Source organism: Lepidochelys kempii, chromosome 5 (assembly GCF_965140265.1).
Source record: "Lepidochelys kempii isolate rLepKem1 chromosome 5, rLepKem1.hap2, whole genome shotgun sequence".
Taxonomy (NCBI): domain Eukaryota; kingdom Metazoa; phylum Chordata; order Testudines; family Cheloniidae; genus Lepidochelys; species Lepidochelys kempii.
Window position 1 is genome coordinate 1266490 of NC_133260.1, and position 124916 is coordinate 1391405.

General features: G+C 56.7%; 2 protein-coding genes and 1 pseudogene across 2 annotated transcripts; all 3 read left to right on the forward strand.

Annotated features, from left to right (window-relative positions):
* Positions 1 to 922: 922 nt before the first annotated feature.
* LOC140911994 (killer cell lectin-like receptor subfamily B member 1B allele C) lies at positions 923 to 6015 on the forward strand (annotated as a pseudogene).
* A 13977-nt stretch (positions 6016 to 19992) lies between these two features.
* LOC140911996 (B-cell differentiation antigen CD72-like) lies at positions 19993 to 61481 on the forward strand. Its single transcript, XM_073346150.1, has 8 exons — positions 19993 to 20092; positions 20176 to 20274; positions 35328 to 35417; positions 40138 to 40494; positions 42086 to 42234; positions 46928 to 47028; positions 59967 to 60118; positions 60710 to 61481. Exons 1-8 carry the CDS (start codon positions 20008 to 20010, stop codon positions 60721 to 60723), a joined length of 1047 nt encoding a protein of 348 aa, XP_073202251.1. The 5' UTR covers positions 19993 to 20007; the 3' UTR covers positions 60724 to 61481.
* A 12412-nt stretch (positions 61482 to 73893) lies between these two features.
* On the forward strand, positions 73894 to 114643 carry LOC140911997 (B-cell differentiation antigen CD72-like). Its single transcript, XM_073346151.1, has 8 exons — positions 73894 to 73978; positions 74062 to 74160; positions 89234 to 89323; positions 94044 to 94400; positions 95992 to 96140; positions 100834 to 100934; positions 113871 to 114022; positions 114509 to 114643. The coding sequence occupies exons 1-8, from the start codon at positions 73894 to 73896 to the stop codon at positions 114520 to 114522; spliced, it is 1047 nt and encodes a 348-aa protein (XP_073202252.1). The 3' UTR covers positions 114523 to 114643.
* Positions 114644 to 124916: the final 10273 nt, after the last annotated feature.

Here is a 124916-nt window from a genome sequence, read left to right on the forward strand (position 1 = left end):
TCCCCGCGCCAGGGCCGGGCCGGGCACAGGGCCCCGATGGGCAGGGCTGAGCCGGGGCTTCCCGCGCCAGGGCTGAGCCGGGGCTCCCCGCACCAGGGCCAGGCTGGGCACAGGGCCCCGATGGGCCGGGCTGAGCTGGGGCTCCCCGCGCCAGGGTCGGGCCGGGCACAGGGCCCCGATGGGCAGGGCTGAGCCGGGGCTCCCCGCGCCAGGGCCGGGCCGGGCACAGGGCCCCGATGGGCAGGGCTGAGCCGGGGCTTCCCGCGCCAGGGCTGAGCCGGGGCTCCCCGCACCAGGGCCGGGCTGGGCACAGGGCCCCGATGGGCCGGGCTGAGCTGGGGCTCCCCGCGCCAGGGTCGGGCTGGGCACAGGGCCCCGATGGGCAGGGCTGAGCCGGGGCTCCCCGCGCCAGGGCCGGGCCGGGCACAGGGCCCCGATGGGCAGGGCTGAGCCGGGGCTTCCCGCGCAAGGGCTGAGCCGGGGCTCCCCGCACCAGGGCCGGGCCGGGCACAGGGCCCCGATGGGCCGGGCTGAGCTGGGGCTCCCCGCGCCAGGGTCGGGCCGGGCACAGGGCCCCGATGGGCAGGGCTGCAGCCAGCTCCCTGCTCACTTTCTCCTGCCCTGCCCCTGTTCCCCTCAGTCCTGGGCACATAGAGGCAAGACAAAGCAGCCTGAGGCCTGTGGCAGTGGTGGCCGGGGGCAGGAAGGCCGCCCACGACACATCTGTCTGTCCTCGCAGGGCCACTGTCATGTGCTCCATGCATGAGCCACCAGCCATGACAGGGAGAAACCAGAGCCCGGCAGGTGTGTACTGCATCACAGAGCAGCCAGGCACCAGCGAGGGGGGCTTTGTCGCCTTCGGGGCCGCTCCGTGTGGGGCTGGACCAATGGCCGTGCCCTGGCAGAGCAGCTGGAGCCCAGCATGGCCAGCCTAGCCGGTTCCCCGTGCCAGGGCTCTGCTGGGAGTCCCTGTCTCCCCTGGCTAGGTCTCTGCTGGGACTGCCCTGTCTCCCCTGGGAGAGCCGCTGGGGCTGTGCCGAGCCGGCTGCCGCCCCCGCGAGTACTCGCCGGCCCAGCTGGCGTCTCTGGGGACGGAAACGTGCAGAGACACTTTCCATTTCACATCACACCAGGCTGCGCGGGGGCGGGGGTGTTGCCGTGGCAGGGAGCATGGATGGAGCCCATGAGACGGCAGAGGGGGTCATGTACGCCGACATCCACTTCCCCGCACCAGCCCCACCGGCAGGTAACGGACCCCCTGCGGCGCTCACACCCCGCCCGCTTCTCAGGGGGCTAGGCCTACGATGAAGGAGCTAGCGGCTTGGGGAGGGGACAGGCCGGAACAGGGGGATCACTAAAGCTGGGGTCCCAGCTAAGGGACCCTCACTCCAGAGACACGAGGACACATGCCCGGGCACGCACACGCAGCCACCCTGCCTGTGAGACCTGCTGCTCTCGGGAGGTCTCGGAGCAGGGGACAAGGCGCTGGGGATCTGACTTCTATTCCCAGCTCTGTGGCCCCTCTCCCTGCCTGGGTTTCTCCATGCTGCCGTGCTGCGGATGCTGAAGTCCTTCTCCCAGAGCCAGGGCATTGATGTCCGTGAAGCTGTGAGCTCCCTGGGCGGGCAGCCAGAGACGGGGAACGGGCAAAACACAGGTTATATCAGAGACTCAACCAAAGGGGACTCCCTGACAGGGCAGGCTGAGCTGGCAGCCCTCCCGCAGCCTGACCCCACCACACTGAGCCCCCTAGAGAGTTCCCCCCACTAGTAATCTGTGTGCTGGGACCCAGGGGAACCCACTGTGCTGAGTGTCCCGCCGCGGTCTCCCCCCCAGCGATTCGTGTGCTGGGACCCAGGGAGACCCCACCATGCTGAGGCCTCCCGAAAGCTCCTCCAGTTGTTACCTGGGGGACCCTGCTGTGCTGAGCCCCCCCAGCGGTGATCCCGACGGACTCCCTCTCCTTTAGCCCTGCAGCAGCTGCCCTCATCCCCCTGGCAGCGGGTGGCTCTCGGCCTGGCTCTCCTGTGCATCCTGCTCCTGGCAGCGGTACTCGGCCAGGGCCTGCACCGTGAGTATGGGCAGCGGCCAGTCACTGTCACCCCACGGCCCCTGCAGCACCCGCCCCACATGGCCCTGGGGGGTCAGGATCCTGCTCAGAGCCAGGGCCAGCTGAGTGTTGGGGTGGGGGCTGTGCAAAGGTTCCCAGAGGACTAGCCCCGGGCAAGTAGCCCCAAAGCAGCTGCCTGGCACAGCCAGCTTCTGGTCTCCTCCCTCAGCCCCTCGAGAGGGGGAGCTGCAGCCTCCCCTCTTGCCCCCCCACCCCAGCACGTCTAGGGGATGCTCTCACTAGAGCCTGGCCAGGCTGCTGCCCGGGCTGCAGGGTGGCAGTTGAAATTCAATACGACAAATGCAAAGTCATGCCCAAAGAAAGGAGTCACTTGAACCCTCAGCCAAACCTGCTCAGCACACTGCTGCAGGCAGGAAAGCCAACGAAACGTCCGGCTGCAAAAGACCCCAGCTGGAGACCAGACTGGAGAATTCTCCAGTGTCACTGTATAGATCTGTGGGCTGCCGCGAGCCCCGGGATGCTGGGCACTGCGCGGTCAGAGGGTGTTCAGAAACTAGCAATGAAAACCAGTCACTGCCTGGTGAGATTGCCCTTCGAAGAGACTGAACAGGTGAGCCTGTGCGGGTCAGGGAGGAGAGGCCTGAGGGGGACAAAGGGGCACAGAATAACCCGCCCGGTAGGGATGGGACACTGGGAACTTCTCTTCTCCCTAGCTCATGAAACAGGGACAAGGGCCCAGCCGGGGAGTCAGAGGTAACAAACCTGAAACTGAGACAAGAAAACACCTTTGCCGTGCACCTGGGGAACTCTCTGCCCCATGACACACTGAGCCCAAAAGCTCAGCAGGAACCAAATGAGGATTAAACATTGCATGGCTAACGAGGGCGTCCAGAGCTCCAGCAGAGAGGAGACAGGAGCTTTTAGATGGGCTGTAATACCTGTGATCTCAGGGCCTGAGCCAAGCCCTAACTGGCAGGGTGGGGGAATCTCCCCCATGGGCTAGTTATTCCACAACTGGCCATGCCGTGGTTCCCTGTCCTGTCCTCTGTCGCAGCTGGCACTGGGCAGTGCCAGAGCCAGAGGCCAGGCTAGAGGGGCCCCAGGCTGAGCCAGGCTGGCAGTTCCTGTGTTCATAGTCTGCAACTTTAGGGCAAGTGGGGAGCTGTGCCCCGAAGCTGAGGAGCATGGAAGAGAGCCTCGAACACAGGATGCAGCCGTGGGAGAGGTTCCTGGCAGGTACGCGAGTGGGGCAGGGTCCTGGGAAAGGCTTGGGGAGGGTTTCGCTGCCCCCCAGAGTCAGCCCAGTTCCCAGCCCTGTAGGACTGAGGAGCCCAGAGTTCTTCCCCACTGGCTGTGGGCACCCACCATCTAGGCCTCGTGTCTAGTGCTCCAGCACGCTCACCCCCAGCTCTGCCCTGGCTGCCCATCACCTCCTGCTGCTTCCAGCCCACCAAGCCCTCAACGGCCTGGGAGCCCGAGCGCTGGGAGACCCCCCCGCCGGCTCATCCTAGGAGCTCCGGTCAGCTGGGGGATCCTGGGGTGGGCCCCTCTGTGGCCGAGGCAGAGCTGTACGCACCCCAGGGCTGGGGCAGAGAGGCAGGTCTGGAGCTCCCTCCTGCTCTGGCTGGCCCTGCCGTAGCGTGGGCTGGGCTCTCTCCATACGGGGCGGTGCCAGTTCTGGCCAGCCGGCTGGCTCTGGGACGCTGGGAAGGGCTATTACTTTTCTTCGGCCAAGCAGGCCTGGGCCAAGAGCCAAGAGGATTGTTGCTCCCGAGGCGCCCAGCTTGTCACCATCAGAGCCAACACCACGCTGGTGAGTGCTCGGGGCCGGGGCCAGGGCAGCTGCACCAGGGGCACGGACTGGGGCACTGTGTGTGCTGCCCAAACCTGCTCCTGGCCCTGCACCCAGCTACACTCCCCTCCCTGGCCATGGCGCTGAATGCCTGGAGGAGCTGGCAAAGGGAGTGCGGGGCCCCGCCCCACGCTTTCCGGGGCAAGGCCTATGGCAGGGAGGAGGGGCCTGGCACTGGGCTGGCGGGTTCTTGGCAGATTTCATTGGTCACCCCGGCACAGAGGATTTTGCCATTGCCAGTGCAATTCCAGCATGTAGACTGAGGGGGCGCCCTTCCCGCGCGGGGTGCATGGTGACGGGAGCTCTCCAGGGACGCTCACGTGCCCCAGAGAGCAGGGTGGGCGCAGTAGGAGGTGCTCTCCCCGCACAATCAGGGGGCGCTGCGCTGCGGGGAGCGTGGGGGTCGCACGCTCCCAGAATTCTGGACATTCCAGCACTTCTGGGAAAGGGGTGACCCCGCCCCTGCTGGGGTGACCCCGTGTGCATGGTGCGTGTGGGATCCCGCCAGATGGTGACGCCAGACGGTTTCACGAGCGTGCTGCCCTCACACCCGCTGGGCTGACCTTGCACATCGTGTGTATGCAAGAGCACGCCAGTGGGGGGCGCAGCACCGAGCTGTTCAAAATGCCCCCCCCCCATCTGATACCAGGCAAAACCACGTCCGGCTCTGTCCCAGCACTGGCCAGGAGACAAGGCAGCCCAAAAGAGGCGTGTCGGTATAAACCGGCCGAGTGGGCTCCTTGCGTGGGGCTCTCCGAGGAGGGTGCTGGCCCGGCCAAGCGCCGGGGGGGGGGCGGGGGGCTGCTAGAGGTGCCGTTCAGACACACGGAGCCCGGCTGGGTTTGGGCCCAAGACCACGGCTGTTCGCCAGGCAGCCGGCTGTTCTGTGCAGGCGGGCACTGCCCAACCTCGCGCCAGTGAGAGCGAGCTGCCCTTGGGACTGCGCCGGTCTGCCCATCCGCACTGCTCTGCCCGCAGCGGCTTGGGCTGCGTGGTGCAGCGTGTGCGAGTGTGTGCACACGTGTGTGAGGATGTGGACGTGTGTGACACGGAGCTGGGACTCACTCGTCGGCTCCTTGTGTGGTAGGCCTTCCTGCAGCGTGTGTCCAAGAGCAACACGTTCCACATCGGGCTGAAGAAGGAACATGCCAGGCTTGACTGGAAGTGGGTGGACGGCTCTGCACTGAACAGGTAAGCCCAGGCCTCAGCCCCACGGCTCTCCCCTCCCAGGGCTCCCGAGAGAACTGCCCACTGGGGCCTCCTCCAGGACCCTGGGGTGCTGGGACGCTCCCACATGCCCCTGCCTCCGATACAGGCAGAGGAGCTGCCCCCAGCCTGCTCTCCCCAGCTCCCCCACCCTCCCTGCCTGCTATGCCGGCTGCACAGAGCTCCCCCCTCACAACCTCCTCCACGCGCGGGGGGGCCGGGAGCTGGGTCTCCAGCCGGCTGTAGCTGATCCCTGGGGGCTCCCCTCACGTCCTGTCATGCCTGAGCTGCAGGAACACGGTAGATTTGTCTGCACTCCCAGGTGCCCCCATCCTACAGCTGGCACCAGCAAGGGGCAGTGCCCGCCTTGCCCATGGCCTCACAGCCAGGCTGCAGCAGAGTCAAGAGACCAGACTAGATGGACCCAGCATTCTCATGACCGAGTGCTCCCAGGTACAATCCCCTCGGACACCCTGCTGCTGGTTCCTGGGGGCCCAGGGGCCCCTGAGCTGCAGTTTCCACCTGGTTTCTGGGGCCCCAGCCCGGCTCTGTCCAAGCCCCTGTGGGGTGGAGGGTTGGGTGCTGCCCCCAGGGATCTCCATGAAGGAGGACCCAGGAGACGTCCTGACGCTGCCTTTTCTGCTCTCTCCGCCCAGGCTCTTCCCAGTGACGCGCTCCACCGCCTCCTACCTGGCTTGTGGGAGGCTGTCGGGCCCTGGGCTGTCGGGCGGGTCGTGCACAGACCCCTGCTGCTGGATCTGTGAGCAGAGTGCCCTCACCTTGCAGTGGGTCCACGGCTCTGCCCCTCCCACTTTCCTGGTGGGGAACACGACCTACACCTGCCTCGATCCCCAGTGAGAGCGGCTGAGGGCCCAGACCCAGGACCCTGCACCTGGTGACCTGCTCCCCTCTGCTCCCGGTGCTCCTGCCCTCCTGGGAGCCCAGTGACCCATGCACCCCCACGCTACCGCCCGCCCCAGGGTCTGGGCTCCCATGAGCCCGTCAGGCCCATGCTCCACTCCGTCCAGCGGCCCCCAGGTCCTGCCCAGGCCTAACCGTCAGAGCAATCACCGGATCAAGCCCCCGCTCCGCCAGAGCCAGATTGTCACTCTCTGGCCCCCCGGCAGCTGCGCTCCTCTGGGGCAGTGCAGACCGCAGAGTCCAGGGCACAGTGTCTGAGCCGGGACCCGGCATGCCCGGGCGAGGGGACCGGCGGTGGCATGAGCTTCTGGAGATCAGGTGAATCCGGGGTCAGAGCCTCTCCGAGGAACTCTGCAACACCTCCCTCTTCGACAAGGCTTTCCCCGTCCGAACCCCCCGCCCCCCACTGCATCCCCCAACCCCGATTTTATCCCCAAAGGGGAAGGATGCCAGAGGCTCCGTGAAGCCCCCTAAGGACCGTGCTGTCGCTCTAGATTTGATGGGAAGGCACCCAGCTGCAATGGTGATGGGCAGCAGCAGCCGGGGGGCGGGGGGAAGCTGTTTCCCCCACCCCACCTCTGTAAAGCTCACCAATAAACACTTAAAATGTTCCCGTCTCACCTTCTCTTGGGAGCCCGTGTGTCGGGGGAGGGGGACCCCTGCACCCATTCCCTTCAGCGCACCCATACGCAGCCCTCACCAGCACCCAGGGAAGCCGTGCCCCAGCGGCTCACAGCCCAGGCAGAGCCCAGTCGCTCAAGGCCTAGGGTAGCCCCACGGCAGCGCGGAGCATCATTCCCCCACCCACCTCTCAGCAGAGGGTGAGCGACAGAGGGACCCGGGTCGGGGGCTCCTCCCAGGACAGCACAGAGCCGTGCCGTGGCTGAGCCCCCTTCCCAGAACAGGGGAGCCCCAGCTCTTTTCTGGGGTCAGTCCCCGGCTGGCTGGGGCTGATGGGCTCACTGGACTCGCCCCACGCTGCCGGGATGGGCAGCAGCCTGCAGCCGGAGAGGCTCCTGGGTCGCCGACGCGGGGCCGAATCCTGAAGGCCCCGCCTCACCCCTGCAAGGGATGGTTGTCACGGAGTCCCCGGGCGATGCTCTGGAACTGCTCCCCATGAAGCCAGGCAGGACTCTGGGGTAGTCGCCTTTCTGTGAGCAGCCTGTCTTCAGGACACACAGCTCACACAGCTTCCACCTTCCTGGGTCTGACCTCGGAGCATTCAGCCTCCTCTGCCCCTCCGTGCGCTTCCCCCAGCGAGTCCGCTCAGGCGGGGTCCTGGGGAAGCCAGAGGGTCCTGCACCCCAACTCCGCAGTCAGACGGGACTCTCCGCCAGCCAGTAAAACAGAAGGTTTATTAGACGACAGGAACATGGTCTAAAACAGAGCTTGTAGGTGCAGAGAACAGGACCCCTCAGCTGGGTCCATTTTGGGGGGCAGTGAGCCAGACAACCCCATCTGCACTTCACTCCATGTCCCAGCCAGCCCCAAACTGAAAACTCCCTCCAGCCCCTCCTCCTCTGGGCTTTGTCCCTTTCCCGGGCCAGGAGGTCACCTGATTCCTTTGTTCTCCAACCCTTCAGCTCTCACCTTGCAGGGGGGAAGGGCCCAGGCCATCAGTGGCCAGGAAACAGGGTGTCGGCCATTCTCTGTGTCCAGACCCCTGCACACACCTGCCCTCTAGGGCTCTGCAATGATCATACACCCTTACCCCACCCCCTAGAGACTTAAGAACTGCCTAGGAGAAACTGAGGCACCCCCACACTATTCAGAGGAAACATTAAGAACAGTCCCACTTCGTCACAATGGTCCATTGCCCGTGCGCCAGCAGAGGCTGGAGAGCAGCGGCTGGGGGCGCTGGGCTTGTGCTGGGGAGGGCGAGGCGCTGGCGGAGGGCAGGGGGTGTCCGGCTGGTTTGCAGTCCCAGCCAGAGGCAGCCGCAAGCGGCAGCAACCGAGGCAGAGCACAGCCAGGCTGCACTGAGCATCGCTGTGGCAGCCCCCAGTCTCCCCCCACCGGAGCCAGGCCCTGTGCTGGCGGCAGAGCCAGGGCGGAGAGCTGTACCCTGCAGTGCCGGGGGAGCCAGGGAGGCAGCCCTGGCGAACCCGGGAAGAGCAGCCGGAAGCCAGGTGGCTGGGGATTGATGCTGCCCTGGCCAGGAGAAAAGCCGACGCGAAGTGGGAGCAAGGGAGAAAACTGAGGGTGGCTCTCTCGCGTCCCTGGGAGAAACGTCCCCCTGCAAGGCAGATGCAGGCTAGAACCCCAGGCAGACAGGGACAATTGAGGGGTTTGCCCGGACAGGGTGCACGTACTGTGACGCCTCTCAGGGCACCCAGGGCTGAGAGTCGCCTTGTTATCCCTGCCGGTGCCAGCCCCCTGCTGCCCCCAGCCTGGCAGCCCTCCAGTCCTCTCCACCAGGCTGTACCAGCCCTGCCTTTGCCTTGCAGGCTGCCAACCGATCCCCCCAGCCCCCAAGGTCCTGCAAAGTGTCCCCTCCGCTCTGTGATCCAGCCCCAGTCACTGCATCCCCCGAGAGATCCAAGATCCCCTGTTCCAAAGGAGCAGTGTACCCCAGCTTTCCCTTCGCTCCCTCCCCGGTACCAGACACAGCGCTTGAGTTCAACTACAGTAACACAAGCGATTCAAGCAGAAACCAGCGTGAGAGATGGGAGCAAACAGTTCCGTACACATCAGAAGGCGTGTTCTCATGAACCGAACTACCAAGTTCTCCTCCTGTCTAACGAAGTTTCTCACCCAAAGGTCACCTGGGTGGCCTGCCTCTGAATCCACCCTGGTCTTTACAACCAAGCCTGGCTGAAGTCCATTTTCATGAAGAAAACCTGCCGTCAGATCACTGCCTAGTTGAAGGGTGCTGGGGTGTCTTCCCCCAAATGCACCAGACCAGACCTGTGATGTTCACCTAGGGTCCCCACCCCCACCCCACTATTTACCTCTTCCTGGCAGCGTCCTTCTGCAGGCTCTGCCCGCTGTCAGTGGCATCAGACTTTGAATGCTAACAGACACCTATTGTAGGACGTGCAATGCACATTGGTCCACCCTGGAGGTGTCTCCCGCCCAGTCTGGACTGGAGAACTTTGTCTCAAGACGTGTGGTCCCAGTCCCACAGGATCGGTGCTACGCCCCCAGCTTTGGACCAGTCTCTAGGAGGCGCCCGTCAGTGGGACAGGCCCTCTACGGGTCTCACTCTTCCTCCAGAGTAAGCCACGTGGTCTCACCGCCTCCGAGACTGAGTCTCTGGGGCTCCAGCCCCCCTGCTTCGTGCTGTGAGCTCTGCCCAGCGAGTCCAACTGAGACAGAGCCCTGGGAGAGACACGTCCACTCTTTAGTGATTGACGCAGCCAGCCAGTGTCTGCAGTGAGACGGTGACAAAATTGGAAATCGTTTGTAATATTTGTGTGAAGCCTGTGTGTGCCTCAGTTTCCCCTACCTGCTGCATTGTTACCTGGTGGGTGGAAGGGGACTGTTTCCTCTCATGGCAGGTGAACAGACATAGGTGTCTGGGCCTTAATCCCCACATCAGTGGAGCATCTGAGACAACAGGGGCAAATCCAATCGCCAGATGTGACGCAGCAGGGAGTGGGGCGGATTTGCCCCAGGAGGGTTGCCGGGGAGGTTCACTGGGACTGTCGGCATTGGCATTGGCGATGGGAGACTTCCCCTGAAGGAAGATACCTGAGGCTCTAACCTGAGCCAGGAGGGGGGCTGGGAGAGCTGACACCTTGGCCTGGGAAATTGGACAAAGGCTAGAGGAGGAGCTGGGGGGAGGGGGAGAGAGCCTGCGGGAGGGTTTTTTTTTCAGTTTGGGGCTGGGTGGTGGAACGCAGGGAACCCCAGGGCTGGGGTCTAAGCTCCCTGCCCCCCAGAAGGACTTGACTGTGGGGTCCTGGTTGTACCCACAAGCTCTGTTTGGGACTGTGTTCCTGTCGTCCAATAAACCTTCTGTTTAACTGGCTGGCTGAGAGTCACGGTGAATCCCAGGAAGAGGGGTGCAGGGCCTGGACTCTCCCACACTCTGTGTCACGGAGTCCCTGGGCGATGCTCTGGAACTGCTCCCCATGAAGCCAGGCAGGACTCTGGGGCAGTCGCCTTTCTGGGAGCAGCCTGTCTTCAGGACACACAGCTCACACAGCTTCCACCTTCCTGGGTCTGACCTCGGAGCATTCAGCATCCTCTGCCCCTCCGTGCGCTTCCCACAGCGAGTCCGCTCAGGCGGGGTCCTGGGGAAGCCAGAGGGTCCTGCACCCCAACTCCGCAGTCAGACGGGACTCTCAGCCAGCCAGTAAAACAGAAGGTTTATTAGACGACAGGAACATGGTCTAAAACAGAGCTTACAGGTGCAGAGAACGGGACCCCTCAGCTGGGTCCATTTTGGGGCCAGTGAGCCAGACAACCACGTCTGCACTTCACTCCATGTCCCAGCCAGCCCCAAACTGAAACTCCCTCCAGCCCCTCCTCCTCTGGGCTTTGTTCCTTTCCTGGGCCAGGTGGTCACCTGATTCCTTTGTTCTCCAACCCTTCAGCTTTCACCTTGCAGGGGAGAAGGGCCCAGGCCATCAGTTGCCAGGAAACAGGGTGTTGGCCATTCTCTGTGTCCAGACCCCTGCACACACCTGCCCTCTAGGGCTCTGCAATGATCATACACCCTTATCCCACCCCCTAGATACTTAAGAACTGCCTAGGGGAAACTGAGGCACCCCCACAATATTCGGAGGAAACATTAAGAACAGGCCCACTTCGTCACATCTCTCCCCCCTTAGAGATGGAACTGAGCGGGGTCACTTTACCCCGTGACCTGGGGAAGTTCGAAGCCACCAATGTTCCCATGGATGCCCCAGCATCTCTCCCATTCCTTGGTAGGAGTTACACCAGGCCCTTCCAGTTTCACGCCCTCCCTTAGGTCGGGGGTGGTCGATAGCACTAGCAGGCTACATGTGGGAAGGTTTCTGCAGCCCGTGCCCTTTGGCCACCCCAAAACCCCAGGGGGTCAAACGGGGATTGGGTTTTCTCCAAGAGCTCCAGTCTGGAGGGCTGCAATTCGGGCTCTCTTGGTTAAGGGCCCCCATCTTGACCTGGGCTACATACTGTTCACTTACAGAACTAGCATGGAGACATCCCTTTCTCCACAACCTTGGCTCCCCAACAAGCTGGCCAAACACAGCCACTTGGTTATAGGACGGTATACCTTTCTTAACAGCTTTCACTCCATCTGAGACCTTCTCAAAGTTATCCACACTGGATCTTTCAACAGGAAAGTCAGTGGATCCATTCACAACAGAAAATTTCTGGCTGTTAGGAACTGAAACTTTCTTGATTAAATCATTTTCACACCCTTCACTTGCAGTAAACTGCTTGCAAAGACTCCATGAGGATTCCTTTCCCAAGGGCTTTTCTATGCAACAATTCACCCCTCCCAGAAATTCTGCTCTTACCCTCTTTACCTAGGGCTTGCTCTAGGGGAACACTTTCCTGAACAACAACAGACTCTTTCTGGGTCTCCCTTATATCCAGAATCACCTCTGGTCCATCAGGCGGATTCCTACACAATCCCCTTTCAGGCAAACTTACAGACTTCCTAGATAAAAGGTTAGAAGCATTCTCCTTCCCTTTGCCACACACAAGTTCAGGAATCTTTTCCTCCTTGCTACAGGTTTCCACACCCTCAGTAGGTAACACAATCACACATCTTCATGCTCTCCTTGTGCCCTGGCTAGGATCTCACCCTGATTAGACAGAGTTGCTCCACCCTTTCCAACAACACACTAGCAACAGGCAAAATACAAGCACCAGAATTGTCGGGTCTCGGGGATTTTACATAGACCCTAACTGGATGCGACCTAGTTACAGGCCCATTCTCCCGAGCAGACAGAAACTTAGGACCCTTCCCTTCCTGGGCTTTAGCTGAGTCCAGAACCAGCTCTGTGACAACTGCATGACCCTCAACCATCACAGGCTGAAAGGCCCCTTCTGTCTGCTCCACAGACCAAGAAGAGCCGGACACACTTTCTCCTTTACCAGACACACAGGTTGGGATCTCATTCCCTTTGTCCCAGCACACAAGGCTGGTCACAGACAACTGCTTGGAGATCAGGGTAGCTCCCTCCATAGGCAAGTCAATACCCCTGACAGACAGAGACCCATTTCCTTCACTGTCCCAATTCTCCACCCAGCTAACAGGTAAGGTCCAGGGACTTTCATCTTCCACTCTCCTCGCCTTCCCACCCTGCTGACTGGACACAGCCATCAGATCACAAGGCTGCCTAGGCTCATCCAAACTTTCCTTACCAAGCACCTTGCCACTCCCCACAGATCCCCTGCCCTGCCTATGTCTCCCCCCACTCAGCTGGGGTCTCAGCTCCCACTGTGCTCAGCGCTGCCCTTGCTGTCCCAGTGGGGGCAGGCCACTGCTTTCCTCAATGCATCAGAGCCAGCGAGAGTCCCCACTCTTGTGTGCAAGGGGGCAGGGAGCATCTCTCTGTCCCACCCAGCCCCAGGGGTCTGGTTACAGGCAGGCAGGTATCCTGAGCCTAGCGGCTCCTCCCTGCTGCCAGCCAGGTCATCTGCATTTTCACTGACCATTTCCCTCTCCGCCGATTGGTTCCCTGGATTCAAATTCAAACCCTTGGCAGTTACAGGAACAGGGCCTGGATCCTGTCCCAAAGAGACACAGTCACCCCACAACAGGGTCTCGCAGCCGGTGTCCTGGAGAACCCCAACGACCAGCCAGCCCCACCCCTCCTGGGTCTGCACAGGGATCTGGGCCATAGGAAGGGCGAGGGGCTTCGTCCCTGGGACCCTCACCCAGCTCACACAGCCCCTCAGCCTCTGAGGCTGCACCACCCAGGGCCTGACACCAGTTCTCTCTGTCCCAGGATCTTGCCACCCCAGGAATGTCTCCCCATTGACCATCACCTTCTGCTCCCACTGGGGGTCCGAGGGGCCTGGCCCCAGGAAACTCCACACAGACATATAGGTTGGGGTCAGGAGTGGGAGCCTGTCCACCTCCCCACCCATCTGGCTGACGGAGTCTGTGGCCTTGGGACCCAGCAAGGGAGCTAGACACCGGGGCTTTTCCACAGGGTCCCCTTGGTTCAAATCGCCAGCCTGCTCAAAGGCAGTGAGGTGGCATCTACACCCCCCCCTCCTTAACTAGGGGCAGCAATTTAGTCTCGAGGTTCCCTGCGGAACTGGCCCCCCGGGGTCTATCCCCACTCACCCCGGGGAGGTCCCCTAGGCCTCTCCGCTCCCCCACCGCCAGTTCATGCTGCTGCTGCTTCTGCAGCTCTTTCTCGGGCTCTCGCTGTCTCCCATAGTCCTCTTGCTCCCTCGGACTCAGCTCCAATCCCGTCCGTCTCCGATCCCCCGGTGGGGAACCCGATCGTGAAGACCCCCGTCTGGTCGGGGACAGGAGTCTTGGCGATGCCTGGCTACCACTCCAGCTGCTCCCAGATCCTGCTATAGCCCCATTTGGGGTCAGGAATCTGTTCCTTAGAGCGGTCATCCTCCTCCAGCTGCACGATTAACTCTGCTTTGGTGAACTTTCCAATGCTCAACCCTCTCTTTTTGCACAGGGTTACAATGTCCTTCTTAAGGAGACGGGGACAGGCCATCACTCCGCTCCTCCCAAGTTGTTGTGGACTCACAGGCCCGTGTGTTCTCAGCTCCCCACGGTTTCCAGGGAGAACCCCTGGTGTGCCAGCCCTTCTCGAGGTCACCACCTCTTTGCCAGGGTCGAGATGCAGACTCCTCCGCCCCTTGGACTGCTCGCTGCAATCCCCAGGGGAACCCTGTTACTGCAAAAGTCCTTCTCTTTCCCCGCGCCAAGCTGCAGGCTCCTCCGCCCCTGAGACTGCTCACTGCAGTCCCCAGGGGGACCCCATTACTGCACAGTCCTTCTCGCTGGTCACACACTCCCAGGGGTTAACCGCCCCCCGAAACCGCTCCTCTCTGAGCCTTCAGCAGGCCTGGTCCTCGGCGATCCCCCTTCGTGTTACTGCTCCCCAGTCACTTACTGCAGGAAGCGCCATCCACGGGGTGCAGTACATCCCACCGCTGCCACCAGTTGTCACGGAGTCCCTGGGCGATGCTCTGGAACTGCTCCCCATGAAGCCTGTCAGGACTCTGGGGAAGTCTCCTTTCTGTGAGCAGCCTGTCTTCAGGACACACAGCTCACACAGCTTCCACCTTCCTGGGTCTGACCTTGGAGCATTCAGCCTCCTCTGCCCCTCCGTGCGCTTCCCCCAGCGAGTCCGCTCAGGCGGGGCTCCTGGGGAAGCCAGAGGGTCCTGCACCCCAACTTCGCAGTCAGACGTGACTCTCAGCCAGCCAGTAAAACAGAAGGTTTATTAGACGACAGGAACATGGTCTAAAACAGAGCTTGCAGGTGCAGAGAACGGGACCCCTCAGCTGGGTCCATTTTGGGGCCAGTGAGCCAGACAACCACGTCTGCACTTCACTCCATGTCCCAGCCAGCCCCAAACTGAAACTCCCTCCAGCCCCTCCTCCTCTGGGCTTTGTTCCTTTCCTGGGCCAGGTGGTCACCTGATTCCTTTGTTCTCCAACCCTTCAGCTTTCACCTTGCAGGGGGGGAAGGGCCCAGGCCATCAGTTGCCAGGAAACAGGGTGTCGGCCATTCTCTGTGTCCAGACCCCCGCACACACCTGCCCTCTAGGGCTCTGCAATGATCATACACCCTTACCCCACCCCCTAGATACTTAAGAACTGCATAGGGGAAACTGAGGCACCCCCACAATATTCGGAGGAAACATTAAGAACAGGCCCACTTCGTCACACTCTGTGACATCGAGACATTGGCACCTAGCATCCAACGACCCAGTGGATACGGACTGCCCTGTCTCTCCTTAGGGAAACTGAACAATCCCCAGCTCCAGATCAAAGGACTGGGTGTGATGAAGCGGGAATGTTCTTAACGTTTCCTCTGAATAGTGTGCGGGTGCCTCAGTTTCCCCTAGGCAGTTCTTAAGTATCTAGGGGGTGGGGTAAGGGTGTATGATCATTGCAGAGCCCTAGAGGGCAGGTGTGTGCAGGGGTCTGGACACAGAGAATGGCCAACACCCTGTTTTTTGGCAACTGATGGCCTGGCCCTTCCCCCCTGCAAGGTGAGAGCTAAAGGGTTGGAGAACAAAGGGATCCGGTGTCCTCCTGGCCCGGGAAAGGGACAAAGCCCAGAGGAGGAGGGGCTGGAGGGAGTTTCAGTTTGGGGCTGGCTGGGGACATAGAGTGAAGGGCAGACGGGGTTGTCTGGCTCACTGCCCCCCAAAATGGACCCAGCTGAGGGGTCCTGTTCTCTGCACCTACAAGCTCTGTGTTAGACCATGTTCCTGTCGTCTAATAAACCTTCTGTTTTACTGGCTGGCTGAGAGTCCCGTCTGACTGCGGAGTTGGGGGGCAGGACCCTCTGGCTTCCCCAGGACCCTGCCTGGGCAGACTCGCTGTGGGAAGTGCACGGAGGGGCAGAGGAGGCTGAATGCTCCGAGGACAGAACCAGGAAGGTGGAAGCTGGGGGAGCTGTGTGTCCTGCAGACAGGCTGCTCACAGAAAGGCGACTGCCCCAGAGTCCTGACTGGCTTCATGGGGAGCAGTTCCAGAGCATCACCCGGGGACTCCTTGACACCCGCCCCTTGGGCGCCCCTTGGGGCCAGATGCGGAGAGCAGGGGTGCCAGGCGGGTCGCCCCGCCTGTAGCTTCAGCCAGTCTGCCATCAGTCCAAGAGCAGCCCCCTTCGGAGGCACCGGTTTCATGAACAGACAATTCCCAGGAACATGAGAAAGACCTTTCCCCGGACGCCTCCGGCTGAGTCCGGCAGTGCCACGCCCCGGCCGCACCCCCAAGGCACCCCCCACCCCCCGTTATCCCGTCCCTGGAGCCAGGGCCTTCCTGCCAGCTTCAGCCCTTCTCCCAGCACACGGCTCCTCACAGCCTGGGCCTCCCGCAGCTCTCGGGAAGGTCCCGCCCCACCTCCCTTCCCGGAGCATCTCTCTCCCCGAGCCCCTCGTCCACTGAGCTCCGGTCGCCTCCTATGGGGCCCAGGGGCTTGTTAGCCAGGCAGCCGCCAGCCAGCAGCCAGTTGATTGTTCACAGCTGGGCTGAGATGGGCTGGTTCTCCGGAAAGAAGCCCGTCGCAGGTAGACAGGGGCCGGCTGCCCCGAGCTATTGCCCCAAAGTCAAACATCTCACTGCCTGGTCCAAGCCAGCCTGCTCCCTGTGCCTGGCACCAAACCCCCACCGGGCCCTGCCGGCCGCTCCTCCTCCACGGGCCCCAGAGCCCTTGTCTGCCCTGAGAGGCCCTGCCAGACCAGACACCCCGACACGCGGGAGACGCCGCTGGGCTGACCAGAGGGTGCGGCTGCCGGCGTAGCTTAGACCAGTGCCCTGGAGGGAACACGTTGTCCCGGCTACGGCCCCTGGAGCCGGGATAACCGCATCCATGCTGGGGTTCGGGGTGACGTCGTCACGCTCTGAACCAACAGAGACAGGCTGGCAGATCGGTGAGCGTCGGCCCCAGCCCTGCATGGCAGCGACTCACAAAGTCTTCAGCTTCAACCACAGGCCAAGCCAGAGACTTCTCTTCCCAGCGCCCTGCCCTCTGCATGGAGCCGGTGCCGAGCGTAGCTCCCAGGGCAGGGAGAGCGTCTCCGTCCCTGTCTGAGCAGCGCCTTGCACATGGCCAGGGGTGGCAAATCAATGCTGCAGCTCTTGCCAGCAGACAAGCTGCTCTGCTCTCCCCAGAGTCACCCAGCCACAAAGGCCCCTCCCCGGTAACCCGGTGGGGTCTGGACCAACTCTGCCTCCGCCAGGCTGGGCATCTCCGTACAGAGCGTGGGGTGGATCGCTCCAGCCCCTCCAACCTGCTCCTGTAAGTTCATTAGCTCCAGGGGAGGGGTCGGGACTTTCTCTGCTTGGAGAAAGTAAAAGAGAAGTTGGCTGCTGGCGAGAGCCCATCTGCGCTTGGCCGGCCCCACCTACTCCCAGCTCTATGCAAACTTCTGCTTCCTGCTGTCTGTGAGATCCCTTTTCTTCTGCCACAGAGCGAGTGAGCTAGATCCTCTGCCAGCGCCGGGGGCACAGCCGGTCCCTCCACAGCCGGCACCGCGGACACAGCCGGTCCCTCCACAGCCGGCACCGCGGACACAGCCGGTCCCTCCACAGCCGGCACCGCGGACACAGCCGGTCCCTCCACAGCCGACACCGCGGACACAGCCGGTCCCTCCACAGCCGGCGCCGCGGACACAGCCGGTCCCTCCACAGCCGACGCCGCGGGCACAGCCGGTCCCTCCACAGCCGGCACCGCGGACACAGCCGGGACCTCCACAGCCGGCACCGCGGGCACAGCCGGTCCCTCCACAGCCGGCACCGCGGACACAGCCGGGACCTCCACAGCCGGCACCGCGGGCACAGCCGGGACCTCCACAGCCGGCACCGCGGGCACAGCCGGTCCCTCCACAGCCGACGCCGCGGACACAGCCGGTCCCTCCACAGCCGGCACCGCGGGCACAGCCGGTCCCTCCACAGCCGACGCCGCGGACACAGCCGGTCCCTCCACAGCCGGCACCGCGGGCACAGCCGGTCCCTCCACAGCCGACACCGCGGACACAGCCGGTCCCTCCACAGCCGGCACCGCGGGCACAGCCGGTCCCTCCACAGCCGACGCCGCGGACACAGCCAGTCCCTCCACAGCCGGCACCGCGGACACAGCCGGTCCCTCCACAGCCGACGCCGCGGACACAGCCGGTCCCTCCACAGCCGGCACCGCGGACACAGCCGGTCCCTCCACAGCCGGCACCGCGGACACAGCCGGGACCTCCACAGCCGGCACCGCGGACACAGCCGGTCCCTCCACAGCCGGCACCGCGGGCACAGCCGGTCCCTCCACAGCCGGCACCGCGGGCACAGCCGGTCCCTCCACAGCCGACGCCGCGGACACAGCCGGTCCCTCCACAGCCGGCGCCGCGGGCACAGCCGGTCCCTCCACAGCCGACGCCGCGGACACAGCCGGTCCCTCCACAGCCGGCGCCGCGGGCACAGCCGGTCCCTCCACAGCCGGCACCGCGGACACAGCCGGTCCCTCCACAGCCGGCACCGCGGGCACAGCCGGTCCCTCCACAGCCGACACCGCGGACACAGCCGGTCCCTCCACAGCCGACACCGCGGGCACAGCCGGTCCCTCCACAGCCGGCACCGCGGGCACAGCCGGTCCCTCCACAGCCGACACCGCGGGCACAGCCGGTCCCTCCACAGCCAGCGCCGCGGGCACAGCCGGTCCCTCCACAGCCGGCACCGCGGACACAGCCGGTCCCTCCACAGCCGACGCCGCGGACACAGCCGGTCCCTCCACAGCCGGCACCGCGGACACAGCCGGGACCTCCACAGCCGGCGCCGCGGACACAGCCGGTCCCTCCACAGCCGGCACTGCGGGCACAGCCGGTCCCTCCACAGCCGGCACCGCGGACACAGCCGGTCCCTCCACAGCCGGCACCGCGGGCACAGCCGGTCCCTCCACAGCCGGCGCCGCGGACACAGCCGGTCCCTCCACAGCCGGCACCGCGGACACAGCCGGTCCCTCCACAGCCGGCACCGCGGACACAGCCGGTCCCTCCACAGCCGGCACCGCGGACACAGCCGGTCCCTCCACAGCCGGCACCGCGGACACAGCCGGTCCCTCCACAGCCGGCACCGCGGACACAGCCGGTCCCTCCACAGCCGACACCGCGGACACAGCCGGTCCCTCCACAGCCGGCGCCGCGGGCACAGCCGGTCCCTCCACAGCCGGCACCGCGGACACAGCCGGGACCTCCACAGCCGGCACCGCGGGCACAGCCGGTCCCTCCACAGCCGACACCGCGGACACAGCCGGTCCCTCCACAGCCGGCACCGCGGACACAGCCGGTCCCTCCACAGCCGGCACCGCGGACACAGCCGGTCCCTCCACAGCCGGCACCGCGGGCACAGCCGGTCCCTCCACAGCCGACGCCGCGGACACAGCCGGTCCCTCCACAGCCGACGCCGCGGACACAGCCGGTCCCTCCACAGCCGGCACCGCGGACACAGCCGGTCCCTCCACAGCCGGCACCGCGGGCACAGCCGGTCCCTCCACAGCCGACGCCGCGGACACAGCCGGTCCCTCCACAGCCGACGCCGCGGACACAGCCGGTCCCTCCACAGCCGGCGCCGCGGACACAGCCGGTCCCTCCACAGCCGGCACCGCGGACACAGCCGGTCCCTCCACAGCCGGCACCGCGGACACAGCCGGTCCCTCCACAGCCGGCACCGCGGGCACAGCCGGTCCCTCCACAGCCGACGCCGCGGACACAGCCGGTCCCTCCACAGCCGACGCCGCGGACACAGCCGGTCCCTCCACAGCCGGCACCGCGGACACAGCCGGTCCCTCCACAGCCGGCACCGCGGACACAGCCGGTCCCTCCACAGCCAGCACCGCGGGCACAGCCGGTTCCCCCACAGCCGGCACCGCGGGCACAGCCGGTCCCTCCACAGCCGGCGCCGCGGGCACAGCCGGTCCCTCCACAGCCGGCACCGCGGGCACAGCCGGTCCCTCCACAGCCGGCACCGCGGACACAGCCGGTCCCTCCACAGCCGGCACCGCGGACACAGCCGGTCCCTCCACAGCCGGCACCGCGGACACAGCCGGTCCCTCCACAGCCGGCACCGCGGACACAGCCGGGACCTCCACAGCCGGCGCCGCGGACACAGCCGGTCCCTCCACAGCCGGCACCGCGGACACAGCCGGTCCCTCCACAGCCGGCGCCGCGGACACAGCCGGGACCTCCACAGCCGGCACCGCGGACACAGCCGGTCCCTCCACAGCCGGCACTGCGGGCACAGCCGGGTTCTCTCTTCCCAGCACTGCACAGGCACTGCCAGCCCCTCCCCAGCGAGCCCCGGAGCTGCAGCCGGCTCCCAGATGGCCCAGAGCGTCGTTTATGCCGACCTGAAGTTCGTGAAGGCCCCTGTGGGGAGCAGCGTGTGCTCCAGGGCGCGGGAGGCAGGTAAGAGCTGACCTGCCCCCTGCGCGGTGCCGCCCCCTGCCCTGAGCCAGGCCTGCAGACTGACCAGCGCCCTCTCCCTGCAGCGCCCGCAGACGAGGAGGAGGCAGAGCTCACCTACGCGAACATCCAGCTGGCCCAGCCTGGGGAGGTGAGGCGGGGGCAAGGGGCGGAGCAGAGCAAAGGTGAGTGTGTGGCTGTTCGCCCTGCCCCTAGCCCGGGGTCCCGGGGGGAGCAAGCCAGGCAGGTGTCACGGAGTCCCTGGGCGATGCTCGGGAACTGCTCCCCATGAAGCCAGTCAGGAGTCAGGGGAAGTCTCCTCTCTGGGAGCAGCCTGTCTGCAGGACACACAGCTCACCCGGCTTCCACCTTCCTGGGTCTGACCTCGGAGCATTCAGCCTCCTCTGCCCCTCCCTGCGCTTCCCACAGCGAGTCCGCCCAGGCGGGGTCCTGGGGCAGCCAGAGGGTCCTGCCCCCCAACTCCGCAGTCAGACGGGACTCTCAGCCAGCCAGTAAAACAGAAGGTTTATTAGACGACAGGAACATGGTCTAACACAGAGCTTGTAGGTGCAGAGAACAGGACCCCTCAGCTGGGTCCATTTTGGGGGGCAGTGAGCCAGACAACCACGTCTGCCCTTCACTCCATGTCCCAGCCAGCCCCAAACTGAAACTCCCTCCAGCCCCTCCTCCTCTGGGCTTCGTCCCTTTCCCAGGCCAGGAGGTCACCTGATTCCTTTGTTCTCCAACCCTTTAGCTCTCTTCTGGGGGGCGGGGAGGGGGTGGAAGGGCCCAGGCCATCAGTTGCCAGGAAACAGGGTGTCAGCCATTCTCTGTGTCCAGACCCCTGCACACACCTGCCCTCTAGGGCTCTGCAACGATCATACACCCTTACCCCACCCCCTAGATACTTAAGAACTGCCTAGGGGAAACTGAGGCACCCCCACACTATTCAGAGGAGCCATTAAGAACAGTCCCACTTCAACACATCTCTCCCCCCTTCGAGATTGAAATGACCGGGGTCACTTTAGCCAGTGACCTGGGATGTTCGAAGCCACCAACGTTCCCATGGATGCCCCAGCATCCTTCCCATTCCTTGGTAGGAGTTACACCAGGCCCTTCCAGTTTCACGCCCTCCCTTAGGTCGGGGGTGGTCGATAGCACTTGCAGGATGCATGTGGGAAGGTTTCTGCGGCCCGTGCCCTTTGGCCACCCCAAAACCCCAGGGGGTCAAACTGGGATTGGGTCTTCTCCCCAACAAGCTGGCCAAACACAGCCACTTGGTTATAGGACTGTTTAACTTTCTTAACAGCTTTCACTTCATCTGAGACCTTCTCAAAGCTCTCCACACTGGATCTTTCAACAGGAAAGTCAGTGGATCCATTCACAACAGAAAATTTCTGGCTGTTAGGAACTGAAACTTTCTTGATTAAATCACTTTCACACCCTTCAGTTGCAGTAAACTGCTTGCAAAGACTCCATGAGGATTCCTTTCCCTAGGGCTTTTCTATGCAACAATTCACCCCTCACAGAAATTCTGCTCTTACCCTCTTCACCTAGGGCTTGCTCTAGAGGAACACTTTCCTGAGCAACAACAGACTCTTTCTGGGTCTCCCTTACATCCAGAATTACCTCTGGCCCATCCGGCGGATTCCTACACAATCCCCTTTCAGGTTTCAGAGTAACAGCCGTGTTAGTCTGTATTTGCAAAAAGAAAAGGAGTACTTGTGGCACCTTAGAGACTAACCAATTTATTTGAGCATGAGTGAGCTGTAGCTCACGAAAGCTCATGCTCAGATAAATTGGTTAGTCTCTAAGGTGCCACAAGTCCTCCTTTTCTTTTTGCAAATCCCCTTTCAGGCAAACTTACAGACTTCCTAGATAAAAGGTCAGAAGCATTCTCCTTCCCTTTGCCACACACAAGTTCAGGAATCTTTTCCTTCTTGCCACAGGTTTCCACACCCTCAGTAGGTAACACAATCACATCATCTTCATGGTCTCCTTGTGCCCTGGCTAGGATCTCACCCTGATTAGACAGAGTTGCGACACCCTTTCCAACAACACACTAGCAACAGGCAAAATACAAGCACCAGAATTGTCTGGTCTCTGGGATTTTGCAGAGACACTAACTGGATGCAACCTAGTTACAGGGCCATTCTCCCGAGCAGATACAAACTTAGGACCCTTCCCTTCCTGGGCTTTAGCTGAATCCAGAACCAGCTCTGAGACAACTGCACTCCCCTCAACCGTCACAGGCTGAAAGGCCCCTTCTGTCTGCTCCACAGACAAAGAAGAGCCGGACACACTTTCTCCTTTCCCAGACACACAGCTTGGGATCTCTTTCCCCTTGTCCCAGCATACAAGGCTGGTCACAGACAACTGCTTGAAGATCAGGGTAGCTCCCGCCACAGGCAAGTCAATACCCCTGACAGACACAGGCACGTTTCCTTCACTGTCCCAATTCTCCACCCAGCTAACAGGTAAGGTCCAGGGACACTCATCTCCCACTCTCCTCGCCTTCCCACCCTGCTGACTAGACAAAGCCATCAGCTCACAAGGCTGCCTAGGCTCATCCAAACTTTCCTTACCAAGCTGTCACGGAGTCCCTGTGCGATGCTCTGGAACTGCTCCCCATGAAGCAGTGGGGGAGGTTTAGATTGGATATTAGGAAAAACTTTTTCACTAAGAGGGTGGTGAAACACTGGAATGCGTTACCTAGGGAGGTGGTAGAATCTCCTTCCTTAGAGGTTTTTAAGGTCAGGCTTGACAAAGCCCTGGCTGGGATGATTTAACTGGGAATTGGTCCTGCTTTGAGCAGGGGGTTGGACTAGATGACCTTCAGGGGTCCCTTCCAACCCTGATATTCTATGATTCTATATGATTCTAAGCCTGCCAGGACTCTGGGGAAGTCTCCTTTCTGTGAGCAGCCTGTCTGCAGGACACACAGCTCACACAGCTTCCACCTCCCTGGGTCTGACCTCGGAGCATTCAGCCTCCTCTGCCCCTCCATGCGCTTCTCCCAGCGAGTCCGCTCAGGCAGGGCTCATGGAGAAGCCAGAGGGTCCTGCACCCCAACTCCGCAGTCAGACGTGACTCTCAGGCAGCCAGTAAAACAGAGGTTTATTAGACGACAGGAACATGGTCTAACACAGAGCTTGTAGGTGCAGAGAACAGGATCCCTCAGCTGGGTCCATTTTGGGGGGCAGTGAGCCAGACAACAACGTCTTCCCTTCACTCCATGTCCCAGCCAGCCCCAAACTGACTCTTCCTCCAGCCCCTCCTCATCTGTGCTTTGTTCCTTTCCTGGGCCAGGTGGTCACCTGATTCCTTTCTTCTCGAACCCTTCAGCTTTCACCTTGGGGGTGGGGGGGGCCCAGGCCATCAGTTGCCAGGAAACAGGGTGTCGGCCATTCTCTGTGTCCAGACCTCTGCACACACCTGCCCTCTAGGGCTCTGCAATGATCATACACCCTTACCCCACCACCTAGATACTTAAGAACTGCATAGGGGAAACTGAGGCACCCCCACAATATTCGGAGGAAACATTAAGAACAGTCCCACTTCGTCACACAAGCACCTTGCCACTCCCCACAGATCCCCTGCCCTGCCTGTGTCTCCCCCACCTCAGCTGGGGTCTCAGCTCCCACTGTGCTCAGCGCTGCCCTTGCTGTCCCAGTGGGGGCAGGCAGCGAGCTCACTGCTTTCCTCACTGCATCGTTCCCTGGATTCAAATTCAAACCCTTGGCAGTTACAGGAAAAGGGCCTGGATCCTATCCCAAAGAGACACACTCACCCCACAACAGGGTCTCACAGCTGTTATCCTGGAGCACCCCAACGGCCAGCCAGCCTCACCCCTCCTGGGTCTGCACAGGGATCTGGGCCACAGGCAGGGCGAGAGGCTGTGAGGATGTGACGCAGCAGGGAGGGGGGAGTGTTGACCTGGGAATGGGCCCTGGGGAGGGGAGACCTGAGAGCCTGTCACCTGAGCCAGGAGGGGGAGGGGGAGGTAACACCTCTGCCCAGGAATGTGAAGACAGGCTGCAGGAGGGAGCCTGCTGTGTGGGGGTTTAGTTTCAGTTTGGAGCTGGGTGGAGGAACGCAGGGAACCCCAGGGCTGGGGTCTAAGCTCCCTGCTCCCCCAGAAGGACTTGACTGAGGGGTCCTGGTTGTACCCACAAGCTCTCTTTTAGACTGTGTTCCTGTGGTCCAATAAACCTTCTGTTTTACTGGCTGGCTGAGAGTCTCAGTGAATCCCTGGAAGAGGGGTGCAGGGCCTGGACTCCCCACACTCCGTGACAACTGGTGGCAGCGGTGGGATGTACTGCACCCCGTGAACAGCGCTTCCTGCAGTAAGTGACTGGGGAGCAGTAAAACAAAGGGGGATTGACGGGGACCAGGGGTGCTGAAGATTCAGAGAGAGACCGTTTCAGGGGGCGGTTAACCCCTGGGAGTGTGTGACCAGAGAGAAGGACTTTTGCAGTAACAGAGTCCCCCGGGGGATTGCAGCGAGCGGTCCCAGGGGCGGAGGAGTCTGCAGCTCGACCCTGGCAAAGAGGTGGTGACCTCAAGAAGGACTGGCACACGAGGGGCTTTTCCTGGAAACCGTGGAAAGCTGCCCGGCCTGCGAGTGGCCAGCAGGGAGATGTACGCTAAACGCCTAAAGAGCGACCTGGTGGAGCTGTGCAGGCAGAGGGGGCTGCGCATCGGGAGGTCCACCAAGGAACAGCTGATTGCCCAGTTGGAGGAGAGGGATCGCTTGGATGACCCGATCCCTGTCCCGGAGGGAAGCCGCCCGGCAGACGCAGCGTGGGCCCTGGGGTCTGACCGGGCTGGTAGGGGTCAGACTGCTGCCGAGGACATCCCGAGACCCTTCCTACCTATGCCTGGGGAAGGGGTTGGGGGAAGCCCAGTGAATACTGAGGGCACCCTGACCCCGGCAGCCAGCAGGGGATCCTCCCGGCGGAGCTCCCCATCCCTGGAGCGGATGCGGCTGGAATGGGAGTGAGAGATGAAAATGAGGGAGCTGGAGGTCCATGAAAAACAACGTCAACATGAGGAGAAACAATGTTAACATGAGCAGGATGAGAAGGAGAGGGAACGTCAGGAGAAGGAGAAACAAAGACAGCATGAACTGGAGCTGGCCAGGCTGAGGAGCAGTGGGGCCCCGGCTGCGGCTGCGGTGAGTGCGGGGGGACCCAAGACTGCAAGGAGCTTTGATAAGTGCTTCCTGGCCCAGCGGAAGGAGGGGGAGGACATAGATAGCTTCCTGACGGCCTTTGAGAAGGCCTGTGAGATGCACAGGGTTGACCCTGCAGACAGGCTCCAGTTCCTCACCCCCTTACTGGACCCCAAAGCCGTGGAGGTGTACAGCCGGATGACAGGGGCGGAGGCAGAGGACTATGAACTGTTCAAGCAGGCCCTGCTCCGTGAGTTTGGGCTGACCCCCGAGATGTACCGGAGAAGGTTCCGGAGTCAGCGTAAAACGCCTGAGGTCACCTACCTACAACTGGTCAACCGGATGCAGGGATATGCCCGCAAGTGGACAGCTGGGGCCCGAGCTAAAGCGGACCTGCTGGACCTAATCGTACTGGAGCAACTGTATGATCAGTGCCCTTCCGACCTGAGGCTGTGGCTGGTGGACAAAAAGCTCGAGAACCCCCAGCACGCAGGGCAGCTGGCCGACGAGTTTGTGAACAGTCGGTCAGGGGGTAGCCGGGAGGAGTCCCAAAAGAACAGGCGCCCCCCGATGCAGAGAGAGAGAGTCAGTATTGCCGATCCTGTGACCCCTGTCAGAGGGTGGGGAAGGCCCGGGACAAGGGGAAAGCAGCTTTGAAACCTTTGCCCATCATAGAGGAGCCTTTCCAGAAGGTGGCCATGGACATCGTGGGGCCTCTCAGCAGGACGACCCGGTCGGGGAAGAAATACATTCTGGTGGTGGTAGATTTTGCCACCCGCTACCCCGAGGCAGTGCCCTTAGCTTCCATTGAAGCCGACACCGTGGCCGATGCGCTCCTGACCATTTTCAGCCGCGTGGGGTTCCCCAAGGAAGTCTTGACAGACCAAGGCTCCAACTTCATGTCGGCCCTGCTCCGGTGCTTGTGGGAGAAATGTGGGGTCCGGCACGACTGGGCCTCAGCTTATCACCCCCAGTCCAATGGTCTGGTGGAGAGGTTCAACGGGACGCTGAAGATGATGCTGAAAACCTTTATGAACCAGCACCCGCAGGATTGGGACAAGTACTTACCTCACCTGCTCTTCGCGTACAGGGAGGTGCCCCAGGAGTCGACCGGATTTTCGCCTTTCGAACTGTTATATGGCAGGAGGGTGAGGGGACCCCTGGACCTGATGAGAGACGAATGGGAGGGGAAGGCCACTCCCGATGGAGAGTCAGTGGTGGAGTATGTCCTGATCTTCCGAGAGAGACTGGCTGAACTCATGGGCCTGGCCAGGGAGAATCTGGCCAGAGCCCAGAGGAAGCAGAAGGTCTGGTATGACCGCACGGCACGGGCCCGTGCCTACGCCACCGGGGATCAGGTGATGGTTCTCATCCCCGTGAGAAAGAACAAACTACAGGCCGCCTGGGAGGGCCCTTTCAAGGTCATCAAGCAGCTCAATGAGGTAAACTATGTGGTGGAGCTGTCGAACCGGGCGCGCCACCGCCGGGTGTACCATGTGAATATGATGAAGCCATATTATGCCAGGGGGAATGTGGTGTTGGCCGTGTGTGGACAGTGGGAAGAGCAGGGAGATGACCCTTTAGTGGATCTATTCCCTGGGACCAGAGCTGGTTCCCCCCTGGAAACAATTCCCCTCTCGGATCAGCTAACCCCTGCCCAGCAAGCTGAGGTCAGGGGGGTGCTGCATCCCTACCGACAGCTGTTTTCCAACCAGCCTGGACGCACTAATCTGACTGTCCACCGGGTGCAGACAGGGTCACACCCGCCGATAAGATGCTCCCCCTTCCGAGTCACAGGGAAAACTGCTCAGGACCTGGAAAGAGAGGTCCGGGACATGCTGGCTTTGGGGGTGATCCAGCCATCTGCCAGCCCTTGGGCCTCGCCGGTGGTGCTGGTCCCCAAAAAGGACGGGTCGGTCCGGTTCTGTGTGGACTATCAGAAGCTCAATGCCATCACTGTATCTGATGCCTACCCCATGCCCAGGCCGGACGAGCTCCTAGACAAGCTGGGAGGAGCTCGGTACCTTACCACCATGGACCTTACAAAGGGCTACTGGCAAGTGCCGCTGGATGCAGATGCCCGACTGAAATCGGCCTTTATCACCCCTCTGGGGCTCTATGAGTTCCTGACCCTGCCTTTCGGCCTCAAGGGAGCGCCGGCCACCTTCCAGCGCCTGGTGGACCAGCTCCTGAGGGGGATGGAGAGTTTTGCCGTGGCGTATATTGATGACATCTGTGTCTTTAGCCAGACCTGGGAGGACCACGTGTCCCAGCTTAGACAAGCGCTGGACTGACTCCAGGGGGCTGGGCTGACTGTAAAAGCGGAGAAGTGCAAGGTGGGGATGGCTGAAGTATCTTGCCTGGGCCATCGGATGGGGAGTGGCCGCCTAAAGCCGGAACCAGCCAAGGTGGAGGTGATCAGAGACTGGCCCGCTCCCCACACCAAAAAGCAGGTCCAAGCCTTTATTGGGATGGCAGGATACTACCGAAGATTTGTGCCCCACTTTAGCGCCATAGCCACCCCCATCACTGAGCTATGCAAGAAGGGGAAGCCAGACAAGGTGGTCTGGACCGAGCAGTGCCAGGAGGCTTTCCGGGCGCTGAAGGAGGCTCTGGTCAGTGGCCCAGTTCTGGCAAACCCAGACTTTGACAAGCCCTTTGTGGTGTTCACCGATGCCTCCGACACGGGACTGGGGGCTGTGTTAATGCAGGAGGATGAAAAGGGGGAGAGACACCCCATCATGTACCTGAGCAAGAAGTTGCTACCCCGGGAGCAACACTACGCGGCCATCGAGAAGGAGTGCCTGGCCATGGTGTGGGCCCTCAAGAAACTAGAGCCCTATCTCTTCGGGCGACACTTCACCGTCTACACCGACCACTCTCCCCTGACCTGGCTGCACCAGATGAAAGGAGCCAACGCCAAACTCCTGAGATGGAGCCTGCTCCTGCAGGATTACGACATGGACGTGGTCCACGTGAAGGGAAGGGCCAACCTGATAGCGGATGCGCTGTCCCGGAGAGGGGGCCCTGAACTTCCCCAGGTCACTGGTAACAGTGACCCCGCTCAGTTCAGTCTCGAAGGGGGGAGAGATGTGACGATGTGACGCAGCAAGGAGGGGGGAGTGCTGACCTGGGAATGTGTCCTGGGGATGGGAGACTTGAGAGCCTGTCACCTGAGCCAGGATGGGGACGGGGAGGTAACACCTCTGCCCGGGAATGTGGACAGAGGCTGCAGAAGGGAGCCTGCTGGGGGGGTTTATTTTCAGTTTGGGGCTGGGTGGAGGAACTCAGGGAACCCCAGTGCTGGGGTCTAAGCTCTCTGCTCCCCCAGAAGGACTTGACTGAGGGGTCCTGGTTGTACCCACAAGCTCTGTTTGAGACTGTGTTCCTGTTGTCCAATAAACCTTCCGCTTTACTGGCTGGTTGAGAGTCTCAGTGAATCCCAGGAAGAGGGGTGCAGGGCCCGGACTCCCCCGCACTCCGTGACAGAGGCTTCGTCCCTGGGACCCTCACCCAGCTCACACAGGCCCTCAGCCTCTGAGGCTGCACCACCCAGGGCCTGACACCAGTTCTCTCTGTCCCAGGATCTCGCCACCCCAGGAATGTCTCCCCATTGACCATCACCTTCCGCTCCCACTGGGGGTCCGAGGGGCCTGGCCCCAGGAAACTCCACACAGACATAGGTTGGGGTCTGGAGTGGGAGCCTGTCCACCTCCCCACCCATCTGGCTGATGGAGTCTATGGTCTTGGGACCCAGCAAGGGAGCTAGACACCGGGGCTTTTCCGCAGGGTCCCCCTGGTTCAAATCTCCAGCCTGCTCAAAGGCAGTGAGATGGGCATCTACATCCCCCCCTTCCTTAACCAGGGGCAGCAATTTAGTCTCGAGGTTCCCTGCGGAACTGGCCCCCCGGGGTCTATCCCCACTCACCCCGGGGAGGTCCCCTAGGCCTCTCCACTCCCCCACCGCCAGTTCATGCTTCTGGTGCTTCTGCAGCTCTTTCTCGGGCTCTCGCTGTCTCCCACAGTCCTCTTGCTCTCTCGGACTCAGCTCCAATCCCATCCATCTCCGATCCCCGAATGGGGAACCCAATCGCGAAGAACCTCGTCTGGTCGGGGACAGGAGTCTTGGGGATGCCTGGCTCCCACTCCAGCTGCTCCCAGATCCTGCTCTTGCCCCATTTGGGGTCAGGAATCTGTTCCTTAGAGCGGTCATCCTCCTCCAGCTGCACAATTAACTGTGCTTTGGTGAACTTTCCAATGCTCAACCCTCTCTTTCTGCACAGGGTTACAATGTCCTTCTTAAGGAGACGGTGACAGGCCGTCACTCCGCTCTTCCCAAGTTGTTGAGGACTCACAGGCCTGTGTGCTCTCAGCTCCCCACGGTTTCCAGGTAGAACCCCTCATGTGCCAGCCCTTCTCGAGGTCACCACCTCCTTGCCAGGGTCGAGCCGCAGACTCCTCCGCCCCTTGGACTGCTCGCTGCGATCCCCAGGGGAACCCTGTTACTGCAAAAGTCCTTCTGGAGATAGAGGTGGTTAGGGACTATTTAGAAAAGCTGGACGTGCACAAGTCCATGGGGCCGGATGAGTTGCATCCGAGAGTGCTGAAGGAATTGGCGGCTGTGATTGCAGAGCCATTGGCCATTATCTTTGAAAACTCGTGGCGAACCGGGGAAGTCCCGGATGACTGGAAAAAGGCTAATGTAGTGCCAATCTTTAAAAAAGGGAAGAAGGAGGATCCTGGGAACTACAGGCCAGTCAGCCTCACCTCAGTCCTGGAAAAATCATGGAGCAGGTCCTCAAAGAATCAATCCTGAAGCACTTGCATGAGAGGAAAGTGATCAGGAACAGCCAGCATGGATTCACCAAGGGAAGGTCATGCCTGACTAATCTAATCGCCTTTTATGATGAGATTACTGGTTCTGTGGATGAAGGGAAAGCAGTGGATGTATTGTTTCTAGACTTTAGCAAGCTTTTGACACGGTCTCCCACAGTATTCTTGTCAGCAAGTTAAGGAAGTATGGGCTGGATGAATGCACTACAAGGTGGGTAGAAAGTTGGCTAGATTGTCGGGCTCAACGGGTAGTGATCAATGGCTCCATGTCTAGTTGGCAGCCGGTGTCAAGTGGAGTGCCCCAGGGGTCGGTCCTGGGGCCGGTTTTGTTCAATATCTTCATAAATGATCTGGAGGATGGTGTGGATTGCACTCTCAGCAAATTTGCGGATGATACTAAACTGGGAGGAGTGGTAGATACGCTGGAGGGGAGGGATAGGATACAGAAGGACCAAGACAAATTGGAGGATTGGGCCAAAAGAAATCTGATGAGGTTCAATAAGGATAAGTGCAGGGTCCTGCACTTAGGATGGAAGAACCCAATGCACAGCTACAGACTAGGGACCGAATGGCTAGGCAGCAGTTCTGCGGAAAAGGACCTAGGGGTGACAGTGGACGAGAAGCTGGATATGAGTCAGCAGTGTGCCCTTGTTGCCAAGAAGGCCAATGGCATTTTGGGATGTATAAGTAGGCGCATAGCAAGCAGATCGAGGGACGTGATCGTTCCCCTCTATTCGACATTGGTGAGGCCTCATCTGGAGTACTGTGTCCAGTTTTGGGCCCCACACTTCAAGAAGGATGTGGATAAATTGGAGAGAGTCCAGCGAAGGGCAACAAAAATGATTAGGGGATTGGAACACATGAGTTATGAGGAGAGGCTGAGGGAGCTGGGATTGTTTAGCCTGCAGAAGAGAAGAATGAGGGGGGATTTGATAGCTGCTTTCAACTACCTGAAAGGGGGTTCCAAAGAGGATGGCTCTAGACTGTTCTCAATGGTAGCAGATGACAGAACGAGGAGTAATGGTCTCAAGTTGCAGTGGGGGAGGTTTAGATTGGATATTAGGAAAAACTTTTTCACTAAGAGGGTGGTGAAACACTGGAATGGGTTCCCTAGGGAGGTGGTAGAATCTCCTTCCTTAGAGGTTTTTAAGGTCAGGCTTGACAAAGCCCTGGCTGGGATGATTTAACTGGGAATTGGTCCTGCTTCGAGCAGGGGGTTGGACTAGATGACCTTCAGGGGTCCCTTCCAACCCTGATATTCTATGATTCTATGATTCTCTCTCCCAGGGCCAAGCTGCAGGCTCCTCCGCCCGTGAGACTGCTCACTGCAGTCCCCAGGGGGACCCCATTACTGCACAGTCTTTCTTGCTGGTCACACACTCCCAGGGATTAACCGCCCTCTGAAACCGCTCCTCTCTGAGCCTTCAGCATGCCTGGTTCTCGTCAATCCCTCTTCGTTTTACTGCTCCCCAGTCACTTACTGCAGGAAGTGCCACCCATGGGGTGCAGTAGATCCCATGTCTGCCACCAGTTGTCACGGAGTCCCTGGGCGATGCTCTGGAACTGCTCCCCATGAAGCCAGTCAGGACTCTGGGGCAGTCGCTTTTCTGTGAGCAAAAAGAAAAGGAGGACTTGTGGCACCTTAGAGACTAACCAATTTATTTGAGCATGAGCTTTCGTGAGCTACAGCTCACTTCATCGGATGCATTCAGTGGAAATTGTAGAAGATCTTTTTGTACACACAAAGCATGAAAAAATACCTTCTCCCACCCCACTCTCCTGCTGGTAATAGCTTATCTAAAGTGACCACTCTCCTTACAATGTGTATGATAATCAAGGTGGGCCATTTCCAGCACAAATCCAGGGTTTAACAAGAAAGTCTGTGGGGGCGGGGGGGTAGGAAAAAACAAGGGGAAATAGGTTACCTTGCATAATGACTTAGCCACTCCCAGTCTCTATTCAAGCCTAAGTGAATTGTATCCAATTTGCAAATGAATTCCAATTCAGCAGTCTCTCGCTGGAGTCTGGATTTGAAGTTTTTTTGTTGTAATATAGCAACTTTCATGTCTGTAATCGCATGACCAGAGAGATTGAAGTGTTCTCCGACTGGTTTAGACTGTCTTCAGGACACAAAGCTCACACAGCTTCCACCTTCCTGGGTCTGACCTCGGAGCATTCAGCCTCCTCTGCCCCTCCATGCGCTTCCCACAGCGAGTCCGCTCAGGCAGGGCTCCTGGGGAAGCCAGAGGGTCCTGCCCCCAACTCCGCAGTCAGACGTGACTCTCAGCCAGCCAGTAAAACAGAGGTTTACTAGATGACAGGAACATGGTCTAACACAGAGCTTGTAGGTGCAGAGAACGGGACCCCTCAGCTGGGTCCATTTTGGGGCCAGTGAGCCAGACAACCCCGTCTGCCCTTCACTCCATGTCCCAGCCAGCCCCAAACTGAAACTCCCTCCAGCCCCTCCTCCTCTGGGCTTTGTCCCTTTCCCGGGCCAGGAGGTCACCTGATTCCTTTGTTCTCCAACACTTTAGCTCTCACCTTGCAGGGGGGAAGGGCCAGGTCATCAGTTGCCAGAAAAGAGGATGTCGGCCATTCTCTGTGTCCAGACTCCTGCATACACATGCCGTCTAGGGCTCTGCAAGGATCATACACCCTTACCCCACCCCCTAGATTCTTAAGAACTGCCTAAGGGAAACTGAGGCACCCCCACACTATTCAGAGGAAACATTAAGAACTGTCCCACTTGGTCACACCTTCATGATATTTAGCTGCTGTAGTGAGAGTCAGCCGACAGGCCTGTCTCCTGTAAGACATTAGCGTCTGCAGTTAGCATACGTCTTGAGGTCTATGAGCTTTGAAGAGATCAACGACCCAACGGAAACACCAAGTATTGGGGAGCTGAAAGTTGAGGGTTTAAGGGGAATTTCTGACCACAGGAACAACCAACCACCAGAGTGTCGTGGCAGTGAATCGACATCTCTGTAAGTAGAGTCAGAATGAGCTCTCCCCTGACATCTGGTGCTGAGCTGAAAAGGCCTTCAGGGGCTGATCTCGTTTGCATGGGCATACCCACCCCGCCTAGCATGATGGGACTGCTTGCCCAAAGGTCACGTTGCCTGCTGTGGGATCCCCGGTCTCTTTGTTATTGGGGCAGGAGTAATAAAGTGTTCTTATCCTGGTTATTTGAATCCAGGACAGTAGAACTGTACTTGGCATTTTATGCCTGAGGGGCTCTCCCTCAGCTGAGAAGCACTCACTAGGCAAGGGACATGGGTTCCAAAGGCCTGGGGCTTAGGAGAGGTAGTTGGGCTTTGAAATGCTGTCTTCTTGGGGGTGGGTTTTTTTTTTTTAAACACTGTGTAATAATAGAGCTGATTCAGATAAGAGTCTTGTAAAATGCTGTTGAGCTGAAATCGTTGAGACCTGGGTTTAAGCGTGAGATCTGCTCTGGGCGAGTGATTCTGGTGCAAGAAGCTTATGCAGGTGTGCTAGCAGTGAGGCTCCTCTGCGAACAGCTGAACTCACTGAGAGCTGTGTTAAGTGGGGGGTGGCCCTGAGGGCACATTGGTGAGTGGCGGGTGGAGAGGACCAGAGCAGGACCCCACACAGCAGTGAGGCAATTGGCCCTGAGCAGCGGAGCGTGTAAGGTGCCTCCGTACCTTCCACCTGGGCTGGGAGGTGAACTCTGCAGATGAAGTTCTGAACTCTGGGGCTGCACTGACTAAGGACAGGGGCTGAGAATTGGGTGACTTTTGGGTTGCTGGACTTAAGACCCTGAGAGGAAGAGGACACTGCCCAACTCACTTGGGGGTGGGTCTTTTGCTCATGGTTGGTGTTATGAATCCTGTTGGGGGTGTTTCCCCAACATAATGCTGCATTGTTTCCCTCCTTTATCAAAAGACTTTGGCTGCACTCAGACTCCGTGCTTGCGAGAGGGGAAGTTTTGCCTCTCAGAGGTGCCCAGGGGGTGGTGTGTAATTGTCCCAGGTCACTGGGTGGGGGCTCGAGCCGGTTGCACTGTGTTATTGGGAATGGATCCCCTAGATACTGAACCCGGCCCTTCTTGCTGCCAACGCTGATGGGCAGAAGGGTTACACATATAACAGGTACGTGAGGTAGATCCACACACACCTCAACACAAGCGGGCCATGGTAACGAATTGCCGTATAGGATAACAAGGGCTGTGTCCTGTGCCCCACTGGCTGCAGAGCCCCTGGGGCGTGGAGCCCTACAGAGCTGCTGCGGCCGATGCTCGCTGGAGCCTCCTTTGCGGGTGCCCGGCTGGAGCTGCCTCCCGCTGCCGCTCGGAGGGGCTGGGGCCTGGGCCCTGCCGCTCACCCAGCTCTGAGTGGAGCTGTGAGCGCCCAGAGTAGCCAGCCAGGCACGAGGCCCCAGGCCCAGTGTCTGGAGCAGGCCGCCTGGCCACAGAGAGGAAATCCAGCGGCTGGTGGGGCATGCGTGGGGAGAGCCCACTCACAGGAGCTCAGACCCCCCACGCAGCCCCCTCCGACACGGCCCCCATCAGGCTCTGAACGCGAGAGAACAGACCTCTTGGGCAGGGACGGGCGCTATAGTGAACTGTCCCTTGTCTCCCTAGGGGGCTGGGCCAGGCCCCAGGCGATACCTGGCCCAGCCCCGGGGACGGGCTTGGGGGGCTGCTGGGGCTCTTCTGTCTGCGGGGTCCTCGCCCGGCTGGCTCAGGGATCAGGTTGGAATGACCCAGCACCTGGGGTTAGCCCAGACCTGCCCATGGGGCGCTCCCCAGCACTCCAGCAGCTGGTGCTGGCCATGCCCCCAGGAGCCTGTCCCGGCCCCTGGGCAGGGTGTCCCTGTTCCTGGTGGGGATGGGGATGGGGGAGTGTGGCTGGGTGAGGGCAGAGGCCCCAGCTGGGTGGGCAGGAGCACAGGGCAAAGCCTGGGTGCGTGGCCCACTGCATGGGCAGGGCTTCGGCGCCCACCCCACCACGCTGCCAGCCACGCACTGTGGGGGAACCGGAGCTGGTAGCCTAAGCCCGGGTGGGTCGTGTCCCTGCAGCCCCATGGCACTGGGAGCTCTCCCCTGGCTCCCACTGCCTTCCTGGGGGGCTGAGCCCCATTCCCTGGGTGGCCAGAGGGGGGAGCTGGGCCGTGGGTTTGGGTTCCCAGACACGCTGCCCTCTTGGGGGAAGGAGATGGGGGACCTGGTGCCCAGGGTTCCCCTGCGTTAACGCAGCTGGTTCTCTCCAGCAGAGCCATGGTGGAGCACACGGTACCTGCCCCTTGGCTTGCTGGGGACCTGCCTCTTCCTTCTGGCCACCACCATCGGCCTGGGGGTTCGCTGTGAGTAGGGGACTCGGGCTGTGGGGGGCTTGTGGGGACAAAACGCCCGGCCAGGGGAGAGAGGGAAGGAGCTGCATGTGGGGAGTGATGATGTGGGGGGCAGGGGGCCCCATGGGGGGGGGTCAGGGCAACACAGGGCGCGGGGAGGGGTGAACCCGAGCAAAGGAGAGTTTGGGCTGCAGCTCAGGAAACCTCCCCAGCAGCAACACGGATCCAGCTGAGGAGCCATGGGGGGCCCTGTCCGGGGCATTTGGGGGCCCTGTCCTGGGGCAGGCAGGGTCCTGTTACCAGGGAGATGTGGGGGGCCCTGTCCCAGAGCAGGTGGGGACCTTTTACCAAGGAGATGTGGGGGGCCCTGTCCCAGGGCAGGTGGGGGCCCTGTTACCAGGAAAATGTGGGGGGCCCTGTCACAAGGGAGCCATGGGAGCCCCTGTCAGGGAATCCTCTCTGGGGAGGGGCCCATGGGGGGAGGGGCGGGGCCCTGTTTCTTGGGCCCTCTACCCGCTGCCCGCCTGGCACCCGCCCACCGGCACAGATGTTGCTGGGGCCAGTCAGCGCATGGTGGGGCTGACGCTTCCCCAGCTCCGCTGGCCAAGGGCTGTAGGGCACAGGCGGGTCCCTGGCAGGGCCAGGAAAGGCTGCTGGGCGGGCACTCGGCTGGCCCTGGCTGGCTGCCTGCAGGGCGCTCTGCCCAGCCCCTCGCTGGCCGGCACCCGGGGCCCCTCGCTGTGGGTTCGGAGGCTGCCTGCTGGCTGCAGCCCCCACTCACCTCCCAGCTGTTTGAACTGCCTCGGCCCAGCGTTCCTGAGTCTCCGTCACCGCTGCTGGAGGCTCTGGCATTTGTGGTGTTTAGATGTTGCTAAAACCACCGAATCAGCAAATTAAAAATACAGGAAAAGCATGTTTTTGCTGTGGATCCCCACAACACCTTGCAAGCTACACAGGATGTCCAGCAAAAGTAGCTCAGTGCAATTATTGCAAAAAGACTGGACATTTTGCTCAAGTATGTCGCAGTAGCCAGTTCAATAAACAGGTGCATACAGTTACAATACCAGATGTTACTGTGCTGAGCGTGGACAAAATCACTACTGCACATATTCCAGAACAAATAAAGTGCACTGTAAACGTTTCCGGTATACCCTCAGGCAAACCACACTCTATTCAGCTAATGTTGGACACTGGCTCAGCAGTATCTATGCTACCTGATTCCATCTTTCTGCCTTACTTTAAAGACGTGCCTCTTACTGAACCCAGACTTCACTTGGTGTGCTATTTGAAAAACCATATTCCAGTACATGGCTGCCTGCCAGCAATAGTTACTTTTGGTGATTGCTGTGTAACTGCAGAGTTCTACATTGTCCACAAAGGCACTCCTATCCTTGGCAGAGATTTATTGGCTGCTTTAAATCTCAGGGTAGTTAATGGACGAATTGATCTTCCTCAGCAAAGCGCTCCTGCGGTACACACACCAGTTTCAGCTGGGACCCAACACCAAGTTGAGGAGAAATGCGGCTGTGCTTATGGGTTTCTGCATAAAGGTAAAATGCGGAATAATGTGATGCCTGTGCAACAGAAGTTACAGTGCTTACCATTTTCAGGCAGGGAAGCTGTTTCAGAGGAACTGAGAAAACTTGTTCAAAAGGACATTATTGAAGAGATCGACTCCTCGGAATGGGTTTCACCTGTCGTAGTGACGCAGAAGAAGGGTGGAGGCATTCGCCTTTGTGTGGACTTAAGGGAGCCAAATAAAGCTATTGTGATTGACAGCCATCCTCTTCCTCACATAGAAGAAGCATTTGCAGAACTCCGTGGAGCAAAGATGTTTTCTACTCTTGATTTGCAGAGTGCATACCACCAGGTTACGTTGCATGAAGATAGCAGAGACCTCACAGCATTTATTACACATAAGGGACTATTTCGTTTTAAACGTGTTCCATATGGTCTCGCATCTGCCCCAAGTGCCTTCCAAAAAATGATGTCATTGATTCTGAAGAATCAACATGGAGTTCAGTGCTATCTGGATGATATTATCATGTTTGGAAATACTTCTGAGGAGCATGACAATAACCTGCAGTCTGTACTAAACTGCCTCAGCAAAGCAGGCCTCAAACGCAATAGGTCCAAATGCAAATTTAGACAAACTGAACTCTCCTTTCTGGGGCATACAATTTCACAGGCTGGACTAAAACCTGATCCAGATCATATCCTGGCAATTTCAAATGCTCCTTCTCCAACAGATTTGCAAACCTTACATTCATTCTTGGGTCTTACCTCCTGGTATGCAAAACTCATTTCCAGTTATGCTTCTGTCATTGAACTGTTACGGGAATTACTACGGAGAAGTTCAACCTTAGTGTGGACAAGAAGACGCACAAGCTAGTTTCGAAACGGTGAAAGACTTGATTGTTCATAGTCCAGTACTTGCACTGTTCAGTCCTGCATTGCCCTCAATTGTAACTACTGATGCTTCTGATTATGGCCTTGGGGCTGTTGTCACACAACTGCGTGAGGACAACACAGAGAGGACGCTTGCGTTTGGTTCAAGGAGACTAAGTAATGCTGAGAGGAAATATTCTACAGTCCAAAAAGAAGCACTTGCTTGTGTCTGGGCTATGGAAAGATGGAGAACTTACCCGTGGGGCCGCAGGTTCAAGTTGCGCACAGACCACAGCCCTTTGACGACGTTGCTCACCACGAAAGGACTGGGAAGAGCAGGATATAGTATTGCTCGAGGGTCTGCAGGACTACTCTCTTTCAGTTATGAACTGGAATATAAGCCTGGAAACCAAAACGTGGTCGCCGATTGCCTTTCTCGCCTGCCTTTGCCTTCACCAGATGGTCCACCGGAGGATGAGGATGTCGTGGTTGCGCTTATTACAAGTGCTCTCACTGCAGTTACAAGAGAACGATTTCAAGCTACTTGTTCAGCGTGTCCAATTCAACAAAAACTACAGGAATTTCTGACAAAGAGATGGCCCAGTCACCCTAAAAACCTTGACCCGGTTTTGCTGCCTTATTTTAGAGTTCAGGATGAACTTTGTTTGATGGCTGTGTGCTACCAGGTACACACCGGCTCCTTGTGCCAGAAGAATTACAGTCAAAACTCATACACCTGGCACACGATACTCATCCAGGAATTGTCCAAACCAAACAACGACTACGGGATCTGTATTGGTGGCCAGGGATGGACTCTCAAACTGAAGCAGTCATAAAATCCTGTGTCACTTGCCAAATGCATGATAAGAGAGCAGTGACATGTACCCCTCCATTACAGCCTGTTCCTCTTCCTGAATCTGCATGGGAAAAAGTGGCAATTGACATTGTAGGACCCTTTGATACTGCTCCAATTGACTGCCATTATGCCATCATCTTAATAGACTATTTCAGTAAATGGCCTGAGGTAGCGTTTACATCGCAAATCTCTTCTGCTACAGTAATTAAGTTCCTCTCTTCAGTTTTTAGCAGGGAAGGTAACCCCAAAGAACTGGTTTCAGATAATGGTCGTCAATTTACTTCCCTGGAGTTTGAAACTTTTCTAGCACAGAGGAACATTTTATACAGAAGGTCATCCCTATAGTACCCTCAAGCCAGTAGGGAAATTGAATGATTTAACAGAAGTTTGAAAGAGAGTTTGCAAATGGCTAAACTGGAAGGGCGATTGTGGATACCCTTCACAACTGATTTCTTGCAAGCATACCGGGCTACACGACATGCCACCACGCAAAGATCGCCTGCAGAGTTACTGCATGGGAAACAGATGAATACTAAACTGAACATTGTTGGATTGTTAAAGGCACGACCTGATGCCCCAACCGAGGATGATGTCAGAAAAACAGTTGAACAGAACCAAGCAAAGTCTAAGGCTTTCACAGACAAGCGGCGGGGTGCTAAGCAACCAAAGTTTGAGTGTGGTTCCTTCGTGAGAATACGAAAACCTGGAGCTTTACGCAAAGGGGACCATAAATTCACAGCTCCTCTTAAAATCATAGAAAAGAAGGGACCTTACACCTATCGACTTTCTGATGGGCGAGTATGGAATGCTTCTTATCTTGCACCTGCCTATGCACCAAGAGGAGATTATGCCAACGCCCAGTCTGCATGGGATGACTTCACCGTGGTACCAACACAACAAGACATTGACCTGGAACCGGGGCTTGAGAGACGGCCTGTCAGACCCAGATGACCACCTGTCTGGACTAGAGACTAGGTTATGTAGTATCTACAGTGTTTTCAGTGTCATATTTCTGCCAACAGTATAGTGTCTTGTTTCATATTTGTTCCTGTGGTTAGAACAATAATGTTTATTTTAATTGGGAGAGTTTCTTAAGAGAGGCGTGAATGTGGTGTTTAGATGTTGCTTGTAATTATTAGAATTGGGAGCTCTGGCTGTTGGGAGTCTGAAAGGACAGGAATCAGGAAGGAGCGGGGAGGAGTTGAGAGGCTGGGAGAAAACTACCGAGGGTGCAGCAGCAGCTTGGTAAAGAGGTTTCCACTTCAAAAATAAAGTCCTGTTGAAGCTTGTTAGTACCTTGCCTGGTTGATACAACAGCATTACGGGGCTGTTCTCCACGGTCGGGAGGGTCCCTGTCCCCCTAGGGCCCTGCTGGGGTGGATGAGTGAGCCCAGTTCTTGAGTCGCCCTCCCGGCCCCACCCTGCCTTGCTGGCACGTGCCCGTCGGCCTATGCGTCCGGCCAGGCTCACGCTGTCTGTCCCCTGCAGACTGGCAGGTTTCCCAGCATCTGCAGCAGGCGTCCCGAGCGCACGAGGCCGAGAGCAGCCGCCTCTCCCAGCAAGTCAGCACCAAGGGGGCGACCCTGGCGCAGACGGCGAGGGAGCTGGAGCAGACGGCGAGGGAGCTGGAGCAGACGGCGAGGGAGCTGGAGCAGGCCAGGCGGGAGCTGGAGCTGATGCGGCAGGAGGAGAACAGCACCCAGGAGCAGCTGCGAGAGCGGGAGGCCGCGTTAGAGGGAACGAAGGAGGAGCTGGCGAGGGTACAGGAGGAGAAGAGAGAAATTAAAGAGAAGCTGAACCAAACGGAGAGCGCCCTGTCCAGCATCCGCCCCTGCGAGCAAACAGGTACTGGGTTCCCGGGGTGGGGGTCACTGGGGCACCCCACCCCCCAGCAGGGACAGCTGAGCTCTGGGGCGGGGGAGCACCCAGGGCCAGGGCCGTGCTGCAGCAAGTGGCTCTGGTCATTCAGGAGGGGCAGCTCTTCCCCCAGGCAGTGCTGGCCCCCAGGTCTGCATGGTGCAGGGGAGTGTGTGTGTATTGATGGCGAGGGCGGGGTGGGGGCGGCAATCAGTGCTGGAGACGAGACAGAAAACCCCGGGTGGTGGGCACTGGCTGGTTCCATGGAATAAGAGTTGGGACGTGAACCCGTTGTCCTGGCCCAGTTCCAACCAGCTCCCCTAAATCCCCCTGCTGTTTCAGCTGTTAAACACGCTGCATCCCACCCCAGAGGTGGCTGCGTCTCAGGGGTGCACGAAGCAATGCCTGCCACATGTAGCCTGTCTAACGGTTTATCTGTAGACACAAGCTAGGATCTTTGGAGAAAGGGTGCTGGCCAAATACAAACTATGAACATGCTAATTAGTCAGCCGAGCTCCCATGATTCAGTCTGGCTAAGAGATAACACCTGGACTAACTGAATTCGGGCTGCTTCTCCACCACTGAGCTCTGCTTGCACCCCCCTGCTCTCCCTGCCCCCACCCCCCCGATCTGCTGGCGCTCCTCAGACCCGACCTGCAGCCCCACAATCCAGGTCCAGGCCTCTCTCCCATGTGTTCAGAAGTGGGCGACGCGCACAAACAGCCCATGGGGCCCAGCACACAACGGCCCGTTCGCCTTTGGGACTTCTTGTAGCAAATGCCCACACACGGGGCAGGTTGAGTCATATTTTGTGCCCATGACGCGCTTGGTGCTTCAACCACCCCAGGCAAAGAAACTATCCCAGGCAATAAAAAATGAGATCAGCTTCCCTGAGGCTGCCCCTGCCAGTCCTGGCCCGGGCTCCCAGGCAGGCGAGCTGGGCGACTCTCCAGCCGGGGCTCTGGTGCGGTGGAGACACCCAGGGCCCTGCACCCTCGCCAAGGGCAGAATCCCAGCCCTGAGGACGACGCACCATCGCAGACAGCCTGGGGCCTCGCCAACGGGCAGAGCGGGGCACGGGGAGGAGGCGGCTGCCAGGTGACACGGGCAGCGCGTCGCCGTCTGCTCACACGGAACAAGGAGCTCTGTCAGAACGAGGGAAACAGCCCGATCCCTAGAAGGGCTCAGTCTGTCCGCGCATCACTGCCCAGCCCTCCGGCCAGAGCTGTAACGGAGCAGTGTCCACGTCCTCACGGTGGCTGAATCCCCGGGGGTGGGGGAGAGCAAAAGGACAGGGAGATGCCGCTCGTTTACCCCACCAGGGAAATGTTGAACCCCATGAACAGTTACACTTGTATCTGAGCCCTGGACTCAGCTCCCAGCCTGCCCCAAACCCTCGAGAACCCTCCCCCCCCGCCCTCCACCTGCTCGGAGCAGCTCCTGGGGCAGCCTGGAGTCTGGGGGAGTGTGAGCCCCTGGGGAGGGACCAGGCCTTCTTTGTACGGCCCAGGGCATGAGCCTGTTAGCTGAACTCAGGGCCAGGAGCGCCTCTGAGCCTCTCACTCCCTCTTCCCTCCAGGCTGCTGCCCGGCAGACTGGGTGTTGTACAGAGGAAAGTGCTTGTTCGTCTCGAAGGAGGAGAAGACTTGGGAAGAAAGCAAGAAAGACTGCAAAGGGAACTCTGCTCGGCTTCTTATCACCAAATCCTGGGACTCGAGGGCAATGCCGGTACGGTACATGCACGGCCGGAGCGAGCGCGGCCGGAACACTGCGTAAAGAGGGGGTGTCTCCAGGCTGGGCGGGGGGGGCGTTGGCAAATAGGCAGGGGCTCAGAGAAGAGCAATGGCAATGATCCAGGGGCTGGAGGAGCGTTACCAGCTCACCTTCTCCACTGAGCAGCGCACCCGCACTGTCCTGGATTGTTCTTTTGTGTCTGACAGATTTGAAGAACCCCCCTTCCTGTTGTCTCTAACATTCCTTGCCAGCTGTAACTCGTTCCTTGCCTTGGCTTTCCTGATTTTGTCCCTACATGCTTGCACTATTGCCACGTCCACTCTCTTGGAGCCGTGCCCCGCCCTCCGTTCCCTGGATTTGTCCCTATGGGTTTGTAGAGAGCTAGAAAGCTCCTCGTGTAGCCACATTGGCCTCCTGCCGCTCCTCTTCTCTCTCCTCTGCCTCCGAATAGCCTGAGTGTTACAGCTCTTAGGAACTGCCAGCCCCCTTCGACTCCTTCTCTCCCCTCCACAGGACCCTGCCTGCGATTTGGCTGACTCCGCTGAAATCCGCCTTTCTGAAGTCCAGTGTCCTTGTTTTGCTGTTCTCGTGTCCTCCTTTCCTTAGGGTCTTGAATTCCATCAGATCATGGTCACTTCCTCCCAAGCTCCCGCCCACCTTCACGGTCGCAACTGGTTCATCCCTGTTGGTCAACACCAGATCCAACATGGATGACCCCCTCGTTGTTTGCTCAACTCCTCCTGAATCAGAAAACTGTCCCCTACACGTGCTAAGAACTTGCATGTTATGGCTTGTTGTAACAGTCTTACAACAGATGCCAGGGAAGTTAAAATCCCCCATTAATACGAGCTCATGCGTGTTAGCTAATCCTGTTACCTGCTTGTGGAATGACTTGTCCACTTCCTCGTCCTGATCTGGTGTCTATAACAGACAACGCCCATCCATAAGATCTCTGCTGTTCTTTTCCCTTGTTATCCTCACCCAGAGACTCTCCGTAGTTCTGCCACGTACTTCGCCTCGCGGCAAGTGTGCACGTTCCTGACCTACAGCAAACACCTCCTCCTTTGTCCCCATATCTGTCCTTCTGGAACAAGCTCTATCCCTCAGTGCTGGTACTCGAGTCATGGGAGCTGTCCCACTAAGTCCCCTTAATGCCAATTGAGTCATAATTTTCTTCATAGGCCATGACTTCTAGTCAGGGCCGGATTAACTCTCCTGTGGGCCCGGGGCTATTAGATATTGTGGGGTCCCTGTAAACAAGTCTTCTTTCTGGAAGGGAGTTTGGTGCAGGAGGGGCTGGGGCAGGGGGTTGGGGTGCAGAAGGGGGTGCGGGGTCTGGGAGGGAGTTGGGGTGTAGGAGGGGGATTCTGATCTGGGGCAGGGGGTTGGGGTGCGGGGTCTGGGAGGGAGTTGAGGTCCAGGAGGGGGATTCTGATCTGGGGCAGGGGTTGGGGTGCGGGAGGGGGTGCGGGGTCTGGGAGGGAGTTGGGGTCCAGGAGGGGGATTCTGATCTGGGGCAGGGGGTTGGGGTGCAGGAGGGTGTGCGGGGTCTGGGAGGGAGTTGGGGTGCAGGAGGGGGATTCTGATCTGGGGCAGGGGGTTGGGGTGCATGGTCTGGGAGGGAGTTGAGGTGCAGCAGGGGGATTCTCATCTGGGGCAGGGGTTGGGGTGCAGGAGGGTGTGCGGGGTCTGGGAGGGAGTTGGGGTGCAGGAGGGGGATTCTGATCTGAGGCAGGGGGTTGGGGTGCGGGCTCTGGGAGGGAGTTGGGGTCCAGGAGGGGATTCTGATCTGGGGTAGGGGGTTGGGGTGCGGAAGGGGGTGCGGGGTCTGGGAGGGAGTTGAGATGCAGCAGGGGGATTCTGATCTGGGGCAGGGGGTTGGGGTGCGGGCTCTGGGAGGGAGTTGGGGTGCAGGAGGGGGATTCTGATCTGGGGCAGGGGGTTGGGGTGCGGGGTCTGGGAGGGAGTTGAGGTGCAGCAGGGGGATTCTGATCTGGGGCAGGGGGTTGGGGTGCAGGAGGGTTGCGGGGTCTGGGAGGGAGTTGGGGTGCAGCAGGGGGATTCTGATCTGGGGCAGGGGGTTGGGGTGCGGGGTCTGGGAGGGAGTTGGGGTGCAGGAGGGGGATTCTGATCTGGGGCAGGGGGTTGGGGTGCGGGCTCTGGGAGGGAGTTGGGGTGCAGGAGGGGGATTCTGATCTGGGGCAGGGGGTTGGGGTGCGGGGTCTGGGAGGGAGTTGAGGTGCAGCAGGGGGATTCTGATCTGGGGCAGGGGGTTGGGGTGCAGGAGGGGGTGCGGGGTCTGGGAGGGAGTTGGGGTGCAGGAGGGGGATTCTGATCTGGGGCAGGGGGTTGGGGTGCGGGGTCTGGGAGGGAGTTGGGGTGCAGGGGTGGATTCTGATCTGGGGCAGGGGGTTGGGGTGCGGGAGGGGGTGTGAGGTGCAGGCTCCAGCCGGGAGGCACTTACTACAGGCGGCTCCCGCCCGGCGGCACAGCTGGGCTCAGGCTGCCTGCTGTGGCCCCACGGCGCTCCCGGAAGTGGCCGGCTGCTAGCACGTCTCCGCGGCCCCTGCGGGGAAGGGGACAGTGTGTCTCCGTGCGCTGCCCGCGTCCGCAAGCGCCGTCCCCGTGGCTCCCACTGGCCAGTTCCCAGCCTCCGCTCTAGCCAGGGAGCGCTGGGCTGGTCCGGGCCTGCAGGTCTGTTGTATTGATTTAGAGGGAGTGTACCAGCCCAAAGAGTCAAAGGTGTTAACACGACCCTGTCACTGTCCAGCATTGAACAGTTTTAAACAACGTTCAGGGTTTGGTCTACAGAGACCTCGGCCTGCTGAGTGCCCCGGCAAACACCCCATTCAACAGCCTCTTAACCTTTCATTAAAGATACAGAAAAGGGGGAAAAACAGTTAAAGCCTTTGGAATTAAAGTATTATGTAAGGCTTGCATTTGAACAACATCCCTTGTTCCCTTTCCTTTCAGCTGGAGAGAGTTTTTAAAAAGAACCTGTCTCCCTTTTGACAGTCTCTTAGATGAGCAGCTGTCAACCTTTCCAGACTTCTGCGCCCCTTTCAGGAGTCTGATTTATCTTGCGTACCCCCAAGTTGCACCTCACTTAAAAACTACTTAAATACAAAATCAGACATAAAAATACAGACATGGCACAGCTCACTAGTCCTGACAAATTTCGACTTTCTCATTTTTACCATATAATTATAAAATAAATCCACTGGAATATAAATATTGTACTGACATTTTGGTGTATCGCATACAGTGCAGTACAAACAAGTCAGTGTCTGTCTGAAATATTAGTTTGTCCTCACTTCGCTGGTGCTTTTTCTGTTGCCTGTTGTAAAACTAGGCAAATATCTAGCTGAATTGATGCACCCCCTGGAAGACCTCTGTGTACCCCAGGGGTACATGTTTCCCTGCCTGACAACCACTGTCTCAGATGGTATCAAAGATGGTGATAACTGTCCTTCTGGGGAGAGGAGAAGACGTTAGCTGAGATGGGCTAGCGCTGCTGTTAAAGTCCAGTCCTGTTTCCTAAAAGACAAAACGAGACAAACACCCAAAGGGGGAGAGAAGAGAACAGCAAAGAGAGAAAATGCAGCTTCTCTCTCTGGTGCTGACTCTCACGTGCAGCCTCACTGCTGGAGAGACTCAGGCCCAGCACAAGGTCTGATCGGCCACTCTGAGACCTGACAAACTCGTACCACCATTGGGCTGGTTAGGGCATTGCATTCCTCTGCCTCCCTGGTCACAGGCTCACAGCCTTGCTGCAAAATGTACAGTCTTGGCTGGCTACCCAGACTCTTATTAGACAGAAGTCAAAAGGAGAAGGACAGGGGAGGGAAGAAATAAGGTGGGGAAGGAAAGGGACGCCCAAGGGAGATGGAGAGATGAAGTCTCACATCCCAAATGGTGTTCAGGACTCAGCCAGAGCTGGTGTCATCTGGGTCCCTCTCTCTGGTCCAGTCTGGTCAGGACAGGACATCTCTCAGGGTCCAAATGATGGTCCCAGAAGATGGGTGAAGGGCAGCCAGGATGGTGAAGCTGGCTTCAGCAGGCAATTTGTCTCCCAAAGTCTCTTTCTTTAAGGATGCCGAAGGGAGTAGTGGGTAGAACAGCCCCTGCCCTCCTTGTTTTGTCTACCAATTAGACCTAATTTCTGACACACCAATTTTGGCTCCTTGACTTTTGTCCCACACGTCTCTTGTTTATCAGGCAAGGCCTTAACGCAGTCCTTGAGTTACACCAGGGGGCCTTTTTATTTGGACTAATTCAGTCTGTCTCCTTTTTCCACCTTTTCCCATCACGTTTCTTGTCCTAGGGGTATTGTGACATCTTAGGAACCGTTGCCCACTTTTCACAGCTGAGCTCACACTTCGGGGAAACTCGTAGGCCCAGTTAGCACAGCCGATCGCAGCAGGGAAAGTACCCAGGGCCTCTCATTTCTGGGAGCTGGGGTGAGTGGGCTCCAGTACGATGGATAACTAATAGCAGGGTGCGCTGGGAGGATGCTGTTCGCTGCCCCACACCTGGCTAGCTGGGTAACCCCACTTCTGGAGCAATGTGATCATGCTCATGGAAACATCCTTTTCTCCACCAGCTAATCCCTTCCCTGCAGTTCTCTGCTTCTTCACCGCAGTCACTTGAATGCAGGGGTGTCATTATGTGACTCTTTTCTTCCTAGAATTTTCTGAAAAATACTAATGTCCAGTACTGGATTGGACTAGTCCGGAATCAGGAATCACAGTGGCAGTGGAAGTGGGTTGATAACTCACGCTTCGAAGAGTAAGTATCATATTTATTTCTTAAGCTAGATGCTCCATGTGCTAACCAGTGGCACCATCCAAAAGAAATATGCACTTTAGTAGCTGTAGCTAAAGCCACTGACTAAAGTGCGCTGGAAGGGTTAGAAGTGGCTTCCCATAATGGAACCAATGGGCCTGCAGTTCCTCATGTGGACCCTTTGCCAGGGGGGAATATTTAAAGCAACACCATGTACTTGAAAGCTGCAAAATAACGAGTTTCAAGCAGTTTCAAGTCCTCTGAGTAAATTCTTTATCGGTAGCGCCCAAGCGTAAGTCAGGTGGTTCCTGGGAGGGCAAGGGGCAAAACCACAGAGCAAATGAGTGTAAAACACAAATCCAGATGTCAGGAACGTACTGAACAGCGCTGGCAGGGAACGTGAAGAGGAGACATTTCTTAATTGTCTCTGACCCAATGCTGGGAATCTGGCTAACAAGCCAGAGGAATTGGAAATTCTCACTGATGAGAAGAAATGAGGTATTATTGTCATCACTGAGGCCTGGCGGGATGAGTCACAGGACGGGGATGTTAAACTCACTGGTTACAGCCTCTTTAGGAAGGTTTTTGGGGGGCACTCTGCATGAAAGGCAGCATCACCTGTTTTAGAGGTGTTGCTAACTCAGAAGTGCAGGATCATGCCTATGGATGAATGTGCTAACAAAGCCCAGCGGGTGCACGGGTGGGGTCTGTTACAGACACCAAATCAAACCAGAGAACAGAATGGGATACTCACTAACCTCTTGTCTGTGACGTGGGAAGAAAACCTGTGTTATGAGGGACTTCAGTCTGGGAGAGGTGTGGGAGGTCTCACGACCTGATCACATTCAGTGTGGGCACACAGAGGACAGTCCCAACCAGTAATTTATTCGTAGACCAGAAGGGACCACGATGTTCATCTAGCCTGACATCCGTCACACACAGGCCAGAGCACTGCTCCCCAAAGATGCACTAAAACGTATCTTCTAGAAATCTATCTGACCTCGATTTAAAGACTCCAATCCATGGAGACACCCCCCCCCTCCCATGGTGAGCTGTTCTAGTGGTTAATCACCCTCACAGCTAGGAAACAGCATCTTATTTCAAGGTTGAATTTGTCCAACTCCAACTTCCAGCCATTGGACCTTGTTATGGCTTTGTCTGCTAGCCTGAAAAGCCCCTTGGTGTCAGCTCTCTTTTCCATGTGTCAGAACCTAGACACTGAGACGGCGTCACCTCTCAACCTTGTCTTTGGTAAGCGGATTAGATTGGGCTCCTCAAACCTCGGATCATACATCCTGTTTTCCATCCTCTGGATCATTTTTGTGACCCTCCTCTGAACATTCTCTGGTATTTCCACATCCTTCTTGAGGTGCGGACACCAGGACTGGACACAGTATTCTAGTATCCCCTCTGTACGCAGCATGGTCAGGCTAAGATCACTTCCTTATTTCTACTGGAAAGTCCCTTTTTTATACACCCATGGAGCACGTTAGCCCTTTCTGCCACAGCCTTGCACTCACGGCTCACGTTGAGGCCACACAAAGTCCTTTTGTGAGTCGCTGCTTCCCAAGACAAAGTCTCATGTTGTAACGATTCTGCCCTTGGTGGGACACTTCTGAGAGTACCAGTTCAGGACAAATTGCTTCAAGCAGAGCAATTACAGCCCAAGGCTGGGGTTTCTCCACCTCTAAGGCACACCAAACCAGCCAGACAAGAGGACCACTGGCTAACCACAAGTTATACAAGCAATTCCCTCAGACACTCCAGTTGCCCAGTATCACTACCAGTGGTACCAAAGGACCAAGCCCCAGACCCAGGTCAATATACAAATCAGATCTTACCCACAAATCACACTGTTGCCAACCCTTTAGAATTTAAAATCTAAAGGCTTATTCATAAAAGGGAAAAGAGAGAGATGAGAGCTAGAAGTGGTTCAATGGAATCAATGACATCCAGTAATGGCAGAGTTCTTGGGTCAGGCTTGTAGCAGGGATGGAATAAACTTCCGGTTCAAATCAAGTCTCTGGAGAACATCCACAGCTGGGGTGGTCTTTCAGTCCTTTGTTGAGAGCTTCAGTTTGCAGTAAGGTTCCTCCAGAATTAAGAAGCAGGATTGAAGACAAGATGGAGGTGTTTTCAGGGCATTTTATATTCTCTGCCCATAGACGGACACAGCGGCAAGATGGAGTTTGGAGTCACATGTCCATGCATGACTCAGTTCTTTACAGGCCAACACCATTGTTTACATGTTAGTTTGAACGTTCCCAGGAAAGCTCAGATGTGGATTGGCGTCCCCCAAAGTTCATTGTCAGTTAGGTGTTTCTTGACTGGGCACTTACTGAGAATAGTCCTTTGTCAAGAAGCTGACCAAATGCTTCACTGAGGCTACTGAGGGGGGAGGGATAGCTCAGTGATTTGAGCATTGGCCTGCTAAACCCAGGGTTGTGAGTTCAATCCTTGAGGGGGCCATTTAGGGATCTGGGGCAAAAATTGGGGATTGGTCCTGCTTTGAGCAGCGGGTTGGACTAGATGACCTCCTGAGGTCCCTTCCAACCTTGATATTCCATGATTCTATGAAAACACATTAAGATACAAGTACATAGCCAATATTCATAACTTCAACTACAAAAATGACACACCCATACAGATAGCATCATCATAATCAGCAAATTATAACCTTTCCATAGACACCTCACACGACAACCTTTGTACAAAATCTGCTGCAAATATATAACAGTGGTTGCAACAATGATCTATACGGTAACAGTTCATGTCAATAACGTTACACATGTCCTGTAGAAATAACCAGTGTTCTTGGTTCCCAGATGCACTGCCATGCATTTGGCTGTATTAAATCACGTTTTGTTGGATAGTGACCATTTAACCAGACAATACAGATGACTGTGACAATCTCCTGTCTTCTTCACTACTCACCACCCCACCAAACTTTGTGTCACCTGCATATTTACCAGCCAAGATTTTATATCATGATCTAGATTGTTGATAATATTAAAGTGTTGGACCAGGAACCGATCTTTGGGAGACCCCACTAGAAATGGGCCCGCTCATTGGGAACAAAGACATTTTGCAACCTCCCAGTGAGCCAGTTTTTAATCCATCTAACATGTGCCCTATTAGTTCCATTTGCAACCCTTCTGCCAAGTGGAGCCAGCAGCAACCAGGGCCGGGTTCAATATCTAGGCGTCCCTTTTCAACAATACAACACAGAACTGGCTCGAGCCCCCACCCAGTGACCTGGGAAAATTACACCCCCACCCCTGGGCACCTCAAGCGGCAATACTTCCCCTCTCGCAAGCACAGAGTCTGAGTGTAGGAAAGAAACTTTTAATGAAAGGAAAAAGTCACCTGACATTAATTAGGGAAAATGCCACAAGCAGGATTCATAAACCTAAACTGTGAGCAGGACGCCCAGCCCAGAGTGCGTGGGGCAGAGCTTCCGCCTCGTGTTCTTGAGATCTACAACGAACAGTTCCCTTTCTATGCCCCCCTCTGCTCCCTCACCACACCCCATTCACAGGGGTTGTCCTGGGTCAGTGAGGACCCAGGGTTCAGAGGCGCAGCTGTGTGAGTTCCCCTCCCACCCGGGGGAGAAGGCACCTGGCTTGCTCCGGCCTCTGAGCACTTGCTCTGTCTGGCTGCCCTGCCAGCCGCGGTTCCTCTGGCCAACCCGCTTGCTGCTCTGCCAGCCACTCGCTGCTCCGCTGCACCCTGTCATCTTCCACTGCCTCCTTCCTCTCTGCTGTGACCTCGGCAGGTCCGTCCCTTGAGGCTCCCCCAGCTCTCAGGGACTGTCAGCTCTTGGGGAGGGGGAACTGCCTTGCTGAAGCATGCTGGGCAGAAACGCTGCCCCCCACAAGTGATGTCAGTGCTAGTGAGCACGTAACGAAAGACGCTGCACTCAGCTGTATCTGTGAACAGTGGGGAGGGGCAGGTCAAACTGTACCTGGGACCCTTAAGTATCATTCACACCTCCTAGCAGGGACACCTGTCCCCACCCCTCTTACTTTCACAGGGGAGGACTCTGGCATTCAAGCCCCTGGCTTAGCAAGCTCCTTTCAGTTGAGGGTGACCCCCTCAATCAGGACAGGCTCAGCATGGTTCGGCTGCCCTTTAGTCATACAATAAAGGTAACATGGATAACACCATTTCACTCCCCCTGAGTAGTATACGCCTCGATAGTATTCATCACCATGCATTTTTTGACAGGTTTCCATGCCCCCTTTAGGGCTCATGTCCCACCCTACATTCCTGTTTCCGTTGGTGTAGAAGTTTGGCGCTGTCAGCCATTTTGAATTTTTTTAAATTATTTTTTATGTTTGAATAGGGGGAATGTTGCATGCTTGTGCTTTGATACTTTTGGTTGATTGTTTAGAGAAAACGGTTGAAAGAATAGAGTGAGAGAGCTTAAAGATTAAAAAAAGAAAGCTTTGGTACGGTTAAGAGGAAAAAAGGAAAGAATGGTTATTAAAGAAAATAGACTTTTGGTTAGGGTTAGTAAGGAGAGATGATTTTAAATGCCTAATTTGGCATGTTATTAAAGAATAAAAATTTTTGAGATAAATTTAAAAGGTGTATTAAATATAAGGGTAGTTTAAGAGCCTTTACAAAGAGTTAAATAAAAGAGAAAAATATAAAGAGGGGTTAAAAAAGAACACACAAGCCAAAAAAGGGCATTTACTAAAGCAAAGAGTATTTAGTAAGCACATGGTAAAAAAGTAAAGAGAGGTTAATAGAAAAGCATTTAAAATATTAAATACAAGGTGTGACAAAGTTCCTCCTCTGCCTTGGTGGGTCCTCGCTTTTTGGCAGATTTGGTCGCCTCAGATGTTCACAGCAGCCCTCAGTTTGGCCGCTTCTGCTAGAGGCTCAAACCTGCCGTTCACTCAGCTAACCTCATCGCTGGTCAGCATGGGGGAAATGGAGACCAGTCTCCACAGTCTCTGCTGATCCACCTAGCGGGTCAGGGACAGGCCAGATCCTTTTCCAAATGAGACCTTCCCTTCTAGTGTTGCTCACAGACCAGGTCAACTCCTCCTGTGTCCGATGAGGAGTTGGAGGGATGGGGGGAACCCGGGCCCGCCCTCTACACCGGGTTCCAGCCCAGGGCCCTGTGGATAGCAGCTGTCTACAATGTCTCCTGGATTAGCTGCGTGACAGCTACAATTCCCCAGGCTACTTCCCCATGGCCTCCCCCCAGCACCTTCTGTATCCTCACAGCAGGATCTTCCTCCTGAAGCCTGATCACACTTGTACTCCTCAGTCCGCCAGCAGCATGCCTTCTCACTCCCTGCTCCTTGCACCCCTCCACTAACTGATGGGAGGTCCTTTTAAACCAGGTGTCCTGATTAATCTACCTGCCATAATTAATCTAGCGGGTTCCTGATTGCTCTAGTGCAGCCCCTGCTCTGGTCACTCAGGGAACAGAAAACTATTCATCCAGTGGCCAGTGTATTTCCCTTCTACCAGACTCCTGTATCCCTGGTGGTCTAGTGGTTAGCAGCGTGAGGGAAACCCTGGCGCACGTCTATCTGGAGTGCGCCAGGTTGCAGCCCCTATTCCGGCTCCTCACCAATCTTTTGTTATGGTTTTGGTTGCACTTTTCTCCTCACCTCCTTATCTACGCACTCCCTGTCCGTGGCCCCACTAAGTCGTGGGACCTCCTGGTCAACCTCCTCCTGGCCCTGGCTAAAGCGGCCATCTATAAAACCAGGGTGAGGAGGTTGGCCGATGGAGTCTCCTGCGACTGCGGGGCCTATTTCCGATCCTCTGTCCGTTCACGCCTCCGAGCGGAGTTCCTCTGGGCGGCGTCCACCGACTCCCTTGACGCCTTTGAGGAGCGGTGGGTGCTGTCTGGGGTTCTCTGCTCGGTGTCCCCGTCCGGTTCCCTTCGTTTGACCCTTTGACCGCACTCCCGTCCCTGTTTTTCATGAGTTGTCCCCCGTAATTAGTTGGCTTTCCAGGTCCTGTGGATCCCCCCCTTAGGCTGGGGGGGGATCCTTTCATAGTGGACGAGCTTCGCCCGCCCACGTCCTGGATCCCAACAGGACCAGACTCCTGTACCCCACTGGTCTGGTAGGTTAAGAAAAGAGCATTTAAAAACATTAAATAAAAGAGAAACATATAACGATAGGTTAAAACAGAGAACAGGGCAAGAAAAGGAAAAGAAAGCCCCCTTTGCAAAGGGTAAAGATAGACAGCACATGATTGAGTCAGAAAGAGATATCTGGGTTGTTCTGCGGAAAGAGGGAGCTCCCAAGGCTCACAACCCCTCAGGCTAGTTATCGCCACCTTTGGATCGGACCAATCAGATGCTGCTTTACAGCTGCGTCATAGATTACATTTTCCTGAACCAATCCTGTAGTCCCAAGGTTTTTAAACATGAGCCATCTCCCTCCCCTCCCCTCAGTACCCCCCTTTAACTGCCTTACTCTTATCTAAAAAATCAGAGCCCAAGCATCTCTCCCGCCAGGCAGCACTTTTACACAGGTGCTTTAATAAAGCTTAAAACCATAAACCCTTCGTAACAAACAGGTTTTAAAGTTCCCCCCCTATGTTTTAGACTAACATTGGTCATTTTTTAGTGAGGAGAATTTGAAGCTGCAGCAAAGCCCATTAGCAAAAACAGTGTCTGTGAGTCAGTGGATCAGAGAGAAGAAGGCTGCTTCTTCCCCCACTTTTTAACAAAAGCAAGTGAAAGTTATATGAAGTTTTGTAAAGGAATAAACACTTTAAAAGACAAGCCTATGTGAAGACACATCCCTTTATTTAACATTTTTACATGTGTGTTTCAATAAAAAAAGAGAGAGAGAGAGAAAGAGAGAGCATGGAGAAATGCCCCAGAGTGAAAAGCACAGAACCGTGTTAACAGCTAATTTATATTCCCCTTATTCTGTAATCCAGTGGATCAGAGAGAAGTTGATTTTCCTCCCCACTTTTCAACAAATCCGTGTGAAAATTCTATTAAGCTTTCCTTTTTTTAGGACTTTGAGATTTAAGAATGAATTTTTCTGTTGCATTATTAGACTCATAGAATCATAGAATATCAGGATTGGAAGGGACCTCAGGAGGTCATCTAGTCCAACCCCCTGCCCAAAGCAGGACCAATCCCGAATTTTTGCCCAAATCCCTAAATGGCCCCCGAATATCTTTGTTTTTAGATGTTTGCAACCCTTGTGCTGAGACACAGGGACAAGCTCCTGTGTTTGTTTTGGGTCCATAGATTTTATTAAATTAATACAGCGCAGGCTGGAGCTGTGGCTTTCCCTAATCAGGGGTGGCCAGCCTGAGCCTGAGAAGGAGCCAGAATTTACCAACGTTCATTGCCAAAGAGCCACAGTAACACGTCAGCAGCCCCCCATCGGCTCCCCCCCACTCCGAGTGCCTCCCACCCACTGGCAGCCCTGCTGATCAGCACCTCCCCTCCCTCCCCATCAGCTGTTTCCTGGGGTGCAGGAGGCTCTGGGGGGAGGGAGGAGCGAGGGCACGGCAGGCTCAGGGGAGGGGGTAGGAAAGGGTGAGTGGGGGCAGGGCCTGTGGCAGAGCCAGGGGTTGAGCAGTGAGCCCCCCCGGCACACTGGAAAGTTGGTGCCCGTAGCTCCAGCCCCGGAGTCGGTGCCTAGACAAGGAGCCGCACATTAACCTCTGACGAGCCGCATGTGGCTCCGGAGCCCCAGGTTGGCCACCGCTGCTCTCCATTGTAAAAACAGATCAGACTAGCAGATAAGACGAGCAGTGATCCATGCACTGTACTCTGCCTTAGCCATGCCCGAGGGGTCAGTCACCCCTTCGCTTTGCTTCTTTTTTTACACAGACTTCTTTCCTAACTTTTTAAACCATTCGTTCCCAAACTTTTTGGCATCACGCCCCCTTTTTAATTTTCGAGAAACCCTCATGCCCCCACCTCTCCTTCACCATCATCCAACCCCCCTTTTAACAAATTCAATTAGTGATTTAAAATTAAAAATAAACACAAAAACTTGATATAAAATTTTGTATTTAAATTTAAAAATAAGCACAAATAGTTTTTCTTGGCACAAAAGTTTAACAAAAATGTAATTTAAAACAAGAAATAACATAAACAAAACAAATTCAATGTGAAGGATGATGCTGCATTTTCTTCACGAGTTGGGAAATCCTAGGTTTGAAAGATGAAAGTGCGCAACACAAATTGTTTTCGACGTCCAGTTCATTCCTCTGTTTCGTTTTTATTATGACTAAACTTGAAAAGCTTTTTTCACAGAGGTACATTGACAAAAACGGAAGAAGTATACGTAGCACTTCTTCTCCAACTTTCAGGTAAATTGGGAAATATTTCATCCAAAATTCCTCCAGGTGTAAGTTTTCAAAAATATCTTTCGCACTTGAATCGTATTTCATTCTGAGTGCTTGTACTTGCAATACTTCTGGCAATGAATCGACATCAACGTTGAACGGATTATGTGCTAATTTATGAAAGGGGTTGCCAGAAAAGTTGTCTGGAAAATAGCGGATGAATTTGTCAGCAAGGCAGTCCAGATGAAACACACTTTTGTTCTTCGCATCCTCTTTACAAAGTTCTTGGAAACCTTCATTTTCAGTGAGTGATGAAAATGTTGGAAAAGACGAAAAGCTAGACATCTGAGCTTGCGTTTGACGTTTCCAAAGCTTGATTTTTTCCATAAACACTTTGATGGCATCGTGGTGCGCTATAATGTTTGCAGCGTTGTTTCCTTGCAGCTTCAAATTGAGATTGTTCAAACATTCAAAAATGTCCACGAGGTATGCCAGTGAAAGTTGAAACGTTTGGTCCGTAAACGCATGATATAATTCTTCTTTTTTCTGTTGCTTGAGGAAAATTTCCACTTCGTCTTTCAGTTCGAATAATCTCAAAAGCATGTTCCCTTTGGAAAGCCATCGTATCTCCATGTGAAACAAAACAATTTTATGATCCACTCCCAAGTCCGCGGAAAGAGCTGCAAAAAGTCTCGTATTTAAAGCGCTGCTCTTCACAAAATCTACAACTTTGATGGCCAAATTCAATAAGTCACGTAGGTCATCTGGAAGAGTTTTAGCAGCCAACGCTTGTATGTGTATGACGCAGTGAGTCGTGGTTACAGCTGGATTTTTTTCTTTCACCAATGTCACAAATCCAGAGCGAGAGCCAAGCATCGCTGACGCACCGTCTGTGCATACACCAACCAGTTTTTCCCATGAAAGTCCATTTTCTTCAAAAAAGTCGGAAACCGTTTTCATAACAACATCAGAGGCCTTTGATGTGGTCGTCAATTCCTTCGAAAAAAGCAGTTCTTCTTTCACAGTTCCATCATTAATGAATTAAACGTAGACGAGCAACTGTCAGCATTGTGCTACATCAGTGGTATCGTCGCACTGAATTGCGAAAAAAGAAGAAGCTTTCACTGCCTCCACAACTTGAAGTTTTAAATCTTTCGCTATGTCATCGACGCAACGTTTCACGGAATTGTCAGAAAGCGAAATTTCCAAATTTTTTTTCTTGCTTTCGGCACCAAGCACAATCTCAGCTGCTTTCAACAAGCAAGGCTTCACAAAAGTTTCTCCTATTATGTGCGCTTTCTTGGCTTTAGCGATGAGCAATGAGAGTGCATAAGATGCTTCTACCACTTTGGCCGACACTTGGTGAAAAGCTCCAGTAGTGTCCAGCTTCATGCGTTTTAAATTTTGAAGTTTAGCAGCAAAAAACTCTTTTCGTTTGTCTTTCAAAGTGCTGTGGTTCTTTGTCAAGCGTCGCTCAAGACAACTAGGTCTCAAGTCATCATTGCTGAGAACTGCATGGCATACTACGCATTGAGGATGATCGATCCTGGTTTTTTTCCATGATGGTGAAACCATACATAATGTAGTCTTCATCGTACTTCCTTTTCTTAATCGTGGCCACAATAAAAAAAAATCTATAAAAATAATTTTCCTGATTCGTGAATAATAACAGACGCAAGTTAATTTGAGTTATCGCGAATGGTAAACTACTACAATTATGTACGGATGCGTGCTGCCCTACATATACCCCACCACCAGTCTGGTAAGTAGCTGGTCTTGCACGGTGAGTGGTAGAGGTAACCACTCCCACGATAGAACAGTCTCAAACACTCTCACGAGTGAGCTAGGAAGTTTTAAAAAGTTCCATCGCTTTCTACATTGTTCTTCGGCCTCCCCACCGACCAAAATGGCACTCCTACACTTTGAAAGGCAAAATAATAAAACATATTCGCATTTCATGGTATGAAATTTGAAAACATTGCAGTTATATACTTTTATTTATAGTTGATTTTTATTATTATTGTACTTTATGTTATACCTTTATTCTTGTCTACTTATCATAGAATCATAGACTATCAGGGTTGGAAGGGACCTCAGGAGGTCATCTAGACCAACCCCCTGCTCAAAGCAGGACCAATCCCCAACTAAATCATCCCCGCCAGGGCTTTGTCAAGCTGGGCCTTAAAAACTTCTAAGGAAGGAGATTCCACCACCTCCCTAGGTAACGCATTCCAGTGTTTCACCACCCTCCTAGTGAAAAAGTTTTTCCTAATATCCAACCTAAACCTCCCCCACTGCAACTTGAGACCATGACTCCTTGTTCTGTCATCAGCTATCCACTGAGAACAGTCTAGAGCCATCCTCTTTGGAACCCCCCTTTCAGGTAGTTGAAGGCTGCTCTCAAATCTTCCCTCACTCTTCTCTTCTGCAGACTAAACAATTCCAGTTCCCTCAGCCTCTCCTAATAAGTCATCTGTTCCAGTCCCCTAATCATTTTTGTTGCCCTCTGCTGGACGCTTTCCAATTTTTCCACATCCTTCTTGTAGTGTGGGGCCCAAAACTGGACACAGTACTGCAGATGAGGCCTCACCAATGTCGAATAGAGGGGAACGATCACGTCCCTCGATCTGCTGGCAATGCCCCTACGTATACATCCCAAAATGCCATTGGCCTTCTGAATCCATGCTGACTGTTCCTGATCACTTTCCTCTCCTCTAAGTGCTTCAGGATTGATTCCTTGAGGACCTGCTCCATGATTTTTCTGGGGACTGAGGGGAGGCTGACTGGCCTGTAGTTCCCAGGATCCTCCTCCTTCTCTTTTTTAAAGATGGGCACTACATTAGCCTTTTTCCAGTTGTCCAGGACCTCCCCTGATCACCATGAGTTTTCAAAGATAATGGCCAATGGCTCTGCAATCACAGCCGCCAACTCCTTTAGCACTCTCGGATGCAGCACATCCGGCCCCATGGACTTGTGCTCGTCCAGCTTTTCTAAATAGTCTCGAACCACTTCTTTCTCCACAGAGGGCTGGTCACCTCCTCCCCATGCTGTGCTGCCTAGTGCAGCAGTCTGGGAGCTGACCTTTTTCGTGAAGACAGAGGGAAAAAAAGCATTGCGTACATTAGCTTTTTCCACATCCTCTGTCACTAGGTTGCCTCCCTCATTCACAAAAAGAAAAGGAGGACTTGTGGCACCTTAGAGACTAACCAATTTATTTGAGCATGAGCTTTCGTGAGCTACAGCTCACTTCATCGGATGATGTAGCTCATGAAAGCTCATGCTCAAGTCAATTGGTTAGTCTCTAAGGTGCCACAAGTCCTCCTTTTCTTTTTGCGAATACAGACTAACACGGCTGTTACTCTGAAACCTCCCTCATTCAGTAAGGTGCCCACACTTTCCCTGATGACCTTGTTGCTAACATACCTGTAGAAACCCTTCTTGTTACTCTTAACATCTCTTGCTAGCCACAACTCCAGTTGTGAGTGGCCTTCCTGATTTCACTCCTTCTGAAGCGAGAGGTTCCTTCTGATTATCGATTAACCAGGTGTGGGTTTTTCCAGAGTTTGCAGCTTTGAGGCCCCAATAGATATTCCTGGGGCACATCCTGCTCTTCTAAGATGCATGTATCAGCAACTTCAACACAATTCTTATCAGGAAGGACGCGGGGTCAAGCTGCCCTTTCTGTGGCACCCAACCCCCTCCACCACCGCCATCACACACACCTTTGTTAAGCTAAGCCTGCTGACTTGGCTGCTTTTCGCAATAAGCCATAGTGGTTTCAGGCACTTTACTGGTTTGCCAAAGTCTCCCCGTACAGGGGCAGGTCTCTAGCCCGCGCTGTGCAGGGGGTCAGACTAGATTTGCACAGTGGTCCCTGCTGGCCCGGGAATCCATGAAGCTGAGTATGGAGAGGCAGAGCTGAGTCACCGCAGAGCTGGGGGCAGAAGCAGCACGACTGGACCAGGGTGGACAGGGAGACGAGCCTTGTGCCAAGCCCACCGAGAGGGGCAGAAGGGCAGGAGAGGCTGAAGGGAGCCGGCAGAAGCAGCAGCAAGCAGGGGAGGTGTGAATGCCCAGGGGGGACAGGATTCCAAGGCAGAAGCTCAGCTGTGACCACAGCAGCCAGGGCCAGGAAACCTTGACAGCCAAAGGTTAGGTGCTGAGTGACTTTAGGCTCCTCCAGGGCTCAGCGGCAGCCGAGGGGGGATTTTCTGCAGCGCAGGGTGCCGAGGCCTGGGACTTGCGTGTCTTTGTGGATCTGGGCCCAGGGCACCTACATACAGAGCAGATTTCTGGTGGCAGGCGGCTCCTCAATCTAGCTGCAGACGAGAGCAGAGCAAGCCCCAGTGGCTGGAAGACGAAGAGAGACAAAAATCAGACAGGAAATAAGGCAGAAAACCGGGCGGGGAATTAACCAGTGGAACAACTCACCCAGGCACGCGGCGGAGTCTCCATCCCCCGGGTTTCCGTGACGAGTGGGTGTCGCTTTTGCTGAAGGAGGGGCTCCTGGCTGGGCTGCGGCTGTCGCTGGGTGAAGCGACTCTGGCCTTGAAATCGATGGTGACCTGGCCTTAGTGCGCCAGGTGGCAGAGCTGACAGCCAGCGTAGGGCGGGCCGGGCCGTCTCAGCAATGCCCCTTCTCTTTCCAGAGACTGGAGCTACCCGCGTTACACGGGTTATATGCCGTGTGGAGCAATAAGAAATGGCGTCATAAACAGGGACTCGTGCTATGATCGAAAGCCATGGATCTGTGAGAAGGCACCCGGCAAACCCAGCCCAGACAGACCATTGCCTCCTTACGGTACCCGGAGAGACAATCAATGAGAGCCGCTGGCCCTGATGACAGGACAGTCCTGTTAGTCTGGAGCACCATCCCCATATTAGGGACATCCCGGGCGAAGTCCACGCCTGTGGGGCGGAGCTGGGGGGCAGGGCACACGGGGGGCGGGGGAGTGGGGCATTTGCGGGGCAGAGCTGGGGGCAGGGCACACGGGGGGCGGGGGAGCGGGGGGTTTGCGGGGCGGAGCTGGGGGGCAGGGCACACAGGGGGCGGGGGAGTGGGGCGTTTGCGGGGCAGAGCTGGGGGGCAGGGCACACGGGGGGTGGGAGAGCAGAAGGTTGCGGGACGGGGCTGGGGGGCAGGGCACATGGGGGGCGAGTGGGGGGTTTGCGGGGTGGAGCTGGGGGGCAGGACAGAGGGAGCGGGGGAGCCGTGGGTTTGTGGGGCGGAGCTGGGGAGCAGGGCACACGCGGGGTGGTGGAGAGGGGGGGTTGTGGGGCGGCTCTGTCCGAGCCCCTGTGGGGTGGAGGGTTGGGTGCTGCCCCCAGGGATCTCCATGAAGGAGGACCCAGGAGACGTCCTGACGCTGCCTTTTCTGCTCTCTCCGCCCAGGCTCTTCCCAGTGACGCGCTCCACCGCCTCCTACCTGGCTTGTGGGAGGCTGTCGGGCCCTGGGCTGTCGGGCGGGTCGTGCACAGACCCCTGCTGCTGGATCTGTGAGCAGAGTGCCCTCACCTTGCAGTGGGTCCACGGCTCTGCCCCTCCCACTTTCCTGGTGGGGAACACGACCTACACCTGCCTCGATCCCCAGTGAGAGCGGCTGAGGGCCCAGACCCAGGACCCTGCACCTGGTGACCTGCTCCCCTCTGCTCCCGGTGCTCCTGCCCTCCTGGGAGCCCAGTGACCCATGCACCCCCACGCTACCGCCCGCCCCAGGGTCTGGGCTCCCATGAGCCCGTCAGACCCATGCTCCACTCCATCCAGCGGCCCCCAGGTCCTGCCCAGGCCTAACCGTCAGAGCAATCACCGGATCAAGCCCCCGCTCCGCCAGAGCCAGATTGTCGCTCTCTGGCCCCCCGGCAGCTGCGCTCCTCTGGGGCAGTGCAGACCGCAGAGTCCAGGGCACAGTGTCTGAGCCGGGACCCGGCATGCCCGGGCGAGGGGACCGGCGGTGGCATGAGCTTCTGGAGATCAGGTGAATCCGGAGTCAGAGCCTCTCCGAGGAACTCTGCAACACCTCCCTCTTCGACAAGGCTTTCCCCGTCCGAACCCCCCGCCCCCCACTGCATCCCCCAACCCCGATTTTATCCCCAAAGGGGAAGGATGCCAGAGGCTCCGTGAAGCCCCCTAAGGACCGTGCTGTCGCTCTAGATTTGATGGGAAGGCACCCAGCTGCAATGGTGATGGGCAGCAGCAGCCAGGGGGAAGCTGTTTCCCCCACCCCACCTCTGTAAAGCTCACCAATAAACACTTAAAATGTTCCCGTCTCACCTTCTCTTGGGAGCCCGTGTGTCGGGGACCCCTGCACCCATTCCCTTCAGCGCACCCATACGCAGCCCTCACCAGCACCCAGGGAAGCCGTGCCCCAGCGGCTCACAGCCCAGGCAGAGCCCAGTCGCTCAAGGCCTAGGGTAGCCCCACGGCAGCGCGGAGCATCATTCCCCCACCCACCTCTCAGCAGAGGGTGAGCGACAGAGGGACCCGGGCCGGGGGCTCCTCCCAGGACAGCACAGAGCCGTGCCGTGGCTGAGCCCCCTTCCCAGAACAGGGGAGCCCCAGCTCTTTTCTGGGGTCAGTCCCCGGCTGGCTGGGGCTGATGGGCTCACTGGACTCGCCCCACGCTGCCAGGATGGGCAGCAGCCTGCAGCCGGAGAGGCTCCTGGGTCGCCGATGCGGGGCCGAATCCTGAAGGCCCCGCCTCACTCCTGCAAGGGATGGTTGTCATGGAGTCCCCGGGCGATGCTCTGGAACTGCTCCCCATGAAGCCAGGCAGGACTCTGGGGTAGTCGCCTTTCTGTGAGCAGCCTGTCTTCAGGACACACAGCTCACACAGCTTCCACCTTCCTGGGTCTGACCTCGGAGCATTCAGCCTCCTCTGCCCCTCCGTGCGCTTCCCCCAGCGAGTCCGCTCAGGCGGGGTCCTGGGGAAGCCAGAGGGTCCTGCCCCCCAACTTCGCAGTCAGACGTGACTCTCAGCCAGCCAGTAGAACAGAAGGTTTATTAGACGACAGGAACATGGTCTAACACAGAGCTTGTAGGTGCAGAGAACAGGACCCCTCCGCTGGGTCCATTTTGGGGGGCAGTGAGCCAGACGACCACGTCTGCCCTTCACTCCATGTCCCAGCCAGCCCCAAACTGAAAACCCCCTCCAGCCCCTCCTCCTCTGGGCTTTGTCCCTTTCCCGGGCCAGGAGGTCACCTGATTCCTTTGTTCTCCAACCCTTTAGCTCTCACCTCGCAGGGGGGAAGGGCCAGGCCATCAGTTGCCAGGAAACAGGGTGTCGGCCATTCTCTGTGTCCAGACCCCTGCACACACCTGCCCTCTAGGGCTCTGCAATGATCATACACCCTTACCCCACCCCCTAGAGACTTAAGAACTGCCTAGGGGAAACTGAGGCACCCCCACACTATTCAGAGGAAACATTAAGAACAGTCCCACTTCGTCACAATGGTCCATTGCCCGTGCGCCAGCAGAGGCTGGAGAGCAGCGGCTGGGGGCGCTGGGCTTGTGCTGGGGAGGGCGAGGCGCTGGCGGAGGGCAGGGGGTGTCCGGCTGGTTTGCAGTCCCAGCCAGAGGCAGCCGCAAGCGGCAGCAACCGAGGCAGAGCACAGCCAGGCTGCACTGAGCATCGCTGTGGCAGCCCCCAGTCTCCCCCCACCGGAGCCAGGCCCTGTGCTGGCGGCAGAGCCAGGGCGGAGAGCTGTACCCTGCAGTGCCGGGGGAGCCAGGGAGGCAGCCCTGGCGAACCCGGGAAGAGCAGCCGGAAGCCAGGTGGCTGGGGATTGATGCTGCCCTGGCCAGGAGAAAGGCCGACGCGAAGTGGGAGCAAGGGAGAAAACTGAGGGTGGCTCTCTCGCGTCCCTGGGAGAAACGTCCCCCTGCAAGGCAGATGCAGGCTAGAACCCCAGGCAGACAGGGACAATTGAGGGGTTTGCCCGGACAGGGTGCACGTACTGTGACGCCTCTCAGGGCACCCAGGGCTGAGAGTCGCCTTGTTATCCCTGCCGGTGCCAGCCCCCTGCTGCCCCCAGCCTGGCAGCCCTCCAGTCCTCTCCACCAGGCTGTACCAGCCCTGCCTTTGCCTTGCAGGCTGCCAACCGATCCCCCCAGCCCCCAAGGCCCTGCAAAGTGTCCCCTCCGCTCTGTGATCCAGCCCCAGTCACTGCATCCCCCGAGAGATCCAAGATCCCCTGTTCCAAAGGAGCAGTGTACCCCAGCTTTCCCTTCGCTCCCTCCCCGGTACCAGACACAGCGCTTGAGTTCAACTACAGTAACACAAGCGATTCAAGCAGAAACCAGCGTGAGAGATGGGAGCAAACAGTTCCGTACACATCAGAAGGCGTGTTCTCATGAACCGAACTACCAAGTTCTCCTCCTGTCTAACGAAGTTTCTCACCCAAAGGTCACCTGGGTGGCCTGCCTCTGAATCCACCCTGGTCTTTACAACCAAGCCTGGCTGAAGTCCATTTTCATGAAGAAAACCTGCCGTCAGATCACTGCCTAGTTGAAGGGTGCTGGGGTGTCTTCCCCCAAATGCACCAGACCAGACCTGTGATGTTCACCTAGGGTCCCCACCCCCACCCCACTATTTACCTCTTCCTGGCAGCGTCCTTCTGCAGGCTCTGCCCGCTGTCAGTGGCATCAGACTTTGAATGCTAACAGACACCTATTGTAGGACGTGCAATGCACATTGGTCCACCCTGGAGGTGTCTCCCGCCCAGTCTGGACTGGAGAACTTTGTCTCAAGACGTGTGGTCCCAGTCCCACAGGATCGGTGCTACGCCCCCAGCTTTGGACCAGTCTCTAGGAGGCGCCCGTCAGTGGGACAGGCCCTCTACGGGTCTCACTCTTCCTCCAGAGTAAGCCACGTGGTCTCACCGCCTCCGAGACTGAGTCTCTGGGGCTCCAGCCCCCCTGCTTCGTGCTGTGAGCTCTGCCCAGCGAGTCCAACTGAGACAGAGCCCTGGGAGAGACACGTCCACTCTTTAGTGATTGACGCAGCCAGCCAGTGTCTGCAGTGAGACGGTGACAAAATTGGAAATCGTTTGTAATATTTGTGTGAAGCCTGTGTGTGCCTCAGTTTCCCCTACCTGCTGCATTGTTACCTGGTGGGTGGAAGGGGACTGTTTCCTCTCATGGCAGGTGAACAGACATAGGTGTCTGGGCCTTAATCCCCACATCAGTGGAGCATCTGAGACAACAGGGGCAAATCCAATCGCCAGATGTGACGCAGCAGGGAGTGGGGCGGATTTGCCCCAGGAGGGTTGCCGGGGAGGTTCACTGGGACTGTCGGCATTGGCATTGGCGATGGGAGACTTCCCCTGAAGGAAGATACCTGAGGCTCTAACCTGAGCCAGGAGGGGGGCTGGGAGAGCTGACACCTTGGCCTGGGAAATTGGACAAAGGCTAGAGGAGGAGCTGGGGGGAGGGGGAGAGAGCCTGCGGGAGGGTTTTTTTTTCAGTTTGGGGCTGGGTGGTGGAACGCAGGGAACCCCAGGGCTGGGGTCTAAGCTCCCTGCCCCCCAGAAGGACTTGACTGTGGGGTCCTGGTTGTAGCCACAAGCTCTGTTTGGGACTGTGTTCCTGTCGTCCAATAAACCTTCTGTTTAACTGGCTGGCTGAGAGTCACGGTGAATCCCAGGAAGAGGGGTGCAGGGCCTGGACTCTCCCACACTCTGTGTCACGGAGTCCCTGGGCGATGCTCTGGAACTGCTCCCCATGAAGCCAGGCAGGACTCTGGGGCAGTCGCCTTTCTGGGAGCAGCCTGTCTTCAGGACACACAGCTCACACAGCTTCCACCTTCCTGGGTCTGACCTCGGAGCATTCAGCATCCTCTGCCCCTCCGTGCGCTTCCCACAGCGAGTCCGCTCAGGCGGGGTCCTGGGGAAGCCAGAGGGTCCTGCACCCCAACTCCGCAGTCAGACGGGACTCTCAGCCAGCCAGTAAAACAGAAGGTTTATTAGACGACAGGAACATGGTCTAAAACAGAGCTTACAGGTGCAGAGAACGGGACCCCTCAGCTGGGTCCATTTTGGGGCCAGTGAGCCAGACAACCACGTCTGCACTTCACTCCATGTCCCAGCCAGCCCCAAACTGAAACTCCCTCCAGCCCCTCCTCCTCTGGGCTTTGTTCCTTTCCTGGGCCAGGTGGTCACCTGATTCCTTTGTTCTCCAACCCTTCAGCTTTCACCTTGCAGGGGAGAAGGGCCCAGGCCATCAGTTGCCAGGAAACAGGGTGTTGGCCATTCTCTGTGTCCAGACCCCTGCACACACCTGCCCTCTAGGGCTCTGCAATGATCATACACCCTTATCCCACCCCCTAGATACTTAAGAACTGCCTAGGGGAAACTGAGGCACCCCCACAATATTCGGAGGAAACATTAAGAACAGGCCCACTTCGTCACATCTCTCCCCCCTTAGAGATGGAACTGAGCGGGGTCACTTTACCCCGTGACCTGGGGAAGTTCGAAGCCACCAATGTTCCCATGGATGCCCCAGCATCTCTCCCATTCCTTGGTAGGAGTTACACCAGGCCCTTCCAGTTTCACGCCCTCCCTTAGGTCGGGGGTGGTCGATAGCACTAGCAGGCTACATGTGGGAAGGTTTCTGCAGCCCGTGCCCTTTGGCCACCCCAAAACCCCAGGGGGTCAAACGGGGATTGGGTTTTCTCCAAGAGCTCCAGTCTGGAGGGCTGCAATTCGGGCTCTCTTGGTTAAGGGCCCCCATCTTGACCTGGGCTACATACTGTTCACTTACAGAACTAGCATGGAGACATCCCTTTCTCCACAACCTTGGCTCCCCAACAAGCTGGCCAAACACAGCCACTTGGTTATAGGACGGTATACCTTTCTTAACAGCTTTCACTCCATCTGAGACCTTCTCAAAGTTATCCACACTGGATCTTTCAACAGGAAAGTCAGTGGATCCATTCACAACAGAAAATTTCTGGCTGTTAGGAACTGAAACTTTCTTGATTAAATCATTTTCACACCCTTCACTTGCAGTAAACTGCTTGCAAAGACTCCATGAGGATTCCTTTCCCAAGGGCTTTTCTATGCAACAATTCACCCCTCCCAGAAATTCTGCTCTTACCCTCTTTACCTAGGGCTTGCTCTAGGGGAACACTTTCCTGAACAACAACAGACTCTTTCTGGGTCTCCCTTATATCCAGAATCACCTCTGGTCCATCAGGCGGATTCCTACACAATCCCCTTTCAGGCAAACTTACAGACTTCCTAGATAAAAGGTTAGAAGCATTCTCCTTCCCTTTGCCACACACAAGTTCAGGAATCTTTTCCTCCTTGCTACAGGTTTCCACACCCTCAGTAGGTAACACAATCACACATCTTCATGCTCTCCTTGTGCCCTGGCTAGGATCTCACCCTGATTAGACAGAGTTGCTCCACCCTTTCCAACAACACACTAGCAACAGGCAAAATACAAGCACCAGAATTGTCGGGTCTCGGGGATTTTACATAGACCCTAACTGGATGCGACCTAGTTACAGGCCCATTCTCCCGAGCAGACAGAAACTTAGGACCCTTCCCTTCCTGGGCTTTAGCTGAGTCCAGAACCAGCTCTGTGACAACTGCATGACCCTCAACCATCACAGGCTGAAAGGCCCCTTCTGTCTGCTCCACAGACCAAGAAGAGCCGGACACACTTTCTCCTTTACCAGACACACAGGTTGGGATCTCATTCCCTTTGTCCCAGCACACAAGGCTGGTCACAGACAACTGCTTGGAGATCAGGGTAGCTCCCTCCATAGGCAAGTCAATACCCCTGACAGACAGAGACCCATTTCCTTCACTGTCCCAATTCTCCACCCAGCTAACAGGTAAGGTCCAGGGACTTTCATCTTCCACTCTCCTCGCCTTCCCACCCTGCTGACTGGACACAGCCATCAGATCACAAGGCTGCCTAGGCTCATCCAAACTTTCCTTACCAAGCACCTTGCCACTCCCCACAGATCCCCTGCCCTGCCTATGTCTCCCCCCACTCAGCTGGGGTCTCAGCTCCCACTGTGCTCAGCGCTGCCCTTGCTGTCCCAGTGGGGGCAGGCCACTGCTTTCCTCAATGCATCAGAGCCAGCGAGAGTCCCCACTCTTGTGTGCAAGGGGGCAGGGAGCATCTCTCTGTCCCACCCAGCCCCAGGGGTCTGGTTACAGGCAGGCAGGTATCCTGAGCCTAGCGGCTCCTCCCTGCTGCCAGCCAGGTCATCTGCATTTTCACTGACCATTTCCCTCTCCGCCGATTGGTTCCCTGGATTCAAATTCAAACCCTTGGCAGTTACAGGAACAGGGCCTGGATCCTGTCCCAAAGAGACACAGTCACCCCACAACAGGGTTTCGCAGCTGGTGTCCTGGGGCACCCCAACGACCAGCCAGCCCCACCCCTCCTGGGTCTGCACAGGGATCTGGGCCATAGGAAGGGCGAGGGGCTTCGTCCCTGGGACCCTCACCCAGCTCACACAGCCCCTCAGCCTCTGAGGCTGCACCACCCAGGGCCTGACACCAGTTCTCTCTGTCCCAGGATCTTGCCACCCCAGGAATGTCTCCCCATTGACCATCACCTTCTGCTCCCACTGGGGGTCCGAGGGGCCTGGCCCCAGGAAACTCCACACAGACATATAGGTTGGGGTCAGGAGTGGGAGCCTGTCCACCTCCCCACCCATCTGGCTGACGGAGTCTGTGGCCTTGGGACCCAGCAAGGGAGCTAGACACCGGGGCTTTTCCACAGGGTCCCCTTGGTTCAAATCGCCAGCCTGCTCAAAGGCAGTGAGGTGGCATCTACACCCCCCCCTCCTTAACTAGGGGCAGCAATTTAGTCTCGAGGTTCCCTGCGGAACTGGCCCCCCGGGGTCTATCCCCACTCACCCCGGGGAGGTCCCCTAGGCCTCTCCGCTCCCCCACCGCCAGTTCATGCTGCTGCTGCTTCTGCAGCTCTTTCTCGGGCTCTCGCTGTCTCCCATAGTCCTCTTGCTCCCTCGGACTCAGCTCCAATCCCGTCCGTCTCCGATCCCCCGGTGGGGAACCCGATCGTGAAGACCCCCGTCTGGTCGGGGACAGGAGTCTTGGCGATGCCTGGCTACCACTCCAGCTGCTCCCAGATCCTGCTATAGCCCCATTTGGGGTCAGGAATCTGTTCCTTAGAGCGGTCATCCTCCTCCAGCTGCACGATTAACTCTGCTTTGGTGAACTTTCCAATGCTCAACCCTCTCTTTTTGCACAGGGTTACAATGTCCTTCTTAAGGAGACGGGGACAGGCCATCACTCCGCTCCTCCCAAGTTGTTGTGGACTCACAGGCCCGTGTGTTCTCAGCTCCCCACGGTTTCCAGGGAGAACCCCTGGTGTGCCAGCCCTTCTCGAGGTCACCACCTCTTTGCCAGGGTCGAGATGCAGACTCCTCCGCCCCTTGGACTGCTCGCTGCAATCCCCAGGGGAACCCTGTTACTGCAAAAGTCCTTCTCTTTCCCCGCGCCAAGCTGCAGGCTCCTCCGCCCCTGAGACTGCTCACTGCAGTCCCCAGGGGGACCCCATTACTGCACAGTCCTTCTCGCTGGTCACACACTCCCAGGGGTTAACCGCCCCCCGAAACCGCTCCTCTCTGAGCCTTCAGCAGGCCTGGTCCTCGGCGATCCCCCTTCGTGTTACTGCTCCCCAGTCACTTACTGCAGGAAGCGCCATCCACGGGGTGCAGTACATCCCACCGCTGCCACCAGTTGTCACGGAGTCCCTGGGCGATGCTCTGGAACTGCTCCCCATGAAGCCTGTCAGGACTCTGGGGAAGTCTCCTTTCTGTGAGCAGCCTGTCTTCAGGACACACAGCTCACACAGCTTCCACCTTCCTGGGTCTGACCTTGGAGCATTCAGCCTCCTCTGCCCCTCCGTGCGCTTCCCCCAGCGAGTCCGCTCAGGCGGGGCTCCTGGGGAAGCCAGAGGGTCCTGCACCCCAACTTCGCAGTCAGACGTGACTCTCAGCCAGCCAGTAAAACAGAAGGTTTATTAGACGACAGGAACATGGTCTAAAACAGAGCTTGCAGGTGCAGAGAACGGGACCCCTCAGCTGGGTCCATTTTGGGGCCAGTGAGCCAGACAACCACGTCTGCACTTCACTCCATGTCCCAGCCAGCCCCAAACTGAAACTCCCTCCAGCCCCTCCTCCTCTGGGCTTTGTTCCTTTCCTGGGCCAGGTGGTCACCTGATTCCTTTGTTCTCCAACCCTTCAGCTTTCACCTTGCAGGGGGGGAAGGGCCCAGGCCATCAGTTGCCAGGAAACAGGGTGTCGGCCATTCTCTGTGTCCAGACCCCCGCACACACCTGCCCTCTAGGGCTCTGCAATGATCATACACCCTTACCCCACCCCCTAGATACTTAAGAACTGCATAGGGGAAACTGAGGCACCCCCACAATATTCGGAGGAAACATTAAGAACAGGCCCACTTCGTCACACTCTGTGACATCGAGACATTGGCACCTAGCATCCAACGACCCAGTGGATACGGACTGCCCTGTCTCTCCTTAGGGAAACTGAACAATCCCCAGCTCCAGATCAAAGGACTGGGTGTGATGAAGCGGGAATGTTCTTAACGTTTCCTCTGAATAGTGTGCGGGTGCCTCAGTTTCCCCTAGGCAGTTCTTAAGTATCTAGGGGGTGGGGTAAGGGTGTATGATCATTGCAGAGCCCTAGAGGGCAGGTGTGTGCAGGGGTCTGGACACAGAGAATGGCCAACACCCTGTTTTTTGGCAACTGATGGCCTGGCCCTTCCCCCCTGCAAGGTGAGAGCTAAAGGGTTGGAGAACAAAGGGATCCGGTGTCCTCCTGGCCCGGGAAAGGGACAAAGCCCAGAGGAGGAGGGGCTGGAGGGAGTTTCAGTTTGGGGCTGGCTGGGGACATAGAGTGAAGGGCAGACGGGGTTGTCTGGCTCACTGCCCCCCAAAATGGACCCAGCTGAGGGGTCCTGTTCTCTGCACCTACAAGCTCTGTGTTAGACCATGTTCCTGTCGTCTAATAAACCTTCTGTTTTACTGGCTGGCTGAGAGTCCCGTCTGACTGCGGAGTTGGGGGGCAGGACCCTCTGGCTTCCCCAGGACCCTGCCTGGGCAGACTCGCTGTGGGAAGTGCACGGAGGGGCAGAGGAGGCTGAATGCTCCGAGGACAGAACCAGGAAGGTGGAAGCTGGGGGAGCTGTGTGTCCTGCAGACAGGCTGCTCACAGAAAGGCGACTGCCCCAGAGTCCTGACTGGCTTCATGGGGAGCAGTTCCAGAGCATCACCCGGGGACTCCTTGACACCCGCCCCTTGGGCGCCCCTTGGGGCCAGATGCGGAGAGCAGGGGTGCCAGGCGGGTCGCCCCGCCTGTAGCTTCAGCCAGTCTGCCATCAGTCCAAGAGCAGCCCCCTTCGGAGGCACCGGTTTCATGAACAGACAATTCCCAGGAACATGAGAAAGACCTTTCCCCGGACGCCTCCGGCTGAGTCCGGCAGTGCCACGCCCCGGCCGCACCCCCAAGGCACCCCCCACCCCCCGTTATCCCGTCCCTGGAGCCAGGGCCTTCCTGCCAGCTTCAGCCCTTCTCCCAGCACACGGCTCCTCACAGCCTGGGCCTCCCGCAGCTCTCGGGAAGGTCCCGCCCCACCTCCCTTCCCGGAGCATCTCTCTCCCCGAGCCCCTCGTCCACTGAGCTCCGGTCGCCTCCTATGGGGCCCAGGGGCTTGTTAGCCAGGCAGCCGCCAGCCAGCAGCCAGTTGATTGTTCACAGCTGGGCTGAGATGGGCTGGTTCTCCGGAAAGAAGCCCGTCGCAGGTAGACAGGGGCCGGCTGCCCCGAGCTATTGCCCCAAAGTCAAACATCTCACTGCCTGGTCCAAGCCAGCCTGCTCCCTGTGCCTGGCACCAAACCCCCACCGGGCCCTGCCGGCCGCTCCTCCTCCACGGGCCCCAGAGCCCTTGTCTGCCCTGAGAGGCCCTGCCAGACCAGACACCCCGACACGCGGGAGACGCCGCTGGGCTGACCAGAGGGTGCGGCTGCCGGCGTAGCTTAGACCAGTGCCCTGGAGGGAACACGTTGTCCCGGCTATGGCCCCTGGAGCCGGGATAACCGCATCCATGCTGGGGTTCGGGGTGACGTCGTCACGCTCTGAACCAACAGAGACAGGCTGGCAGATCGGTGAGCGTCGGCCCCAGCCCTGCATGGCAGCGACTCACAAAGTCTTCAGCTTCAACCACAGGCCAAGCCAGAGACTTCTCTTCCCAGCGTCCTGCCCTCTGCATGGAGCCGGTGCCGAGCGTAGCTCCCAGGGCAGGGAGAGCGTCTCCGTCCCTGTCTGAGCAGCACCTTGCACATGGCCAGGGGTGGCAAATCAATGCTGCAGCTCTTGCCAGCAGACAAGCTGCTCTGCTCTCCCCAGAGTCACCCAGCCACAAAGGCCCCTCCCCGGTAACCCGGTGGGGTCTGGACCAACTCTGCCTCCGCCAGGCTGGGCATCTCCGTACAGAGCGTGGGGTGGATCGCTCCAGCCCCTCCAACCTGCTCCTGTAAGTTCATTAGCTCCAGGGGAGGGGTCGGGACTTTCTCTGCTTGGAGAAAGTAAAAGAGAAGTTGGCTGCTGGCGAGAGCCCATCTGCGCTTGGCCGGCCCCACCTACTCCCAGCTCTATGCAAACTTCTGCTTCCTGCTGTCTGTGAGATCCCTTTTCTTCTGCCACAGAGCGAGTGAGCTAGATCCTCTGCCAGCGCCGGGGGCACAGCCGGTCCCTCCACAGCCGGCACCGCGGACACAGCCGGTCCCTCCACAGCCGGCACCGCGGACACAGCCGGTCCCTCCACAGCCGGCACCGCGGACACAGCCGGTCCCTCCACAGCCGGCACCGCGGACACAGCCGGTCCCTCCACAGCCGACACCGCGGACACAGCCGGTCCCTCCACAGCCGGCGCCGCGGGCACAGCCGGTCCCTCCACAGCCGGCACCGCGGACACAGCCGGTCCCTCCACAGCCGGCACCGCGGACACAGCCGGTCCCTCCACAGCCGGCACCGCGGACACAGCCGGGACCTCCACAGCCGGCACCGCGGGCACAGCCGGTCCCTCCACAGCCGACACCGCGGACACAGCCGGTCCCTCCACAGCCGGCACCGCGGACACAGCCGGTCCCTCCACAGCCGGCACCGCGGACACAGCCGGTTCCCCCACAGCCGGCACCGCGGGCACAGCCGGTCCCTCCACAGCCGGCACCGCGGGCACAGCCGGTCCCTCCACAGCCGGCACCGCGGACACAGCCGGTCCCTCCACAGCCGGCACCGCGGACACAGCCGGTCCCTCCACAGCCGGCACCGCGGGCACAGCCGGTCCCTCCACAGCCGACGCCGCGGACACAGCCGGTCCCTCCACAGCCGACGCCGCGGACACAGCCGGTCCCTCCACAGCCGGCACCGCGGACACAGCCGGTCCCTCCACAGCCGGCACCGCGGGCACAGCCGGTCCCTCCACAGCCGACGCCGCGGACACAGCCAGTCCCTCCACAGCCGGCACCGCGGACACAGCCGGTCCCTCCACAGCCGGCACCGCGGGCACAGCCGGTTCCCCCACAGCCGGCACCGCGGGCACAGCCGGTCCCTCCACAGCCGACACCGCGGACACAGCCGGTCCCTCCACAGCCGGCGCCGCGGGCACAGCCGGTCCCTCCACAGCCGGCACTGCGGGCACAGCCGGTCCCTCCACAGCCGGCACCGCGGACACAGCCGGTCCCTCCACAGCCGGCACCGCGGACACAGCCGGTCCCTCCACAGCCGGCACCGCGGACACAGCCGGTCCCTCCACAGCCGGCACCGCGGACACAGCCGGGACCTCCACAGCCGGCGCCGCGGACACAGCCGGTCCCTCCACAGCCGGCACCGCGGACACAGCCGGGACCTCCACAGCCGGCACCGCGGACACAGCCGGTCCCTCCACAGCCGGCACCGCGGACACAGCCGGTCCCTCCACAGCCGGCACCGCGGGCACAGCCGGTTCCCCCACAGCCGGCACCGCGGGCACAGCCGGTCCCTCCACAGCCGGCACCGCGGACACAGCCGGTCCCTCCACAGCCGGCACCGCGGACACAGCCGGTCCCTCCACAGCCGGCACCGCGGACACAGCCGGTCCCTCCACAGCCAGCGCCGCGGGCACAGCCGGTCCCTCCACAGCCGGCACCGCGGACACAGCCGGTCCCTCCACAGCCGGCACCGCGGGCACAGCCGGTTCCCCCACAGCCGGCACCGCGGGCACAGCCGGTCCCTCCACAGCCGACGCCGCGGGCACAGCCGGTCCCTCCACAGCCGGCGCCGCGGGCACAGCCGGTCCCTCCACAGCCGGCACCGCGGGCACAGCCGGTCCCTCCACAGCCGGCACCGCGGGCACAGCCGGTCCCTCCACAGCCGACGCCGCGGACACAGCCGGTTCCCCCAGAGCCGGCACCGCGGACACAGCCGGTCCCTCCACAGCCGGCACCGCGGGCACAGCCGGGTTCTCTCTTCCCAGCACTGCACAGGCACTGCCAGCCCCTCCCCAGCGAGCCCCGGAGCTGCAGCCGGCTCCCAGATGGCCCAGAGCGTCGTTTATGCCGACCTGAAGTTCGTGAAGGCCCCTGTGGGGAGCAGCGTGTGCTCCAGGGCGCGGGAGGCAGGTAAGAGCTGACCTGCCCCCTGCGCGGTGCCGCCCCCTGCCCTGAGCCAGGCCTGCAGACTGACCAGCGCCCTCTCCCTGCAGCGCCCGCAGACGAGGAGGAGGCAGAGCTCACCTACGCGAACATCCAGCTGGCCCAGCCTGGGGAGGTGAGGCGGGGGCAAGGGGCGGAGCAGAGCAAAGGTGAGTGTGTGGCTGTTCGCCCTGCCCCTAGCCCGGGGTCCCGGGGGGAGCAAGCCAGGCAGGTGTCACGGAGTCCCTGGGCGATGCTCGGGAACTGCTCCCCATGAAGCCAGTCAGGAGTCAGGGGAAGTCTCCTCTCTGTGAGCAGCCTGTCTGCAGGACACACAGCTCACCCGGCTTCCACCTTCCTGGGTCTGACCTCGGAGCATTCAGCCTCCTCTGCCCCTCCCTGCGCTTCCCACAGCGAGTCCGCCCAGGCGGGGTCCTGGGGCAGCCAGAGGGTCCTGCCCCCCAACTCCGCAGTCAGACGGGACTCTCAGCCAGCCAGTAAAACAGAAGGTTTATTAGACGACAGGAACATGGTCTAACACAGAGCTTGTAGGTGCAGAGAACAGGACCCCTCAGCTGGGTCCATTTTGGGGGGCAGTGAGCCAGACAACCACGTCTGCCCTTCACTCCATGTCCCAGCCAGCCCCAAACTGAAACTCCCTCCAGCCCCTCCTCCTCTGGGCTTCGTCCCTTTCCCAGGCCAGGAGGTCACCTGATTCCTTTGTTCTCCAACCCTTTAGCTCTCTTCTGGGGGGCGGGGAGGGGGTGGAAGGGCCCAGGCCATCAGTTGCCAGGAAACAGGGTGTCAGCCATTCTCTGTGTCCAGACCCCTGCACACACCTGCCCTCTAGGGCTCTGCAACGATCATACACCCTTACCCCACCCCCTAGATACTTAAGAACTGCCTAGGGGAAACTGAGGCACCCCCACACTATTCAGAGGAGCCATTAAGAACAGTCCCACTTCAACACATCTCTCCCCCCTTCGAGATTGAAATGACCGGGGTCACTTTAGCCAGTGACCTGGGATGTTCGAAGCCACCAACGTTCCCATGGATGCCCCAGCATCCTTCCCATTCCTTGGTAGGAGTTACACCAGGCCCTTCCAGTTTCACGCCCTCCCTTAGGTCGGGGGTGGTCGATAGCACTTGCAGGATGCATGTGGGAAGGTTTCTGCGGCCCGTGCCCTTTGGCCACCCCAAAACCCCAGGGGGTCAAACTGGGATTGGGTCTTCTCCCCAACAAGCTGGCCAAACACAGCCACTTGGTTATAGGACTGTTTAACTTTCTTAACAGCTTTCACTTCATCTGAGACCTTCTCAAAGCTCTCCACACTGGATCTTTCAACAGGAAAGTCAGTGGATCCATTCACAACAGAAAATTTCTGGCTGTTAGGAACTGAAACTTTCTTGATTAAATCACTTTCACACCCTTCAGTTGCAGTAAACTGCTTGCAAAGACTCCATGAGGATTCCTTTCCCTAGGGCTTTTCTATGCAACAATTCACCCCTCACAGAAATTCTGCTCTTACCCTCTTCACCTAGGGCTTGCTCTAGAGGAACACTTTCCTGAGCAACAACAGACTCTTTCTGGGTCTCCCTTACATCCAGAATTACCTCTGGCCCATCCGGCGGATTCCTACACAATCCCCTTTCAGGTTTCAGAGTAACAGCCGTGTTAGTCTGTATTTGCAAAAAGAAAAGGAGTACTTGTGGCACCTTAGAGACTAACCAATTTATTTGAGCATGAGTGAGCTGTAGCTCACGAAAGCTCATGCTCAGATAAATTGGTTAGTCTCTAAGGTGCCACAAGTCCTCCTTTTCTTTTTGCAAATCCCCTTTCAGGCAAACTTACAGACTTCCTAGATAAAAGGTCAGAAGCATTCTCCTTCCCTTTGCCACACACAAGTTCAGGAATCTTTTCCTTCTTGCCACAGGTTTCCACACCCTCAGTAGGTAACACAATCACATCATCTTCATGGTCTCCTTGTGCCCTGGCTAGGATCTCACCCTGATTAGACAGAGTTGCGACACCCTTTCCAACAACACACTAGCAACAGGCAAAATACAAGCACCAGAATTGTCTGGTCTCTGGGATTTTGCAGAGACACTAACTGGATGCAACCTAGTTACAGGGCCATTCTCCCGAGCAGATACAAACTTAGGACCCTTCCCTTCCTGGGCTTTAGCTGAATCCAGAACCAGCTCTGAGACAACTGCACTCCCCTCAACCGTCACAGGCTGAAAGGCCCCTTCTGTCTGCTCCACAGACAAAGAAGAGCCGGACACACTTTCTCCTTTCCCAGACACACAGCTTGGGATCTCTTTCCCCTTGTCCCAGCATACAAGGCTGGTCACAGACAACTGCTTGAAGATCAGGGTAGCTCCCGCCACAGGCAAGTCAATACCCCTGACAGACACAGGCACGTTTCCTTCACTGTCCCAATTCTCCACCCAGCTAACAGGTAAGGTCCAGGGACACTCATCTCCCACTCTCCTCGCCTTCCCACCCTGCTGACTAGACAAAGCCATCAGCTCACAAGGCTGCCTAGGCTCATCCAAACTTTCCTTACCAAGCTGTCACGGAGTCCCTGTGCGATGCTCTGGAACTGCTCCCCATGAAGCAGTGGGGGAGGTTTAGATTGGATATTAGGAAAAACTTTTTCACTAAGAGGGTGGTGAAACACTGGAATGCGTTACCTAGGGAGGTGGTAGAATCTCCTTCCTTAGAGGTTTTTAAGGTCAGGCTTGACAAAGCCCTGGCTGGGATGATTTAACTGGGAATTGGTCCTGCTTTGAGCAGGGGGTTGGACTAGATGACCTTCAGGGGTCCCTTCCAACCCTGATATTCTATGATTCTATATGATTCTAAGCCTGCCAGGACTCTGGGGAAGTCTCCTTTCTGTGAGCAGCCTGTCTGCAGGACACACAGCTCACACAGCTTCCACCTCCCTGGGTCTGACCTCGGAGCATTCAGCCTCCTCTGCCCCTCCATGCGCTTCTCCCAGCGAGTCCGCTCAGGCAGGGCTCATGGAGAAGCCAGAGGGTCCTGCACCCCAACTCCGCAGTCAGACGTGACTCTCAGGCAGCCAGTAAAACAGAGGTTTATTAGACGACAGGAACATGGTCTAACACAGAGCTTGTAGGTGCAGAGAACAGGATCCCTCAGCTGGGTCCATTTTGGGGGGCAGTGAGCCAGACAACAACGTCTTCCCTTCACTCCATGTCCCAGCCAGCCCCAAACTGACTCTTCCTCCAGCCCCTCCTCATCTGTGCTTTGTTCCTTTCCTGGGCCAGGTGGTCACCTGATTCCTTTCTTCTCGAACCCTTCAGCTTTCACCTTGGGGGTGGGGGGGGCCCAGGCCATCAGTTGCCAGGAAACAGGGTGTCGGCCATTCTCTGTGTCCAGACCTCTGCACACACCTGCCCTCTAGGGCTCTGCAATGATCATACACCCTTACCCCACCACCTAGATACTTAAGAACTGCATAGGGGAAACTGAGGCACCCCCACAATATTCGGAGGAAACATTAAGAACAGTCCCACTTCGTCACACAAGCACCTTGCCACTCCCCACAGATCCCCTGCCCTGCCTGTGTCTCCCCCACCTCAGCTGGGGTCTCAGCTCCCACTGTGCTCAGCGCTGCCCTTGCTGTCCCAGTGGGGGCAGGCAGCGAGCTCACTGCTTTCCTCACTGCATCGTTCCCTGGATTCAAATTCAAACCCTTGGCAGTTACAGGAAAAGGGCCTGGATCCTATCCCAAAGAGACACACTCACCCCACAACAGGGTCTCACAGCTGTTATCCTGGAGCACCCCAACGGCCAGCCAGCCTCACCCCTCCTGGGTCTGCACAGGGATCTGGGCCACAGGCAGGGCGAGAGGCTGTGACGATGTGACGCAGCAGGGAGGGGGGAGTGTTGACCTGGGAATGGGCCCTGGGGAGGGGAGACCTGAGAGCCTGTCACCTGAGCCAGGAGGGGGAGGGGGAGGTAACACCTCTGCCCAGGAATGTGAACAGAGGCTGCAGGAGGGAGCCTGCTGTGTGGGGGTTTAGTTTCAGTTTGGAGCTGGGTGGAGGAACGCAGGGAACCCCAGGGCTGGGGTCTAAGCTCCCTGCTCCCCCAGAAGGACTTGACTGAGGGGTCCTGGTTGTACCCACAAGCTCTCTTTTAGACTGTGTTCCTGTGGTCCAATAAACCTTCTGTTTTACTGGCTGGCTGAGAGTCTCAGTGAATCCCTGGAAGAGGGGTGCAGGGCCTGGACTCCCCACACTCCGTGACAACTGGTGGCAGCGGTGGGATGTACTGCACCCCGTGAACAGCGCTTCCTGCAGTAAGTGACTGGGGAGCAGTAAAACAAAGGGGGATTGACGGGGACCAGGGGTGCTGAAGATTCAGAGAGAGACCGTTTCAGGGGGCGGTTAACCCCTGGGAGTGTGTGACCAGAGAGAAGGACTTTTGCAGTAACAGAGTCCCCCGGGGGATTGCAGCGAGCGGTCCCAGGGGCGGAGGAGTCTGCAGCTCGACCCTGGCAAAGAGGTGGTGACCTCAAGAAGGACTGGCACACGAGGGGCTTTTCCTGGAAACCGTGGAAAGCTGCCCGGCCTGCGAGTGGCCAGCAGGGAGATGTACGCTAAACGCCTAAAGAGCGACCTGGTGGAGCTGTGCAGGCAGAGGGGGCTGCGCATCGGGAGGTCCACCAAGGAACAGCTGATTGCCCAGTTGGAGGAGAGGGATCGCTTGGATGACCCGATCCCTGTCCCGGAGGGAAGCCGCCCGGCAGACGCAGCGTGGGCCCTGGGGTCTGACCGGGCTGGTAGGGGTCAGACTGCTGCCGAGGACATCCCGAGACCCTTCCTACCTATGCCTGGGGAAGGGGTTGGGGGAAGCCCAGTGAATACTGAGGGCACCCTGACCCCGGCAGCCAGCAGGGGATCCTCCCGGCGGAGCTCCCCATCCCTGGAGCGGATGCGGCTGGAATGGGAGTGAGAGATGAAAATGAGGGAGCTGGAGGTCCATGAAAAACAACGTCAACATGAGGAGAAACAATGTTAACATGAGCAGGATGAGAAGGAGAGGGAACGTCAGGAGAAGGAGAAACAAAGACAGCATGAACTGGAGCTGGCCAGGCTGAGGAGCAGTGGGGCCCCGGCTGCGGCTGCGGTGAGTGCGGGGGGACCCAAGACTGCAAGGAGCTTTGATAAGTGCTTCCTGGCCCAGCGGAAGGAGGGGGAGGACATAGATAGCTTCCTGACGGCCTTTGAGAAGGCCTGTGAGATGCACAGGGTTGACCCTGCAGACAGGCTCCAGTTCCTCACCCCCTTACTGGACCCCAAAGCCGTGGAGGTGTACAGCCGGATGACAGGGGCGGAGGCAGAGGACTATGAACTGTTCAAGCAGGCCCTGCTCCGTGAGTTTGGGCTGACCCCCGAGATGTACCGGAGAAGGTTCCGGAGTCAGCGTAAAACGCCTGAGGTCACCTACCTACAACTGGTCAACCGGATGCAGGGATATGCCCGCAAGTGGACAGCTGGGGCCCGAGCTAAAGCGGACCTGCTGGACCTAATCGTACTGGAGCAACTGTATGATCAGTGCCCTTCCGACCTGAGGCTGTGGCTGGTGGACAAAAAGCTCGAGAACCCCCAGCACGCAGGGCAGCTGGCCGACGAGTTTGTGAACAGTCGGTCAGGGGGTAGCCGGGAGGAGTCCCAAAAGAACAGGCGCCCCCCGATGCAGAGAGAGAGAGTCAGTATTGCCGATCCTGTGACCCCTGTCAGAGGGTGGGGAAGGCCCGGGACAAGGGGAAAGCAGCTTTGAAACCTTTGCCCATCATAGAGGAGCCTTTCCAGAAGGTGGCCATGGACATCGTGGGGCCTCTCAGCAGGACGACCCGGTCGGGGAAGAAATACATTCTGGTGGTGGTAGATTTTGCCACCCGCTACCCCGAGGCAGTGCCCTTAGCTTCCATTGAAGCCGACACCGTGGCCGATGCGCTCCTGACCATTTTCAGCCGCGTGGGGTTCCCCAAGGAAGTCTTGACAGACCAAGGCTCCAACTTCATGTCGGCCCTGCTCCGGTGCTTGTGGGAGAAATGTGGGGTCCGGCACGACTGGGCCTCAGCTTATCACCCCCAGTCCAATGGGCTGGTGGAGAGGTTCAACGGGACGCTGAAGATGATGCTGAAAACCTTTATGAACCAGCACCCGCAGGATTGGGACAAGTACTTACCTCACCTGCTCTTCGCGTACAGGGAGGTGCCCCAGGAGTCGACCGGATTTTCGCCTTTCGAACTGTTATATGGCAGGAGGGTGAGGGGACCCCTGGACCTGATGAGAGACGAATGGGAGGGGAAGGCCACTCCCGATGGAGAGTCAGTGGTGGAGTATGTCCTGATCTTCCGAGAGAGACTGGCTGAACTCATGGGCCTGGCCAGGGAGAATCTGGCCAGAGCCCAGAGGAAGCAGAAGGTCTGGTATGACCGCACGGCACGGGCCCGTGCCTACGCCACCGGGGATCAGGTGATGGTTCTCATCCCCGTGAGAAAGAACAAACTACAGGCCGCCTGGGAGGGCCCTTTCAAGGTCATCAAGCAGCTCAATGAGGTAAACTATGTGGTGGAGCTGTCGAACCGGGCGCGCCACCGCCGGGTGTACCATGTGAATATGATGAAGCCATATTATGCCAGGGGGAATGTGGTGTTGGCCGTGTGTGGACAGTGGGAAGAGCAGGGAGATGACCCTTTAGTGGATCTATTCCCTGGGACCAGAGCTGGTTCCCCCCTGGAAACAATTCCCCTCTCGGATCAGCTAACCCCTGCCCAGCAAGCTGAGGTCAGGGGGGTGCTGCATCCCTACCGACAGCTGTTTTCCAACCAGCCTGGACGCACTAATCTGACTGTCCACCGGGTGCAGACAGGGTCACACCCGCCGATAAGATGCTCCCCCTTCCGAGTCACAGGGAAAACTGCTCAGGACCTGGAAAGAGAGGTCCGGGACATGCTGGCTTTGGGGGTGATCCAGCCATCTGCCAGCCCTTGGGCCTCGCCGGTGGTGCTGGTCCCCAAAAAGGACGGGTCGGTCCGGTTCTGTGTGGACTATCAGAAGCTCAATGCCATCACTGTATCTGATGCCTACCCCATGCCCAGGCCGGACGAGCTCCTAGACAAGCTGGGAGGAGCTCGGTACCTTACCACCATGGACCTTACAAAGGGCTACTGGCAAGTGCCGCTGGATGCAGATGCCCGACTGAAATCGGCCTTTATCACCCCTCTGGGGCTCTATGAGTTCCTGACCCTGCCTTTCGGCCTCAAGGGAGCGCCGGCCACCTTCCAGCGCCTGGTGGACCAGCTCCTGAGGGGGATGGAGAGTTTTGCCGTGGCGTATATTGATGACATCTGTGTCTTTAGCCAGACCTGGGAGGACCACGTGTCCCAGCTTAGACAAGCGCTGGACTGACTCCAGGGGGCTGGGCTGACTGTAAAAGCGGAGAAGTGCAAGGTGGGGATGGCTGAAGTATCTTGCCTGGGCCATCGGATGGGGAGTGGCCGCCTAAAGCCGGAACCAGCCAAGGTGGAGGTGATCAGAGACTGGCCCGCTCCCCACACCAAAAAGCAGGTCCAAGCCTTTATTGGGATGGCAGGATACTACCGAAGATTTGTGCCCCACTTTAGCGCCATAGCCACCCCCATCACTGAGCTATGCAAGAAGGGGAAGCCAGACAAGGTGGTCTGGACCGAGCAGTGCCAGGAGGCTTTCCGGGCGCTGAAGGAGGCTCTGGTCAGTGGCCCAGTTCTGGCAAACCCAGACTTTGACAAGCCCTTTGTGGTGTTCACCGATGCCTCCGACACGGGACTGGGGGCTGTGTTAATGCAGGAGGATGAAAAGGGGGAGAGACACCCCATCATGTACCTGAGCAAGAAGTTGCTACCCCGGGAGCAACACTACGCGGCCATCGAGAAGGAGTGCCTGGCCATGGTGTGGGCCCTCAAGAAACTAGAGCCCTATCTCTTCGGGCGACACTTCACCGTCTACACCGACCACTCTCCCCTGACCTGGCTGCACCAGATGAAAGGAGCCAACGCCAAACTCCTGAGATGGAGCCTGCTCCTGCAGGATTACGACATGGACGTGGTCCACGTGAAGGGAAGGGCCAACCTGATAGCGGATGCGCTGTCCCGGAGAGGGGGCCCTGAACTTCCCCAGGTCACTGGTAACAGTGACCCCGCTCAGTTCAGTCTCGAAGGGGGGAGAGATGTGACGATGTGACGCAGCAAGGAGGGGGGAGTGCTGACCTGGGAATGTGTCCTGGGGATGGGAGACTTGAGAGCCTGTCACCTGAGCCAGGATGGGGACGGGGAGGTAACACCTCTGCCCGGGAATGTGGACAGAGGCTGCAGAAGGGAGCCTGCTGGGGGGGTTTATTTTCAGTTTGGGGCTGGGTGGAGGAACTCAGGGAACCCCAGTGCTGGGGTCTAAGCTCTCTGCTCCCCCAGAAGGACTTGACTGAGGGGTCCTGGTTGTACCCACAAGCTCTGTTTGAGACTGTGTTCCTGTTGTCCAATAAACCTTCCGCTTTACTGGCTGGTTGAGAGTCTCAGTGAATCCCAGGAAGAGGGGTGCAGGGCCCGGACTCCCCCGCACTCCGTGACAGAGGCTTCGTCCCTGGGACCCTCACCCAGCTCACACAGGCCCTCAGCCTCTGAGGCTGCACCACCCAGGGCCTGACACCAGTTCTCTCTGTCCCAGGATCTCGCCACCCCAGGAATGTCTCCCCATTGACCATCACCTTCCGCTCCCACTGGGGGTCCGAGGGGCCTGGCCCCAGGAAACTCCACACAGACATAGGTTGGGGTCTGGAGTGGGAGCCTGTCCACCTCCCCACCCATCTGGCTGATGGAGTCTATGGTCTTGGGACCCAGCAAGGGAGCTAGACACCGGGGCTTTTCCGCAGGGTCCCCCTGGTTCAAATCTCCAGCCTGCTCAAAGGCAGTGAGATGGGCATCTACATCCCCCCCTTCCTTAACCAGGGGCAGCAATTTAGTCTCGAGGTTCCCTGCGGAACTGGCCCCCCGGGGTCTATCCCCACTCACCCCGGGGAGGTCCCCTAGGCCTCTCCACTCCCCCACCGCCAGTTCATGCTTCTGGTGCTTCTGCAGCTCTTTCTCGGGCTCTCGCTGTCTCCCACAGTCCTCTTGCTCTCTCGGACTCAGCTCCAATCCCATCCATCTCCGATCCCCGAATGGGGAACCCAATCGCGAAGAACCTCGTCTGGTCGGGGACAGGAGTCTTGGGGATGCCTGGCTCCCACTCCAGCTGCTCCCAGATCCTGCTCTTGCCCCATTTGGGGTCAGGAATCTGTTCCTTAGAGCGGTCATCCTCCTCCAGCTGCACAATTAACTGTGCTTTGGTGAACTTTCCAATGCTCAACCCTCTCTTTCTGCACAGGGTTACAATGTCCTTCTTAAGGAGACGGTGACAGGCCGTCACTCCGCTCTTCCCAAGTTGTTGAGGACTCACAGGCCTGTGTGCTCTCAGCTCCCCACGGTTTCCAGGTAGAACCCCTCATGTGCCAGCCCTTCTCGAGGTCACCACCTCCTTGCCAGGGTCGAGCCGCAGACTCCTCCGCCCCTTGGACTGCTCGCTGCGATCCCCAGGGGAACCCTGTTACTGCAAAAGTCCTTCTGGAGATAGAGGTGGTTAGGGACTATTTAGAAAAGCTGGACGTGCACAAGTCCATGGGGCCGGATGAGTTGCATCCGAGAGTGCTGAAGGAATTGGCGGCTGTGATTGCAGAGCCATTGGCCATTATCTTTGAAAACTCGTGGCGAACCGGGGAAGTCCCGGATGACTGGAAAAAGGCTAATGTAGTGCCAATCTTTAAAAAAGGGAAGAAGGAGGATCCTGGGAACTACAGGCCAGTCAGCCTCACCTCAGTCCTGGAAAAATCATGGAGCAGGTCCTCAAAGAATCAATCCTGAAGCACTTGCATGAGAGGAAAGTGATCAGGAACAGCCAGCATGGATTCACCAAGGGAAGGTCATGCCTGACTAATCTAATCGCCTTTTATGATGAGATTACTGGTTCTGTGGATGAAGGGAAAGCAGTGGATGTATTGTTTCTAGACTTTAGCAAGCTTTTGACACGGTCTCCCACAGTATTCTTGTCAGCAAGTTAAGGAAGTATGGGCTGGATGAATGCACTACAAGGTGGGTAGAAAGTTGGCTAGATTGTCGGGCTCAACGGGTAGTGATCAATGGCTCCATGTCTAGTTGGCAGCCGGTGTCAAGTGGAGTGCCCCAGGGGTCGGTCCTGGGGCCGGTTTTGTTCAATATCTTCATAAATGATCTGGAGGATGGTGTGGATTGCACTCTCAGCAAATTTGCGGATGATACTAAACTGGGAGGAGTGGTAGATACGCTGGAGGGGAGGGATAGGATACAGAAGGACCAAGACAAATTGGAGGATTGGGCCAAAAGAAATCTGATGAGGTTCAATAAGGATAAGTGCAGGGTCCTGCACTTAGGATGGAAGAACCCAATGCACAGCTACAGACTAGGGACCGAATGGCTAGGCAGCAGTTCTGCGGAAAAGGACCTAGGGGTGACAGTGGACGAGAAGCTGGATATGAGTCAGCAGTGTGCCCTTGTTGCCAAGAAGGCCAATGGCATTTTGGGATGTATAAGTAGGCGCATAGCAAGCAGATCGAGGGACGTGATCGTTCCCCTCTATTCGACATTGGTGAGGCCTCATCTGGAGTACTGTGTCCAGTTTTGGGCCCCACACTTCAAGAAGGATGTGGATAAATTGGAGAGAGTCCAGCGAAGGGCAACAAAAATGATTAGGGGATTGGAACACATGAGTTATGAGGAGAGGCTGAGGGAGCTGGGATTGTTTAGCCTGCAGAAGAGAAGAATGAGGGGGGATTTGATAGCTGCTTTCAACTACCTGAAAGGGGGTTCCAAAGAGGATGGCTCTAGACTGTTCTCAATGGTAGCAGATGACAGAACGAGGAGTAATGGTCTCAAGTTGCAGTGGGGGAGGTTTAGATTGGATATTAGGAAAAACTTTTTCACTAAGAGGGTGGTGAAACACTGGAATGGGTTCCCTAGGGAGGTGGTAGAATCTCCTTCCTTAGAGGTTTTTAAGGTCAGGCTTGACAAAGCCCTGGCTGGGATGATTTAACTGGGAATTGGTCCTGCTTCGAGCAGGGGGTTGGACTAGATGACCTTCAGGGGTCCCTTCCAACCCTGATATTCTATGATTCTATGATTCTCTCTCCCAGGGCCAAGCTGCAGGCTCCTCCGCCCGTGAGACTGCTCACTGCAGTCCCCAGGGGGACCCCATTACTGCACAGTCTTTCTTGCTGGTCACACACTCCCAGGGATTAACCGCCCTCTGAAACCGCTCCTCTCTGAGCCTTCAGCATGCCTGGTTCTCGTCAATCCCTCTTCGTTTTACTGCTCCCCAGTCACTTACTGCAGGAAGTGCCACCCATGGGGTGCAGTAGATCCCATGTCTGCCACCAGTTGTCACGGAGTCCCTGGGCGATGCTCTGGAACTGCTCCCCATGAAGCCAGTCAGGACTCTGGGGCAGTCGCTTTTCTGTGAGCAAAAAGAAAAGGAGGACTTGTGGCACCTTAGAGACTAACCAATTTATTTGAGCATGAGCTTTCGTGAGCTACAGCTCACTTCATCGGATGCATTCAGTGGAAATTGTAGAAGATCTTTTTGTACACACAAAGCATGAAAAAATACCTTCTCCCACCCCACTCTCCTGCTGGTAATAGCTTATCTAAAGTGACCACTCTCCTTACAATGTGTATGATAATCAAGGTGGGCCATTTCCAGCACAAATCCAGGGTTTAACAAGAAAGTCTGTGGGGGCGGGGGGGTAGGAAAAAACAAGGGGAAATAGGTTACCTTGCATAATGACTTAGCCACTCCCAGTCTCTATTCAAGCCTAAGTGAATTGTATCCAATTTGCAAATGAATTCCAATTCAGCAGTCTCTCGCTGGAGTCTGGATTTGAAGTTTTTTTGTTGTAATATAGCAACTTTCATGTCTGTAATCGCATGACCAGAGAGATTGAAGTGTTCTCCGACTGGTTTAGACTGTCTTCAGGACACAAAGCTCACACAGCTTCCACCTTCCTGGGTCTGACCTCGGAGCATTCAGCCTCCTCTGCCCCTCCATGCGCTTCCCACAGCGAGTCCGCTCAGGCAGGGCTCCTGGGGAAGCCAGAGGGTCCTGCCCCCAACTCCGCAGTCAGACGTGACTCTCAGCCAGCCAGTAAAACAGAGGTTTACTAGATGACAGGAACATGGTCTAACACAGAGCTTGTAGGTGCAGAGAACGGGACCCCTCAGCTGGGTCCATTTTGGGGCCAGTGAGCCAGACAACCCCGTCTGCCCTTCACTCCATGTCCCAGCCAGCCCCAAACTGAAACTCCCTCCAGCCCCTCCTCCTCTGGGCTTTGTCCCTTTCCCGGGCCAGGAGGTCACCTGATTCCTTTGTTCTCCAACACTTTAGCTCTCACCTTGCAGGGGGGAAGGGCCAGGTCATCAGTTGCCAGAAAAGAGGATGTCGGCCATTCTCTGTGTCCAGACTCCTGCATACACATGCCGTCTAGGGCTCTGCAAGGATCATACACCCTTACCCCACCCCCTAGATTCTTAAGAACTGCCTAAGGGAAACTGAGGCACCCCCACACTATTCAGAGGAAACATTAAGAACTGTCCCACTTGGTCACACCTTCATGATATTTAGCTGCTGTAGTGAGAGTCAGCCGACAGGCCTGTCTCCTGTAAGACATTAGCGTCTGCAGTTAGCATACGTCTTGAGGTCTATGAGCTTTGAAGAGATCAACGACCCAACGGAAACACCAAGTATTGGGGAGCTGAAAGTTGAGGGTTTAAGGGGAATTTCTGACCACAGGAACAACCAACCACCAGAGTGTCGTGGCAGTGAATCGACATCTCTGTAAGTAGAGTCAGAATGAGCTCTCCCCTGACATCTGGTGCTGAGCTGAAAAGGCCTTCAGGGGCTGATCTCGTTTGCATGGGCACACCCACCCCGCCTAGCATGATGGGACTGCTTGCCCAAAGGTCACGTTGCCTGCTGTGGGATCCCCGGTCTCTTTGTTATTGGGGCAGGAGTAATAAAGTGTTCTTATCCTGGTTATTTGAATCCAGGACAGTAGAACTGTACTTGGCATTTTATGCCTGAGGGGCTCTCCCTCAGCTGAGAAGCACTCACTAGGCAAGGGACATGGGTTCCAAAGGCCTGGGGCTTAGGAGAGGTAGTTGGGCTTTGAAATGCTGTCTTCTTGGGGGTGGGGTTTTTTTTTTTAAACACTGTGTAATAATAGAGCTGATTCAGATAAGAGTCTTGTAAAATGCTGTTGAGCTGAAATCGTTGAGACCTGGGTTTAAGCGTGAGATCTGCTCTGGGCGAGTGATTCTGGTGCAAGAAGCTTATGCAGGTGTGCTAGCAGTGAGGCTCCTCTGCGAACAGCTGAACTCACTGAGAGCTGTGTTAAGTGGGGGGTGGCCCTGAGGGCACATTGGTGAGTGGCGGGTGGAGAGGACCAGAGCAGGACCCCACACAGCAGTGAGGCAATTGGCCCTGAGCAGCGGAGCGTGTAAGGTGCCTCCGTACCTTCCACCTGGGCTGGGAGGTGAACTCTGCAGATGAAGTTCTGAACTCTGGGGCTGCACTGACTAAGGACAGGGGCTGAGAATTGGGTGACTTTTGGGTTGCTGGACTTAAGACCCTGAGAGGAAGAGGACACTGCCCAACTCACTTGGGGGTGGGTCTTTTGCTCATGGTTGGTGTTATGAATCCTGTTGGGGGTGTTTCCCCAACATAATGCTGCATTGTTTCCCTCCTTTATCAAAAGACTTTGGCTGCACTCAGACTCCGTGCTTGCGAGAGGGGAAGTTTTGCCTCTCAGAGGTGCCCAGGGTGTGGTGTGTAATTGTCCCAGGTCACTGGGTGGGGGCTCGAGCCGGTTGCACTGTGTTATTGGGAATGGATCCCCTAGATACTGAACCCGGCCCTTCTTGCTGCCAACGCTGATGGGCAGAAGGGTTACACATATAACAGGTACGTGAGGTAGATCCACACACACCTCAACACAAGCGGGCCATGGTAACGAATTGCCGTATAGGATAACAAGGGCTGTGTCCTGTGCCCCACTGGCTGCAGAGCCCCTGGGGCGTGGAGCCCTACAGAGCTGCTGCGGCCGATGCTCGCTGGAGCCTCCTTTGCGGGTGCCCGGCTGGAGCTGCCTCCCGCTGCCGCTCGGAGGGGCTGGGGCCTGGGCCCTGCCGCTCACCCAGCTCTGAGTGGAGCTGTGAGCGCCCAGAGTAGCCAGCCAGGCACGAGGCCCCAGGCCCAGTGTCTGGAGCAGGCCGCCTGGCCACAGAGAGGAAATCCAGCGGCTGGTGGGGCATACGTGGGGAGAGCCCACACAAGGGGCATGGAGCCCACTCACAGGAGCTCAGACCCCCCACGCAGCCCCCTCCGACACGGCCCCCATCAGGCTCTGAACGCGAGAGAACAGACCTCTTGGGCAGGGACGGGCGCTATAGTGAACTGTCCCTTGTCTCCCTAGGGGGCTGGGCCAGGCCCCAGGCGATACCTGGCCCAGCCCCGGGGACGGGCTTGGGGGGCTGCTGGGGCTCTTCTGTCTGCGGGGTCCTCGCCCGGCTGGCTCAGGGATCAGGTTGGAATGACCCAGCACCTGGGGTTAGCCCAGACCTGCCCATGGGGCGCTCCCCAGCACTCCAGCAGCTGGTGCTGGCCATGCCCCCAGGAGCCTGTCCCGGCCCCTGGGCAGGGTGTCCCTGTTCCTGGTGGGGATGGGGATGGGGGAGTGTGGCTGGGTGAGGGCAGAGGCCCCAGCTGGGTGGGCAGGAGCACAGGGCAAAGCCTGGGTGCGTGGCCCACTGCATGGGCAGGGCTTCGGCGCCCACCCCACCACGCTGCCAGCCACGCACTGTGGGGGAACCGGAGCTGGTAGCCTAAGCCCGGGTGGGTCGTGTCCCTGCAGCCCCATGGCACTGGGAGCTCTCCCCTGGCTCCCACTGCCTTCCTGGGGGGCTGAGCCCCATTCCCTGGGTGGCCAGAGGGGGGAGCTGGGCCGTGGGTTTGGGTTCCCAGACACGCTGCCCTCTTGGGGGAAGGAGATGGGGGACCTGGTGCCCAGGGTTCCCCTGCGTTAACGCAGCTGGTTCTCTCCAGCAGAGCCATGGTGGAGCACACGGTACCTGCCCCTTGGCTTGCTGGGGACCTGCCTCTTCCTTCTGGCCACCACCATCGGCCTGGGGGTTCGCTGTGAGTAGGGGACTCGGGCTGTGGGGGGCTTGTGGGGACAAAACGCCCGGCCAGGGGAGAGAGGGAAGGAGCTGCATGTGGGGAGTGATGATGTGGGGGGCAGGGGGCCCCATGGGGGGGGGTCAGGGCAACACAGGGCGCGGGGAGGGGTGAACCCGAGCAAAGGAGAGTTTGGGCTGCAGCTCAGGAAACCTCCCCAGCAGCAACACGGATCCAGCTGAGGAGCCATGGGGGGCCCTGTCCGGGGCATTTGGGGGCCCTGTCCTGGGGCAGGCAGGGTCCTGTTACCAGGGAGATGTGGGGGGCCCTGTCCCAGAGCAGGTGGGGACCTTTTACCAAGGAGATGTGGGGGGCCCTGTCCCAGGGCAGGTGGGGGCCCTGTTACCAGGAAAATGTGGGGGGCCCTGTCACAAGGGAGCCATGGGAGCCCCTGTCAGGGAATCCTCTCTGGGGAGGGGCCCATGGGGGGAGGGGCGGGGCCCTGTTTCTTGGGCCCTCTACCCGCTGCCCGCCTGGCACCCGCCCACCGGCACAGATGTTGCTGGGGCCAGTCAGCGCATGGTGGGGCTGACGCTTCCCCAGCTCCGCTGGCCAAGGGCTGTAGGGCACAGGCGGGTCCCTGGCAGGGCCAGGAAAGGCTGCTGGGCGGGCACTCGGCTGGCCCTGGCTGGCTGCCTGCAGGGCGCTCTGCCCAGCCCCTCGCTGGCCGGCACCCGGGGCCCCTCGCTGTGGGTTCGGAGGCTGCCTGCTGGCTGCAGCCCCCACTCACCTCCCAGCTGTTTGAACTGCCTCGGCCCAGCGTTCCTGAGTCTCCGTCACCGCTGCTGGAGGCTCTGGCATTTGTGGTGTTTAGATGTTGCTAAAACCACCGAATCAGCAAATTAAAAATACAGGAAAAGCATGTTTTTGCTGTGGATCCCCACAACACCTTGCAAGCTACACAGGATGTCCAGCAAAAGTAGCTCAGTGCAATTATTGCAAAAAGACTGGACATTTTGCTCAAGTATGTCGCAGTAGCCAGTTCAATAAACAGGTGCATACAGTTACAATACCAGATGTTACTGTGCTGAGCGTGGACAAAATCACTACTGCACATATTCCAGAACAAATAAAGTGCACTGTAAACGTTTCCGGTATACCCTCAGGCAAACCACACTCTATTCAGCTAATGTTGGACACTGGCTCAGCAGTATCTATGCTACCTGATTCCATCTTTCTGCCTTACTTTAAAGACGTGCCTCTTACTGAACCCAGACTTCACTTGGTGTGCTATTTGAAAAACCATATTCCAGTACATGGCTGCCTGCCAGCAATAGTTACTTTTGGTGATTGCTGTGTAACTGCAGAGTTCTACATTGTCCACAAAGGCACTCCTATCCTTGGCAGAGATTTATTGGCTGCTTTAAATCTCAGGGTAGTTAATGGACGAATTGATCTTCCTCAGCAAAGCGCTCCTGCGGTACACACACCAGTTTCAGCTGGGACCCAACACCAAGTTGAGGAGAAATGCGGCTGTGCTTATGGGTTTCTGCATAAAGGTAAAATGCGGAATAATGTGATGCCTGTGCAACAGAAGTTACAGTGCTTACCATTTTCAGGCAGGGAAGCTGTTTCAGAGGAACTGAGAAAACTTGTTCAAAAGGACATTATTGAAGAGATCGACTCCTCGGAATGGGTTTCACCTGTCGTAGTGACGCAGAAGAAGGGTGGAGGCATTCGCCTTTGTGTGGACTTAAGGGAGCCAAATAAAGCTATTGTGATTGACAGCCATCCTCTTCCTCACATAGAAGAAGCATTTGCAGAACTCCGTGGAGCAAAGATGTTTTCTACTCTTGATTTGCAGAGTGCATACCACCAGGTTACGTTGCATGAAGATAGCAGAGACCTCACAGCATTTATTACACATAAGGGACTATTTCGTTTTAAACGTGTTCCATATGGTCTCGCATCTGCCCCAAGTGCCTTCCAAAAAATGATGTCATTGATTCTGAAGAATCAACATGGAGTTCAGTGCTATCTGGATGATATTATCATGTTTGGAAATACTTCTGAGGAGCATGACAATAACCTGCAGTCTGTACTAAACTGCCTCAGCAAAGCAGGCCTCAAACGCAATAGGTCCAAATGCAAATTTAGACAAACTGAACTCTCCTTTCTGGGGCATACAATTTCACAGGCTGGACTAAAACCTGATCCAGATCATATCCTGGCAATTTCAAATGCTCCTTCTCCAACAGATTTGCAAACCTTACATTCATTCTTGGGTCTTACCTCCTGGTATGCAAAACTCATTTCCAGTTATGCTTCTGTCATTGAACTGTTACGGGAATTACTACGGAGAAGTTCAACCTTAGTGTGGACAAGAAGACGCACAAGCTAGTTTCGAAACGGTGAAAGACTTGATTGTTCATAGTCCAGTACTTGCACTGTTCAGTCCTGCATTGCCCTCAGTTGTAACTACTGATGCTTCTGATTATGGCCTTGGGGCTGTTGTCACACAACTGCGTGAGGACAACACAGAGAGGACGCTTGCGTTTGGTTCAAGGAGACTAAGTAATGCTGAGAGGAAATATTCTACAGTCCAAAAAGAAGCACTTGCTTGTGTCTGGGCTATGGAAAGATGGAGAACTTACCCGTGGGGCCGCAGGTTCAAGTTGCGCACAGACCACAGCCCTTTGACGACGTTGCTCACCACGAAAGGACTGGGAAGAGCAGGATATAGTATTGCTCGAGGGTCTGCAGGACTACTCTCTTTCAGTTATGAACTGGAATATAAGCCTGGAAACCAAAACGTGGTCGCCGATTGCCTTTCTCGCCTGCCTTTGCCTTCACCAGATGGTCCACCGGAGGATGAGGATGTCGTGGTTGCGCTTATTACAAGTGCTCTCACTGCAGTTACAAGAGAACGATTTCAAGCTACTTGTTCAGCGTGTCCAATTCAACAAAAACTACAGGAATTTCTGACAAAGAGATGGCCCAGTCACCCTAAAAACCTTGACCCGGTTTTGCTGCCTTATTTTAGAGTTCAGGATGAACTTTGTTTGATGGCTGTGTGCTACCAGGTACACACCGGCTCCTTGTGCCAGAAGAATTACAGTCAAAACTCATACACCTGGCACACGATACTCATCCAGGAATTGTCCAAACCAAACAACGACTACGGGATCTGTATTGGTGGCCAGGGATGGACTCTCAAACTGAAGCAGTCATAAAATCCTGTGTCACTTGCCAAATGCATGATAAGAGAGCAGTGACATGTACCCCTCCATTACAGCCTGTTCCTCTTCCTGAATCTGCATGGGAAAAAGTGGCAATTGACATTGTAGGACCCTTTGATACTGCTCCAATTGACTGCCATTATGCCATCATCTTAATAGACTATTTCAGTAAATGGCCTGAGGTAGCGTTTACATCGCAAATCTCTTCTGCTACAGTAATTAAGTTCCTCTCTTCAGTTTTTAGCAGGGAAGGTAACCCCAAAGAACTGGTTTCAGATAATGGTCGTCAATTTACTTCCCTGGAGTTTGAAACTTTTCTAGCACAGAGGAACATTTTATACAGAAGGTCATCCCTATAGTACCCTCAAGCCAGTAGGGAAATTGAATGATTTAACAGAAGTTTGAAAGAGAGTTTGCAAATGGCTAAACTGGAAGGGCGATTGTGGATACCCTTCACAACTGATTTCTTGCAAGCATACCGGGCTACACGACATGCCACCACGCAAAGATCGCCTGCAGAGTTACTGCATGGGAAACAGATGAATACTAAACTGAACATTGTTGGATTGTTAAAGGCACGACCTGATGCCCCAACCGAGGATGATGTCAGAAAAACAGTTGAACAGAACCAAGCAAAGTCTAAGGCTTTCACAGACAAGCGGCGGGGTGCTAAGCAACCAAAGTTTGAGTGTGGTTCCTTCGTGAGAATACGAAAACCTGGAGCTTTACGCAAAGGGGACCATAAATTCACAGCTCCTCTTAAAATCATAGAAAAGAAGGGACCTTACACCTATCGACTTTCTGATGGGCGAGTATGGAATGCTTCTTATCTTGCACCTGCCTATGCACCAAGAGGAGATTATGCCAACGCCCAGTCTGCATGGGATGACTTCACCGTGGTACCAACACAACAAGACATTGACCTGGAACCGGGGCTTGAGAGACGGCCTGTCAGACCCAGATGACCACCTGTCTGGACTAGAGACTAGGTTATGTAGTATCTACAGTGTTTTCAGTGTCATATTTCTGCCAACAGTATAGTGTCTTGTTTCATATTTGTTCCTGTGGTTAGAACAATAATGTTTATTTTAATTGGGAGAGTTTCTTAAGAGAGGCGTGAATGTGGTGTTTAGATGTTGCTTGTAATTATTAGAATTGGGAGCTCTGGCTGTTGGGAGTCTGAAAGGACAGGAATCAGGAAGGAGCGGGGAGGAGTTGAGAGGCTGGGAGAAAACTACCGAGGGTGCAGCAGCAGCTTGGTAAAGAGGTTTCCACTTCAAAAATAAAGTCCTGTTGAAGCTTGTTAGTACCTTGCCTGGTTGATACAACAGCATTACGGGGCTGTTCTCCACGGTCGGGAGGGTCCCTGTCCCCCTAGGGCCCTGCTGGGGTGGATGAGTGAGCCCAGTTCTTGAGTCGCCCTCCCGGCCCCACCCTGCCTTGCTGGCACGTGCCCGTCGGCCTATGCGTCCGGCCAGGCTCACGCTGTCTGTCCCCTGCAGACTGGCAGGTTTCCCAGCATCTGCAGCAGGCGTCCCGAGCGCACGAGGCCGAGAGCAGCCGCCTCTCCCAGCAAGTCAGCACCAAGGGGGCGACCCTGGCGCAGACGGCGAGGGAGCTGGAGCAGACGGCGAGGGAGCTGGAGCAGACGGCGAGGGAGCTGGAGCAGGCCAGGCGGGAGCTGGAGCTGATGCGGCAGGAGGAGAACAGCACCCAGGAGCAGCTGCGAGAGCGGGAGGCCGCGTTAGAGGGAACGAAGGAGGAGCTGGCGAGGGTACAGGAGGAGAAGAGAGAAATTAAAGAGAAGCTGAACCAAACGGAGAGCGCCCTGTCCAGCATCCGCCCCTGCGAGCAAACAGGTACTGGGTTCCCGGGGTGGGGGTCACTGGGGCACCCCACCCCCCAGCAGGGACAGCTGAGCTCTGGGGCGGGGGAGCACCCAGGGCCAGGGCCGTGCTGCAGCAAGTGGCTCTGGTCATTCAGGAGGGGCAGCTCTTCCCCCAGGCAGTGCTGGCCCCCAGGTCTGCATGGTGCAGGGGAGTGTGTGTGTATTGATGGCGAGGGCGGGGTGGGGGCGGCAATCAGTGCTGGAGACGAGACAGAAAACCCCGGGTGGTGGGCACTGGCTGGTTCCATGGAATAAGAGTTGGGACGTGAACCCGTTGTCCTGGCCCAGTTCCAACCAGCTCCCCTAAATCCCCCTGCTGTTTCAGCTGTTAAACACGCTGCATCCCACCCCAGAGGTGGCTGCGTCTCAGGGGTGCACGAAGCAATGCCTGCCACATGTAGCCTGTCTAACGGTTTATCTGTAGACACAAGCTAGGATCTTTGGAGAAAGGGTGCTGGCCAAATACAAACTATGAACATGCTAATTAGTCAGCCGAGCTCCCATGATTCAGTCTGGCTAAGAGATAACACCTGGACTAACTGAATTCGGGCTGCTTCTCCACCACTGAGCTCTGCTTGCACCCCCCTGCTCTCCCTGCCCCCACCCCCCCGATCTGCTGGCGCTCCTCAGACCCGACCTGCAGCCCCACAATCCAGGTCCAGGCCTCTCTCCCATGTGTTCAGAAGTGGGCGACGCGCACAAACAGCCCATGGGGCCCAGCACACAACGGCCCGTTCGCCTTTGGGACTTCTTGTAGCAAATGCCCACACACGGGGCAGGTTGAGTCATATTTTGTGCCCATGACGCGCTTGGTGCTTCAACCACCCCAGGCAAAGAAACTATCCCAGGCAATAAAAAATGAGATCAGCTTCCCTGAGGCTGCCCCTGCCAGTCCTGGCCCGGGCTCCCAGGCAGGCGAGCTGGGCGACTCTCCAGCCGGGGCTCTGGTGCGGTGGAGACACCCAGGGCCCTGCACCCTCGCCAAGGGCAGAATCCCAGCCCTGAGGACGACGCACCATCGCAGACAGCCTGGGGCCTCGCCAACGGGCAGAGCGGGGCACGGGGAGGAGGCGGCTGCCAGGTGACACGGGCAGCGCGTCGCCGTCTGCTCACACGGAACAAGGAGCTCTGTCAGAACGAGGGAAACAGCCCGATCCCTAGAAGGGCTCAGTCTGTCCGCGCATCACTGCCCAGCCCTCCGGCCAGAGCTGTAACGGAGCAGTGTCCACGTCCTCACGGTGGCTGAATCCCCGGGGGTGGGGGAGAGCAAAAGGACAGGGAGATGCCGCTCGTTTACCCCACCAGGGAAATGTTGAACCCCATGAACAGTTACACTTGTATCTGAGCCCTGGACTCAGCTCCCAGCCTGCCCCAAACCCTCGAGAACCCTCCCCCCCCGCCCTCCACCTGCTCGGAGCAGCTCCTGGGGCAGCCTGGAGTCTGGGGGAGTGTGAGCCCCTGGGGAGGGACCAGGCCTTCTTTGTACGGCCCAGGGCATGAGCCTGTTAGCTGAACTCAGGGCCAGGAGCGCCTCTGAGCCTCTCACTCCCTCTTCCCTCCAGGCTGCTGCCCGGCAGACTGGGTGTTGTACAGAGGAAAGTGCTTGTTCGTCTCGAAGGAGGAGAAGACTTGGGAAGAAAGCAAGAAAGACTGCAAAGGGAACTCTGCTCGGCTTCTTATCACCAAATCCTGGGACTCGAGGGCAATGCCGGTACGGTACATGCACGGCCGGAGCGAGCGCGGCCGGAACACTGCGTAAAGAGGGGGTGTCTCCAGGCTGGGCGGGGGGGGCGTTGGCAAATAGGCAGGGGCTCAGAGAAGAGCAATGGCAATGATCCAGGGGCTGGAGGAGCGTTACCAGCTCACCTTCTCCACTGAGCAGCGCACCCGCACTGTCCTGGATTGTTCTTTTGTGTCTGACAGATTTGAAGAACCCCCCTTCCTGTTGTCTCTAACATTCCTTGCCAGCTGTAACTCGTTCCTTGCCTTGGCTTTCCTGATTTTGTCCCTACATGCTTGCACTATTGCCACGTCCACTCTCTTGGAGCCGTGCCCCGCCCTCCGTTCCCTGGATTTGTCCCTATGGGTTTGTAGAGAGCTAGAAAGCTCCTCGTGTAGCCACATTGGCCTCCTGCCGCTCCTCTTCTCTCTCCTCTGCCTCCGAATAGCCTGAGTGTTACAGCTCTTAGGAACTGCCAGCCCCCTTCGACTCCTTCTCTCCCCTCCACAGGACCCTGCCTGCGATTTGGCTGACTCCGCTGAAATCCGCCTTTCTGAAGTCCAGTGTCCTTGTTTTGCTGTTCTCGTGTCCTCCTTTCCTTAGGGTCTTGAATTCCATCAGATCATGGTCACTTCCTCCCAAGCTCCCGCCCACCTTCACGGTCGCAACTGGTTCATCCCTGTTGGTCAACACCAGATCCAACATGGATGACCCCCTCGTTGTTTGCTCAACTCCTCCTGAATCAGAAAACTGTCCCCTACACGTGCTAAGAACTTGCATGTTATGGCTTGTTGTAACAGTCTTACAACAGATGCCAGGGAAGTTAAAATCCCCCATTAATACGAGCTCATGCGTGTTAGCTAATCCTGTTACCTGCTTGTGGAATGACTTGTCCACTTCCTCGTCCTGATCTGGTGTCTATAACAGACAACGCCCATCCATAAGATCTCTGCTGTTCTTTTCCCTTGTTATCCTCACCCAGAGACTCTCCATAGTTCTGCCACGTACTTCGCCTCGCGGCAAGTGTGCACGTTCCTGACCTACAGCAAACACCTCCTCCTTTGTCCCCATATCTGTCCTTCTGGAACAAGCTCTATCCCTCAGTGCTGGTACTCGAGTCATGGGAGCTGTCCCACTAAGTCCCCTTAATGCCAATTGAGTCATAATTTTCTTCATAGGCCATGACTTCTAGTCAGGGCCGGATTAACTCTCCTGTGGGCCCGGGGCTATTAGATATTGTGGGGTCCCTGTAAACAAGTCTTCTTTCTGGAAGGGAGTTTGGTGCAGGAGGGGCTGGGGCAGGGGGTTGGGGTGCAGAAGGGGGTGCGGGGTCTGGGAGGGAGTTGGGGTGTAGGAGGGGGATTCTGATCTGGGGCAGGGGGTTGGGGTGCGGGGTCTGGGAGGGAGTTGAGGTCCAGGAGGGGGATTCTGATCTGGGGCAGGGGTTGGGGTGCGGGAGGGGGTGCGGGGTCTGGGAGGGAGTTGGGGTCCAGGAGGGGGATTCTGATCTGGGGCAGGGGGTTGGGGTGCAGGAGGGTGTGCGGGGTCTGGGAGGGAGTTGGGGTGCAGGAGGGGGATTCTGATCTGGGGCAGGGGGTTGGGGTGCATGGTCTGGGAGGGAGTTGAGGTGCAGCAGGGGGATTCTCATCTGGGGCAGGGGTTGGGGTGCAGGAGGGTGTGCGGGGTCTGGGAGGGAGTTGGGGTGCAGGAGGGGGATTCTGATCTGAGGCAGGGGGTTGGGGTGCGGGCTCTGGGAGGGAGTTGGGGTCCAGGAGGGGATTCTGATCTGGGGTAGGGGGTTGGGGTGCGGAAGGGGGTGCGGGGTCTGGGAGGGAGTTGAGATGCAGCAGGGGGATTCTGATCTGGGGCAGGGGGTTGGGGTGCGGGCTCTGGGAGGGAGTTGGGGTGCAGGAGGGGGATTCTGATCTGGGGCAGGGGGTTGGGGTGCGGGGTCTGGGAGGGAGTTGAGGTGCAGCAGGGGGATTCTGATCTGGGGCAGGGGGTTGGGGTGCAGGAGGGTTGCGGGGTCTGGGAGGGAGTTGGGGTGCAGCAGGGGGATTCTGATCTGGGGCAGGGGGTTGGGGTGCGGGGTCTGGGAGGGAGTTGGGGTGCAGGAGGGGGATTCTGATCTGGGGCAGGGGGTTGGGGTGCGGGCTCTGGGAGGGAGTTGGGGTGCAGGAGGGGGATTCTGATCTGGGGCAGGGGGTTGGGGTGCGGGGTCTGGGAGGGAGTTGAGGTGCAGCAGGGGGATTCTGATCTGGGGCAGGGGGTTGGGGTGCAGGAGGGGGTGCGGGGTCTGGGAGGGAGTTGGGGTGCAGGAGGGGGATTCTGATCTGGGGCAGGGGGTTGGGGTGCGGGGTCTGGGAGGGAGTTGGGGTGCAGGGGTGGATTCTGATCTGGGGCAGGGGGTTGGGGTGCGGGAGGGGGTGTGAGGTGCAGGCTCCAGCCGGGAGGCACTTACTACAGGCGGCTCCCGCCCGGCGGCACAGCTGGGCTCAGGCTGCCTGCTGTGGCCCCACGGCGCTCCCGGAAGTGGCCGGCTGCTAGCACGTCTCCGCGGCCCCTGCGGGGAAGGGGACAGTGTGTCTCCGTGCGCTGCCCGCGTCCGCAAGCGCCGTCCCCGTGGCTCCCACTGGCCAGTTCCCAGCCTCCGCTCTAGCCAGGGAGCGCTGGGCTGGTCCGGGCCTGCAGGTCTGTTGTATTGATTTAGAGGGAGTGTACCAGCCCAAAGAGTCAAAGGTGTTAACACGACCCTGTCACTGTCCAGCATTGAACAGTTTTAAACAACGTTCAGGGTTTGGTCTACAGAGACCTCGGCCTGCTGAGTGCCCCGGCAAACACCCCATTCAACAGCCTCTTAACCTTTCATTAAAGATACAGAAAAGGGGGAAAAACAGTTAAAGCCTTTGGAATTAAAGTATTATGTAAGGCTTGCATTTGAACAACATCCCTTGTTCCCTTTCCTTTCAGCTGGAGAGAGTTTTTAAAAAGAACCTGTCTCCCTTTTGACAGTCTCTTAGATGAGCAGCTGTCAACCTTTCCAGACTTCTGCGCCCCTTTCAGGAGTCTGATTTATCTTGCGTACCCCCAAGTTGCACCTCACTTAAAAACTACTTAAATACAAAATCAGACATAAAAATACAGACATGGCACAGCTCACTAGTCCTGACAAATTTCGACTTTCTCATTTTTACCATATAATTATAAAATAAATCCACTGGAATATAAATATTGTACTGACATTTTGGTGTATCGCATACAGTGCAGTACAAACAAGTCAGTGTCTGTCTGAAATATTAGTTTGTCCTCACTTCGCTGGTGCTTTTTCTGTTGCCTGTTGTAAAACTAGGCAAATATCTAGCTGAATTGATGCACCCCCTGGAAGACCTCTGTGTACCCCAGGGGTACATGTTTCCCTGCCTGACAACCACTGTCTCAGATGGTATCAAAGATGGTGATAACTGTCCTTCTGGGGAGAGGAGAAGACGTTAGCTGAGATGGGCTAGCGCTGCTGTTAAAGTCCAGTCCTGTTTCCTAAAAGACAAAACGAGACAAACACCCAAAGGGGGAGAGAAGAGAACAGCAAAGAGAGAAAATGCAGCTTCTCTCTCTGGTGCTGACTCTCACGTGCAGCCTCACTGCTGGAGAGACTCAGGCCCAGCACAAGGTCTGATCGGCCACTCTGAGACCTGACAAACTCGTACCACCATTGGGCTGGTTAGGGCATTGCATTCCTCTGCCTCCCTGGTCACAGGCTCACAGCCTTGCTGCAAAATGTACAGTCTTGGCTGGCTACCCAGACTCTTATTAGACAGAAGTCAAAAGGAGAAGGACAGGGGAGGGAAGAAATAAGGTGGGGAAGGAAAGGGACGCCCAAGGGAGATGGAGAGATGAAGTCTCACATCCCAAATGGTGTTCAGGACTCAGCCAGAGCTGGTGTCATCTGGGTCCCTCTCTCTGGTCCAGTCTGGTCAGGACAGGACATCTCTCAGGGTCCAAATGATGGTCCCAGAAGATGGGTGAAGGGCAGCCAGGATGGTGAAGCTGGCTTCAGCAGGCAATTTGTCTCCCAAAGTCTCTTTCTTTAAGGATGCCGAAGGGAGTAGTGGGTAGAACAGCCCCTGCCCTCCTTGTTTTGTCTACCAATTAGACCTAATTTCTGACACACCAATTTTGGCTCCTTGACTTTTGTCCCACACGTCTCTTGTTTATCAGGCAAGGCCTTAACGCAGTCCTTGAGTTACACCAGGGGGCCTTTTTATTTGGACTAATTCAGTCTGTCTCCTTTTTCCACCTTTTCCCATCACGTTTCTTGTCCTAGGGGTATTGTGACATCTTAGGAACCGTTGCCCACTTTTCACAGCTGAGCTCACACTTCGGGGAAACTCGTAGGCCCAGTTAGCACAGCCGATCGCAGCAGGGAAAGTACCCAGGGCCTCTCATTTCTGGGAGCTGGGGTGAGTGGGCTCCAGTACGATGGATAACTAATAGCAGGGTGCGCTGGGAGGATGCTGTTCGCTGCCCCACACCTGGCTAGCTGGGTAACCCCACTTCTGGAGCAATGTGATCATGCTCATGGAAACATCCTTTTCTCCACCAGCTAATCCCTTCCCTGCAGTTCTCTGCTTCTTCACCGCAGTCACTTGAATGCAGGGGTGTCATTATGTGACTCTTTTCTTCCTAGAATTTTCTGAAAAATACTAATGTCCAGTACTGGATTGGACTAGTCCGGAATCAGGAATCACAGTGGCAGTGGAAGTGGGTTGATAACTCACGCTTCGAAGAGTAAGTATCATATTTATTTCTTAAGCTAGATGCTCCATGTGCTAACCAGTGGCACCATCCAAAAGAAATATGCACTTTAGTAGCTGTAGCTAAAGCCACTGACTAAAGTGCGCTGGAAGGGTTAGAAGTGGCTTCCCATAATGGAACCAATGGGCCTGCAGTTCCTCATGTGGACCCTTTGCCAGGGGGGAATATTTAAAGCAACACCATGTACTTGAAAGCTGCAAAATAACGAGTTTCAAGCAGTTTCAAGTCCTCTGAGTAAATTCTTTATCGGTAGCGCCCAAGCGTAAGTCAGGTGGTTCCTGGGAGGGCAAGGGGCAAAACCACAGAGCAAATGAGTGTAAAACACAAATCCAGATGTCAGGAACGTACTGAACAGCGCTGGCAGGGAACGTGAAGAGGAGACATTTCTTAATTGTCTCTGACCCAATGCTGGGAATCTGGCTAACAAGCCAGAGGAATTGGAAATTCTCACTGATGAGAAGAAATGAGGTATTATTGTCATCACTGAGGCCTGGCGGGATGAGTCACAGGACGGGGATGTTAAACTCACTGGTTACAGCCTCTTTAGGAAGGTTTTTGGGGGGCACTCTGCATGAAAGGCAGCATCACCTGTTTTAGAGGTGTTGCTAACTCAGAAGTGCAGGATCATGCCTATGGATGAATGTGCTAACAAAGCCCAGCGGGTGCACGGGTGGGGTCTGTTACAGACACCAAATCAAACCAGAGAACAGAATGGGATACTCACTAACCTCTTGTCTGTGACGTGGGAAGAAAACCTGTGTTATGAGGGACTTCAGTCTGGGAGAGGTGTGGGAGGTCTCACGACCTGATCACATTCAGTGTGGGCACACAGAGGACAGTCCCAACCAGTAATTTATTCGTAGACCAGAAGGGACCACGATGTTCATCTAGCCTGACATCCGTCACACACAGGCCAGAGCACTGCTCCCCAAAGATGCACTAAAACGTATCTTCTAGAAATCTATCTGACCTCGATTTAAAGACTCCAATCCATGGAGACACCCCCCCCCTCCCATGGTGAGCTGTTCTAGTGGTTAATCACCCTCACAGCTAGGAAACAGCATCTTATTTCAAGGTTGAATTTGTCCAACTCCAACTTCCAGCCATTGGACCTTGTTATGGCTTTGTCTGCTAGCCTGAAAAGCCCCTTGGTGTCAGCTCTCTTTTCCATGTGTCAGAACCTAGACACTGAGACGGCGTCACCTCTCAACCTTGTCTTTGGTAAGCGGATTAGATTGGGCTCCTCAAACCTCGGATCATACATCCTGTTTTCCATCCTCTGGATCATTTTTGTGACCCTCCTCTGAACATTCTCTGGTATTTCCACATCCTTCTTGAGGTGCGGACACCAGGACTGGACACAGTATTCTAGTATCCCCTCTGTACGCAGCATGGTCAGGCTAAGATCACTTCCTTATTTCTACTGGAAAGTCCCTTTTTTATACACCCATGGAGCACGTTAGCCCTTTCTGCCACAGCCTTGCACTCACGGCTCACGTTGAGGCCACACAAAGTCCTTTTGTGAGTCGCTGCTTCCCAAGACAAAGTCTCATGTTGTAACGATTCTGCCCTTGGTGGGACACTTCTGAGAGTACCAGTTCAGGACAAATTGCTTCAAGCAGAGCAATTACAGCCCAAGGCTGGGGTTTCTCCACCTCTAAGGCACACCAAACCAGCCAGACAAGAGGACCACTGGCTAACCACAAGTTATACAAGCAATTCCCTCAGACACTCCAGTTGCCCAGTATCACTACCAGTGGTACCAAAGGACCAAGCCCCAGACCCAGGTCAATATACAAATCAGATCTTACCCACAAATCACACTGTTGCCAATCCTTTAGAATTTAAAATCTAAAGGCTTATTCATAAAAGGGAAAAGAGAGAGATGAGAGCTAGAAGTGGTTCAATGGAATCAATGACATCCAGTAATGGCAGAGTTCTTGGGTCAGGCTTGTAGCAGGGATGGAATAAACTTCCGGTTCAAATCAAGTCTCTGGAGAACATCCACAGCTGGGGTGGTCTTTCAGTCCTTTGTTGAGAGCTTCAGTTTGCAGTAAGGTTCCTCCAGAATTAAGAAGCAGGATTGAAGACAAGATGGAGGTGTTTTCAGGGCATTTTATATTCTCTGCCCATAGACGGACACAGCGGCAAGATGGAGTTTGGAGTCACATGTCCATGCATGACTCAGTTCTTTACAGGCCAACACCATTGTTTACATGTTAGTTTGAACGTTCCCAGGAAAGCTCAGATGTGGATTGGCGTCCCCCAAAGTTCATTGTCAGTTAGGTGTTTCTTGACTGGGCACTTACTGAGAATAGTCCTTTGTCAAGAAGCTGACCAAATGCTTCACTGAGGCTACTGAGGGGGGAGGGATAGCTCAGTGATTTGAGCATTGGCCTGCTAAACCCAGGGTTGTGAGTTCAATCCTTGAGGGGGCCATTTAGGGATCTGGGGCAAAAATTGGGGATTGGTCCTGCTTTGAGCAGCGGGTTGGACTAGATGACCTCCTGAGGTCCCTTCCAACCTTGATATTCCATGATTCTATGAAAACACATTAAGATACAAGTACATAGCCAATATTCATAACTTCAACTACAAAAATGACACACCCATACAGATAGCATCATCATAATCAGCAAATTATAACCTTTCCATAGACACCTCACACGACAACCTTTGTACAAAATCTGCTGCAAATATATAACAGTGGTTGCAACAATGATCTATACGGTAACAGTTCATGTCAATAACGTTACACATGTCCTGTAGAAATAACCAGTGTTCTTGGTTCCCAGATGCACTGCCATGCATTTGGCTGTATTAAATCACGTTTTGTTGGATAGTGACCATTTAACCAGACAATACAGATGACTGTGACAATCTCCTGTCTTCTTCACTACTCACCACCCCACCAAACTTTGTGTCACCTGCATATTTACCAGCCAAGATTTTATATCATGATCTAGATTGTTGATAATATTAAAGTGTTGGACCAGGAACCGATCTTTGGGAGACCCCACTAGAAATGGGCCCGCTCATTGGGAACAAAGACATTTTGCAACCTCCCAGTGAGCCAGTTTTTAATCCATCTAACATGTGCCCTATTAGTTCCATTTGCAACCCTTCTGCCAAGTGGAGCCAGCAGCAACCAGGGCCGGGTTCAATATCTAGGCGTCCCTTTTCAACAATACAACACAGAACTGGCTCGAGCCCCCACCCAGTGACCTGGGAAAATTACACCCCCACCCCTGGGCACCTCAAGCGGCAATACTTCCCCTCTCGCAAGCACAGAGTCTGAGTGTAGGAAAGAAACTTTTAATGAAAGGAAAAAGTCACCTGACATTAATTAGGGAAAATGCCACAAGCAGGATTCATAAACCTAAACTGTGAGCAGGACGCCCAGCCCAGAGTGCGTGGGGCAGAGCTTCCGCCTCGTGTTCTTGAGATCTACAACGAACAGTTCCCTTTCTATGCCCCCCTCTGCTCCCTCACCACACCCCATTCACAGGGGTTGTCCTGGGTCAGTGAGGACCCAGGGTTCAGAGGCGCAGCTGTGTGAGTTCCCCTCCCACCCGGGGGAGAAGGCACCTGGCTTGCTCCGGCCTCTGAGCACTTGCTCTGTCTGGCTGCCCTGCCAGCCGCGGTTCCTCTGGCCAACCCGCTTGCTGCTCTGCCAGCCACTCGCTGCTCCGCTGCACCCTGTCATCTTCCACTGCCTCCTTCCTCTCTGCTGTGACCTCGGCAGGTCCGTCCCTTGAGGCTCCCCCAGCTCTCAGGGACTGTCAGCTCTTGGGGAGGGGGAACTGCCTTGCTGAAGCATGCTGGGCAGAAACGCTGCCCCCCACAAGTGATGTCAGTGCTAGTGAGCACGTAACGAAAGACGCTGCACTCAGCTGTATCTGTGAACAGTGGGGAGGGGCAGGTCAAACTGTACCTGGGACCCTTAAGTATCATTCACACCTCCTAGCAGGGACACCTGTCCCCACCCCTCTTACTTTCACAGGGGAGGACTCTGGCATTCAAGCCCCTGGCTTAGCAAGCTCCTTTCAGTTGAGGGTGACCCCCTCAATCAGGACAGGCTCAGCATGGTTCGGCTGCCCTTTAGTCATACAATAAAGGTAACATGGATAACACCATTTCACTCCCCCTGAGTAGTATACGCCTCGATAGTATTCATCACCATGCATTTTTTGACAGGTTTCCATGCCCCCTTTAGGGCTCATGTCCCACCCTACATTCCTGTTTCCGTTGGTGTAGAAGTTTGGCGCTGTCAGCCATTTTGAATTTTTTTAAATTATTTTTTATGTTTGAATAGGGGGAATGTTGCATGCTTGTGCTTTGATACTTTTGGTTGATTGTTTAGAGAAAACGGTTGAAAGAATAGAGTGAGAGAGCTTAAAGATTAAAAAAAGAAAGCTTTGGTACGGTTAAGAGGAAAAAAGGAAAGAATGGTTATTAAAGAAAATAGACTTTTGGTTAGGGTTAGTAAGGAGAGATGATTTTAAATGCCTAATTTGGCATGTTATTAAAGAATAAAAATTTTTGAGATAAATTTAAAAGGTGTATTAAATATAAGGGTAGTTTAAGAGCCTTTACAAAGAGTTAAATAAAAGAGAAAAATATAAAGAGGGGTTAAAAAAGAACACACAAGCCAAAAAAGGGCATTTACTAAAGCAAAGAGTATTTAGTAAGCACATGGTAAAAAAGTAAAGAGAGGTTAATAGAAAAGCATTTAAAATATTAAATACAAGGTGTGACAAAGTTCCTCCTCTGCCTTGGTGGGTCCTCGCTTTTTGGCAGATTTGGTCGCCTCAGATGTTCACAGCAGCCCTCAGTTTGGCCGCTTCTGCTAGAGGCTCAAACCTGCCGTTCACTCAGCTAACCTCATCGCTGGTCAGCATGGGGGAAATGGAGACCAGTCTCCACAGTCTCTGCTGATCCACCTAGCGGGTCAGGGACAGGCCAGATCCTTTTCCAAATGAGACCTTCCCTTCTAGTGTTGCTCACAGACCAGGTCAACTCCTCCTGTGTCCGATGAGGAGTTGGAGGGATGGGGGGAACCCGGGCCCGCCCTCTACACCGGGTTCCAGCCCAGGGCCCTGTGGATAGCAGCTGTCTACAATGTCTCCTGGATTAGCTGCGTGACAGCTACAATTCCCCAGGCTACTTCCCCATGGCCTCCCCCCAGCACCTTCTGTATCCTCACAGCAGGATCTTCCTCCTGAAGCCTGATCACACTTGTACTCCTCAGTCCGCCAGCAGCATGCCTTCTCACTCCCTGCTCCTTGCACCCCTCCACTAACTGATGGGAGGTCCTTTTAAACCAGGTGTCCTGATTAATCTACCTGCCATAATTAATCTAGCGGGTTCCTGATTGCTCTAGTGCAGCCCCTGCTCTGGTCACTCAGGGAACAGAAAACTATTCATCCAGTGGCCAGTGTATTTCCCTTCTACCAGACTCCTGTATCCCTGGTGGTCTAGTGGTTAGCAGCGTGAGGGAAACCCTGGCGCACGTCTATCTGGAGTGCGCCAGGTTGCAGCCCCTATTCCGGCTCCTCACCAATCTTTTGTTATGGTTTTGGTTGCACTTTTCTCCTCACCTCCTTATCTACGCACTCCCTGTCCGTGGCCCCACTAAGTCGTGGGACCTCCTGGTCAACCTCCTCCTGGCCCTGGCTAAAGCGGCCATCTATAAAACCAGGGTGAGGAGGTTGGCCGATGGAGTCTCCTGCGACTGCGGGGCCTATTTCCGATCCTCTGTCCGTTCACGCCTCCGAGCGGAGTTCCTCTGGGCGGCGTCCACCGACTCCCTTGACGCCTTTGAGGAGCGGTGGGTGCTGTCTGGGGTTCTCTGCTCGGTGTCCCCGTCCGGTTCCCTTCGTTTGACCCTTTGACCGCACTCCCGTCCCTGTTTTTCATGAGTTGTCCCCCGTAATTAGTTGGCTTTCCAGGTCCTGTGGATCCCCCCCTTAGGCTGGGGGGGGATCCTTTCATAGTGGACGAGCTTCGCCCGCCCACGTCCTGGATCCCAACAGGACCAGACTCCTGTACCCCACTGGTCTGGTAGGTTAAGAAAAGAGCATTTAAAAACATTAAATAAAAGAGAAACATATAACGATAGGTTAAAACAGAGAACAGGGCAAGAAAAGGAAAAGAAAGCCCCCTTTGCAAAGGGTAAAGATAGACAGCACATGATTGAGTCAGAAAGAGATATCTGGGTTGTTCTGCGGAAAGAGGGAGCTCCCAAGGCTCACAACCCCTCAGGCTAGTTATCGCCACCTTTGGATCGGACCAATCAGATGCTGCTTTACAGCTGCGTCATAGATTACATTTTCCTGAACCAATCCTGTAGTCCCAAGGTTTTTAAACATGAGCCATCTCCCTCCCCTCCCCTCAGTACCCCCCTTTAACTGCCTTACTCTTATCTAAAAAATCAGAGCCCAAGCATCTCTCCCGCCAGGCAGCACTTTTACACAGGTGCTTTAATAAAGCTTAAAACCATAAACCCTTCGTAACAAACAGGTTTTAAAGTTCCCCCCCTATGTTTTAGACTAACATTGGTCATTTTTTAGTGAGGAGAATTTGAAGCTGCAGCAAAGCCCATTAGCAAAAACAGTGTCTGTGAGTCAGTGGATCAGAGAGAAGAAGGCTGCTTCTTCCCCCACTTTTTAACAAAAGCAAGTGAAAGTTATATGAAGTTTTGTAAAGGAATAAACACTTTAAAAGACAAGCCTATGTGAAGACACATCCCTTTATTTAACATTTTTACATGTGTGTTTCAATAAAAAAAGAGAGAGAGAGAGAAAGAGAGAGCATGGAGAAATGCCCCAGAGTGAAAAGCACAGAACCGTGTTAACAGCTAATTTATATTCCCCTTATTCTGTAATCCAGTGGATCAGAGAGAAGTTGATTTTCCTCCCCACTTTTCAACAAATCCGTGTGAAAATTCTATTAAGCTTTCCTTTTTTTAGGACTTTGAGATTTAAGAATGAATTTTTCTGTTGCATTATTAGACTCATAGAATCATAGAATATCAGGATTGGAAGGGACCTCAGGAGGTCATCTAGTCCAACCCCCTGCCCAAAGCAGGACCAATCCCGAATTTTTGCCCAAATCCCTAAATGGCCCCCGAATATCTTTGTTTTTAGATGTTTGCAACCCTTGTGCTGAGACACAGGGACAAGCTCCTGTGTTTGTTTTGGGTCCATAGATTTTATTAAATTAATACAGCGCAGGCTGGAGCTGTGGCTTTCCCTAATCAGGGGTGGCCAGCCTGAGCCTGAGAAGGAGCCAGAATTTACCAACGTTCATTGCCAAAGAGCCACAGTAACACGTCAGCAGCCCCCCATCGGCTCCCCCCCACTCCGAGTGCCTCCCACCCACTGGCAGCCCTGCTGATCAGCACCTCCCCTCCCTCCCCATCAGCTGTTTCCTGGGGTGCAGGAGGCTCTGGGGGGAGGGAGGAGCGAGGGCACGGCAGGCTCAGGGGAGGGGGTAGGAAAGGGTGAGTGGGGGCAGGGCCTGTGGCAGAGCCAGGGGTTGAGCAGTGAGCCCCCCCGGCACACTGGAAAGTTGGTGCCCGTAGCTCCAGCCCCGGAGTCGGTGCCTAGACAAGGAGCCGCACATTAACCTCTGACGAGCCGCATGTGGCTCCGGAGCCCCAGGTTGGCCACCGCTGCTCTCCATTGTAAAAACAGATCAGACTAGCAGATAAGACGAGCAGTGATCCATGCACTGTACTCTGCCTTAGCCATGCCCGAGGGGTCAGTCACCCCTTCGCTTTGCTTCTTTTTTTACACAGACTTCTTTCCTAACTTTTTAAACCATTCGTTCCCAAACTTTTTGGCATCACGCCCCCTTTTTAATTTTCGAGAAACCCTCATGCCCCCACCTCTCCTTCACCATCATCCAACCCCCCTTTTAACAAATTCAATTAGTGATTTAAAATTAAAAATAAACACAAAAACTTGATATAAAATTTTGTATTTAAATTTAAAAATAAGCACAAATAGTTTTTCTTGGCACAAAAGTTTAACAAAAATGTAATTTAAAACAAGAAATAACATAAACAAAACAAATTCAATGTGAAGGATGATGCTGCATTTTCTTCACGAGTTGGGAAATCCTAGGTTTGAAAGATGAAAGTGCGCAACACAAATTGTTTTCGACGTCCAGTTCATTCCTCTGTTTCGTTTTTATTATGACTAAACTTGAAAAGCTTTTTTCACAGAGGTACATTGACAAAAACGGAAGAAGTATACGTAGCACTTCTTCTCCAACTTTCAGGTAAATTGGGAAATATTTCATCCAAAATTCCTCCAGGTGTAAGTTTTCAAAAATATCTTTCGCACTTGAATCGTATTTCATTCTGAGTGCTTGTACTTGCAATACTTCTGGCAATGAATCGACATCAACGTTGAACGGATTATGTGCTAATTTATGAAAGGGGTTGCCAGAAAAGTTGTCTGGAAAATAGCGGATGAATTTGTCAGCAAGGCAGTCCAGATGAAACACACTTTTGTTCTTCGCATCCTCTTTACAAAGTTCTTGGAAACCTTCATTTTCAGTGAGTGATGAAAATGTTGGAAAAGACGAAAAGCTAGACATCTGAGCTTGCGTTTGACGTTTCCAAAGCTTGATTTTTTCCATAAACACTTTGATGGCATCGTGGTGCGCTATAATGTTTGCAGCGTTGTTTCCTTGCAGCTTCAAATTGAGATTGTTCAAACATTCAAAAATGTCCACGAGGTATGCCAGTGAAAGTTGAAACGTTTGGTCCGTAAACGCATGATATAATTCTTCTTTTTTCTGTTGCTTGAGGAAAATTTCCACTTCGTCTTTCAGTTCGAATAATCTCAAAAGCATGTTCCCTTTGGAAAGCCATCGTATCTCCATGTGAAACAAAACAATTTTATGATCCACTCCCAAGTCCGCGGAAAGAGCTGCAAAAAGTCTCGTATTTAAAGCGCTGCTCTTCACAAAATCTACAACTTTGATGGCCAAATTCAATAAGTCACGTAGGTCATCTGGAAGAGTTTTAGCAGCCAACGCTTGTATGTGTATGACGCAGTGAGTCGTGGTTACAGCTGGATTTTTTTCTTTCACCAATGTCACAAATCCAGAGCGAGAGCCAAGCATCGCTGACGCACCGTCTGTGCATACACCAACCAGTTTTTCCCATGAAAGTCCATTTTCTTCAAAAAAGTCGGAAACCGTTTTCATAACAACATCAGAGGCCTTTGATGTGGTCGTCAATTCCTTCGAAAAAAGCAGTTCTTCTTTCACAGTTCCATCATTAATGAATTAAACGTAGACGAGCAACTGTCAGCATTGTGCTACATCAGTGGTATCGTCGCACTGAATTGCGAAAAAAGAAGAAGCTTTCACTGCCTCCACAACTTGAAGTTTTAAATCTTTCGCTATGTCATCGACGCAACGTTTCACGGAATTGTCAGAAAGCGAAATTTCCAAATTTTTTTTCTTGCTTTCGGCACCAAGCACAATCTCAGCTGCTTTCAACAAGCAAGGCTTCACAAAAGTTTCTCCTATTATGTGCGCTTTCTTGGCTTTAGCGATGAGCAATGAGAGTGCATAAGATGCTTCTACCACTTTGGCCGACACTTGGTGAAAAGCTCCAGTAGTGTCCAGCTTCATGCGTTTTAAATTTTGAAGTTTAGCAGCAAAAAACTCTTTTCGTTTGTCTTTCAAAGTGCTGTGGTTCTTTGTCAAGCGTCGCTCAAGACAACTAGGTCTCAAGTCATCATTGCTGAGAACTGCATGGCATACTACGCATTGAGGATGATCGATCCTGGTTTTTTTCCATGATGGTGAAACCATACATAATGTAGTCTTCATCGTACTTCCTTTTCTTAATCGTGGCCACAATAAAAAAAAATCTATAAAAATAATTTTCCTGATTTGTGAATAATAACAGACGCAAGTTAATTTGAGTTATCGCGAATGGTAAACTACTACAATTATGTACGGATGCGTGCTGCCCTACATATACCCCACCACCAGTCTGGTAAGTAGCTGGTCTTGCACGGTGAGTGGTAGAGGTAACCACTCCCACGATAGAACAGTCTCAAACACTCTCACGAGTGAGCTAGGAAGTTTTAAAAAGTTCCATCGCTTTCTACATTGTTCTTCGGCCTCCCCACCGACCAAAATGGCACTCCTACACTTTGAAAGGCAAAATAATAAAACATATTCGCATTTCATGGTATGAAATTTGAAAACATTGCAGTTATATACTTTTATTTATAGTTGATTTTTATTATTATTGTACTTTATGTTATACCTTTATTCTTGTCTACTTATCATAGAATCATAGACTATCAGGGTTGGAAGGGACCTCAGGAGGTCATCTAGACCAACCCCCTGCTCAAAGCAGGACCAATCCCCAACTAAATCATCCCCGCCAGGGCTTTGTCAAGCTGGGCCTTAAAAACTTCTAAGGAAGGAGATTCCACCACCTCCCTAGGTAACGCATTCCAGTGTTTCACCACCCTCCTAGTGAAAAAGTTTTTCCTAATATCCAACCTAAACCTCCCCCACTGCAACTTGAGACCATTACTCCTTGTTCTGTCATCAGCTACCACTGAGAACAGTCTAGATCCATCCTCTTTGGAACCCCCTTTCAGGTAGTTGAAGGCTGCTCTCAAATCTTCCCTCACTCTTCTCTTCTGCAGACTAAACAATTCCAGTTCCCTCAGCCTCTCCTAATAAGTCATGTGTTCCAGTCCCCTAATCATTTTTGTTGCCCTCTGCTGGACGCTTTCCAATTTTTCCACATCCTTCTTGTAGTGTGGGGCCCAAAACTGGACACAGTACTCCAGATGAGGCCTCACCAATGTCGAATAGAGGGGAACGATCACGTCCCTCGATCTGCTGGCAATGCCCCTACGTATACATCCCAAAATGCCATTGGCCTTCTGAATCCATGCTGACTGTTCCTGATCACTTTCCTCTCCTCTAAGTGCTTCAGGATTGATTCCTTGAGGACCTGCTCCATGATTTTTCTGGGGACTGAGGGGAGGCTGACTGGCCTGTAGTTCCCAGGATCCTCCTCCTTCTCTTTTTTAAAGATGGGCACTACATTCGCCTTTTTCCAGTTGTCCAGGACCTCCCCTGATCGCCATGAGTTTTCAAAGATAATGCCCAATGGCTCTGCAATCACATCCGCCAACTCCTTTAGCACTCTCGGATGCAGCACATCCGGCCCCATGGACTTGTGCTCGTCCAGCTTTTCTAAATAGTCTCGAACCACTTCTTTCTCCACAGAGGGCTGGTCACCTCCTCCCCATGCTGTGCTGCCTAGTGCAGCAGTCTGGGAGCTGACCTTTTTCGTGAAGACAGAGGGAAAAAAAGCATTGAGTACATTAGCTTTTTCCACATCCTCTGTCACTAGGTTGCCTCCCTCATTCACAAAAAGAAAAGGAGTACTTGTGGCACCTTAGAGACTAACCAATTTATTTGAGCATGAGCTTTCGTGAGCTACAGCTCACTTCATCGGATGATGTAGCTCATGAAAGCTTATGCTCAAGTCAATTGGTTAGTCTCTAAGGTGCCACAAGTCCTCCTTTTCTTTTTGCGAATACAGACTAACACGGCTGTTACTCTGAAACCTCCCTCATTCAGTAAGGTGCCCACACTTTCCCTGATGACCTTGTTGCTAACATACCTGTAGAAACCCTTCTTGTTACTCTTAACATCTCTTGCTAGCCACAACTCCAGTTGTGAGTGGCCTTCCTGATTTCACTCCTTCTGAAGCGAGAGGTTCCTTCTGATTATCGATTAACCAGGTGTGGGTTTTTCCAGAGTTTGCAGCTTTGAGGCCCCAATAGATATTCCTGGGGCACATCCTGCTCTTCTAAGATGCATGTATCAGCAACTTCAACACAATTCTTATCAGGAAGGACGCGGGGTCAAGCTGCCCTTTCTGGGGCACCCAACCCCCTCCACCACCGCCATCACACACACCTTTGTTAAGCTAAGCCTGCTGACTTGGCTGCTTTTCGCAATAAGCCATAGTGGTTTCAGGCACTTTACTGGTTTGCCAAAGTCTCCCCGTACAGGGGCAGGTCTCTAGCCCGCGCTGTGCAGGGGGTCAGACTAGATTTGCACAGTGGTCCCTGCTGGCCCGGGAATCCATGAAGCTGAGTATGGAGAGGCAGAGCTGAGTCACCGCAGAGCTGGGGGCAGAAGCAGCACGACTGGACCAGGGTGGACAGGGAGACGAGCCTTGTGCCAAGCCCACCGAGAGGGGCAGAGGGGCAGGAGAGGCTGAAGGGAGCCGGCAGAAGCAGCAGCAGGCAGGGGAGGTGTGAATGCCCAGGGGGGACAGGATTCCAAGGCAGAAGCTCAGCTGTGACCACAGCAGCCAGGGCCAGGAAACCTTGACAGCCAAAGGTTAGGTGCTGAGTGACTTTAGGCTCCTCCAGGGCTCAGCGGCAGCCGAGGGGGGATTTTCTGCAGCGCAGGGTGCCGAGGCCTGGGACTTGCGTGTCTTTGTGGATCTGGGCCCAGGGCACCCACATACAGAGCAGATTTCTGGTGGCAGGCGGCTCCTCAATCTAGCTGCAGACGAGAGCAGAGCAAGCCCCAGTGGCTGGAAGACGAAGAGAGACAAAAATCAGACAGGAAATAAGGCAGAAAACCGGGCGGGGAATTAACCAGTGGAACAACTCACCCAGGCACGCGGCGGAGTCTCCATCCCCCGGGTTTCCGTGACGAGTGGGTGTCGCTTTCGCTGAAGGAGGGGCTCCTGGCTGGGCTGCGGCTGTCGCTGGGTGAAGCGACTCTGGCCTTGAAATCGATGGTGACCTGGCCTTAGTGCGCCAGGTGGCAGAGCTGACAGCCAGCGTAGGGCGGGCCGGGCCGTCTCAGCAATGCCCCTTCTCTTTCCAGAGACTGGAGCTACTCGAGTTACACGGGTTATATGTCGTGTGGAGCAATAAGAAATGGCGTCATAAAGAGGGACCCGTGCTACGATCGAAAGCCATGGATCTGTGAGAAGGCACCCAGCAAACCCAGCCCAGACAGACCATTGCCTCCTTACGGTACCCGGAGAGACAATCAATGAGAGCCGCTGGCCCTGATGACAGGACAGTCCTGTTAGTCTGGAGCACCATCCCCATATTAGGGACATCCCGGGCGAAGTCCACGCCTGTGGGGCGGAGCTGGGGGGCAGGGCACACGGGGGGCAGGGGAGTGGGGCATTTGCGGGGCAGAGCTGGGGGGCAGGGCACACGGGGGGTGGGAGAGCAGAAGGTTGCGGGACGGGGCTGGGGGGCAGGGCACATGGGGGGCGAGTGGGCGGTTTGCGGGGTGGAGCTGGGGGGCAGGACAGAGGGAGCGGGGGAGCCGTGGGTTTGTGGGGCGGAGCTGGGGAGCAGGGCACACGCGGGGTGGTGGAGAGGGGGGGTTGTGGGGCGGCTCTGTCCGAGCCCCTGTGGGGTGGAGGGTTGGGTGCTGCCCCCAGGGATCTCCATGAAGGAGGACCCAGGAGACGTCCTGACGCTGCCTTTTCTGCTCTCTCCGCCCAGGCTCTTCCCAGTGACGCGCTCCACCGCCTCCTACCTGGCTTGTGGGAGGGTGTCGGGCCCTGGGCTGTCGGGCGGGTCGTGCACAGACCCCTGCTGCTGGATCTGTGAGCAGAGTGCCCTCACCTTGCAGTGGGGCCACGGCTCTGCCCCTCCCACTTTCCTGGTGGGGAACACGACCTACACCTGCCTCGATCCCCAGTGAGAGCGGCTGAGGGCCCAGACCCAGGACCCTGCACCTGGTGACCTGCTCCCCTCTGCTCCCGGTGCTCCTGCCCTCCTGGGAGCCCAGTGACCCATGCACCCCCACGCTACCGCCCGCCCCAGGGTCTGGGCTCCCATGAGCCCGTCAGACCCATGCTCCACTCCATCCAGCGGCCCCCAGGTCCTGCCCAGGCCTAACCGTCAGAGCAATCACCGGATCAAGCCCCCGCTCCACCAGAGCCAGATTGTCGCTCTCTGGCCCCCCGGCAGCTGCGCTCCTCTGGGGCAGTGCAGACCGCAGAGTCCAGGGCACAGTGCCTGAGCCGGGACCCGGCATGCCCGGGCGAGGGGACCGGCGGTGGCATGAGCTTCTGGAGATCAGGTGAATCCGGAGTCAGAGCCTCTCCGAGGAACTCTGCAACACCTCCCTCTTCGACAAGGCTTTCCCCGTCCGAACCCCCCGCCCCCCACTGCATCCCCCAACCCCGATTTTATCCCCAAAGGGGAAGGATGCCAGAGGCTCCGTGAAGCCCCCTAAGGACCGTGCTGTCGCTCTAGATTTGATGGGAAGGCACCCAGCTGTAATGGTGATGGGCAGCAGCAGCCGGGGGGAAGCTGTTTCCCCCACCCCACCTCTGTAAAGCTCACCAATAAACACTTAAAATGTTCCCGTCTCACCTTCTCTTGGGAGCCCGTGTGTCGGGGGAGGGGGACCCCTGCACCCATTCCCTTCAGCGCACCCATACGCAGCCCTCACCAGCACCCAGGGAAGCCGTGCCCCAGCGGCTCACAGCCCAGGCAGAGCCCAGTCGCTCAAGGCCTAGGGTAGCCCCACGGCAGCGCGGAGCATCATTCCCCCACCCACCTCTCAGCAGAGGGTGAGCGACAGAGGGACCCGGGCCGGGGGCTCCTCCCAGGACAGCACAGAGCCGTGCCGTGGCTGAGCCCCCTTCCCAGAACAGGGGAGCCCCAGCTCTTTTCTGGGGTCAGTCCCCGGCTGGCTGGGGCTGGTGGGCTCACTGGACTCGCCCCACGCTGCCAGGATGGGCAGCAGCCTGCAGCCGGAGAGGCTCCTGGGTCGCCGACGCGGGGCCGAATCCTGAAGGCCCCGCCTCACTCCTGCAAGGGATGGTTGTCACGGAGTCCCCGGGCGATGCTCTGGAACTGCTCCCCGTGAAGCCAGTCAGGACTCTGGGGCAGTCGCCTTTCTGTGAGCAGCCTGTCTTCAGGACACACAGCTCACCAGGCTTCCACCTTCCTGGGTCTGACCTTGGAGCATTCAGCCTCCTCTGCTCCTCCGTGCGCTTCCCCCAGCGAGTCCGCCCAGGCGGGGTCCTGGGGCAGCCAGAGGGTCCTGCCCCCCAACTCCGCAATCAGACGGGACTCTCCGCCAGCCAGTAGAACAGAAGGTTTATTAGACGACAGGAACATGGTCTAACACAGAGCTTGTAGGTGCAGAGAACAGGACCCCTCAGCTGGGTCCATTTTGGGGGGCAGTGAGCCAGACAACCACGTCTGCACTTCACTCCATGTCCCAGCCAGCCCCAAACTGAAACTCCCCCCAGCCCCTCCTCCTCTGGGCTTTGTCCCTTTCCCCGGGCCAGGTGGTCACCTGATTCCTTTGTTCTCCAACCCTTCAGCTCTCACCTTGCAGGGGGGGAAGGGCCCAGGCCATCAGTGGCCAGGAAACAGGGTGTCGGCCATTCTCTGTGTCCAGACCCCTGCACACACCTGCCCTCTAGGGCTCTGCAATGATCATACACCCTTACCCCACCACCTAGATACTTAAGAACTGCCTAGGGGAAACTGAGGCACCCCCACACTATTCAGAGGAAACATTAAGAACAGTCCTGCTTCGTCACAATGGTCCATTGCCCGTGCGCCAGCAGAGGCTGGAGAGCAGCGGCTGGGGGCGCTGGGCTTGTGCTGGGGAGGGCGAGGCGCTGGCGGAGGGCGGGGGGTGTCCGGCTGGTTTGCAGTCCCAGCCAGAGGCAGCCGCAAGCGGCAGCAACCGAGGCAGAGCACAGCCAGGCTGCACTGAGCATCGCTGTGGCAGCCCCCAGTCTCCCCCCACCGGAGCCAGGCCCTGTGCTGGCGGCAGAGCCAGGGCGGAGAGCTGTACCCTGCAGTGCCGGGGGAGCCAGGGAGGCAGCCCTGGCGAACCCGGGAAGAGCAGCCGGAAGCCAGGTGGCTGGGGATTGATGCTGCCCTGGCCAGGAGAAAGTCCGACGCGAAGTGGGAGCAAGGGAGAAAACTGAGGGTGGCTCTCTCGCGTCCCTGGGAGAAACGTCCCCCTGCAAGGCAGATGCAGGCTAGAACCCCAGGCAGACAGGGACAATTGAGGGGTTTGCCCGGACAGGGTGCACGTACTGTGACGCCTCTCAGGGCACCCAGGGCTGAGAGTCGCCTTGTTATCCCTGCCGGTGCCAGCCCCCTGCTGCCCCCAGCCTGGCAGCCCTCCAGTCCTCTCCACCAGGCTGTACCAGCCCTGCCTTTGCCTTGCAGGCTGCCAACCGATCCCCCCAGCCCCCAAGGTCCTGCAAAGTGTCCCCTCCGCTCTGTGATCCAGCCCCAGTCACTGCATCCCCCGAGAGATCCAAGATCCCCTGTTCCAAAGGAGCAGTGTACCCCAGCTTTCCCTTCGCTCCCTCCCCGGTACCAGACACAGCGCTTGAGTTCAACTACAGTAACACAAGCGATTCAAGCAGAAACCAGCGTGAGAGATGGGAGCAAACAGTTCCGTACACATCAGAAGACGTGTTCTCATGAACCGAACTACCCAGTTCTCCTCCTGTCTAACGAAGTTTCTCACCCAAAGGTCACCTGGGTGGCCTGCCTCTGAATCCACCCTGGTCTTTACAACCAAGCCTGGCTGAAGTCCATTTTCATGAAGAAAACCTGCCGTCAGATCACTGCCTAGGTGAAGGGTGCTGGGGTGTCTTCCCCCAAATGCACCAGACCAGACCTGTGATGTTCACCTAGGGTCCCCACCCCCACCCCACTATTTACCTCTTCCTGGCAGCGTCCTTCTGCAGGCTCTGCCCACTGTCAGTGGCATCAGACTTCGAATGCTAACAGACACCTATTGTAGGACGTGCAATGCACATTGGTCCACCCTGGAGGTGTCTCCCGCCCAGTCTGGACTGGAGAACTTTGTCTCAAGACGTGCGGTCCCAGTCCCACAGGATCGGTGCTACGCCCCCAGCTTTGGACCAGTCTCTAGGAGGCGCCCGTCAGTGGGACAGGCCCTCTACGGGTCTCACTCTTCCTCCAGAGTAAGCCACGTGGTCTCACCGCCTCCGAGACTGAGTCTCTGGGGCTCCAGCCCCCCTGCTTCATGCTGTGAGCTCTGCCCAGCGAGTCCAACTGAGACAGAGCCCTGGGAGAGACATGTCCACTCTTTAGTGATTGACGCAGCCAGCCCGTGTTTGCAGTGAGACGGTGACAAATTGGAAATCGTTTGTAATATTTGTGTGAAGCCTGTGTGTGCCTCAGTTTCCCCTACCTGCTGCATTGTTACCTGGTGGGTGGAAGGGGACTGTTTCCTCTCAGGGCAGGTGAACAGACATAGGTGTCTGGGCCTTAATCCCCACATCAGTGGAGCATCTGAGAAGACAGGGGCAAATCCAATCGCCAGACGTGACGCAGCAGGGAGTGGGGCAGATTTGCCCAGGGAGGGTTGCCGGGGAGGGTCACTGGGACCATCTGCATTGGCGATGGGAGACTTCCCCTGAAGGTTTCAGACTAACAGCCGTGTTAGTCTGTATTCGCAAAAAGAAAAGGAGTACTTGTGGCACCTTAGAGACGAACCAATTTATTTGAGCATGAGCTTTCGTGAGCTACAGCTCACTTCATCGGATGCATACTGTGGAAACTGCAGAAGACATTATATACACAGAGACCATGAAACAATACCTCCTCCCACCCCACTGTCCTGCTGGTAATAGCTTATCTAAAGTGATCACTCTCCTTACAACGTGTATGATAATCAAGTTGGGCAATTTCCAGCATAAATCCAGGTTTTCTCACCCTCCGACCCCCCCCCCCCCCAACTCACTCTCCTGCTGGCAATAGCCCATCCAAAGTGACCACTCTCCTTACAATGTATATGAAAATCAAGGTGGGCCATTTCCAGCACAAATCCAGGTTTTCCTGCAAGAGAGTGAGTTTGTATGTGTATGGGGGTGGGGGGGGGGTGAGAAAACCTGGATTTGTGCTGGAAATGGCCCAACTTGATTATCATACACATTGTAAGGAGAGTGATCACTTTAGATAAGCTATTAGCAGCAGGAGAGTGGGGTGGGAGGAGGTATTGTTTCATGGTCTCTGTGTATATAATGTCTTCTGCAGTTTCCACGGTATGCATCCGATGAAGTGAGCTGTAGCTCACGAAAGTTTATGCTCAAATAAATTGGTTCGTCTCTGAGGCGCCACAAGTACTCCTTTTCTTTTGCGAATACAGACTAACACGGCTGTTATTCTGAAACCTGGAAGATGAGTGTCCCTGGACCTTACCTGTTAGCTGGGTGGAGAATTGGGACAGTGAAGGAAACGTGCCTGTGTCTGTCAGGGGTATTGACTTGCCTATGGAGTGAGCTACCCTGATCTCCAAGCAGTTGTCTGTGACCAGCCTTGTATGCTGGGACAAGGGGAATGAGATCCCAAGCTGTGTGTCTGGGAAAGGAGAAAGTGTGTCCGGCTCTTCTTTGTCTGTGGAGCAGACAGAAGGGGCCTTTCAGCCTGTGACGGTTGAGGGGAGTGCAGTTGTCTCAGAGTTTGTTCTGGATTCAGCTAAAGCCCAGGAAGGGAAGGGTCCTAAGTTTGGGTCTACTCGGGAGAATGGCACCGTAACTAGGTCGCATCCAGTTAGTGTCTCTGCAAAATCCCAGAGACCAGACAATTCTGGTGCTTGTATTTTGCCTGTTGCTAGTGTGTTGTTGGAAAGGGTGGAGCAACTCTGTCTAATCAGGGTGAGATCCTAGCCAGGGCACAAGAAGAGCATGAAGGTGATGTGATTGTCTTACCTACTGAGGGTGTGGAAACCTGTAGCAAGAAGGAAAGGATTCCTGAACTTGTGTGTGGCAAAGGGAAGGAGAATGCTTCTAACCTGTTATCTAGGAAGTCTGTCAGTTTGCCTGAAAGGGGATTGTGTAGGAATCCGCCAGATGGGCCAGAGGTAATTCTGGATGTAAGGGAGACCCAGAAAGAGTCTGTTGTTGCTCAGGAAAGTGTTCCTCTGGAGCAAGCCCTAGGTGAAGAGGGTAAGAGCAGAATTTCTGTGAGGGGTGAATTGTTGCATAGAAAAGCCCCAGGGAAAGGAATCCTCATGGAGTCTTTGCAAGCAGTTTACTGCAATTGAAGGGTGTGAAAGTGATTTAATCAAGAAAGTTTCAGTTCCTAAAGGCCAGAAATGTTCTGTTGTGAATGGATCCACTGACTTTCCTGTTGAAAGATCCAGTGTTGATAGCTCTGAGAAGGTCTCGGAGTGAAAGGTGTTAAGAAAGTTAAACAATCCTGTAACAGGTTGTTGGGGAGAAGACCCAATCCCAGTTTGACCCCCTGGGGTTTTGGGGTGGCCAAAGGGCACGGGCTGCATAAACCTTCCCACATGCGGCCCGCGAGTGCTATCGACCACCCCCGACCAAAGGGAGGGCGTGAAACGGGAAGGGCCTGGTGTAACTCCTACCAAGGAATGGGAGAGATGTTGGGGCATCCATGGGAATGTTGGTGGTTTCAAACTTCCCCAGGTCACCGGCTAAAGTGACCCCGCTCAGTTCGATCTCGAAGGGGGGAGAGATATGATGAAGTGGCACTGTTCTTAATGGCTCCTCTGAATAGTGTGGGGGTGCCTCAGTTTCCCCTAGGCAGTTCTTAAGTCTCTAGGGGGTGGGGTAAGGGTGTATGATCGTTGCAGAGCCCTAGGGGCAGGTGTGTGCAGGGGTCTGGACACAGAGAATGGCTGACACCCTGTTTCCTGGCAACTGATGGCCTGGGCCCTTCCCCCTGCAAGGGGAGAGCTAAAGGGTTGGAGAACAAAGGAATCCGGTGCCCTCCTGGCCCAAAAAAGGGACAAAGCCCAGAGGAGGAGGGGCTGGAGGGAGTTTCAGTTTGGGGCTGGCTGGGGACATGGAGTAAAAGGCAGACGGGGTTGTCTGGCTCACTGCCCCCCAAAATGGACCCAGCTGAGGGGTCCTGTTCTCTGCACCGACAAGCTCTGTGTTAGACCATGTTCCTGTCATCTAATAAACCTTCTGTTTTACTGGCTGGCTGAGAGTCACGTCTGACTGCGGAGTTGGGGGCAGGACCCTCTGGCTTCCCCAGGACCCCGCCTGAGCGGACTCGCTGTGGGAAGCGCACGGAGGGGCAGAGGATGCTGAATGCTCCGAGGTCGGACCCAGGAAGGTGAAGCCGGGTGAGCTGTGTGTCCTGCAGACAGGCTGCTCCCAGAGAGGCGACTGCCCCAGAGTCCTGCCTGGCTTCATGGGGAGCAGTTCCAGAGCATCGCCCGGGGACCCCGTGACACCCGCGCGCCCCTTGGGGCCAGGTGCGGAGAGCAGGGGTGCCAGGCGGGTCACCCCGCCTGTAGCTTCAGCCAGGCTGCCGTCAGTCCAAGAGCAGCCCCCTTCGGAGGCACCGGTTTCATGAACAGACAATTCCCAGGAACACGAGAAAGACCTTTCCCCGGACGCCTCCGGCTGAGTCCGGCAGTGCCACGCCCCGGCCGCACCCCCAAGGCACCCCCCACCCCCCGTTATCCCGTCCCTGGAGCCAGGGCCTTCCTGCCAGCTGCAGCCTTTCTCCCAGCACACGGCTCCTCACAGCCTGGGCCTCCCGCAGCTCTCGGGAAGGTCCCGCCCCACCTCCCTTCCCGGAGCATCTCTCTCCCCGAGCCCCTCGTCCACTGAGCTCCGGTCGCCTCCTACGGGGTCCAGGGGCTTGTTAGCCAGGCAGCCGCCAGCCAGCAGCCAGTTGATTGTTCACAGCTGGGCTGAGATGGGCTGGTTCTCCTGAAAGAAGCCCGTCGCAGGTAGACAGGGGCCGGCTGCCCCGAGCTATTGCCCCAAAGTCAAACATCTCACTGCCTGGTCCAAGCCAGCCTGCTCCCTGTGCCTGGCACCAAACCCCCACCGGGCCCTGCCGGCCGCTCCTCCTCCACGGGCCCCAGAGCCCTTGTCTGCCCTGGGAGGCCCTGCCAGACCAGACACCCCGACACGCGGGAGACGCCGCTGGGCTGACCAGAGGGTGCGGCTGCCGGCGTAGCTTAGACCAGTGCCCTGGAGGGAACACGCTGTCCCGGCTACGGCCCCTGGAGCCGGGATAACCGCATCCATGCTGGGGTTCGGGGTGACGTCGTCACGCTCTGAACCAACAGAGACAGGCTGGCAGATCGGTCAGCGTCGGCCCCAGCCCTGCATGGCAGCGACTCACAAAGTCTTCAGCTTCAACCACAGGCCAAGCCAGAGACTTCTCTTCCCAGCGCCCTGCCCTCTGCATGGAGCCGGTGCCGAGCGTAGCTCCCAGGGCAGGGAGAGCGTCTCCGTCCCTGTCTGAGCAGCACCTTGCACATGGCCAGGGGTGGCAAATCAATGCTGCAGCTCTTGCCAGCAGACAAGCTGCTCTGCTCTCCCCAGAGTCACCCAGCCACAAAGGCCCCTCCCCGGTAACCCGGTGGGGTCTGGACCAACTCTGCCTCCGCCAGGCTGGGCATCTCCGTACAGAGCGTGGGGTGGATCGCTCCAGCCCCTCCAGCCTGCTCCTGTAAGTTCATTAGCTCCAGGGGAGGGGTCGGGACTTTCTCTGCTTGGAGAAAGTAAAAGAGAAGTTGGCTGCTGGCGAGAGCCCATCTGCGCTTGGCCGGCCCCACCTACTCCCAGCTCTATGCAAACTTCTGCTTCCTGCTGTCTGTGAGATCCCTTTTCTTCTGCCACAGAGCGAGTGAGCTAGATCCTCTGCCAGCGCCGGGGGCACAACCGGTCCCTCCACAGCCGACACCGCGGACACAGCCGGTCCCTCCACAGCCGGCACCGCGGACACAGCCGGTCCCTCCACAGCCGGCACCGCGGGCACAGCCGGTCCCTCCACAGCCGGCACCGCGGACACAGCCGGTCCCTCCACAGCCGGCACCGCGGACACAGCCGGTCCCTCCACAGCCGGCACCGCGGGCACAGCCGGTCCCTCCACAGCCGGCACCGCGGGCACAGCCGGTCCCTCCACAGCCGGCACCGCGGACACAGCCGGTCCCTCCACAGCCGGCACCGCGGGCACAGCCGGTCCCTCCACAGCCGGCACCGCGGGCACAGCCGGTCCCTCCACAGCCGGCACCGCGGACACAGCCGGGACCTCCACAGCCGACGCCGCAGACACAGCCGGTCCCTCCACAGCCGACGCCGCGGGCACAGCCGGTCCCTCCACAGCCGGCGCCGCGGGCACAGCCGGTCCCTCCACAGCCGGCGCCGCGGGCACAGCCGGTCCCTCCACAGCCGGCACCGCGGGCACAGCCGGTCCCTCCACAGCCGGCACCGCGGACACAGCCGGTCCCTCCACAGCCGGCACCGCGGACACAGCCGGTCCCTCCACAGCCGGCGCCGCGGGCACAGCCGGGACCTCCACAGCCGGCACCGCGGGCACAGCCGGGACCTCCACAGCCGGAACCGCGGGCACAGCCGGTCCCTCCACAGCCGGCACCGCGGACACAGCTGGTCCCTCCACAGCCGGCACCGCGGACACAGCCGGTCCCTCCACAGCCGGCACCGCGGACACAGCCGGGACCTCCACAGCCGGCACCGCGGACACAGCCGGTCCCTCCACAGCCGACGCCGCGGGCACAGCCGGTCCCTCCACAGCCAGCGCCGCGGGCACAGCCGGTCCCTCCACAGCCGGCACCGCGGGCACAGCCGGTCCCTCCACAGCCGGCACCGCAGACACAGCCGGTCCCTCCACAGCCGACGCCGCGGGCACAGCCGGTCCCTCCACAGCCAGCGCCGCGGGCACAGCCGGTCCCTCCACAGCCGGCACCGCGGGCACAGCCGGTTCCCCCACAGCCGGCACCGCGGGCACAGCCGGTCCCTCCACAGCCGGCACCGCGGACACAGCCGGTCCCTCCACAGCCGGCGCCGCGGGCACAGCCGGTTCCCCCACAGCCGGCACCGCGGACACAGCCGGTCCCTCCACAGCCGGCGCCGCGGGCACAGCCGGTCCCTCCACAGCCAGCACCGCGGACACAGCCGGTTCCCCCACAGCCGGCACCGCGGGCACAGCCGGTCCCTCCACAGCCGGCACCGCGGGCACAGCCGGTCCCTCCACAGCCGGCACCGCGGGCACAGCCGGTTCCCCCAGAGCCGGCACCGCGGACACAGCCGGTCCCTCCACAGCCGACACCGCGGACACAGCCGGTCCCTCCACAGCTGGCACCGCAGGCACAGCCGGTCCCTCCACAGCCGGCACCGCGGACACAGCCGGTCCCTCCACAGCCGGCGCCGCGGGCACAGCCGGTTCCCCCACAGCCGGCACCGCGGACACAGCCGGTCCCTCCACAGCCAGCACCGCGGACACAGCCGGTTCCCCCACAGCCGGCACCGCGGGCACAGCCGGTCCCTCCACAGCCGACGCCGCGGACACAGCCGGTCCCTCCACAGCCGACGCCGCGGACACAGCCGGTCCCTCCACAGCCGGCACCGCGGACACAGCCGGTCCCTCCACAGCCGGCACCGCGGACACAGCCGGTCCCTCCACAGCCGGCACCGCGGGCACAGCCGGTCCCTCCACAGCCGGCACCGCGGGCACAGTCGGTCCCTCCACAGCCAGCGCCGCGGGCACAGCCGGTCCCTCCACAGCCGGCACCGCGGACACAGCCGGTCCCTCCACAGCCGGCACCGCGGGCACAGCCGGTCCCTCCACAGCCGGCACCGCGGACACAGCCGGTCCCTCCACAGCCGGCACCGCGGACACAGCCGGTCCCTCCACAGCCGACACCGCGGACACAGCCGATCCCTCCACAGCCGACGCCGCGGACACAGCCGGTCCCTCCACAGCCGGCACTGCGGGCACAGCCGGTCCCTCCACAGCCGACGCCGCGGACACAGCCGATCCCTCCACAGCCGACGCCGCGGACACAGCCGGTCCCTCCACAGCCGGCACCGCGGGCACAGCCGATCCCTCCACAGCCGACGCCGCGGGCACAGCCGGTCCCTCCACAGCCGGCACCGCG

Bases quoted from the DNA above. Each gene is read 5' to 3' on its own strand.
- LOC140911997 (XM_073346151.1), top strand. From the start codon at position 73,894: ATGGCCCAGAGCGTCGTTTATGCCGACCTGAAGTTCGTGAAGGCCCCT. The intron at 94,401-95,991 runs GTACTGGGTTCC...TCTTCCCTCCAG, and splicing joins CCGCCCCTGCGAGCAAACAG to GCTGCTGCCCGGCAGACTGG. The intron at 96,141-100,833 runs GTACGGTACATG...TTTTCTTCCTAG, and splicing joins GGGACTCGAGGGCAATGCCG to AATTTTCTGAAAAATACTAA.
- LOC140911996 (XM_073346150.1), top strand. From the start codon at position 20,008: ATGGCCCAGAGCGTCGTTTATGCCGACCTGAAGTTCGTGAAGGCCCCT. The intron at 20,093-20,175 runs GTAAGAGCTGAC...CTCTCCCTGCAG, and splicing joins CTCCAGGGCGCGGGAGGCAG to CGCCCGCAGACGAGGAGGAG. The intron at 40,495-42,085 runs GTACTGGGTTCC...TCTTCCCTCCAG, and splicing joins CCGCCCCTGCGAGCAAACAG to GCTGCTGCCCGGCAGACTGG.